The sequence below is a fragment of the Drosophila novamexicana genome, unplaced genomic scaffold, assembly GCF_003285875.2.
Source record: "Drosophila novamexicana strain 15010-1031.04,08,12 unplaced genomic scaffold, DnovRS2.1 tig00000689-arrow-pilon, whole genome shotgun sequence".
Lineage (NCBI taxonomy): Eukaryota > Metazoa > Arthropoda > Insecta > Diptera > Drosophilidae > Drosophila > Drosophila novamexicana.
In genome coordinates, this window is record NW_020824818.1 from 1,157,657 (window position 1) to 1,301,835 (window position 144,179).

At 36.8% G+C, this 144,179-nt stretch overlaps 9 protein-coding genes and 1 non-coding gene across 19 annotated transcripts; 6 read left to right on the top strand and 4 right to left on the bottom strand.

Annotated features, from left to right (window-relative positions):
- The first annotated feature begins 28,043 nt into the window (after nucleotides 1-28,043).
- On the top strand, nucleotides 28,044-75,388 carry LOC115763086 (mucin-12). Of its 8 annotated transcripts, none has more exons than XM_030705520.1 (11): nucleotides 28,044-28,073; nucleotides 52,103-52,524; nucleotides 62,122-62,682; nucleotides 64,990-65,405; nucleotides 65,487-66,504; nucleotides 66,880-67,558; nucleotides 67,985-68,143; nucleotides 69,727-70,355; nucleotides 70,861-71,533; nucleotides 72,241-72,493; nucleotides 74,621-75,388. In XM_030705520.1, exons 2-11 carry the CDS (start codon nucleotides 52,303-52,305, stop codon nucleotides 74,802-74,804), a joined length of 4,794 nt encoding a protein of 1,597 aa, XP_030561380.1. In that variant the 5' UTR covers nucleotides 28,044-28,073; nucleotides 52,103-52,302; the 3' UTR covers nucleotides 74,805-75,388. The 8 variants fall into 8 exon arrangements, with proteins under 8 accessions (XP_030561380.1, XP_030561384.1, XP_030561382.1 ...); XM_030705524.1 differs by lacking the exon at nucleotides 74,621-75,388 and adding an exon at nucleotides 68,914-69,596 and having other exon boundaries at nucleotides 67,985-68,147; nucleotides 72,241-73,513; XM_030705522.1 differs by lacking the exon at nucleotides 74,621-75,388 and adding an exon at nucleotides 71,628-71,694 and having other exon boundaries at nucleotides 72,241-72,343.
- LOC115763311 lies at nucleotides 44,249-44,446 on the top strand. Its single transcript, XR_004017899.1, has one exon. It is a non-coding gene; the product is annotated as a U2 spliceosomal RNA (small nuclear RNA).
- Nucleotides 55,193-56,187, bottom strand: LOC115763088 (fibrinogen-like protein 1). The gene is made up of 2 exons (XM_030705526.1): nucleotides 55,421-56,187; nucleotides 55,193-55,364 (listed from the first exon to the last, which is right to left on the bottom strand). The coding sequence occupies exons 1-2, from the start codon at nucleotides 56,137-56,139 to the stop codon at nucleotides 55,265-55,267; spliced, it is 819 nt and encodes a 272-aa protein (XP_030561386.1). The 5' UTR covers nucleotides 56,140-56,187; the 3' UTR covers nucleotides 55,193-55,264.
- A 921-nt stretch (nucleotides 75,389-76,309) lies between the features above and the next one.
- Nucleotides 76,310-80,902, top strand: LOC115763218 (CD63 antigen). 2 transcript variants are annotated; one of them, XM_030705690.1, is made up of 4 exons: nucleotides 76,310-76,359; nucleotides 78,674-78,769; nucleotides 79,789-80,391; nucleotides 80,454-80,901. In XM_030705690.1, the coding sequence occupies exons 2-4, from the start codon at nucleotides 78,701-78,703 to the stop codon at nucleotides 80,526-80,528; spliced, it is 747 nt and encodes a 248-aa protein (XP_030561550.1). In that variant the 5' UTR covers nucleotides 76,310-76,359; nucleotides 78,674-78,700; the 3' UTR covers nucleotides 80,529-80,901. The 2 variants fall into 2 exon arrangements, with proteins under 2 accessions (XP_030561550.1, XP_030561551.1); XM_030705691.1 differs by lacking the exon at nucleotides 76,310-76,359 and adding an exon at nucleotides 78,548-78,601 and having other exon boundaries at nucleotides 80,454-80,902.
- A 1,355-nt stretch (nucleotides 80,903-82,257) lies between these two features.
- Nucleotides 82,258-86,146, top strand: LOC115763051 (23 kDa integral membrane protein). The gene is made up of 5 exons (XM_030705476.1): nucleotides 82,258-82,275; nucleotides 82,365-82,504; nucleotides 84,408-84,596; nucleotides 84,659-84,829; nucleotides 85,518-86,146. The coding sequence occupies exons 2-5, from the start codon at nucleotides 82,424-82,426 to the stop codon at nucleotides 86,007-86,009; spliced, it is 933 nt and encodes a 310-aa protein (XP_030561336.1). The 5' UTR covers nucleotides 82,258-82,275; nucleotides 82,365-82,423; the 3' UTR covers nucleotides 86,010-86,146.
- LOC115763050 (argininosuccinate lyase) lies at nucleotides 86,045-88,268 on the bottom strand. Its single transcript, XM_030705475.1, has 3 exons — nucleotides 87,488-88,268; nucleotides 86,713-87,113; nucleotides 86,045-86,410 (listed from the first exon to the last, which is right to left on the bottom strand). The coding sequence occupies exons 1-3, from the start codon at nucleotides 88,227-88,229 to the stop codon at nucleotides 86,129-86,131; spliced, it is 1,425 nt and encodes a 474-aa protein (XP_030561335.1). The 5' UTR covers nucleotides 88,230-88,268; the 3' UTR covers nucleotides 86,045-86,128.
- Nucleotides 88,243-91,782, bottom strand: LOC115763052 (dTTP/UTP pyrophosphatase). Of its 2 annotated transcripts, XM_030705477.1 has the most exons (5): nucleotides 91,766-91,782; nucleotides 91,518-91,634; nucleotides 91,212-91,456; nucleotides 91,012-91,158; nucleotides 89,094-89,391 (listed from the first exon to the last, which is right to left on the bottom strand). In XM_030705477.1, the coding sequence occupies exons 2-5, from the start codon at nucleotides 91,605-91,607 to the stop codon at nucleotides 89,247-89,249; spliced, it is 627 nt and encodes a 208-aa protein (XP_030561337.1). In that variant the 5' UTR covers nucleotides 91,608-91,634; nucleotides 91,766-91,782; the 3' UTR covers nucleotides 89,094-89,246. The 2 variants fall into 2 exon arrangements, with proteins under 2 accessions (XP_030561338.1, XP_030561337.1); XM_030705478.1 differs by lacking the exons at nucleotides 89,094-89,391; nucleotides 91,766-91,782 and adding an exon at nucleotides 88,243-88,292 and having other exon boundaries at nucleotides 91,518-91,697.
- A 385-nt stretch (nucleotides 91,783-92,167) lies between these two features.
- On the top strand, nucleotides 92,168-99,955 carry LOC115763150. Its single transcript, XM_030705598.1, has 4 exons — nucleotides 92,168-92,722; nucleotides 93,847-94,618; nucleotides 98,644-98,937; nucleotides 99,007-99,955. The coding sequence occupies exons 2-4, from the start codon at nucleotides 93,959-93,961 to the stop codon at nucleotides 99,313-99,315; spliced, it is 1,263 nt and encodes a 420-aa protein (XP_030561458.1). The 5' UTR covers nucleotides 92,168-92,722; nucleotides 93,847-93,958; the 3' UTR covers nucleotides 99,316-99,955.
- Nucleotides 99,956-102,699: 2,744 nt separating this feature from the next.
- On the bottom strand, nucleotides 102,700-112,780 carry LOC115763264 (neurotrimin). The gene is made up of 5 exons (XM_030705743.1): nucleotides 112,699-112,780; nucleotides 107,448-107,691; nucleotides 103,201-103,565; nucleotides 102,860-103,141; nucleotides 102,700-102,797 (listed from the first exon to the last, which is right to left on the bottom strand). The coding sequence occupies exons 1-5, from the start codon at nucleotides 112,778-112,780 to the stop codon at nucleotides 102,700-102,702; spliced, it is 1,071 nt and encodes a 356-aa protein (XP_030561603.1).
- LOC115763166 (angiopoietin-4-like) lies at nucleotides 105,786-106,728 on the top strand. Its single transcript, XM_030705619.1, has 2 exons — nucleotides 105,786-106,512; nucleotides 106,594-106,728. Exons 1-2 carry the CDS (start codon nucleotides 105,863-105,865, stop codon nucleotides 106,694-106,696), a joined length of 753 nt encoding a protein of 250 aa, XP_030561479.1. The 5' UTR covers nucleotides 105,786-105,862; the 3' UTR covers nucleotides 106,697-106,728.
- Nucleotides 112,781-144,179: the final 31,399 nt, after the last annotated feature.

Sequence of the window (144,179 nt, forward strand, 5' to 3'; positions counted from 1 at the left end):
TATGATCATTAAAATATGCTTTGATAGTCATCGGGCTGCCTCACGGTTTCATTTAAGTTATTGTTTTTGATTTTATTTTATACTTTTTTACCTTTTTTTTTGTTTTGTCGAAAAAATTAGCATATTAGCAGCATTATCTGGATTTGGTCACATTTGTTTTTGTCAAAACTTTAGTGCCGCTGTGTGGCTTTTGGGTGACATTATTAGCACATTAACAGCTGCGTTGACATGGCGCCAATGTGTAGGGCAGTTCGAGTAGTTTGGAGGTGTTTATATTTTGATTGTAGTTGGAGACGGCCACTTATTCTAACCTTAGAGATTTTTTAGCATGTACGAAAACTGTAAGCTGAGTAAATTGCAAACAAGATCCAGAGCGACCTAAATGAATTTTCTTTTAATTATATGCCTGAAACAGCGACAGAGCTGTGGCAGGCAGAGCGAGAGCCAAAATCAAATGGCGCAAAACTCAAGACGGCTTCGTTGCCGCCATTAACGCAAATGACGCTGCAAAATGGCGTCCATATTAGGCAAGAGGCAGCCAACCAGTCAGCCAACGGGTCTGGCCATGGCCTGGACAAGCGCATGTTGATTGGAGCTGCGAGATTGGCGAACGGCGGCGGCAGCGCGCATTCCACTACGCTCCATGCTCCATGCCGCATGCCCCATGCCCCATGCCAGCTAGCCGCCAGTTGCCCGTTGCCTGTTGCCAGTTGCCTGTTGCCAGTTGCCAGTTGCCATATGCGCAGCTGACAGTGATGACTGTCAAGAGCAATTAAAGTCAAACTCAAGTCAGCGTCGACGGCGTCATCGGGCTTAGATTTTTCACCGCCGCAGCTGCGCATGGTCAGAGCAGCGCACTGGAGCGGACCGGACCGGACTGGACCATAACCTGGCAACCAGCCGGACGTGCTGTCCATCCAAATGCAGCAGTTACGGCTTCAACCTACAATTAACAGCAGCAGCGAGCGGCAAGCGGCAGCCTAAACTTAATTTCTTGAGTTTTTCCACTTGAAAAACTATGTAATTTAGCACTTGGCTTCAAGTGCATGGCTCGAACCTGCCGTCTGGCGACTGGGGAATGGGGACTGGGTAACTGGGTACTGGAACTGAGAGCGCGTCATCGCCTCCAGCTTCGCATGGACAGCTCAATCAGCGTGCGCTGCCTTTGCATCTGCATCAGCGTTTTGCTGTGTGACATGAAGTGTGCCCAATAATGAGCAATTAACGCCTTACTGCCTACTTTTCTCTATCTCTCTCGCTCACTTACTCTCTCTTTCCGTCTTGTTTTTCTACCCAGCATCGAACGGTAGTGTACCACATGTTTTTCTTTTTAAATATTCCGCGTACCTAGAGTCAGCGAGACGCCAGCTCTGAGTGAGCTGTTGCCTGGCCTGTTTTCTTATATGTATATTTTTTCATGATTATTTTGATTTCATATTTTCGGCGGGGCGCGGCAGGGCGAAAGCAATTTCTGTAGCGCCTTTTATCTGGCACCGCCAAGTCTTCAACACCTTTCGAGTGTTGCCAGCGTGCGCGAGAGAAGTGAAGAGAAAAAAACCCAACTCGTTGTAATAAGAAGTTGGTTAAAAACAGTAATAATAATAAAGAAAATCACCAAATCATCATCATCATCATTATCATCAACAGCAGCAGCATCGAGGCAGCCGCAGTTCGAGATCGTTCGCATCAAACGATGAATCGATTAACACATCGTTGAGTACATATGTGTGTGTGGGTGTGTAGGTGTGTGAGAAACCCAAAGCAAGTGGTTGCGAGGGCGGTAAGCAAACGGAAAGCTTCAGATGCGACGGCTTGATAAGAAAGCCGGGCAAAGATCTCCACATTGCATTTATGAGAATCGCATAGAAAAGCCAAAAAAAAAAATAATTTATCTTGTTTATCAATTGGTTTTAAATATATAAAAAAAAAACAATCACAAAAATAAATTTAAAGTACTAGGGACAATTTAACTAAAATATTTTAAATAAATTGTAAGACCTCTCAAGAATTAAAATTTTAACTATGTATTGTTAATTTATTTATTTTATTTGTTTGTTGAATAATTAAATAATTTATCCCGAATCTCTTATTTTCTTTTGATATTTGGATATTTAAAGCTCAGTAATAAGTTGTTTTAAATGTAGCGACAATAAAATGTTAAAAAGCTATAATTAACATTCTTCAGCCTCTACAAAAAAGTTGTATTAAATTGTATTATATCTTACTGCATTCAAAGTATATGAACTTTAAGCATTCGATTTGCGCAAAGAATAAGGATTGGAATTGGTGATGGTGTTTGATAGAAAACTTATTAAAAGCATAAGTTTTCTATCAAACACCATCACCAATTCCAATCCTTATTCTTTGCGCTTTTTCATTATAACTTAATTACAATTATCTATAAATCCATCTTTGACAAACAATTTAAGCTTCCCATCCAATAATGTAGTTTGCAAAACAAATTCAAATGTGAATTTCCCATTGGGATGGCTCTCTCAAGTTCTCACAATGCGACCGAGCTTATCCACACACACACACACACACACGCACACACATACAGACACACGCTGGTCAAGTTCGTTGCCTAAGTCTTTCGTTTTGCGCTATGATTTGAATGGATGGATATATGATTCGCATGCCGAATTCTCATCCGCGCATTGATTGGAGTTGTTTTCTACTTCTTCTCTTGCTTGTTGCTGTTTACCTCAACTTCAAAATGGCATTTTGATGTGAATGTGGGGCCGTGGCACTACCGTTGCCGTCGCCGCTGCCGCCACTCGGCGTACGAGTGTGTAATTAATGTTGAACAACTTCATCTTGATGAGCTGTTAATTAAAGCCGCCGTGCGGTCGTCCGGCTGTCGTGGTGAAGTGGCTGGGCATCTTATACGCATAAGCTGCTTAGGTGAGCGAAACACGAGCGTAACGGCTGGCAAAATAATCACAAATTAAGTTGCCAAAAGAAAATAAAGAAAAAAATGCTCGCACAGAAATTTGTCATTGTTCGATTGGCCGGAGAAAGTAAGTCAAACAGTTTGCAGTTCTATACGCGCTCTAATTGGCCTGGCTTGGCCCGGCTGACATCTTTCAAGGTCTTTAGCATTGTGGGTCCATTCATTTGGCCAGCAGCTTAGCGACGCTTCAACGTGCTACTACGCCAGTGACACAGTTATTAGCGTGATTGGCACGAAAGTTGATTCGAATGCGAGAAACCGCATGGCAAATGTGACAAAGCTCGAAAGCAGCTGGCATGGTCTAGACCACAACAGCAAACGGTGGCAGCCATCAAATCACTTTGCAATGACTATGCAATAAACCCCATCCTAGACTTTTAAATCAAAATCGGTGTCGTTTCTGTGATCCTTAAGGCCAACAAGTGCCGCCGCTGCTTCTGCGACTGCTGCTGCTGCCAAACCGCAAATTATACTCAAATGAATTGGCACAGCAGGCAAAAAGGTTTTGCGGTTTTGTCCGACTCCTTTTCTGCCCCGGCATTTATCAGACATGTGCAAAAAACTTAAATCCAGCAACCACATGAACTTATTTGCAAATCAGAAAATTGGAAACAAACAGCAGATTGCAAATTGCGGCCTGGCGTTGACTTCAACCGAGGACCCTGCTCATAGGGGCTAATAATAAAGACCCCAACGCGTAGGTGTACGTTTATGATTTGCAGATACTAGACATAGATATGCGGGAAAAGTTGAAAATGCTAATGCAATTGCAAGCCCTACTGCCAGGAGAAAGCCGTTTTTTTCACTATTATATAGGGGAGATCAGAAGTCAATGCATCCTATAGAAAGTTTTCATGACACTCGTAATATTAGCTTCGTCATACTCTGATAGCATTATTGTGTTTAGATAATATACCAACTTTTAAGAATTAAAGCATTTTTGTTATATATATTGCAAAGTTAAAAATGCTTGGGACTTTTTAACACAACTTTCCCAAAATTTAAATAACAATTACAAATTTCTTTAAATATGCTCAATTTTGTATGCCCTACTTATATTTCCTTTTTATAGTTTGCAGGGGCTTGTAAATTTAATGTTTAAAATACTTTTCAGTGCAATATGTTTTTCTTTTTTTCCATTTTCAAAATATGTCGCACACATTTCCGCAAAAAAAAAAAAAAAACTACCCTCTGGGGTAGCAAGTGCCAAAGGCTGATTGAGTGCGAACTGCCAGGAGACATAAATCTAAGTAGGCGTAAAAAATTTTTATTTGATTTTATTGTTTCTGATGAGTGTGGCAAAAGTTAACAGTTAATCCGGGGGCCAGACTTCTCCCCTCGCTGCCCAGGACCATAACAAATTAAATCAAATGAAAAGTCAAACCCATAAGCACATGGTAACGACCCACACACAAGCACAAGACTCCCACACTTGCAGTGGCCCAAAACCAAAACCAAAACCGTAACCGAAACCGAGCCCAAATCCGTAGACAACCCTCGCCAGTTAGTTCACCGCTGGGGTTGCTCAGTCTTTACCCTAGGTTAGAAACAATTGCGTTACATTTCGTTAAATTTATGCACCCTTTGCTGGGCATTATTTTTTTTCTCGCGCACTTGTCATTTTTTACGGCGCGTCTGGGGGAACTCCAAGCGATCGAAAGTTGGCTAAAGAGCTCAAGGAGCTACGTGCGGTAATTTGAGCGGCTCAACTGTTGACGCTCATGAGGCTAATGCCACCAAATGACCCCCAAAAGCCGTTCATCGATATTTCACTTGATTTTAGTGTCGGATTCAATTTAGCGCTAAATCTTTGAGTATTAGAGGTCGTTTTTTAGCGCTGATTTATCGGGTTTTATCTTTTATTTTCCTGTTGTGCAAGTCTAGCACAAATTATGAACAGCTGTGGATAGTTTTCAAGGGATTTGTACAGATATACGGGAAGTAATATGTTAAGACAGTAAATGTAAATACTAGACACAAATTTTAGGGCATAAGAAATATAACAAAATGAATGTATATTAAAATATATTGGTTATATATCGAGGACTTAAACTTCAAGAGACTTTAGAGAGAATTTTACAGATATATGTGGAGAGATTTTGTTAAATCAACTAAATTTTTGGTATACTAAAGTTTATTTTTTATAGGAAATTAAATTTTGATAACTATATGTTTTGTAGTTCCATGCATACGAATAAAACAATTTTTTGTTATTTAAGAGTTTGTCTATTTAATATATTTGAATGCTAATTTATTTATTGTTTTTATATTTTTTTATTGTTTTTATTTGAATAGCAAAACTTCCATAATATTTTGTCCTTTACGTAATTTTAAATTTTTGGTTTCAAGAATAACTTTTTAAAATTATTTAATAATTTTCATTTGCAGTCCCAAGAAAATTCAAACAGATGCGCCCGCATTTAGATAGATGACTAAATTCCAGAAACCCAAAAGAAAACGTATAATAAACACGTCAAGATTTGGTAGAAACGGCTTTGAAGGCATTCGTAATAGAGATTGCGGCAAGCAATCAAAGTTGTGGGCGCGAGTTGAGAAAATTGGTGATAAAGTGAAAGAGAGGGAGCGAGTCTAAGTGTGTGAGAGATGGGCGAGACGGCAAAATGCAAAGAGAGAAAAATACTGATAAATGAGGCAAGTAAATGTTGAAATAATGACGCCTTACTCTCGGCCTGCAGTTTAGTTGAAGTTGAGAAATATGACACGGCATGGAAAATAGTTCTCTGTAATGATTAACGCTGCCAAACTGATTGATGAACAGCCATTAAGCCACCGGCCAGGCTGGTTGGCGGTTGTTGCCGGGTCACTTGCAACCGAAATCTGTTCAGAAAACAAAAAAACCCAAAAAAGTGTTAAAAAATTGTGAGTGATGATGCGTGGTAGAAGCAAACGTCGCTCTAATTGCAAGCGCAATCAACGTTCCAGCTGCAACTGCAATCATAATCATCCCAAGTGCAGCGCAGCAGATACTTCACATACCCTATACTACTCTATGGCCATTCCCATGGCATTCCCATTACATGGCCCATCCTCAGGTGCAATTAAATGTAGTCTTATCGCGTGTTAGAAATCTTCAGCATCCAGCGATAAATGCCGCCGATAAGTCGACTCATCTCAGATGACGTCTCACTGTCTGCCTCGGTTCTCAGCCTCAGACTCAGCCTCAGCCTTGGAGCCAGCCTCTGCTCGAGTCTCTCACATATGCGCCGCTAATTTTGGATTTTATTAAACGGCCATCGCATATAAAAATCGGTATTTTTACTCATCTCATTTTGTTCGTTTTTGAATATCATCCTATATAATTAAACATACCAAGCACGTCGTTATGAGTTGGGTTATTGTTGTTGGCGTTGTTGTCGTTGCGGCGGCTGTTAAAAATATTTCTTCAATTTAATTTCAATTTCATGTCACAGACAGCGCTGGGTGGGTGGATAAGGTAGCTGAGCATGGAATATGTCTGTGCGAGGGCAGCCATAATAAATATAAATTATATTCGAATGCGCCTTAGCATTTCTTCATATGATTGTTTTGGTAAACGATCAGGATAGACAATTTTGTGTTTTTTTTTTTTTTAAAGAAAACATTTTTAAAGATTTTTTAAATGTAAGCCAACATAAGAGACTTAAATCTTCAAAATAAATTACTTATAGATTTTAAATATTTTTAAGTTATTTTCATAGTTTATATATTTATATAGCAACATATAACATTTATTCTGCTTTATCCAATTCGTTATAATAAATCGCATTTCCTTAAGTTAGTTAAGTCAGCTTAACTCTTTAAACAGCCCTCGACTTCGGCTGATGCTGCAGATAATTATTATGCGTGTTGCATTAGAGGCGACATGCGTTGCCAGTTGAAAATGGTGGCCTGCCTTTGCCTTTTTACTCGTCCTAGGCCCACTTCGAGTGCTGCTCACACATCAACAATCCGTAGACGGCATTCTGCAGTTGCAGCCTTTTCTTTCTCTCTCTTGACACTCTCCCTTCCCCACTCTATTTTTCCAAGGCAGTCTGTGCCAATTGCAATTAAGTCAAGTGACAAGCGAAATGATGCTAGTAATCCTTGTGCAAGCACAAGTTAAGAGCAACTGGGAAAAGAATCGCAACGGCAATTGACTGCCTGTTAAGATTAACTTAAAGTGCAGTCCAAAGGCCATTTAATCAGTATTCGCTTATTGTTCTGCATAGTGTAGGGCCCTAGTCAAGCTAGCGAAGCTATGGAATTAACATCCTAAAAGGAAATGCTTTGTTTATAAAAAGATAAACAACAAAAATGGCAAACTAAGGTCAATTAGAATCCATTAACAATTAAAACATTTCTCTTTTTTTTTGTAAGTAAAAAACTTGATTAGTTGAAATCAAGTTTGAGAGTTGAGCCGGATTTAAACGCGGTTCTTTTGCAAAAAAAAACCCAGTTATTGCATTTATATTAGCAAAAATACAAATAATAAAACCTTAAAATGTATACAAGAAAAGTTGCATTTAATTAGCCGACTTTTTATTAATGTTGGTAGCAATTTTTTTTACAAAAAATAATATTTTAAACAGATTTTTATATGATTATTTAGTTTATTTATATTTATATTTTTTTTTTGTTTGATAATAAAAATGATATTTCTGCTTTTCAGACATCTTTAAGAAATTTTTACTTTTTTTACTTTTTGCACACAATTCTCTTACTTCAATTGAAACACATCCTGAAGCAACAAGTCCTTCCTTTGGTAAAAAAAGAAAGGATGACAACTCTCAACTCTCATCTCTTAAGAACATGTAAAAATATTGAAATTAAGTGGATGTGAAGGAAAACGCGTAGAAAAAGCGCAACAGCGTCGCCAACAACAACAAATGGGGGGAAAAGTTAAAAAAGAAAAAAAAAAAAAAACTAAAATGCAGGCGGGAAAACAAAATTGACAACACGCCGCAAAATTCAATTACGTATTCATGTATGCAAAAGGAGGAAGCGCCAAATACGCAGCTCAAGCAGCGGCAGCAACAACAACTACAACAACAACAGCAACAGTAGCAAGGAACAAGCAACGCCCACGCCCACAATTCTCACTCTCTGGGCGGGCATAGACGAACAGACGCCTCCTCATGCGGTTGGCAAACTCTTTGCCTCACCTTCGCCCGCAACGCGAGACAACGTTTGATTGCCTACTAAGCGTGTGTGCGAGTGTGTGTCTGCATGTGTGTGTGAGTTAACGTGTGAGAGTGTGTGTGGTTGTCATTTATGCAAAACAGCTGCCAAGTAAAGGAAGTGAAGTCACTCCCTGTCCAAGTTTATCTCGCAGCCTTATTGATAAAGGCAACGGAAGGACTTAGACACCAAAAAGGCAGCCGACGGGGGAATTCAAAAAAAAAAGATAGAAGGTCTCACAACTAAAGCAATGCAAATAAATAAACGACTAGCATATACGCTACACTTGACTTAATTTATAAAAGTATTTGAAGACATCAACTTTGCTTATCTTAAGGAAAGTTTACTATATAATATATATCTTTAGCTTTTCATTAAATCCGTACAAAAATTGATAAGAAGCACACAAATCTATCAATAATCTTTTTAAAAAGTAGTATTATCTTACTATGTCAATTTTGTAATTACATAATACTTTTATTAGATTTATTAAGAAATTGAACTAAAAAGCAAATTTAAAAAATGTTATCTTTTACAGCATTCTATTATTTTAATATTACTTGAATTTCAAAATGTTCTTAAATTCAATTATAACAAGTCCTTACATTTAATAATATTTAAAAAAAATTTTTGTAATCAAGAAAGAATAATAAATCCAAAATAAAATAATATTTAAAAATAAATTCAATATTATTTTATTTAATATTCACATTATTATTATTATTAAATTTAAGAACATTTTAAAATTCAAAAACCAAATAATATTTAAAATAATATCAAACAAATTTTCCTTTAAAAATAAAAAAAAAAACTGAATTAGAATGTACGTTTGCAGCTCTGAGCACAGTTTTTATAATGACACATGAAAAGATGTTGCATTTAGGTTAAACATTTTATAAATAGTAAAAATCTCAGATCTCAGTAAAAATGATTTCATCAAATACCACTAAAACCCTTTACAACAACAAGGTTTGATTAAAAGTAAATTACCCTTTCATATAATATAAAAAAAATTATATAATTTTAAACAAATGAAGACTTAAACGCGACAATCTACCAGATGCAGTGGCATGTTGACACTCTCCCATGCAAAGCGGCTTCTCCCACTCATATACCCGATTGCAGTGTATTTAAACAATTGGCTTAGAGACGCAATTGTGGACACAACATTTTGATTAGGCGATTGGCCCACAGATGATGCCGCTGCATCTTCAAAAGCCGGCCAAAGGGTTTTGCGCGTGTTTATGTACCAATCAGGCGACGAGCTCCATTTGCATGATGCGGCACAAAATGTTGTGGGCTGGCAAGAGAAATGGAAATGGATATGGAGCCAAAGCTGAAGCTGAGTCAGTGCATCGCGCAGCTCCAACTCAAGATCCAGACATTGATCACAGCGTCATCGTCATGAGAAACACGAGATTAGCGCAACGAATTAAGAAATTGAAATTACTCCAAAAAGTGTTTGGCGATCGATACAAACAGTCAGCATATTTCACATCATCCCCCAACCAAAAACAACAAATGCAACAACAACAACAGCCCAATCCCGAACTGCAAGTCATTGCGGATCAAATGCGCTTTGCCGACGCGTGATATTTGTGTTTTCTTGTGCTAAGACGCGGCAATCATGCCTTTATATATCTATATGAAATAAATCTGAAAACTTATTCGTATCTGATATCTGAAAAACTGAAGCGACACTTGAGATGCGCTAATCTCTGCTCAGATATTCAGTCTTCCGCCCCGACACCACCCAGCACTCCTTCGTGCAGTCCACTAATCTAATTAATCAACATTCAGAGCGAAATAGTGTCAAAAATAGTTTTCGATTTGCTTTGTCAACTCTGGTTGCTGTTACAGGGTATTGTGACTGCAATCGATCATTTTGGCTCATTTAGCCGCCACTTTTACGCGACATTCCACAGCCAGATTTGACATATTTTCTATGTGCGTGTGTTTTGTCGCGCAATTCAATTTTGATGGTTATCGAAATTAAGATTGAGCTACGTGTCATTTGTCTTGAAAGTATCTCGAAGTGTGCCACGCAATGCGCACTCTGAACTGATCTCCATTGTCAGCCAATTAAACGGCTGACCAAACGGATTAAAGCTCAAATATTTTTTGTTGCGCCCTGTGCGGCACAAACAAGACTAAAGAAATCAAATCGAATGTTTTATAAAACAGTTCAACATGAAATAAATTCAATTTAAATGAAATGTTATGCACTTAAAATGTGTTTGACTAAGAGAATGATATAAAAAATACGTTTCTCAGGGCAATTTATAACTTTTAGCTGATTTACGTGCCATGCTCTAAGATTTATTTAAAAATTAATTAAACTTGACTTGTGATATTATTTATTCATTACGATGTGTTTTCAATACTTAATTACTTTTACAATTTAGCAAACCTTTTAATGCAACAATAATATAAATAATAAGATTTATATTTCTAAAATTGTGTAAGGCAGAAAAAAAAAAAAAACTTAGCTGAGCGGCTTGAGATCTAGAAAAATTTAATATATATACACACTTGTACTTAGTAAACCGTCGAATTAAAACAGAAGCAACTTACTGACCCAAGCAAACAGCTTTGAGTTTCAGCTACAATCACATAGCCTCTGCCCACTTGTAGAAAATTGTGGGAGAAAAACATTTTCGTTTGCATCTTCCACCAGGTTTTTGGAGTCACCTGTGCAACGCACGTTCGTGGCCTGTCGCTGGTGCGTTAAAAATGATTAATTAAGGCATTTGAAAATCATTTGTCATTCTTAATTTATTAATTAATTAGAATTGCCCAACACGTACATTGACACCTGAATACGTCGACGTCAACAACAGCAACAACAACATCGACTCTTAACAACGGACGCAGCGTCGATTTTCAAAACCAAAAACCGGTCGCCAAAGGCCGAGTTTCTGGTCTTTGGTAATGACATCAAAAAAAGACTCCAAAACCAGCATCCACTTGTTAGTTTTAAAGGATCATCTATTGGAATGTTCCTCAATACTTATGACTTGTTTGAGATGTCAACCTTAAATAATAATCTTTCCAAATGAAAATAAAATAAATGAATAATAACTATATTAAAATAAAAATTCCTACTTAAATTGTTTCTAGCTTGTGCAATTGTCTAATAAATTTAAAATTCAAACTAAAATTCGAAATTGTCTCTCAATTTCTTTCTATTCTCATTTTTTTTTTTTATTATAAATTAAATAGTTTAATAATAATAATATAAATAAATAAAGTGAATAAAATCACCAATTACTCGCATCAAAGTCCCGAACCTGTAAATAAAAATCTATGTTGTCTAAAGGCTGATTGCTGTGTCACGCACAAGCAGCGCCGCCTACATGGCATTTCTTTGCTATTGGTTGCGAAACATGCTAAATGCTTTACGTTAGGTTTGAAACTAAAGTTCGTTAAGTGTGGAGCACTTTTCGTCCAGCGCATACGTGTATTGGCTAAAGGGTGGACCTGTACCTTCCATTAGGCACGAAGTACCTAAATAATTGAAGCACTAGAGAGTACTGAATAATAAGTAATGCAAAAAGTAATAAAAATAATTATAATCCTATATTAAAGATGCCTAAGCCAATAATAAACTATTTTTATACGGCTTTTGAGGTCTTTTGAGGACATTTGCGTATCTTGTGTACTAAAGGGCCGGTTATAATATTTGACAGTCTATTAATAATATTTAATCTTATATTGTAAAAATGGAGTCATGAAAAAATGCTGCTCGAATACTTTCAGTCTTCTGTATTCCAAATATATCTGCTATGTAAAACGCCACTCAACATATTTATTGTTTTGGATAAAATTGACATTTAAGTCACGATCTTTGTTCAGAAAATTTCTTTGTTCTTTGCTTACAAAAGTTGCCTCCAAGCTGTTAAGAAGATATATTAAGTGTATTAATTAACAACAAAACCTGCAAGTCAGTCAATGTTTTTTATCGTCTCCGTATGGAAAAGGAATTTTATTTAAGCAACAATCAAGTCCTTCTGGGTGGGCTATATGCAAAGCTCGTATATTCTTTTTGTTTAAACGATATGATTTTATATGGAAAAAAAAAAATTACCTTAAATTAAAACTAAAAGTTTACTTTATTCCAAGTTGAAATCATACACTGCTTGGCAAGCAGTGCATGGCTGCAAAGAGTGCACTGCTTTGTGATTGGAAGACAATTGAAAAGTTGTGAAAAGGTCGATAGTTGTCTGTAGAATCCATTCATCATTTGTCTGCCTTTATATATATAATTCCTTGATCAGCCATTGATTGCACAAGCTAATTCCACATGTCAATTTCCAGTCACGTCCTGTCCACAGTTCGATCAACAATCAAAACTACAATAGAGTTTCGCTTTAAGTCAAAACAATAATATTGTAAATTACAATTCACCCACACAAATCAATGCTCATAAGGAAGTGAATATCTACGATAATGACAGCGGGCAATTGAAGAATTATATATATATATATATTTTTATATATATATATGTGCGCTGCTGTAGATCAGCCCTAAAGGTTCAAGTATTTATATAGCTAAATGAAAAACGTGACTTGGCCACACTCGAACGTTAAAGTGTCAAGTTGAAGGCCCTTCCCAGCATCAGCATCAGCGGCAGCGGCAGCGGCAGCAGCCACAGCAGCAGTAATTCATCAGCTTAAGTATCCCAAAGTAATCGGCCGAGTCCCAGTCTCTGAGTCCGGTTTGGGATTTCAGTACTCTTCTATCCCGAACTATCTACGCGTGTGTCGCGGGTGTGGCAAAGGCGACGACACTTGGCAGCTGCCGCCGCTGCTGCTGCTGCTGCTGTCGTCTGTGGCACTTAGCTTGGCTTGATTGAAGTCTACGGGGCGCTTAATGAAGTCACACGATAAGATAATTATGCTTAAGAACCTCGCAAGAAGTTGTTGCTGTTGCTGACTTCATTATAGAAGAGTGCGCGTATCGTAATTAAAATTGCACAACAACTTTAAGATACACTTCCTCAAGTTTCTCTTCCCCTCTCCCCACACACTCACGCATGTACAACAATTATTACTTAATATAATTTTTTTTAAACAATTGAAATGTTGGCTAAATATCATCAGCCAGCTGCTCGAGTGTGTGTTTTGAATATTTGTTTTGTTTTTGCTATGTTATTTTACGACCAGTTTTTACGAGCTGCGGCAAGTCAATCGCCTTAAAGAACTGTCAAATCATGCAAATAAATGTGTTTTTAAAGCGACAGGCAACGCGTCGGGCGCCAAAAACCCGAAGCCCAAAACGAAGCTGATTCAGAATCTATATCCCCAAGCTAACCCAGGCCCAGCTGTAGGTGTTGCCCCGAGTGATTTGCACAAAAAAAGGAAGCACAGTGTGAGCATCAGTAAAAAGTCCATAAAAAATAAATGTTTAGTTTTTAAATTAATGAAGGCAATGCAAAGAATTGCAATTAGTTTGTTACGCATAAAACAAATAATAATAGAATATTGTTATTGCGTAGAGCGCATATAAATTAATTGTTTATTTATTGATTCATTAGAAATACATTCCAAAGCTTTTCGGTTTTGCAAATATTAACAAAGAAGCTATTGAGAGTTGATTTCTTGTTATACTATAAGAAGGAGACTTAGTTTCTTATAGAAAGACTTGGTTTCCCATATCAAAGCCTAAATTCAAAGTTTCCTTTGAGAACTCTATATAATTTAATTAGGATTAGGTCTGTAGATTGAAAGCCCTCTAAAGGTTTGTTCGAGCTCTTTTAGAGGGTTTACAGTTAAATTATATCTTCTCACAGAAAACAGAAACTCGATCGAAACATCAAAATATTGCATAATAAAATAAAATGAACTTTGGAAAGCCGAGGCCTCTACGCTCACATGGCGGAAATACGATATATTTTCGTACTGTATTGATAGATTATTTATAACAATTGAATCTGTAGTAATAGTTTATAATATTCTACCTAATATTATATTGTTTGCTCAGAATCATTGCTGTTTTATTTTTATTTGTTTTATGTTGTTTTATATTTTTTGTATGCTTGAAATTGAGAGTTGGCCCTTTTATTAAAGAAGTATCATAATAAAAAAATAACATTAATAATTGCTGATTAAAGCGATGACATTGCAGAATTTTCAGTTTGTTAACAAGTGTGCAGGAAATCATTGTTAAGAGTTATAAGTTCCGCAAGTATTGCTTAAGCTGCATTAGAAGTTGATATTATGTAGATATCTGCCCATTTCTTAACTAATATACTCAACTATTTAACATAATTATAGCTATTAATTCTGGCGCTTTTTTTTAAAGGCAAATATGCTGATTTATTACGTTAATTATTAAGAGTTGGCAGAAAAGTTCCCCCAATTAATCGATTAACAGTCGATTTGGTGTTGCTGCAGAGGACGAGTCCAGCTGTCATCTTTGTAAGAAAGACGCCATCAATTATATCAATATCAATATCAAAAAAGTAGAAAAGACATTAATAATCAGTTTATATCATTCAGAATTTATACGAGCAAAAGAAGATTGCCTTCGGGGGCCAGCACAAAGAGATCCATTCATTTGCAGTTGCCAATTGAATTGAAGCTTTGGTTTGTTAATGATATTATATGAACTTATAGTTTGTCAATTGCAGCTATAAAAGAGCAGGCGGCCATTTAATTAAAGCCAAAAATAAAAAAGCGACTCCATAAATAGGTTTTAAACGGCGGCACCCTTAACACAAATGCCAAGAAAAAAACTTTGTGAACAAAAGCCGCGACATGCCAAAAAGAAAAAAAAAATTATATGTATAAAAGGTTATTTCGAGCTGAAGTCAAGTCCACTTGGGCAAGTTTTGTGGTCAAGGTAACCGCTGATTGTGGCTCGTTTTTAAGTGCAGCTCAACTGTTTTTGTGTCTGTTTAATGCACAAATTAAAGGTTGACTCATAAATTTTGTAATTGAATTGCAAGACACAGTAATTAGAGCTTTGACAATGGTCAAATTGCAGTTAATACGCGGCCAAGTCTATGCAAATAAACGTTAAAGCGTTTGATTTATGGCCAGTCAACATTTGGCAGCAGCATCACTCGGCCAACTGGCTGAACGTCTGTTCTAAACGTCAGCGCTGTATATGGCCAAAACTAGGTAATTGACATTAAGCCAACTGCCAACTGAACAAGCGAATTTGACAAATTAAAGCAAATAAATTAAACACAATCAAACCGTTTCACAAACAGTTAGCAACAGAACGAACAACAACAACAACAAAAACTAGCCAACTCGTGCACAATATTTATCTATCAACGTGGCGTATACGTAATATTTTGTTAGCCTTATGAGTTTAACACAATGCGAGGGCGATCTGAATAGAAGTATATAAAAAACGAAATTTTAGTTGATTATTAAGAATACATTTAAAAGTAAACTTTATAAAGAATTGATGTGTAAATGTTGGATTTTCGAATGATATAGTTTTTATGCCAAATATGTGACAGTATTTGTTAACATAAATTTTCTAAATATTAAACCAATATGCATTAAATGTAAGAAATATTTCCAAAATGAGGAAAATTTAAAAAAAAATCACCTTTAACTTTGGAAAAATATCTTTTCATAATCTTAATGGGAAACTTCATATTCAAGAGGATTTGTGACAGAAAATATGACAAAACAAATTACAGATGTGCCTTTTGCTACCCGCCTGCTAAAAAGAGTTTTTTTTTACCAGTTGAATGTCGATTGTCTGTCGATGAATTTCCAACTTAATCAATACATAAGCCAACGCCCTCATTAACTGACCTTGACTATTGGGTTGAAAAACCTTTTGAACCAACCTCCAATTGTGAGCATGAAGTGTGCATTGTTCAATCGAAAAAAAGGCATCTTGGGCGACTCAGTTGCAGCCCTGGGCTAAGCGCGAACTGCATTTAAGGGGCATTGCTCATAGTGTTGCTTGGCTCGTGTCGCTGGCTGTGGGGGCGTATGATTGATGTGGCTGATGTGCAGCGTTTCGTTTCGTTTCGTATCGTTCAGTTTAAGCAAGACGTGTACAACTTTGGCCTAATGCAGACAAAAGCAAAAAGCCGTTATGAGTCGCTATTGGCCATCAATCATCGGATGCTGTCATGCCTCTCCCCGTGTTTGTGTAGTCGTCGTGCGTCTGCGCGTTGGCAGACAAACTGGTGCCAACTGCTGCTGCTGAGATTTCCCAGAAGTGATCAGGCTCTTAAGCACAACTGACTATAAAATTCTGATCTTTATGGAAGCGCACTCATCAAATGGTGGGCTTTCCGCATTAGTTTTATGACAATTGCTAGTGTTCAGCTTTTTTGGGCTCTGCTCTTTGAAGTTCCAGTTTTTGTTTCGGGTTATTTTCTCTTCTCGCTTTTTAGCTTTTTATTGGGGCTTATTTCGCAATGACCATAGCCAATGCTTTGGTGCCCGCCAAGGTTTATGTGGGGAACTTTCTGCCTAAGCCATGTTGGCGCACATCATAAATGGATTATTGCGGAATTGGAGTGACAGCCATTGGCATTGGCAAGGGATTATGTTGTTGCTCCAAATCTGATGAACTGAAGATTGTAAACATTCAGAATTTGTTATAACTGTCAAGTTAGATGACTTACTTAAAACTGAAACAAAGGATGATCTAATTTGATATTGAAGTTAACGGATGAGCTTATGAAAAGTTCGATTTAATTGTTAACCTTTTCTATAAATATTATTTCATTGACTTGAAATGAGATTTATTCTAAAAGGCTAAACCACTATTTCAAATGCAATTTATGGATTCCACTTGAATTAAAAGTTCTGCTGATTCCAATTTATTTTTTATGTGCATGTCAAATGCTTGTTAATTTTAAAGCATGGCCAAAACACCCCACGCTGCAATGCTGCGCCCAAAAAAAATTTAAATCAAAGTATATTAAAAGCAAGAAAAAAAATGTACGCAATGCTTTTTGACATTTGCCAAAACAGAAAATCAAATGCAAACGCAATCAATCATTAGCATCTTTTGAAAATTAATTCTCATTTTTATTGGTCTTACAATTGTTACAATGTACAGCAACAGCAACAAAATAAAAAATCAAAATAAAAATAATAATAGCGATTACAACAACAACAACGCCAACGCAGGCAAATGCTGCCATTACGTCTGCTTTACAGAAAATCGACACAACGACTCTGTGCAGCGTGGCACGCATTCAATTAACACAAATGAATGAATAATTAAATATTGCAAAGAAAAAAGAAGTCCAAATGCAAGAGTTGAGTGGGGGACAAATCGATACCCTGCAGATCTGAAAAATGAACAGTAAATGAGAGCTTGCTGCTCAAAATGCACTCGAATTTTCAATAAACGTATGTTCAAATTAAAATATTTCAAGGCTTGCTAAGTAATGGACTTATAAAGATCGAATTACTATTATTAACCATAAAAATTTATTTATTATTAATGTTGTATTAATTTATTATGTTATTATAATGAATGGGATAAATGGACTCAGTTTTTCAGATGCAAAATATACATGGACTAATGCGCGTTAAATTTAAATATACTCAGTTGCCCGATACATATTTTCCATAATTTGAATATACCCACTTCACCTAATTTGATCTGTAACAGGGTACAGTTCAAACGAAAGACTTAAGCGACGAACTTTATGCGAGTATTGAGGGAGCAGCACGGCGACTTCCCACAAGCCGAACCGCATTACAAAACTACACACACCGTTGCAGGCCGCGACATACGCGTACTCGCAGCTGACTGAAGCTGCTGAAATGATGCCATCAACAGCAGACGACAAAAACGGAGAAGAAAAACAATGAAACACAATTGAGATCTGATGAGTAGTAAGAGGAGAATGGAGAGCAGGAGGAGGTGTGCCCTGTAGCTGAGCAAAAGTCAGACAGCTGTAATAAAGAAATCTAATAAATGAAAAGCGAGTCTTTGGGCACACACACATACACACAGAGAGATACGCGCACACAATTGTTTGGCGCTTCGCAGCCTCTGCGTATTTCTCAATGATCCGCCAACTTGAAGTTGCCACTGCTGACACACTCACCAACTCATCAATTCACCAATTCACTAACTCACGGCGGCGATGCTTAATGGCCGCATAATTAACTAATGTGGGCAATGCTCGACGCTGTTGTTGCGCTCTGGGTTGACAGACAATTAGGAGGCATATGCCGCGACCCGTGGCACGAATCGAGTGCGCAATTGTAACACTTGGCAGGGCAGCCCCCTGCCTTACGACCGCATTGTGCAACTCTCTTGAGACAAACAATTCACTTTTTGGAGAGTTCGAAAATTAATAATTAACCAGACAACCAATGCTAACGCCCACTTGGCTGCCTCCGCCCCTGGCTCTTATTTGAGCTTTATTTTCTAATTTTTTTTCTTTGCGGCTATTTTACAATAATGTTTAATTATGTACTTGTAAATTAGAGAAAACGGAAACCATAAAGCGTTTAATTTGGCTTTTAGCAGATTTCCTCATATGGCAAAAGTTTTATAACAAAACAAACATAATTATATAGTTAGGGCTAACCACACGCATTTGAGTGTATTATATTATTTTATTGTATTACTTAATATTACAGAAAAAATCTGTTTATGTTGGAAGGCCATAAATTCATGGTAAAGATAAGATAAATGTTAATCTAATTTTTGGCATTCGCATATAGAATTAATATTTAGGAAAAAAGACTTGTTTAAATTATATTTGTTTCAGAGGCTATCGTTACATATAACGCATACATATATTTTTTTCTAAATATGTATTATAATTCTTTATTTTATTTTTGGAATATTTGTTTTAATAAGCCCATCGATTTTAACCTCTCAAAAACTATTAATGAATTTGACTGTATTCATGAGAAATGTTTTCTCATTTTTACTCTGTTGGAAATGTTTCCAATTGTATGGTACTATTATTTATTTCTTTTAAAGTTTATTTATTTATTAATTAATTCTGTTATACTACAGGGAACTTCCCAACTGCTAAAAATCTGTTAAATTTGATCGATATCTTGTATATAGCGGAAAAGCCTCTTTGCATTCGACTAATAAATTGTTTGTTTTTATTTTCAATAAAATGTTGATAAGGACCAAGTCTTAATCTTAGCTTATATCTGTGATTTGTTGGCTGTCTAATAGGAGTTATTACAGCTCAAAGCTGACATTTTGAGTGCCATATCAATGTCGAGAAATTGGCTAGTGAATGTCTAAATCAAATCCCCCGATTGAAATGGGCGTGATGAGCGGCTGTGTTGAATCAGCTTAGGCTTTCAGCTATAACTCATTAGGTGGAAAGGCTTTTAAGACATATACCCAAGTATGTATGGGGCGCTATTAGGCTACAACGCGCGCAAATACATTGATTGAGTTATTCCACAACATGTTTAAGCAAAAATTGAAAGTTGTCACCGCTCTTCCTGTCCTTAACGGCAACAGCATGAAATATGTTTGTGTGTGACATGCTTAAGTTCATATTCATGTAGAAACCTATGTATTTATATATATGTATAAATATATATTTCCCGGCTTATCTTTAACATTTAATTAACTATATGTTTGTGTATCTTCAGCTTAACTATTAGCCATTTCCTACGCAGCACGACCATTGCCATTCGTAGCTCGATTTTTGCTGTACACTGTCAACCAGGCGATAAATATCTTGGGATAACATGCAAATTGTTAAGAGATGCTACCAAACAGGCCCCCAACTAGCAGCCATCATTCGCATAGTTTAAGCCGAATATGGCCAAACTAATTAGCTTCCTGTTTAACAAATATCCGAAATGGTCAAGACAACATCGCCGAGTAAATAAACAATTTAATTATAAATAAATAATTAAATAAATATGACGCCGTACACAGCCAGCCAATTTACATAGCTTGTAAATGCCTTGAAAAAAAAAACACAAAAATACAAAATAAATCAAGCTAACGAATTTAGACAAGTTTCTCAAAAATGGTGCGCGCAAAAACAGATGTACAATATATACCTATATATTTCCATATAATTTATTGAATTCTCGTTTAGATATATAACAGAAATATTCAAAGTTCGCAGCGTCTTTTTCCATAGGCTGGCAGTCGAACAACCCTATATGGCAGCTGGACCATGTGGCGAAAATGAATTTTTAATTTTGATTCTGAATTCGTTCGAGTGCGAGTATGAATCGCGTTTCTGTCTCGCTTTGCATCGGGGCTCTGAGCGTCAGACCCACGCGTGTTAATTACAAATGATTTGTTATGGTTAGATCTGCTTGTGGTTGTTGCCATTGTGGGGCTTTTTCTCTTACTCTCTCACTCTTTCTTTGTCTCTGTCTCTGTCTGTTTCTCTAGCGACTTGTGTCACATTTAGACGCAACGTATTTATCATGTCAGCAATTAATCAATACGTTCATAGAACAATTTTGTGCACGTTACGTGGTGCAGAGGGCAGTTGCAATAAATATAATATAATATATATAAACTTTTCAATTGTGTAATATAATAAAAAAATTAACTTACATGCATCTTTAATTGAGCTGATGCTATACAGCAATGATCCGATTTTATCCGATGCCTAAAAGCAAATGCAGTTTTGATTTATTAGCAATTAAAAACATATTATATTATATTATATTATTTTGTATAAATAACTTTTAAATCACCTTTATTATACAGACTATAAATGCCAGACGTTTTCCCTATAGCTTTGATAAATACTTTGAATAGCAATTAGAATAGTGAAAATAATTTGCTGCATTATTGTTAATACGTATTATGTATAAATGCCATAACTGCTACATTTTCTCCCCAAATATTTCTGTATATCTTTGAGTCCAGTTCTCCTATTCAAAAATGACTTTAATTTAATTATCGTGATTAACTAACTATACATAGGAATTTTTAATTTGTCAAATAAACATTAAAAAACTTTAAAATTAATGTACAAGCAAATTCACATTCAAATTTACCAGCGACATTAAAAACGACCCTCGCAGCTCGAAGTATAATTTGTTCCAGTTCATTGCTAAACGATTTCATTGAACAATTTTAAAGCGTTGCTTGCATTTTGGATGCTTCACACCTTACGGCATGCATGAAGCAGCCAGCAGTTGACGCTTCTTCATAAATCAATTAATAGGCCCAAACGGAGAGACAGTAAAAAGTGCAGACGTTTGTCAAAGACTTGGCATCAAAACGATTGTCTGGCTAAAGTGTTGAACAAAGTAATTGTTATAGCAGTCGCGGGCTGTGCCCAGATGACAGTTGTTGGCATACAAACGAGCACATAAATATGTATAACTTATACACACATGCACACGCACACAGCCACATATACACGTACTCATTGCTGGTACTCGATAGAGTGGGCTGTCATTTTGGCCATAAATATTAGGTGTTAAAATTATGCTAAATGCAGTGGGTAGTTAGGCCGTGATTTCTATATAACTACATTTTATTGCATCCAGTTTGTTGCCCAAGTTATTTTGTATTTCATTTTCGCCATTTACTTGCCTGATTTTCCATTGAGTCCGTCTCAATTCATGCCCATTAGGCTAGCTTTTCGCAAAGCTTCCAGTTACGCGATGTGAACTGTTATTTTTTTTTATTATCTGTGAGACATTTTTTGCCAACGCTTTGGCAAACTTCTTCAACAAAGTCAGTCAGTTACCAAGTCAGTTATTCATTAAGACTCCCAATATGGTCATGAAAAAATGCTTACATTTTTATGGGTAAATGCGGTTTTCTTGTTTGAGCGCGTTGCACCAAGGATTGCGACAAGAAATTTTTATAGTAGACTTTGGGGTTTGTCTCTATGATTTAATCGATAAAAATGATCGATGGCAAAATTATACGATAGTTGCAACATGTTTGAACAATTTTTAAATTTGCTATTTTGTATGCGTTAATTTCAAGTTAAAACTGCATTAAATGCTGCTATCTGTCTTCTACAAATTTTAAATTTGTTTTATCTTTTCAATTTAACTGCCGATTTAACCCAATCAAGCAGAGCAGAGGAATTAAAAAATTGTAAATACAAGTCTTAAATTAATGGCTAATTAAAGAAGATTTAGCATCTGCTATTTAAATTTAAGAAAATGATGTCTTATCTTAAATAAATTATGTTTATTTAAATTTTTTTTATAAAAACTATTTTGTTAAATTTTTTTAATCGTAATTCTTTGATTGATGACAATGTACATTTTGAAAATAATTTGCAAATAGTATTTGTTTACTTTCACACATGTTTGAATATCCATTTCCACTCCAGAAAGGTGGAAAAATTGTCTTCTCACGAGCCAGCTCTGTTATGCAGGCACCTTCTCTAGCAATTTAGCCACTGTGCCGTCGACTGTAACTGCCGCACTTTCGAGGACGGGGCTTGTCAACATGCGTTCCATGTGATTTGTAGATGTTGGAATCACATAGCGTCGTCGTCGTCGACGTCGTCGTCAGTCAGCCGCAAGACAACGCAGAAAATTTGCTACTTGTTTGTTGTCTGCCCGGTTTTGGGCCCAGGCAGCAACAGTAATGCGCCACACGGGCCCAACGTACTACAAAATCTTTTAGCTTAAACATGTAATAGCTCTTTAAAAGGTTCAGCTAAGCGCGCCCGAGTTTTAAGACAGCCAGGCGCAATTGGGTCAACAAAGTGTTATGTATGCAACTATTTATAATGCATGTGAGCCAAGTTTGTTGCCTAAGTCTTTTGATTTGCCTCTGGCATTAGATACATTGACTGTGCCCAACCATTTGGCACTGCGCCACACATTAAACTCCAAGATGCACATTGATTAGCTAAGGCCAAAGTTTAAGCGGCTAAACGTGCGCCCAACCAAGCAACTAAGAAAAAAATAAACAACAACAACACCAAGTACCAAAATGCCACAAAATGACTCAATTTGTGTAGAGTATGTGCCACCCAAACGATTTGGTTATTATGGCACGCATTGCCTTCGACTATTAATTAAATGGACATAAATTACATTTTTATTATTTAATAGTAATTTTTATTACACACGCCCAAATAATTCACACACGCCACGTGTGTGTGCCACAGCCAGGCGCAGAGCACCAAAGGCGCATTATAAATTCAAAGCATATTCCCACCATAAATGTCGCATAAATACGACTATTTGGACAAAAAGGGCACGTAGCATAAGCGAATGCAAATGAGACGTAAATCAATCATAAAATATGTCCACAATGGATCGTAGACATAAAACACATGTCGCCAGCACTGTAAATACATATGAAAAGTGATTTCTTGTTCAATATCTTGAAGAGCCCACACCTTGACGTCAGCTTAAAGCCCTAGAAAGCTTAAGCCTTATCTTATACTTGGAAAGGTTATTGGAAAGATCAAGCTTTAAGCTATTTTCACTTTTGTGCTTACAAACAATAAATGTATTATTGCAAAATTTAGAAGGGGAGAAAACGATGTATCTTTACTTTAAAAAACAGTCCAAACCCTTAAGAAGATTGAATTTATCGAAAAAGTTTGCAAATTAAATAATTATTAATAAATTAAATACGTTCTTTTGTGATGGTCTTACCGGACATGAGGTATTCCTATAACTTCATAACAACTTCTCTTAAGCAATTGACGTCTTCCATTTTAATATTTTTGAAGTATGTTTTACTTTTGAACTACTTATCTGCTTAGTTAAGAATTTTAAGTTATTTAGTTCTACTTTATTTGTTTGTCAAAAAAAAGTAATTTTTTAAATTTTTATGTCAAAACTTAAATAAGCTATAAATTTTAAGAAAATATAATTTATGGCAGAAGCATGTAAACTTATTCCGCAAAATCTTACTTTAAAAAAAAAAAAAAAACAATTATACAAACTAGCAAGTACTTAAACACTTGTAGATTTTTATTACTGTGTGTGCTTAAGACTTTGGATAATCACCATTTAACAGTCATATGAAATCTGCACAATGCGAGGAAGATGACACAACAAGTACCCAAACACATGTCAAACACAAAGACCACAAATAAACGAATAGGAAGAAGACAAACACAACAAAAAAATGTTCACCTGCAGCTGGCGCCCTGAAACCGGAAGCAAAAGGTAGACAACGACTGTTAAACCTTTGCCCGAACGCAAAGGCGTGTCGCAAATCCAACAAATAAATTTTGTTTATTTTTTGTGTTTAGTTGTCCGTTTTGTTGTTTTGATGCGGCTAATTTACTGCCGCGATATGTTGTCAGCAATTAGTCAAGCATGCAGCTCAACAAAGTCAGGTCTGAGTTTTGGGCGCTGATGTGCAGACGCAAAATAAATCACAAAAAAACGAAGAGAGAAAAAAAGTATTTTTAAAAAACTCTAAGCAAATGTTGAGGAAGCGGCAATAAACACACAAAAACATTTACTTACAAAATGCATGCGTCAAATGGTTTTTTGGTTTTTGAATTTCTGTTTTATTGTATGTGAAATAAACGTGATTTGTGTTTTGGCTTGTGGCTTGTGGCAAAACTAACAAAAAAAGTTAAAATAAAATATTGTCCGGCACGTGTGCCATACGAACGACAGGGAGCCGCCTCATTTGTTTGCAATTTTGTTGGTTGTTGTTGCGTTAAGTTTCCGTTTTGGGTGCTATTGACATTTGAACTGTGCCCAAAAGTTGCTCAGCCATAGCCAAATGAGAGTTCAAGAACCGCTTAGTAACCCAGAAAAGAATTTAAGCTACAGCACGCTGTTCAATCGTAATATCTATCAGGAAGTCTAGTACAAATTCAACAGAAATTCCTAGAATTTAATCAACATACAACGAAGTCGAAGTTTTAAAACATGCAGATATTTAAGTTGTGTCTATTAAAACGAACTTTGTTGAATTTAAATATAAAGACAAATAAAACGGAATGAGGAAGGCAAGGAATTTTTATTATATACATATTTATTAATTATTTATAATTAACTTAAGGATAAAAGCTTCAATTTTTCGTTGCTATCTTTAACTATATTAAACATATACAATTATTTCTACAATTCATAAGGGACAAACATAAGATATATCCACAAATATTTAAAACAATTTAAAGAAATAATTTCTTTAATCCTTTGCAGAACTTCTAGAAACGTAGTTAAGTAAACTAAAAGTGCTAATATTTATGCCTATTTACCACTCACATTAACCATATTCGTTAATAACGTTCCATTAATAACGATTTCCTTACCAAAAAGGACACAATTTCCATATGTAGAAACAAAAGGCGTTCGCTACCTTAATAAAAAAATCATTTATATAAAAGTTGCTGGCAATTTGTTGGCTCACACTCAACCAAAACTAAGAAGAAGAAAAAAAAGGAACACAAAAGGTACCTATAAATCGACTCAGGGGCGCATAACTTTCAAATGCGATTTGTTGAAAATTTGTAGCCGAATACAATTGCGAGTATTTCCAAACGGCGTGACAACATTTTTATTTTAGCCATGCCTGACTGGTCTCTGCTGTTTCAATAACCGAATCCGTAACCAAATACGAATCCCCAATTGCAATCCCCAATGCGAAACCGCCACCGCTAGCGACACGTTTTGAACCCAAAGCCCCAAAGGGTCAACTGGCGCGTGTAGCGAAAGCCACGCTACAAGCATAGATATTGACAGGGCCAGGCCAACAGCTATAACAACCATAACAGCGAGGGTTGATTGAAAATAATATAAGTTTTAAAAAGTTCCTGTAGCACGTAGAAGTGCTCTTCAATACAACGTATGCTTACTGACAACGCTTTTTTAGCTAAGCATACTCTCAGATTGTTAACCCAGACGCTTTCAAATTTACAATTTAAACTGAATAGTACTAATTCCATACATTATTATCACTCTCGGTACATATAGTGAATCTGACAGAATATTTACTACTCAAAAGTACTCAAATACACGTAGTTACATATGCTTTTACTACTCGTTTCATATTTCGGATCTTACTAATTGTTACAGTTCGGTAGTCTGTATTTAACCAAATTCCCTGCTGAACAACCCTCGTCTGTGATGGTCATGCTGAAAATCTAACGACCATAGAAATCTATGTAGTTATATATGTAGTTATCTACATATATACAATTAATACAACTGCAATTGCAGCTTTTTAGATACAGATAAATGCAAAAGGGCCATTTGTATCTGTTCTCAGTTCGATCTTCACGCCCGAGCGCCGCAATAGACCTTCCACGGGTGAGCGCCGAGCGTTACTTGCCTGAACTTGACATGCATTTTGTTATGCCAGTGCGTGTAGTTAATGAGTAAGTGCTATAGTGGGGGGTAGGGGTAGCTTGTACCCATAGCTACTACAACGAGTAGGTAGCCAAGACTCCAGTCTAGACTTGGCGAATTGTAAACTGCATTGGGGCACGGCCTACGTGCAGCATTGGGGCATATCAAATGTTGGCTGCTGTTCTAATTAATGGCTTAATTCTGTAGCGTCAATGGAATCGATTGGCAATGGTTGCGCCATTAATTATGACTTATGGCCAGAAGATGTAAGAATTAATTAAGAAATGTGCTGACGCTTATTTTTAAATATCACATGCTCATACAAAGACCAGACACCTGTGGTTTTATATTATATTACCAAAAAGTACAACTTTTATGATATTCCGAATTTTAGCAGCAGCTTGTCTAAATGTGTATAGTATATCAATAATTTTTTTGGTTCAATGGCATTGCATACGACATGAATTTAAATAATCTTTTAAAAGTTAAGCTTGCTGAGCGTTACGTTACGTTGCGTTACGCTATTTACTTACGAGAGCACGCCGGTCACAAATGCCGGTTTGTTATTTTCTATGTGCGAGCGTTGAGCATGTACAAAAAATGCCGGCCAAGAGCGTAAAGAGCACAGCTCTTAAGAGCGAGCAACAGGGTTGTCGAGTTTCGCGTTTAGACACTTAAAAAGCTATATAACTATAAGAATTAATCTATAAATATGTCTTTAATAAAAAATAAATAATTTAACTAAGAATTTATACAAATGTAAGAAATTGCAGTTAAGTATAAATTTGATCGTCGATAATCCTTTTTTAATTAATAATAAATGCTAAGCTCATTTTAAATATGAAATATTCAATAAAATTAAAATATATTACTTAATAAATATTTTAAGCACTCAACAGATACATAATTATATAATTCATTATATTTAATAATTTTAAAAATAATTTAAATAATAATATATGAGGGGCCGATTGTGATAACTGTTAGTACTCTATACCTGGATACTCTTTTACAATATAATAATAATTGAAATAAATAATTAGGATATTGAAATGCATTTAAATAAAATGACAACTGGTTTTTAATATTTCCCTTACGTAATATAATTGCCTGTGTTATAAATTATATAAGCTTAATGCCAACAATATAGCAAATAATAATAAGATAAGCAATAAAAAACAGGCAAAGAATATATCAAAGAATATATTCTTCAAAAGCTCCCTTTTCTAGAGGATAGGCTTTCAATATAGTTTTCGTAAAGAATTCATGACTTCATAGGAATTACTTTGAACTACGCAGCTTAAATGTGCAGCTCCTTTTTAGGGATGCCAACAATAAATCAACTTTTATTACAATGCTTTGGTTACTTTTGCACATACCTATATATAAAAATTGTAATAACCAATTAGTTATCTGCTGTCATATGCAACACAGAGTAACTACTTAAAGTGGGTGCAGATCAATACAAGTAGATACTAATTCAAGCAAATAGTAAAGAGAGCTAAATTCGCTCTTTAGCCAGCACTCGCTGCTCTTTGAAATACACTCGTTCTCTGGCAGAAAAGCTGACATCATCCATTGGCTAGGCAGCCAGACTGAGACACAGCTACGGGCCAAGTTAGCTGGGGCAGGCAGGAAGGCAGGCAGTCGGGCCAGCTGTCAGACGGCGGCTTATTTAACGCGCGGGCCAAGCTAAAAACTCTTTTAGTATAGCGTTGGCGTGCGAGACAGACGGTTCGGTTGAGCACAAGATACACAAAGTACTTGACAAGCTAAAAACAAAACGAGTTCGAGTTCCAAACATTAAATATACATACAATAAAAGCACATTTAGCGCAGGCGTTGAACTAGTGCGAAAAAAACAAGAACACTTCAAAAACAAAAAGTAATAAATAATATAAAGAAAACAATGCAAAATATACAAAGCAAAAATAAACATTAAACAATTCAACAAAAAACTTGCAGTTGTGACTACGTAAACCTCTTTGGCACTGGCTGATGTCAGTCTGCGGCAAAATCCCAGTACCCTAGTTGAACTCTACGTGAATTGAAGTGTAGCCAAGCGTTGAGTGTGAAACGCAAAACAAGCGTATTTAAAACGCCGCGTTTTTCCTTTTTTTATATATACATAGTCACAAAGACTAAGCAGCAAAAGTTAAATTCCGTTAAAAAACAATTGTAAAGAAAGTGAAAGACGAAACGCGACAGGTTGGCCTAGCAAAACACAAAAAAAGGGAAAGGCTTACTTTTGCATAGTTTTTCAAGTGCAACGCTCAGAAGTTTGTCTGTTATTGCCTTGCATAGCCCACGAACAGCTGTTAATACTTTTTCAGTTTCTTTAGCTGCTCGCCCACTTGCTATGGCATAAAAATCATTGAAAATTAATTTTTTATACATAAAATATATATTTTTCAATCATTTTTATGCCAATGCTTTGCTGACTACGCGTTTTTTCTATACAAACAAGAGAAAAAACGTTGAAACCACGCGTTTTGAGTTGCCTGCATGTGTGTTTGTGTGCGTGTGTGTCTTAAAAAAAAACGTAATCAGAAAATAAAATATAAAACAGAAAAAAATTGCAGCTTAAAAAGCGGCCAAGCGACATTGATGCCAATCGCCAGTGCATTTGGGTTTGTTGTTGGCCGCTCTTTGCAGCTCAACAGAGTTTGAGCCGAAACAAAAGCAACAACAACAACAAATACAACACTTTAAGCATAAGCCTAAAACGCCTTCAGTGGACTTCGGCTGAATGTAAGGCACATGCTAAAAAGCGCTATCAACGTCTGACTATCGCGGCAGGTACGTGCAATTCGTCTTTTGATTTATATATTTACCGTTTTGTCCATTGCCAGCACAAATGGCAATCAATTTTTTCGCTCTTTTTTTTTTAATATTTATGCGCGATTAAATATGAACGTATAATAAATAACAAAGCTGTTTGCCAAATTTATGTGCTATAATTGCAGTTAAAGCGTTAGAAGCACTCAATCAGGGATTATGGCTCTTTGTAATAGATGCATTGTGACATGGATATACAAATTTATAAGATAGCTACATTTATAAATTTGAATTTAACTTAACTGTAATGGTAAAATTTTCTAAAATTTTACAACCTTTACAAGAAAGTTGACTGACACAAAAAGCCATCGGCTTGCCTGTCCGCAATTCTTTCAATTTACAACCATTGTTCTTTGTTTTTAATTTATTATCACAAGAAAAAATTCATTTCTTTAGTTATTTAGTATTGTAGTTATTACCTGCTTCTCATAATTATTGCTATAAGTTACATTTTCTCTTAAAGAAAAATGTACAGCCACAAAGAATTATTTAGAGGTCGTAAACTTGTAAGCAAATTATACTCTTAAACATAATCTGCCATTTGCTAATTGCGTATATCCTCTAAGCGGGTTAAAGCGTCCACATACGTATACTCATTACTTCCGGCAGCTAAATATTACACCACATTTACATTTGTCTTTCTCACCCACCCGACGTTCATTAACTTAAGATTTTTCTCAGGCCCTTACTCCTAAGACCATGAATTGTAATTTTCAGCATTTCTTATTTCGTTTTGTCCTACACTAAAACAAAAGACTTAGGCAACAAACTTGATCGTACATATACATTTGCTCAGTCGCCATGAATCATAAGAAATAAAATTAAAATCTTTTTTCTTACAATTAAAGTTCAATGATTCTAGTGTGTGCATGAGTTCACAATTTGCCCAGACGCTGGCCATTAGTCATCCATTTGCCATATGTAGATAGTTGTAGTTGTTCCCTTTTTTTTGCTGATTTGTTCTTTTAGAAGATATATAAACGTATACATAAACGTATATTTATAAAATATGTTAATATTTAAGAGGGTAGCTAATAATCGTGGGCTGCCGTTTGTATATTAAATTAGTCAAAATCAGATTTTAAATGGCTTGCGCCTCAACTTGTTGATTGACAAGCATATCGCCTATATCTCTGCGAATATCCAGCTAACCCTCATATTTATGGCTGCATCAAATGCCCAAGCAATGGCCTAGAGCTCAGCCAGTGTCACATAAAGAACTTTGTGGCGTACATTAGCGCAAATTACCATTGGCAAAAGGTGTTGGCCCCAATTGTCACCTCTAAAGATATCACGAAAAAAGAAAAAAAAACTGGGTGCGGAATTCTAGCACCAACCATATTGCATTACCTTGTGCCGCGTCATAGCCTACGATAATTTTTATTGCCACGCGCCTTTTTTGCCAATTTATCAGCTGCTTGAATGTCATGCCCAGAACTGTCTGTCTGTCTATCTGTCAGTCTGTCGGACGGGTTGTTGCTGACATTAAGCGCATTTCAACACTGCAATCACAAAAAGCACTTTTTGTCAAGCTGTGTCAAAGTTTTTGAGCAACACGTGGCAGTCTTTGGGTTGTTCCAATCGCCAAGCCTATGTATATTTCTTTCAAAATATATTCAAAAGGTATGCAATAAGTTACTGGAAAAGATATATTAATAATTTATAAATATTAAGGTTAACTACATTAGTCAAAGAAGACGCTGCTTTTGTTTACCGCATAGTCTCTGCTAATATTATTACAGAGTATTTTGCAGTCGCTACTAGAGTTTATTTTATTTTTGTTTACTTTATACTTATTAAAAACTGCTCCCATATTCAATAAAGACAGATGTTAAATCACATTTTAAACTTCTCTTCAAGTCGAAAGTCTCTTTTTCTTTATCGGCACCTGCTATGAAATAGTTGTCATTACAAATTGGTTTGCCTGATGCTCAATTCGTGACTTTTTAATCATTTACATGTCTTTAGGTATTTATTATTGGGTAGAAATGAGTCCTTCAAAACTATGGCATTAGCAGAAGCTGTCCTACACTTTTTGACAGAATATAATCTAAAAACAATGACGTAGAATCTCCGAGTCGCACATTGAATAATCTCATTTTTTTATAATCGGCGACAGTTTCATATGCCTGTCACTTCATTTAATAGCGCCCCTCTCGGGATTGAGAGCCCAAAAAGGTCTAATGTAAACGTTGCCCAAAATCTACAACCGTTTTTTTTTTCGTTTAATCAATAATTTAATGGTGTTTTTGACACCACACCCAAGCATAGCATTTGCATTTGCAGTGAATTTAATTCGGGTATCTGACAAAATATTTTTGCATTGTTTGCCAATGCTTTTGAAATTAGCGTAAAATACGAAAAAAAATAACAAAGCTAAGGATGAAAAAAGTGAACATAAAACACAAAACCGACATATTCAAACGTTTCAAAGTCATAATTATTAGCTTTGCCTTTTATGGCCTGCACATTGCTATTTCAAATGCTCAAAAGCAAAAAACCCGAAAATACAGAAATTATCATACGATACAAAAAAATTCTTTATAAATCAAGAGCTAGCTGCGTTTTGCATAGAAAACAAATTCCAATGAACTTTGGCAGACGTCAAGCCATTTGCAATTTGTTTGCATTTGAATTGGGAAATATGAAAAAATAAAAATAAAACTTTAATGTGGCTTTTGGGTTGGATTCTCTCGCATTAATTTTTTGCGGCAGACAGGATACAAATATAAATTGTTTCATGGAAAAGCTGCGAAGTCGCGTAACGGATGACATCAGGAATCGAAGTATTTCTAGGCTAGCTTCAAGGCTTTTTATTTGGGCTGCGATTTTCTGTGCACATGAGTTGTTTCAGTCTTAAATCGACTTAATTACCGCCGTGTTCCTAATTAACTGTTCCGTACGATTCGAGTCAAGTTTGTTTCTTAAGTCTTCTGTTTTGACAATGCTTCTGTGGCATTGTTCGACATGAGTGCCTTTCATTTTTTCATCATGCTTAATTAAACCATAAACACCTCAAAACACGCTACCATATTCAAGATATTGCCAACCATATGACAAGCGACCTACACGACTATTTTAGTTGTTTTTTTTTTCCTTTTAGACAATGCCAATTGAAAGAGCAGCTAAAAACTTCAGCGGCTACACCTCCGCAGTTAGCAGTTAGCAGTCAACACTCGAAAATGAAATCGTAGCCCAACCTAGGACAAGTTTTTGTCTGATGTGGTGGGTTTACGTTTAGGTTAATCAATTTAAATTGCCTTCAATTAGGCTTTTTGTTCACTTCGGCATTGTGAAAGAGATGTGAAACGAGAAATATGAAAACAATCTGTTGCATTGTCTGTACCTTTAACAGCTCTTTAGTAACTCAATTCCAACCAGCTGAGCTTACATAAATATGTATATGTATATTAGAAATGGAAATTACAATTTTATTGCTGCTCGATGTGCCGGCATGCATCCAATTTGTATAGCTCCAGCAGCTGGCCAGAAACTCATGTATGCATATTTATCTTTATGCCCGGGTTGGCCGAGCAGCCACACACAGCGCTTTAGCTGGCAATTAAACATTTTATAGCTTCATTCGATATGCATGCTGGGCAGGCTATAGCCCAGATGTAGGACGGAGTTCGGGTGAACGGGCATCAATTTGTGTATGTGCAATGCGATGTTGTGGGTGTTGGCTCTGTTTGGGCCATAAAATGCAAATTTCTTTGAGTCATAAAACAATATGTAAGCGAATTGATTGCCCAGTTATCAGCGCAAGGGGTGCATTATTTGCATTGCTAATTTGTATGCATTAAGAATTGAATTTTGATTATCTTTCTTACATTCTAATAAAGTAAATGTTATAACTTTAGATGTTGCAACTAAAGTTCACTCTGATAATAATAAATATATATAGCAAACAAGATTTTTAAAAAAAATTAAGCCTGAACTCTTTCTAATAATCATAAAATCAGAAAATAATAAAGTAATTTAAAAAAAATGCTTTCGTTGGTTGATAAATGCATTTTCTTTGGTAAACAACAATTTATATTTTAGATACTTAACAAACTTTATTAATGATTTTGAACTTATATTCACCCAATGTAAAAGAAATAAACAGAAGACTTAAGACGCAAACTGGCCAATCCAAATTAAATTGATTATTTGAACCAACGCAGCTTGTTAATCTTGCATTTCTAGAGCTTGTCAGGTGAAAGCTAACATAAATTGTTTTAGCAATTGTCTAAATTTCAAAACCGTCGTCGCACGTCGCACGTCACTCATCACACACTCACACGCATACATACAATTTAAATGAGCAATCAAATCAGCACCCCGGCAGTGTCATTGAACTAACTAGGAGCTATCCAAGCCATAGCAGCAAGATAACTAAAAAATGTCCAGTAGATCAAAGCCGCTTAGCAAAAAAGCACAAAAACTTATAGTTTATGGCTGCAGTCACACAAATCAGCGGCGATCGCCTTACAACTGACAACGCAAAACCGCTCAGGATTGATGACAAGTCGGCAATACCAAATGGCAATTATTAGTGTGTAGTCTAAAGCCTACCAGAGAGTGTCATAAAAACAACAGCGGCAGAAAACAGAGACAAAATGACAGCAAAAAAAAAATTGCAAAAAAAAATTAACGAAAATGTGTTTATTGACGTCATTTGATGAAATCAGCAAAAAAAAAAAAAACACAGGCGAGCAAAATGCGATGTGGAGAAAATTGCCAGGCCATGCCAGGCCAGGCCAAGCCGGGCCAGTGCCCCGCTCCATCCTCATTCCTATTACCACCCGCTGAGACGGAGGCTGAGGTTGAGGCTGTGCGAATTGTTATAATTGCAGACAATTACAATGGCTATAAAGAGCGGAGCAGACTCGAGCTTTTGTACTACGGCCATTGTCTTGTCCGGTTTCGGTCTCATTGAAGACAATTTTTTGGCGAAATATTTGCAATGTCTAACTGCCAGCTAAAGCCTATAAAATGGCCAAAACAAAAAAAAAAAAACAATCATGGCAATCCCATTAGATAGGGTCCAAGTTCGGCCAGGTCAGCCCAGCGAGCAGCTCCTGCTGCTGTCGCTGATTTTTTGCATAATTATGTGCAGAATTCTCTTTATTTCGCTTTTAGTGTTTTTTTTTTTCGGGGAGAAGTTGTATTTCAACTGTGCTGCCAATTACCAGCATGAAGGTCTTTGACTGCGCAATCAACAGCGGCAACAGCAAAAACAACAACAATAACTAGAAAATTTGTAACATTTTTGTCTTAGTCGGAGCTCTTCAAGTTGTTGTTATTATAGTTTCGGCATTTTTATGACTTGTTTTTCATGCTTTAATTTGTTTCGTTGTTTTTTTTTTTTCCTCTGCTTTTTGTACAGTTTTTTTCTTTTTGCTTGGCAAACATTTATTTTGTTTTTGGTATGTTTTTTTTTAATATAGTATACACTTAAATATCTTTTAATTTTTTGAGTGTCCCGGAGCTTTTACATTTCACGCTCTTGAGTTGATTGGCTTGCAAAATGTTTCAGTGCCAATGAAAATTGTTATAAGATCTCTAAGATACGGTAGTTGAATGTATGATAATGCTAATTAAATGAGAAGATTTAAGAGATTCTAAAAAAAAATTGTTTTACTCTCAAGGGTATAATATTTTGAGGTAAATTAATAAATAATTAAATTCTTCATTTACATTTTTAAATTAAAATCGTTTTGTTTTATTTTTGTTAAACATCCCCGCATCTCGTATCCGTTTTCACTTGCGCTTTCTGTTAGTGATTTAATAAATCAATAAATGTTTAATAATCGGAAGCTAAACACAATGCACAACCATTTTTCAATTATCTTCAACCACAAAATGCAATTAACTTTTACACGATTTCTAAAAAGAAAACATCAAAACAGACTTCAGGCTGCGATTTTACCCGGTAACCCAGTTATTCAATGTTTCAAACAGTTGTTTAATTTATACCGCACCAGAGCTAGGCATTTCATTATGGTGCAGCTCAGACATATTAATTATACAATTAGGAACAAATTAATTAATATTAAGCAACAGGTATGTGTTTGAAAGGCATATTTATGTGCACAAGCAACTGCAACATAATTTGTATGCTGGCAATTAAATTTTTGACGTGCTAATGACTTATTAATAATTAAAAAACAAAATAAACAAATCTGACAAATTGCATGCAGCACGCAAAATATACTTGGGCAATGGAGAACATAATTAAGATTTTTAATAAATATATGCAAAATAAGATAAAAATATTTTAAAATAAACTATAATGTATTAATAATTGAAATTATTGTTAATATAAAGCTTATATGTATGCAAATTAGCTGCATGGAGTATGAATGAATTCAATGTCAAAGGTAAAAAACCTTTTAAACAATAGACTATCATTTTTTAACAGTTTACAGCTGAGGTTTTATATTACCTCATAACTTTTCACATTTATAAAAATCCGTAACGTCTTCAGAAAGTAACACAAAATTGTGATTGTCTTTTTTTCATTCTTAAATAATTAAGTAATGTTAAATTATGAGATATATTAAGTTTTATCTTCGAGTTCTTCTCAGAATATTGAATTTATACAACTAAAGGTCTCACAGTTTTTTTTTATATTAATTTCATTGGGTATCCTCACTCCATTATTACTTAAAAACAAACGTTTAGTTTAAAAAAATGCTAAATGGGCATAACCTAATTTACTTTAAACTTGACCTTTAAACTGGACAAAAATTTAATCATACTAACGCCCATACAAAATTGGCAAATCATGCGACTTGAATGCGTTTTGGTGCGTTTTAAAACGCTTCAAATTCAATGTCTCAATTTTCATAATGGGGCGCCACTCAGGCAATAATTTCTATGCGCACTGCCAATAAAATTGTTTTTGGCCAAAAGAAGTTCAAGTTTAAAGTTAATAATGCGGGCTAATTGGGAATTATATAATGGCCCACAGAGTGTGAAATATGTAAATTTCAGGCGGCACACGTGAAGGCTGTTATTGACCTAGAATCGCGAGTACCGAGTATCGAGTATTGACAAAAAGAGCACATTGTGTATCGTTTGAGGTGCAAAAACTGGGTAAGGAAGTAAACAATTTTGAATTTGGAATCGGGCTGCTAGTGTTTGCCTGTTAATAGACTTGCCCTGACCTTCAAAATTAATTGACTCGATGTGTTGGTCGAGTACCTACATCATTTATGCTGTTATTACTTGTTTAGTCATGCTGCTAATGAGCCATGGGCAGGTTCAATGCAGGTTGAAAGCCCCGCTCAAATTATCAGCCATACACAAGTTAATTTTGGGGGATCGGCCCAACGCCGCATGTGGCTCCGCAGTGGGTATGTGTGTATCTGTTGCAGGCCTGCAAGCATTTTGAAGCTTTCATAAGCACCGTTACCTAATCTCGGTAGCGGTGTCCAAAATTGCGGAACTGCAATATAATTTTACAGATTTTTCATATGCCTTCATCCACTGCTGCAGTTGCGCCACTCTAGAGACAATAAACGTAATTTTCTTTATAATAACAACAAAAGGAAAATAGCATTGCTTTTTATCGTGTTTTCATTCTGCCTGCTGTCGCTTTCACTTTTCCACTTTTCCTTACAACTCATTCGTATTGATTATTGCCTATTGACGATCTGCGCCGTGTGATTTTTGCTCATTTCGCTTAAGTTTGCTTGAGTCTCGTTCGGGTTCCATTTCTCTCTCTTTCTAAACTGAAACGGGCTGCCTGGGGGATAGCCGAAATGAAAAGTTTCGCTTTGCTATTTGTCATAATTAATTTTTTGCGCTTTATTATTTAATTTGAAGACAACAGCGTCTGTCCATTGCAGACCATTAAAAACTCATTCGTATCGCCAATGAACATATGTTATAGATAGATCGACTTTTTATAGGTGCTCCAGTTCGAGCTTTTAGGTGAAAGATGTGCTGGCGTTTATTGTGGACACCGTGTGGTGATAAATGAGCCAGAGCGAAAGCGTATATCAAATTTTAAGATTTATGTTGGGAAAGGAGCGTGGTAAAATACCAAAGGAATCGATTGATTTAGATGTTAAAAGTAAATTGATATTTACAGATTTAGGACTGTAACCGCGATAAGTTTGAGAGATTATTATGTCAACCCAGCTAAACTGATAAGCACCTAAACAAAAACAATAACATCAACAATTTATTTTAATAATTCAAATCTATTATTAACTTATGTAAGAAATTCTGTAGCCTTTTTCTTAATTTTATTTAATACATTTTTAATACATCAATGCAGAGTTATGTTGACAAATTTACGCATCCTCTTCTCTCTTGCCTTTACTTATTTCTTTTCAATTTCGTTAAAAATTGTAATATATTATTATAGGAATAATTAAAAAAAAAGAACACAAATTCTTCGTTTAAGTTAGTAGATAGATTCAGAATAAATAAATTTTTTTGGAGATAAAATCAGAAAATATATATTTATTTGCATTCTAGTAACAATGAGCTTTCTTTAATTCTTTCTTTAAGAGATGAGGTCATAAAATATGAAGGTATTTCCTCTATGCACTTGTCGTGTACTTGTCAGCTCTCAAAGTAAAACTCTATTCATATGTCAATGCATATTCCATTTGATATACTGATGTCATCTGTTCAAACACTTATTACAAGTCATTACAAAAAACATCTCATTAGACCCAAATGGTAGCAATACTATATGCAGCTCCTTCCGTTCACGAGTTGCTCAGGCAAAGTTGCAGCTTTTCAAAATCCAAACGAGCTGCATGACTAAGCCAAGTCTCGTTGGCCACTAGCCGCTGGCGTTGGCCAGGCGTGTTAATCAGCAATTTAGAATATTTTGCTCAAGCCGAAAGCAAACAAAAAGGCCCAAAACCTGGGCCAGAAAATAAAGTGAGGGGAGGACTTGAGACTCCCTTCAATGCATTTCCATTTCCTGTACTGCAGTAACATTTGTTGCAGCAGCTGTTCAAGCTGCTGTTAGAGTGTTGTTATGGCATTGCCTTGCATTTATCATGTGGCTCACATAAAAGCCCTTAGAGCAGCACCAATAACAACAGCGGCAACAATAACAACAAGCTTCGCATTGATTTCCTTTTTGCTATCTTGACAGCATTAACTTTGTTGCTGCAGCAGGAGACGGTGAGGCGGGGGGTGTAAGCGGTGGGCGCAGCGGCCACACTTCGACAGAGACAAACGAAATAAATGCGCGATCGGGCGATAAACTATTTTTAAAGACAGCTACAAAGGAACAAGCGAAATAACAGCAGCAACAGCAGCAGCGGCAAAAAAATAAGTAAGAGTTTTAAGACTGCCTCACTTAAAGATACCCTTTAAAGTAAATCATTCCTTCTGCTAAAACATATGGATTCCACTTGAACACGCTGCTTCCAATATTTACTCAATTTATTTTATTATTTAATTACTGTTGAATATATCATTATATGAAACGAGCATTAAATTATAAATTATGAATAATTTTTATGAAGAAAAAATGCAATGAGATCATTTTCTTTTCTTAATTTAGAAACAATTTGTTTTATTTCTGATATATCGCTCGCCATATAAATTGATAGCCATACAACAAGCGAATGTAAGTCTTCTAATAAATACTCAAAAATAATATATATGTGATAGTTGCCTGTTATGAATATAAGCCCAATTTCACTATTCCCCTTTATTGGAATTTTCATTGACAGGGTATAAAATAAGACAACTCAAAATGATTTCTCACACAACGAGACAGAGACAGAGAAAGAAAGGCCTAACAAGCTGCAGCACTTAGGCAGCCTGTAGTCCCAGGTTGAGATTCTTCAGCAAAAAATAAACCCTCACTTCACCCCTACCTCCACCCCGGTACCGTTTGTTTGTATTTATAAGGCCTTGGTTAGCTTTAAAAGGAGCTGCAGCTTATTTCCTGCTGCTGCAAAATAAAAATTCTAAGCAGCTGCCTCAGCCTCAATAGCATCCTTTTGTCTTGGCCAAGGTAAGAGAAGAAGAAGCACCAGCCGCAGCAGCAGCACAAGCAGCACGCTGGCAGGCAGACAGCCAAGACTTGGTGGCTTGTTAGGCTCTGTGTTGTGGCTTGTCTGCCATTTCTAGTTTGTCGTTGACCATTTTTAGCTTTTTAAGTACTCTTTGGTCATTGTTAAGTACTTTTGCGTGTCAGGCAGCGCTCGACAGGCGCTGCCTTCTGGGACCACATGTTTTAGCTGGTTATTTATGGGCAAAGTGTCAGCGCTAATCAAATGCCAGCCATCTAAAACTATTTGGAATATAGTGTATCTTACAATTGGCATTGTTTGGCCAAAAAGGTCATAGAACTAAAGCATCTGCGCGTATGCAATGCAACCACCCCCGCCACCGATTGCTCATAAAGATCAAAATCTTTATAGCCAGACGAAGACGTGCACTTAAGTATTTTGGTCATTTCCATGTTTGAGACAATTCCAGTTCCTCAATTTTTTTTTTTTTACTTGTATATATATTGTATCTTAGCTAAAGCGGCCATAAGCTGCAGTTTTATGGCCAACGTGTGGCTCATGTGGAATATGGCATAAAGTGGCCCGTTGCTCAAATGCCCAAATCACCAATTCAATTGAAAAAGTGACCAACAAAATATGACGCAATGCCGACAGATCTTTTTTGATCTGGGCACACGTGTGCGCACAAAATTTGTCATCATCGAAAAGCCGCCCACGCTTAGCCAGTATAGGTCGGAGCTGGGGTGGGGATGGTTTTATTACTGATCTGCATAGAACGTGGCGTTAGGTAACTTGAGGTCTCGAACTGTGGCTCGTTTGGTGACTGGCACTCATCACTCACACATCGAGAGAATTTAGAAGCCGTGCTACCTAACCTTACTCAATCACAGATGAAAGAGGCTGATGGGAAATACAACTGTGACTGTGGCTATTGCGAAACGAGTTCTTCGAGTGTGGTACGGGTCAACGCCATAGTACAACGTACAATATTGACAATCGATATGCAAATTTTGGCTGTGCCTAAGCAAAAAGCTTGCCAATAAAAGTTGAGGGATGCGAAACACACAGAATACCTAATTTCATTTGAGTTAGCCTAATGAGTTATTATGTTTAGTAAATATCGTGATGGAATTGGAAATTATACTAAAATAACAGCACAACTGTACAATAAAGTAGGCAAATAGTGTGTGAAAGATATTTGGAATATAGCCTTAGCATTGAACTGTCACAACAATCTTAAGTCGACAGACAACATTTCAGCTACTTAAGAGATCTGATATGGTTTTGGCTAAGCAAGCCAGTTTTTGAAACAGGAAGATGATGCGACTGGTCTTTAATTGATTTTATTTAAAAAATTATGTCAAAATATTTTAAATGAAATGATATTAGAATATTATATAACACAAAATATCACCATGCTACCGTTTTACTACTGAAAATAATTATATAATGTAAAAATCTTTCGAGCAGACTTATTATTATGTTAATGTGTATAAATACATACATTAATTAAATATTATTTAATAAAATATAAGCGAATACTTTAAAATTTGTTATATAATAGAAAAGTGTTCCAATTATTCAAAGAAATTCATTGAAATTATAGAAAACTTATGATTTGGCTTTCTTAAATTGTTGCTTCTATTGAAAGAATAATAAAAATTGTTTAACAATGAAATAATAACTTAGTTTTAATTTACTACTTTGAGATTAAAAATTTTACTCAATGATAATTTTTGCAAACCGCCCAAATTTCTACTGCAAATGTAGCTCACATTAATCAAAGCCCAACATGTTTTCTACAGACAATAAATTGTTCACAAGTTCCCCATATTTAACGCAATTGGATTAATTATAGCTCAGCTATCTGCCCACTTTAAACATGCATTCAACTAATCTTATGCCAAAATGATCACAAGACCATCCTTTGCTTTGGAAAACAGTGATATATTCGAACCCATTTATGTAAATCCGCTTGTCCAACTTATAATCAGGCTATGGGTATCTAAGCAGCTGCCACCCAGCATTAAAAAGAGTTTTGCTCGGCATTTTGCGCAGATTTCATGCAAATTCCGCCAACACCATATGCAAATCTGGCTATCTACTTTATGTAGCTGTTCAATTTTTGCATGTTTTGAATTTTTTTTTTTCGTTTTGCCTTATCCAATTAAGGGCATACAAAAGACTCAAGCGACAAGCGCGCCAACATGGCGATAACTACAAATTTTCGGGGGCTTTCAGTTGAGCTTCAAGGCTGACCAACAGAAATCAATCAACAAATGCCGCTAAATTATTATGTAAATTATAATTTCTTATTGTCAGCTGTGCAACAAAAAAAAAGTAAAAGTGTTAAATTGTATGTTGCCAACAGCCATAAAAACCATTAAGAATGCGAATGTCAAGGGATCACAACATTAAGATACCTTACTTACTTATTTAATATAAGCTGTAAGGCATTAAATAGCTAGTCCATGAAACCTTGGGAAATTAATTTCAGTCTGCTGCGTGTATATACTTTCATTTTTAGACATCAGAATCTGGGTCAGCGGCAATTAATTTTAATGATTTGTCAGTATGTTTAGGAGTTTCTACACAGCAATTAAGTCTGGCTTAAATAGCTCTTCAAAATCTGCTCAAAAGAAGCTACAAGTAAAATTCAAGTGGAAGAAAAAAGAGTTAAGATTGGTCAAGTTTTTAAACTCAAAAAGCGGCGCATTGCAGTCACTGCATATATTTTATTTGATTAAGCTAAGCTTTCAAAACTCTTTAAGAATTGTATTTGCTTTTGTTAAGCTTTAATTCAACTTTTAAGTGTAAAAGTAAGTTAAGCTTTGGCCAACTTTGTATCATTTTATTTAGTACAAACATTTCTGTGGACTTTTTGGGAAACACAGTCACATATTCAAACTCTTTAAAATGGTTAAAAAGTTAAATTGAAATTGAAAATTTATCTTTTTTAAACTCATCTTAAGTAAACTGCAACGCACGCTATATAAGCTGTATACAACCCGTTCCCTTCCTCATGTAGGGTATATAAACATTTTTGCAAACTGACCACAGATAAATCAGCTCATATTTCAATTTCAACAAAAAAAAAAGCAACACACAGGCCAAGACTTGTTGACCACACACAGAAACCTTAACAAGTCGCTGGCATTTCCGTTGTAGGCGTCGCATGTAATTAACTTTTGGCCCTACGAGTAGGGTTACCAAACCAATTCCCCCTATTCGTCTCATATCCCTTAGACGTTGTGTGGCAACTTTTTTCCTGTGCTCGTTACGCTTCATTTAATATGCAGTTCCTGAATTCGTTTTTTCTTGTGACGGGGATTTTTTATTATTTTGTGAGCTGTTCGTCGGCGGTTGCGGCTCATTTATTTTGTCACATTGCACCGCATGCGTGGGCGTTTTCAGGGGGTGTGGCTGTACGTTGTAACGTATGTTGGCTTGATTTCGGTCGTCTGATAAGTGCCGTTTGCTGACTTTATTTATGGGCCAGTTACCATTTTGGCAGTCAGCCTGAAGGCGGCCTAAACGTTGTAAACTTTATTAGCAGGATATGACAAAGCAGGCGCCTGCAAATGTAAATCAATTTGCTGGAGGGTTGTGCCTCTTATTCTACCTACAAAATTGCTACATTGACTTGGTTTTGGGACATTTCCAAGGTGGTTTATAAGTAATTGTAGAATTTAAATGTTTGCATTTTTTTTTATATTGACGTAAGTTCTGTTTTTAAAGCAAAATAACATTTTTTTAGTCTTTTATTTTATGCTATATCTTAAATAGATCTTTTTAAGGTTATATTGAAATTGCAATTAATGCAATAATTTTATTAATAATAATTAATTTATTATTTTGAGTAAAGACCTTAAGTCATATTTTCAGTTATAAACATAAGAAACAGAATAAATATTCATTTCATTACTCTTTTGATGTTATTAGCATTAACAATAAACAATTTCGCTCTTCATTCCTAATTTTCTTTCTATTCACTTTTACCCATTAAAAAAATGAGGCTGTGGGGTTTTTCTATTCCTCACACACCCACTCATTCAAGAGAACTTTCAATCTCCCCGTCTCGGAGGCATTCAAATTTTTGCACGCAAATATCATTCACCAAGTACCTTTAAGTATTTTAAAGTACTAACTCTCAATAAGAAACCAAAAAAAAAAATAAGAAAAAATTATGTGAAAAGAGAATTAAATAGAAATAAAACAAGAAAAAAACAACTTTCACCTACGCTTCTGTGCTGTGAGACAGATCTCTGACAGATTTGCGCTGTTTTATGACACATTCTACAAAACTTCTTGAGCCCAAGTCTGGTCTCAATTGCCAGCCGCACAATGGGCAATGGAAACAACTTAATCAAAGTAAAGCAAAGCCGTAAATTTCGAGTACTCGTATATGTACTCACATTGGGTGCTCTATAATTATATGCATGGTGGGTAACATGAAAGTCGTTTGTGGAGCTTAGGTAAAGAAAGTTAAAGATTTGTTTGGTCTATTGTCAACTGGCAAATGGCCGTAAAAATAAAAGCAAATTTCGCACATTATTCAACTGTTCTAACACAATACAAATGAAAGTGTGGCATCAATGGCGAATGGAAAAGAAAAGTACAAAAATGGGCGGTAAACGCCCGAATTGGCAGCACTTAAGTGACAGTTGATGGACATCAGTTGGTCGAGGGAAAAGCAGCCATGGAAAGTGGATCACCATCAACAAAATAACAACTAAAGGTCGTACATTTGATATGCATTAACACGACAAAGTCTCTTGATATATAGAAAATTTGCAAATGTTTTTAATCTTCCTAATAAATATTCTTATTTTATAATTAATTTATAATAAGCCCGGCAAATATGCAGCCAGGCCCGACAAAAAATTTACGATCAATGAATATACCAGATTTATTAAGCTCGTAGAGAGAAAAGCTAAAGTCAAGAATCTTACCCAAAAAACGATTTAACTCTTAAGGAATTATGTATCGAAAGGTGTATTTAATCAACCTCTAAGTAGGCAATATGATTTTATTTTTACACACATACGTCTCTAAAAATTCAAAACTGGTTAAAGCTACTGGCATATGGAGTCTTGTAAGGAAACACTTTGAAAGTTATCGCTTCTCGGCCTAATGGCTAAGATCAAAGTGTAGTATCTGTTCTTATCAGCTTAACATCTGATAGTTTCTCCATTGGAGAACAAGTAATGTTAAACTGATTTTTGAAATTTGACAGAGTGCTTTAGGGGCTTGCTCCACCTCTGTCAAGGGTTGGCCCGGTATTGCAGTACCGCCGGGACTTCGGCCCAACTAAATAATAAATTTATAGCTCGGCCTCAAAGGCTTCAAGTGTACTTATAATAAGTATATGGGTTTATTTCTAAGCTAAGGAGGGGAATACTTTGTGGCGATTTACGCTCTACCAAAAAATGCCCATTAAACGGGCGGGAAAGTTCAATCTTAGTTAGATGACATAAAAGTTCACACAATCTAGAAACATTTATTTACCCCTTTATATCTGACTTATAATTATATGCAACAGCAGCAGTTATCGCCTATTAGATATGCAAATCAATACGGTTTGCAATCAGCCCTATCACATAAATTAGTTAACAAGTTGCTGTTATTAGGTTTCGACTGTGTGCATGTGCTTATACATATGTGATCGTCAGCATTTTGTTTGTGTACAAATACAAGTCTAATCTTATCGCTTGGCGAGCCAAAACAGGCACATTCACAACCATTTAAAGTACCTCATGGCGAGTACGTCATTGAACTTGACTTTGAAGGCGTTCCAGTCTTAGTTTTAGAGCGCTGCTCAAGTTATGACACTCGATGTCAGTCGCATACGCAGGGCGGACAGATTTACAGATATAGATACACAGATACAGCAACAACTAAAGCAACAGACACACGAAACATGCGACTATGTAGATGCGCCAAAAACCTGTTATTAAAGTGCAAGTGTAGCTGTAGCTAAGCATGATGGCCATTTAATTGTAGCCCCGTCCCCAGAAGGCAGCTCAAAAATAAAATTTAAAAAGCAGCTGCATAAATCGTACCTGTATATACCTATAAAAATATATATGTATATACATTAACATTTATACATATACCGTATACGTGGGCGTTTCTGACCGGGTAACCAAAATATGCCGTCGTCTGAGGCCTCACATCGTCATGCTAATTAAGAATATATATATATATATAATACGTATTGGTATATATAAATATTCTCGCTATGTAAATCAAGTTCGAAGTGCGTTTGCGTTTCGTCATGAAATACTCCCCGTGTTTTGCGTAATGACTCACAAATTCTGTTGAATATAAAAGAAATCGCAAGGGTTTTTGCCAGTTAACAAGTTTGGCTTTATTTTTTGTGTGCCCATTACAGCAAGTTCGGTGCTTAAGTCTTTTGTTTAAACTGACATATAACATGCACCAGAGCTCGGAAGATCTGTGTGTTAATAAAGCGCAATTACCGCTGGAAAATATTGTTGGTGCCGTTAGCCTGTCCGAAATTACACAACATAACGGTTAATTTAATTGTACGTCAGTTCTTTGCCGCACAAAAAACTTAACAGAAACGAAACACAGTTGAGAGCAATTTTGAAATGCATTTAATAAATTAAGTAACAAAAATATATGTAAGAAACAAAAACTGTCAGGCAATTCGTCAGTCTGTCAGTTTTTTGACAGCTCAAATTATTCGGTTTGTTGTTTTTTGTTTTTGGTTCTTTGTTTGTTCTGTTTTGTGCTTTCGGTCGAATAATTTCAATTTTCATTCTTTGTTTCGCATTTCAGTACAATTTTTCAGTTGCATGCGGAAATAATCGGCGCAGCTGGCTGCGGCTTCATTATCATGTTGAGCAGAGCATATTACGAATAAATTTATGAAATTAGTGAGCAGATGTGGAAGAGTAGCTGCTTAATTTGTGAAAGTACATAGCTAACAAGTTGCAATATATTTATTTTAGTACATACTGATAAAATCACATCAATCCATTCGATAAATATAAATAGATAAATCAGGGCATGAAATACATCTCTATATTAATATAGAACGCAAATACCCCATTTTTATTAATTATTTTGTAGATTGTATTTTTGGAGACGTTTAACCTCGACGATTTGTCTAAATATATTAAAAATTGTACAAGCCTGTAAAAAATTATGTCAAAATGTTCATTCATTGACAAATCAACTAAATATCCCAACTTTGCATATCCAACAAAAATCTGCAGACTGTTCGCATTTAATGGGCACACAAATAACAAAAAGAGTCGCACATAGCTGTCATTTGGGGCTTTGTTGAGCTTTTCTGTTAATCAAAAGCGCAAATATTTGACTTATTGTCGAAAATAATAACAACAACAACAACTACACCCGTGAAATGAAGTCAAGCGCAAGTGTTAAGAAGTAACGGTAGCAAAGCAAACTTAACGTAAATTATCAACAATTTGTGAGCGATGATTTCCCAAAATGTTTTTCACAGCGCCAACTTTCACGTCGCACTTTCTGAACACTTTTACCCGGGAAATTACACAAGCGTCGGCTCCAATTTCATGAGACATTACGCATACGCATCGGCGATGCAAAATTACGCATACGACATGTGTGAAATTGACACCAAACAAACACACACTTAAACACTCGCACACACAGTTTAGTAGGCGTTGCAGGAAACCATAAAATGTAATTTTCATTAGACGGAAGATATAGTGCTGTCTATAATATATCTGTTACTTTTGTCACAACAGCAACTCGGATAAATTATAACACAACAATTACCAGTTTTCGCTGGAATTGTGGGCAGAGTGTGAATGTCTGAAAGGTGGAAACTTTTGTACCAAACAGTACATACAAATATACTCAAAACTTTGTCTGCGCTTTTGGCACACTCAATTATGTAATTTTGTTTGCAATTTGGCAAGACAAAGGCGGGCAATGAAAAATATTCAGAGAATTGTCCGTGTGTAACGTGCAGCAAACCAGTTGCCATTCATTTTACAACTGTCTAACAGCACATTACATTAACAAAGCCATAAATTTGTGTTCAATAAATGTCGCTTAATTAAATGCAATTGACTCATTTAACTAATTAATCAATGCAAATAACCGGAGAACGCCCACAAGCTGCAAGTGCGGGTGCTCAACAGGTCGCCTTATAATGCGCCATATAATTAAAAGATTTGCGCATTTGCCTAGCCACAGCCCCCACCCTCAGGTACCCATGCGGAAGTCGGAGTAAGTCCAAAAGATATATTTGCGTGTACAAAATAACAGACGCTAAACGAAAGCATTGCGGTACGCGGCGACCACAAAATAGTTGAAACAATTGTAAAAAGGTAAAAAAAAAATATATTAAAAATGAATTTATTTTCCAATAGAAAAAAGCCGCAAACAAAACATCTTAATAAAACCAACAACAACAATAGCACAGCCTCTGGTATCGAGTTAGATTTATAATATGGATAAAATGACGCAGACGGAAGCACAAAAGCACACAAATTGCCAGCCAACTTGCGGTTTATATATGTGAATGTATGCATATAGCAAGCTCTATACACATACATATATATATACATATATGTATATATATATATATATATATATATATATATATCAATTGAAGTACGGGGCGTTGCTATTTAATGTGCGGCACTTTAATCAAAAAGTATTTATAATTGAATTGTAGCAAGAGTTTTGCTGAAAGATTGAGCCAAACATCAAAGAGATTACAGATACTGAAAATTGAGACATGTATATTGTACGTGCATATATGTATAAAAATCGGCCAATGTTTGAAGTCAAAGATTAATGTTGAAAGGAGAACAGATAAGCATTAAACTTAGATAAATTGACAAAGCAAGGAAGTAAATAATTGTTGCTGAGCGTTAATTAAAAGATATGTGGACTTCAGAAAAATGGGAATTTTAAAATTTTAAAAAGAGTAACATATTGTATTTGATTAAAATTGCGTGCTATACAAATTAACAACTTTTTTCAAAGAATTTGCATTAAGCTTATTTACCACTGAATAGGGTAAAAAGTATACGAATAGCATAAATATTGCAACATTTGATGTCATTAAAATTATCTAGCTATCGACAAATCTGCAGCAAAAATTGATATATAGCACTGAGATATTTGTTTTCTTTTTTTTCTTTTTATGTATATCCAGTTTTTGATTGCTGTCGCCTTGCTTGCTACCGAAGTTTTTTCACACTTGCAACCAAGTTTGTTGCCTAAGTCTTTAGTATTTATGGTTGCTGTCAAACTGACGCATGGTCCGACACGCGCGTGCTTCTGTTTCTGTTTGTATTGAGAAAATTCAAATAAGAACACACGAAAAAACACATACGATTGTGCGCCAATTATGCAAATCTTTGAGTCCAACAAGTGAACTGCAAACGAACAAGATTTGCATATCGGTCAATTGTTGCACGATTTTTGTTGCGCACGCGCTGAAAATAACAAAACTGAGCCCCAACGATTTTGAAATCGATTCTTTTTACCCATAGGCCTTTTAATTGACATATTTTTAGGTATTTTACTTTTTATCAGTAACTTACTTACGCACTTTCAATGCCACTGTCAGACGCCTGCACAGAAATGCTTTTAAAAATAAATACGGCCAAGCATATTTACACGACTCAACCCACACGTTAGCGCTATTTTTAAACAAACAAATAAATCAATCAGCAAAGCCAAAGAAATATATACAAACAACAATTTTTGCGTATTAATTTGTCAAATGTAACACAAAACCTAAAAAGACGGATTAACCTACATAAGCAAACTATATTTTTAGGCAAATTTTCAAGTGCTCCGCTATTACGCATCGATTTGATATGCAAATGCAAAAAAAACCCAATACATTTTTATACCCAATCCAAGTTCAGGTACAACCACAACCACACACAGCAAATCGACTTTCATTTTAGTAATTATGGAATATAAATTATATTTTTGTTTATATAGTTTTTTTGCGGTATTTTGCGGCTTACTCTTCAGCTGAGTGAATGTCAAAACCAAACTAAAAATATATATATGAAATATATGAAACTATAACAACTTACAAACAAAAAAAAAGAAAGAAATTCCTCGTAGTATTATTATTCGCACTGACCTTCGCAATAGCTGGCGCTGTACATGCTCATAAAAGGTCTGCTATGATTACAAACTAGACTTGAACGTCTCACGTTTGACAGTGGCTCCGGGTGGCAATGTGGTTTTGTGGTTACTCAGCGAACTAGTCCAGAACTAAACCACATAACTGGAAAGTTGTATGGGTTACGCTCTCTTGTGGGCCTAAACATAACAACTATTTACGTGGTACATATATTAAAATTATGCTTGTATATAATCATTTGCAATTTTTTTTTAATAAAACGAAATAAGTCAGCATTAACGAACATAAATATATGCTAGCCTCGGTTGTTTATCTATTATCAAACATTTATTTTATATATTCTGTGCTTTTTCAAAATACCACATTTCTTTTTTACTATTGGAAATACCTGATATGGTGTCTCTTTTTTTCTGTTGACATATATCACAACTCCCCCTAAAACAATTTATTTATTAAGTCCGCAGTTCAAAATTATTTCAAAGATTGCAGATAAAACACCTCAAGAGTCGGGTGAGAGGTGAAAAGACATACCTTTTACAAAAGAAGAATGGCAGAGATAAATACATTTTAGAATGTTGCCGAGCACACGCACACACATATATAAGCTTATATTTACTAGCCCCTATCATTTGCCTAAATAGTCTGGGCGGCTATGTCATAGGCAGCAATTAATACACGTTCGGACGACTAATGCATACAATTTGTTTAAATAATGCTTAGGTGGTAGTAACCTTTAGCGATGACAAGTTCAGCGATAAGGCCAACAAATCAAATCCAGCGATTAGCCAGGAATACAACGGGAAAAATAAATTGGCAACGCTGTGGTGCACAGCATTCAGCGTTGAAGTCTAATTATACATAATTACGCATAATTAAAATTTAATTAACACAATCAAGAGCTGCTCGCACTCGCACTCGCTTAAACACACAAACACAGTGAGCCGCAAACAGAATTCAAGCCAAAAGTAAAACCGGCAAAACGTGTCCGATGTGGATGTGAATGTCTTTTGGCCAAGTTGCGTGCCGCATTCGCGAGTGAAATAGTGCAACAAAATTCAAGCATTTTCTTAGCAAGTAAATAATAACAACTTTTATTTCTTGCCTAGTGTTAAAGAGACTAGCACAACGCATTTGGCCAATACCGAAACGAGTGCAAGTTCAACGGCGAAAACAAGTTTCACATTTTATTTATTTTCATTTTATTTTATTTAACATTGTGCTCTGTTGGCCAACTCGCGCCAGCGTTATTGTCATACCCCTTGTCCGCATATGAGGAAGTTAATGCCTGAGCACCGATCCACTCTGCTCCACACGCAAAGATCAGCCAAAGAAAACCAAAGAAAAACTAAATAACAGTTACTATTTAGCGGACCGGCATCGCCGCCGCATTGCCTCTCCCATTAAATATGCAGTAAAATTGCTTTTCTTTCAAGCTGACCAGCGGGGAAATAGGGGGACCTAGCGGACTAGTTGGTGTACAAAGTGGGTCTGGGACTGCAGCGCCAAGTCGGTCTCTGTGCTAAATTCAGTTTACTATTTAGCCAAACTGGCGTTTCAGTGTTAATGCCGGCCGAACACTTGTTTTGACAGTGCCACAGTGCACAGTGGGACTATGTTTGTGGTATTGTAAGCAAATGCTTTATATTAATAACATATGCTCTCTGCTAAATAGAACTGTAAAATGGACTTTAAAACACACTACGAACATTTACAACTATTGGTATAAGTAAAATATAACTATAACTATTTAATAAAACTAATAATATAATGATTGCATTTTTAATTTTTTTTAGGGATCAATAAGATAATTTAATGTCATGGAAACATTTAACTAACTTTGAAATTTCAATAAAAAAATGTAATTTGATTCATAAAATGTATCTTACACAATTAAATGTATATATTTATGAAAAATGATTTATGAACATTATTTTATTTATATTTTAAATAAGAATGATTAACCACAGTTATTATATGGTCACCTATGGGCCAGACGATGTCGTTGACCACGCCAAACAAAAAAAAACAAAAAGTGGGGAAAAAATGATATTCTTGCGCAAGTTTGACAATAATAAATGGATGTGTGCTGTCATTGCGGCAAGTACTGGTATTTTGGACAGCCGATTCTCCGACTGTCAGACCATCAAAAGCAAATTAAATTAAGTACCCTAACAAAATATACACATACATGAATACACTGACAGAAATAAGTAGTTTACAAGCGGCTGGTAAGCCAAGCGGAAATAGACTGTGACATCCGCCGAGTGCTGACAGCTTCAACTGACAGTCATGGTTGGAAACAACGTGCGCCTCTGGATCTAACACATCCGCTGGACGTTGGCCACAAATTTAATTAGAAATCTGCACGGCAGTGACTTCAGGCGAGCTAGTTCAAAGCACTCGGTTTCCGGCAAAGCAAATAAAAAGCAAAATATATTTTCACACTTTGCAATATAATTAACTAACGAAATTTCTTTCTACTCTGCTCTTGTCATTTCAGCACACACACACACACATACTCACACATGCGCTCAAATTGGACCGTGAAAGCAACAAAATCAAGAACAAAAAAAGTAATAATAGCAAAAATATAAAAATAAATAAAAGCAAACAGCCAGCAAAGCGTGCAAAAAGGAAAAACAAAGAAAATTATCATAGTTAGCATAGAAGCTGGGCAGCCAGGCAGGGAGATAGGTGCTACACAGTAGCTTGGTTAGAACGTCGAGAAAATGATTATGATGATAATAAATTAAAGTTGCCATTAATTTAGTAACGAAAACGGCTGTAGAAGGTAGCAGACGGTAGCATAATAACAATAAATAATAATTTGAAATAGGCAAGCGAATAGACAGAGCGACTTGGGGCCTGAACTGGAGAACTGGAGCCAGTGCAGCAGCCCTCCAACCACAAAACATACCATAAACAACTCCAACCAAGAGCAGCTCGAGCTCGTCGAGCGTGCAAATTAAAAGCGCACAGTAGCACGAAGGAGCAGCAGCAGCAACAACAACAACAACAACAGCCACAGACAGCAACATGGAAGTAGCAACAACAAACAATCACAGTCAGAGCCATCATCATCATCATCTTAGTGGTGGCAGCGGTGGTGCTGGCGGCGGCGGCAACGGCGGTTCCCGTTCCCCGTTTCAGCGTGAGGTGCGTGAATGGCAACGCATCGATCCGAACACTGGAGCGCTGTTCAGCGGCCGCTTGGAGGCAGATCGCTGGATAAATGGACCACTGAACAGCTACGGCAAGGTAAGAAAGAGAACTACAAGCATATATACAACCCAAAGAAAATACAGAAATAAAAAATGGAAAATTGATTAAATTAAGTTCTCCTGGACTTTAGTTAAAGACTCGCTAGTCTATAGCTTGGTTCTGTAAATATGTTTATATAAAAATATCTCATGTATGTAATGAGAGACGAACGAAAAAATTGTCATGGTCTGTAGCACAAATTGATTTGTCCACATGGATAAATTGTATTTATTTTCGTGCTTTTTAACATTTCGTGGAAATATTACATTTCCTGTTACGGCAGTCCGTGAAATTTTTAATCGAAACCTGATTTTCTTCAGAACTTATGTTTGCTTTTTATCTAGAATGCAATTTATCGCAAGAAAACTGCCAGAATTGTATCCTCAAGTTTAATTTTTACAATACAGTTGTGTCCTGCTTCTCTTGTCAATCGTAATCAAGTAACCCCAACAAAAAACTCCAGAAACCATTCAAGTTCAAGCCGAATTTTTAATCAAGGTCCTAAAGCTATAGATGCCATAAACGATATTTCATTTGTTCTTATATTCAACATATTTTCTCACAGTGCATAGTGCGTTACCAGAGCTCTGATTGATGCCTAGGTGGAGGCCTAATTGTTGTAGCTTGTTTTTGCAGTCAGTGCAGCCTTTTAGGTAAGAATGGGCATGAGCATTAAAATGAAATTGAAAGGCACGCTCCAGGCTGCAGCACTCTAAATGTAGAGGCGTCTACTAATTTAGTGCACTCCGCAACGGGCTGGGCTATCGACTGATTGAGCTTGATTGCCAGTTTGCTTAGCTGCCTTTCGATTTTAATCAGTTAATAGTTTATTTAGCTATCAAGCAATTGGGACCAGCCCCCAAGAATCAAATGAAAAGACATTACTAAAACAATAAGAGAGTTAAGTGAGCTATGAGTTTTTTTACCTATCTTAAAGTAAACTTAAAGCAGAGATAAATATTTATTGGCTTGACTTAATACAATATAGGTATATAAGGAAGCTGTTGAATATACATAATTACTTAAGCCAGTTAAGATATAGAAAATACAAATTTAGCGCTTAGCATAACACTTCTTGATATAAAAAGTTAATTTGTTAATAGGTCATTTAGAGAAAGGATTTGAAAGATTGTTTAATATCATTCAAGTGCTTAGAAGAAGCAGTCTTATATCAAAGAAAGTTGCTAGACAGCTTGGTTACCCACTCACTGCTAAATTGATTACAATTAAGATTTTACAGTTTTAAGCTCTAAAGCAATTATCCATACCCAAAGATTCCATTGATGCCACTGGGCATGCGGTTCAAACCGTTAGCTACGTATAGCAAAAACTTTGATAGATACTTTGTATTCTGACGGTTTGGCTTTTGTGTGTCAGAGAACTCTTCTATGCCGGCGCGAAAAACTGCATCAGCGTTGACCATCTCCACTCGGGCATAATTAACAGGTCGCACGCACGAGCTGATCAGATACTTCTGCTCACACAGATACAAGGTACACACGCTGTGCCACTTATTAATCGATTTGCCAGATACAAATAAGAAACGTACGAATCTTTCACATTTATAATTGCCAAGCAAGAGCCAAACGCATGGCCAAGTCACTTGAATATTTCAGCAAGTGTTTATTTTGCTATTGTTTTGATTTGCTTTTGTACCTTTACCTTTCCACACACTCACACACATCTATGCACACACCTCGCTGTGGTAATTAATGCGCGCTCTTCAGATTTCACTTGTCTTTGGGCTATGCTTTTATACATTTTGTTGCCATTGATTGCTCTAGAATTTGTCGGTTAATTATAATGACTGCAGACGGACCACAGCTCAACACCAGATTTTGCTTGCTCATTGAGTATCGAATATTGAGTATCGAGTACCAAATGACGAGAGCCGAAAGCCGGTGCCATCATTCCATGAGTCGTGCGTGTGGCCAACTCAAGTTCACGGCTCAAGTGCCGAACGGCGGTTCAACAATTCGAGCGTATTTTATTTGGCTGCGAGAATTGAGTTTCTCCGAAATACTCTACAAAACGCTACTCTGTAAAGTTAATACCAATGCAATGACATCATCGTAGGGCGCAAGAGTGAACAACCTGTGTCAGTTTTGAGATCAATTCAATAAGAGTTCTGATAACAATTAGCAAAGCAAAATCAACAAACTTTTTGATGCTGTCATATTGCTTTTCAAGCACTCGATTTAAATTGGTTTTTGCTATAGTTTTCTGGTTTCTGTTTTAAGGTCAATTTAATAATCACGTAACATGCAGTTAAGAATTAAGTTCACACTTAACTTCTTTGAGGATTATAGGTGCTTTACTTTCTTCCATATATGGGACACCAAATACATGAAAAAAAATATGTATCTGCACGATTTTTAAATCTTCCATGACTTATTTTCTTTCCACAACTTAATTTAATTTATATCTTTAATATTTGATAATTACTAAAAAAAAACTATTACTTAAATCTGAAATTTATATTTAACTTTAGTTTTTATAAATTCAAAATTAAGATATAAGAAAAAAAATAACAGAAATAAATATTCCAAAAAACATAAAATATAAAAATATTAATAGCAAAAATATATAAAAAGAATCAATTTAATATAGTCTTTGCTGGAATAGAATAGAATGTTTTACTGAAGCTTTTTCAAACAATTTTTTTCCACTTTTTAAAAAGTTTTGTTTATTCACATTCTGTTAATTTTCATTAAATTCAGACATAAAGTTACCATTTCTAATGAACTTTTGGTCTGATCATAACTTGAGCAAATTTGAGCACATTTTTTTGCCACGGGTACCAATAAAATCCACTATTATAAGGTCCGTTCAGATTGCTGAAAATCAAATATAAATTATATATTAACAAACAAAGAAACTAATAAATACATACCAATGATAACAGTTATTGAACCACCAACCGGAACTATTTTCATCGGCGCAATTTCTATTGCTATTATCATTATCAAGATCAAATGTTGAGAACTTCATATTTTTATGCTGAACCATCGCATCACCGGCATTTCCCGAATAAGCACCCAGAGAGGTGATTTCAAATGAGGCATCGTCATCAGCAATCGCAAAACTGTCGTAGCGCGCAAATCTAGTTTCATTATTCAAATTCTGCAGGTATATATACAATTCGTAGGGCTGCGATTTGGTTATGAGATGCAGTTTATCAAGTCCTATAAAGAACTCTCCCCGCAAATCGCCAAAGCCCTGTTGATATTCTCGCCAGTTCCGATTAAAATTCACATTGCCATTAATGCGACGTAGAACAACGGTCCAACCGGATCCGGCTAAAGTCGAGTCACAGGAAACTTGAAACGGTTCCGTGCCGGGAACTTTTATTTCATGCAAATCGGTAGATTTGCATAGGCAGCTGGAGAATTGGCATTTGTTGTTTTGTAGCATAAACTCGGAGAGTTTCTTCTCTAGTTGTTCGATTTTTTCCTGTTCGCTTATGGTTTTGATTCTCAGCATAGCTATCAATTCGTCCTTGTTCTCGAGCTGTGTTTCCAAAGCGGATATTCGACCCTCCAGGCTTTCACAATGGACCACACACAATGCAGATAGCAACAAAAAAGCCAATGCAATTAGATTTTTCGACATTTTCGTTAAGTTCTCCAATAGCCTCCAATCACTACAAATTGAATGTACGAACTAGGCGTTCAATTGTTTCGATTTGACTTTATAAAAGCTTTCAATAAGCGTATTTGGGTTCAACACTGTTTTGACTCTCAGCTATTGGGCTTTGTATATTTTATCGTCTGTTTATTGAGCTTTCTATTGTTTTTATAGTATATATGTTACATATTATTTAAAAGCCTTGACTTATTTAATTTGCATAAAACCTTTTACTGAGCTATGTTTAAAAACTTATACGATTTTAAATAAATGCTATATACTTATACTATATAATGCTACCTCATTTGAAATTATTTTGAAAGTTGGAAAAATACCACCAATAACCAACGATGAGGGCAATATCGCTACAGCTAAGGTATAAGCCTCACACATTTTTCATTTTAATTCATTAATTTATAGGTGTACTTTTTTCTTGCATGTATGAGAATTCTTATATCAATTTTTATCGCAAGAGCATTTACGATAGTGACGACTTGATAACACAGACAGCAAAATCTTGAAAATATTTGCAAAAATAGTTGCTCTATCTTATTCACGTTTATTAATAAATATAAAATAGGCATACGACTTTACATTCAATTTTAGCAAGATCTTTAGAAATATTTAGTGAATTTACAAAACCACAAAGACCTTTTGTGATCTATTGTTACATTCACTCACTCGCAGCTCAAATGCCCTTTACATTTACCATATGGCTGCAGGGTATATAGAAACTTGCTGAAAGTTGTTGCGGCTGTTGCTGTTTTTATTTTGCTGCCCAACTTATCGCGATTGAACTTTGCTGCCACTGCTGTTGCTGCTGCTGGCGCGACCAACTGCCGATCGAGGCAATCAATAGAATCGAAAACAATCAAAGAACCCCATTGAAAAAGAAAAGGAATATGGAGATGAAATTGGAGTTGGAGTTAGAGTTTGAAGCTATTTCAGTGGTCAGTTTCAGTTTAAATAGTCGCGCAGTTCATTTGATTGCCCCGTTCCGAGTGAGAATTTATATCAATGTGAAGTCTATTGACTGGTTATCCCGCTGTGTCTGTTTGCCGACAAAGTCAAAGGCAACTTGCCGACAGAATTCAATTGACTGGCGCGATCTTTGATTTGTGCCAGGGCAGAACAAACAACAGACGCATCCCAGCCCAGCTCCAAGCACCGTTAGACAAACTGCTCCAAGAATTGAGTCTGTGGCGCTGGCTTCATTTACATTATGTATAGTTGTACAAAAATTTACATTTTTGCTAAAGCGCAAAATGCAGAATTTGAATTTGATTTTGTTGTTTTTTTTTTGTTTTGCCAAAGCTGGCTGTTGCTGTTGGCAGTTGCTGCAATCACTGTGGGGCAGACGTGGCATGCGGCAAGCCAGCCCGAATGCAGGCTAACGGTACACATAGACGCTGGCAAGCGACGTCTTTGTGGGTCACTAGGTTGCCAAGAGACGCGCAGCCACGCCGCATAAAGAGGTGGCTGCAAATCTTCCAACTTGGCCAGCACTCAGTCCGGTCGGTCCGTTTGGGCTACTGGCCACTGGCTCGTAAATTACATGCAACTAATTGAGGATGTCAACTGACGTGTCTTGCTACGATTAAAAGCTTCGCCAGTTGTTAATTTCCTGTGCATGGCACAGCCACACAAATGCATACATACACACTGCATCCAAGCAGCCTACAATTTGGCCATGATGCGGTCATGAACAGCGAGGGCCCACATATGATTTACTCGATATACTCGATATACTCAAACAAGCCATAAGTACTCGTAGTCGCACTTGGTACTCAAACATGTATATATATATATAAATATACATATACACGAGATCATAGACTGTGCTCTATAGAGATATAAAGCCAACGAGATCGTGACAGAAATAATGCATATAAAAATGTATATTATTAGCGTTTAAGAGGCGCAGAGCTAAGACCCAGCATGGCCAACAAAATGGCCATTGTTAGACAGAAAGCAATTTAAAATGCAGCATGCAGCACACTGGGCTCCATTTCAGGGAAAATGGAATGGAATATAATTTGTAAATGTATAAAAACTAAAAATATTTATACTATGTATTCAAATAAAAAACGTATTATTTATATTTCTTAAATGAAATTAATTAATTAAAAGTTGAGGTAAAAATATAATTTAATATTTATATTTAGAAATTTATGAAATAATATAAATAATAAGTTTAATTTATTTTTGTTTAATAACAGAGCAACACTTTTTCGTAGACTTCATAACCACAGTGCAGCCAAAGTCAGTGCCAGCTAAAAATAAAAAGAGTCAACGCTTTGGTATGTCTATGCAGCGATCTGTGTAAGCCCTGCCGCCAGAAAAGGCGACATGCATGCGCAGACATGGAGCATATGGCAGCCCAAAGACTGACACAGACAAACAGACGGACAGACGGCAGAGACAGAGCAGGCCAAGAGCTGAGATAGACAGTCAATCTTATGGCCAGAGACAGCCACGAAGACGACGACGATGTTGCGGGCAGCATCATTAAATTCGTTTAAAGCATGGCCCGGGCGAAAATATTTTGGCATAGGCCAAGCCAGAGCCGAGACAGAGGCGGAGGCAAAGGCGGGCAACGTCTACAACGTCTACATCATCACGACTTTGGGCTCTGGGTACCATGGCTGAGCACACTTGTAATATATGCGCGTCTCGGGGTACCCCTCTTCCTGCCTGCCAGCTGCATTTTGCAGCTGCCGCATTTCATTGAACCTTCAACTTGACTTTGAGCCAAAAGCAACAGGCAGCAGCCATAAAGCCATTGAGCATTTTTCAATTTGGCTATGCGAGGCGCGGGATCTTGGTTTTATCAGCCAGGCAGCCAGCCGACCGCATGGGGGCTCAAGTTCGAGATCATGACACTGATTCCTTGATTGTTTGGCCATGGCGAAATATATTTTTGTTTTGGCGAACGCGCCAGCTGCTGCCTTGATTAGAGCAGACCCCTGGGGGAGTGTGAGTTTTCAACAGCCATGCAGATTGGCATAGCTTAATTAGCCCGGCTGGCAAGCGAAACCAGGCCAGACCAGGCCAAGCCAGGCCATGCCGGGACCATAAAACTCTCTAGCGGACAAACAGTAAAGCCACAGCCTACACACATACATTCCAGCCAGCTCGGCTGGTAAAAAGAGGTCATCGATAGACACACACACTAACAAACAACAACAAAAAATGTAATACCTGGCCAAAAGGAGATTTAAGACAAGTCTTCTTTTGTCTGCCTTTGTGGCGTGAGAAACTCAGCGACAGAACGTGCATCGCCCCAAGGGTTCGAAACTTTGGTTATAATTTATGTCTGCACCGCAATTGTGGCTCATACTAGGTACCAGGTAACTGGCACTGGTACTTGGTACCCAGTACCTGGTATTGAGTACCCTTGGCTGCCGCTCAAGGATGAGTGTGACTTAAGGGAGCCGTACAAATTATTATGCATTTGCAATTTGCCTGCGGTAACATGGTCTGACTCAGCTAAGGACTGAAAGAGGGACTCTCAAAGCCAATCAAATCCAGTAATGAAAGCTCAATGGGGGCAGTCCTGAAAGTGATAGCTGAGATTGGGAATAAATTGTAGTTGGCGAATTGTGGCACAAAATTACGATACACTTAGAATACAATTTCTCAGGATACATAAATTTATCTTTTTTAACTCATATATTCATATTGCGTATCTAACTTGTATAATTAATTTTGTTATACGGCGAAACCTGACACTGTAATATGTTTAATAAGCGTATAGAACATGGTATTTGCTATAGGCTGTGCTCATAAGTATTATAGACGATGTAATCGGAAAATAATATTATATTGTTGACATCAAAAATATTGGACAAGGAAGATTTACTTTTTAGTTTTACGGAAACGATAATGGCAACATAGTTCTTAAAGAAAATACTGGTAAAATTAATTGAGTTCGAGATATCTCTCTACCTAAGTCACCAATAGCAAATATGCTTCTAACTCGTCAATAATAAATATATCGTTATGATTAATGTTTGAAGCTGCAATTTATATAGACCCTAATGAAGTCATCAACCAAAAGCTTTTTTTAACAGATTTCTAAGCTTAAGACAACTTGGAAATTCTAAAAAGATCTTTATATTAGAATACTTTGTAGTTGAATCGATAGGAGCAGCTGGGCTAAAAAGCAATAGCTAGAAAAGTTTCCTTTTTCACTTACTTACAGAGTAAAATCAAGCATTTAATGAAATTTGTAATAATCGAAATATCACGTCGCTTAATTCCATGTGCGATTTTTTTTTATAAATTTAACACTATGTTAAGTGATTTTCCATGCCCATAATCCAGATTTTAACAATTTGAAAATATTTTGAAAAAAAAATAATTTGGTAGTGATTTTGCTATCACTGTCACGAAAAGTTTTTCGATCGGTATTAAAATGAAAATATTTAACCCACATATATAAAATTCTTCTTAGTGGTTACAATAACCACAATTACCACAATACTCACAGCTTGTCTTAGTCAGAACACAAAACCTATGAGTCAACCCACAATAGCCACTGACAGCATCGGTGGTTCATTCTGTGGTTTCATGTAACAAAGAATATTTGTTCTCGACTTTTTGTTGTAATCAAATTTTATGTTTGACTATTGACTCAGGCAATTGTTGTTGTTTTTGTTGTTGTTGTGCATTTGCATGGAAGTGGAGCATTGAGAATGCATTTGATTTGGTCATTGACACGAATATGCCCAACTGAACCCTAATAAAAATTCAAACGCTATAAATCATCGACATAATCGATTGCTACAATCGATCTTTTGGGCCACACAACCGCAACACCGATAGCTATGTACTTGTGTGTGTGCTGCACGACCCAAAGCAGCTGTTAATTGTTGCACACGGTTAAAAGGGTGCAGTGGTTCAGTGGTTTGTAACTGGCTCGCTTTGGTCACGTGTGCGACCAGCGCGCACAGCTGTTGAGATAAGAGCCAAGCAACCACTTGACGTTCAAGTGCATTGGCTAACAAAGCAGCAGGCCACTCCTCCCATCTACTCCCTACTCCCCAGTTATGTATGGTGTGTATTGTGCCAACACTCATACGCCCGATTGGACACACCTAATAAACTTGCATACAATTTTGACAGCCTCATTTGTACATTGGCTGTTAAAAGTCTATGCATGTGCAGGTCTTATTTGTATTGATTGTTATTTATTTACATGCTTACTTATATAAAAGACAGCCACAAATATCATTAAATTTGCGTATTACGCAGAATTTAAACATCAATAAATATTCTTCTTAACTCCATGATTTATTTCTAACAAATATTTCTAAACGATTTTGAAACAAAAATGTATTTTTTATACTATAAATATATAATATTTTTGTTCTTGTTCTGTGCTCTAAGTTGTTGTGATAAATGTCACAAATGTCAATGCGGTTTTCATTATTATGAAATTGATTATTACGCATGATGGTACATGAAAAATGGCATTTCAAGGATAAGAACAAGTGAGCATACAAAAAATGTGTTAGGGTAATTCACTAAAAGGTGCGGAGTATCTGCTAGTCGAGCATGATAAGAGTACTCAAACTTGTTATGCGTGTAAAGAGTAACATTGAAATAACGTTCATTCTGCCTTGTTTTCTGAATAGCACAAATCTATAAATATTTTGACTTAGATAGCCAAATGTAATTGGAGGGTAAAATTGATAAATGCATCTATCGATCAGTATAGGTTAAACTTGACCTCATGAAGAGCCAGCCTGCAAGCTGTCCATTGGGCAAACCTACTAAACATGCCAAAAATCTTACTGACAAACTAAAAAAATGTCGATCATAATACAATTAATTAAGTCCTTGTTATCCAAATACGTTATCCAACACACACATAATCCTGCTATCACTCAAATCCAAACACTCTGTGTCTCTTTCTCTCTCTCTCTCTCTCTCTCTCTCTCTTTCTCTTGCCCGATTTTGCAGATATCAGATTCCCAAAATATCTCACAGCCGAATGGCACACAACACACACAGCGCAAACAAATGGAGGTGCTGCGCACCGCCAATGGCGCCATGCAGGTGATACGCACACAGACAGTACAAAAGACATCATCCACATCCCGTTGGTCCACCTCCTCATCCACCAAAACCACCACCCGCAGCAGCACAGGCGCAGCGCCTATGGCGCTATGGGCGCCTCGAACAAGTCAAGGCGTTGACATTTGTGAGCTAAGCAACAACGACGACGACGACGACGATGACGATGACAAACATGATGATTATGTTGATGATGATGAGGATAGCATACATAATGGCAGCGACGCTGGCGTCGTCCACGAGTGCACGACTGCATCCATGCCAAGCACTGGCTATGGCCAGGAGCTGGTTGATGATCATGTTGATTTTGTTGTGATTAATGGCCATGCGGACGTTGATGACGCCGCAGACGACGACGACGACGACAACGACGTCGCTCATTTGCACAAACTCGGCCACAATTTGTTACTCGATACTGCGCCAAGTTTGAAATTGAGCAATCTAATGGTAAGTTGTACCCACCGCCCGCCTATCCACTATCTACCGCCTGCCCATCCGTCCCCGCACCCCAACCTGAACCCGCACACGTTAAACCCTATGCCTGTCCAGGCTCCGAAATACGGTAGTCGCCGCTTTGGGCCGTCATTTTTCATGCGCTTGTTGGCGGCTCATTAGCATGCGGCTATGTTTGCTTTTCGTTTTTTCTTAGTTTGCTTTTCTTTGGCTTTCTGCTTCCTTTTTTTTTTTTTGCTCTGCGATCGGCAATGAGATCCCGGCCATGGCAATGACCGAAAATGGCTCTTAACGATCTGTTAGGCTTCAGAAAAACTCGAGTAGAGGAAATCATGAAAACTAAAGTCTTGTAATCATGATGTTTACATAAATTACCAAAAACCGAGTAACAAAAATGGAAAGGGTAAATTTTCATCTTATTTACAAATAAGGCAAAATTGCAATGCATAAATAATAAGAAGTCCTCTGGAGTAAAAAAAATATGTAGAAAATGCTAAAACTGTAGATAGCTAGCAGAATACTTTAATAAAAAAAAATGTTATCTCTCGAATTGAAAATTAAAAAGATTCCAACATTATTAAAGCAAATTAGCAAGAATAATTAGTTGTGATCATACATCTAACATATAAAAGAATCGTTTATGTAAAAAGTATTTATATTATGTACTAAACGTTAAACGTAACCCGTTTCCAAGAACATCAACTTCTTTCTTCCTTATTTATTAGTAAAATTTCATAAATTAATAACGCTTATCACACGGCGCAAAGTCAACAAAGGAAATTAATAAATGTGCACACACATGTCACATTTAGACATTTTAAATTGGCAATTGGCCAAACATCATGGATCATCAGATCGCAGCCGCAGCCAGACGACCACGCTTTGAATGTGATTCAAATGAAGCGCCTGGCAACAATCGGTTTAATAGGCAAGCTCAATTAAGCATTTGGCACTTAAGCCAAATTTATGAACAGCAATCGAACCATTTTGGCCAACAGACATTTGGGTCATGACTACAAAGGAAATTCTGGCACTCTGCCACCCGTGGCAAGGCGACGCGCCGAATTAAATCTCGGCTTGGTCATTAGGCAAACAGCAAAAAGTGTTTAATTGTTGGTGCTTCAGCGGGAGGGGGACAAGGGGGATAGTCGTAGCACACACGACGTGAAGCTCGCGCCAAGCTTTACGCCCACCAGGAACATGGCCATGCCCATCAATCTTGACACGAAAATTGCTTTCTTCATTTTTGCTTATTGCGGAATTTAAAAAAAAAAACTTGTTAGCAATGGCAAAATATTTAAAATGTATAAATACAACAATATTAATAATCATATTTATAAACAATTCAATATTTCGTATATAAAAAAGGTTAAATGAGAGGAATCTTGCAGAGCACGTATAAAAATAATAATAAAATGTTTTTTCCCCAAAAAGTATATTGATAAAGAAAATTATTTGTTGTGTAAAACTCACCGATTTATGAAGACACCTTGAAGATAATTTAAGGTCTTCTCATTTGCATTTTCATTTTTTGCACTTTTCACTTAAGTTGATCCTTTTCACTGTATTAAAGTCAAAATTCAATTAGATGTACGTTTCTAATATAAAAAACTTACCTATTTACAATATTTCTGGAATTTAAAGCTGGACTTCTCATTTTTCATTTTCCTGCTTATTGCCATTTCACAATATCTACAATATTTAAATCCACGTCTATTCTGCTTTCTTGTGCTTTCCAATTTACTTATTAAGATATTTATTTAACGTTCACTGTGCTTAGAACTGTTCTGAAGCTCACTAGAGTGGTTCTTTCCATACACACAACACTCTGTCCACATGCCAATCAAAGATTAAATGCCCATCGCGCAATTTACGTGCTTAATAAATAAGTATTATTAAAAACTATTAATATTAAATAGGTTACTTATATTTAAAAATAAGTGCGAGACTCACCGAATAACGATGCATTCAAGCTTAGTTAAGTGATCATTCATTTTCCATAGGTTTATTTATTCACGCAGGTTTTGTGTTATTAATTATTATCCAATGTTTGTGTGTCTCAGCTTTTAAAGAACACTAGAGTGGGTCTTTCCATTATATTCTCAGCTGTCCAGGCACATGTCAATCACAGCTTAAACGCCCATCAGACAATTTATGCGCTTATAATACGGAAATCCACTTATATTGCTTTTAGCTTGGAAGTGAAGAACTTCCTTAAAGCCTGACTGCAACAACAATAGCAACAACAACAACAACAGATGTGCTAATTCGAGCCAATCTGCTTTTGTTTACCATTTACAGAAAAGCAGTTCGAGTATTTCCAGCCAAAGCAGCAACAACTCAAATTTAACAACTGCAGCAGCAACAGCAGCAGCGGCAGCAGCAGCAGCAACGGCTGGCAACACCCACAGAAATGCGGGCAAAATAAGCCTACATGCAATTGTTGGGAAGACAACAACAACAACAAAAACAACAACCACAGCAGCAACAGCAACATCATCATCACCTGGCACATTATCAACGTGGCCTCAGCGATTGGAGCAGGCTGACTTATATGGCCAGGCCAACAACAACAGCAGCAGCAGCAGCAAGCGTCGCGTGGGCGTTGCTGCTGACGTCGCCGCTGTGGCCACGCCAACGCTGCGTCGTGATTTGGAAAGTTTCCGGCATCATGATGACGCCGCCACCGCCGACGACGACGTTGATGAAGATTTGCGGTAAGTGCTTCAAAATTCAATTTGAAATTTGAAATCTTTGTGGCATTATTTGCTTGAGTTCGCTGCTTTAAACACTTGCAGGCTCAGCGCACGGCACCAGCGTCGCCAGCAGGTGTCCCAATCCGTTTATGCGCCACCGTTGCCCGCCAGCTTTGGCAGCCTGCAGCGTTCCCGCTCCATATCCACGGATGATCTCAGCAACGACTGGCAGCAGCGCGGCGAGGAGCAGACGGAGGAGGAACTGCCGTGCGGTGATTGGCGACGCGTTAGTAAATTGCGTCGTTCCTTTCAGTCGCAGGATTATCATAATAAAGCACAGTCCAGGCCACGTCCACTTCCATTGGATTTGCCCAGCAGTACGGTGAGTGTGGCACGCATACGCGCCGAGCTGGAAAACGGACGCAGGCTGAACACGGCCATGCGCAACAATCACGTCGATCTGGCCGCACTGGACAGCATACTTAACACTACAGCAGCAGCGGTCTCTGCAGCGGGAGCAGCAGCGGCAGCAGCAGCGAGCGCAACAGCCCAATCTTCCAGCAAGCCACAGCTGGCCAAGCGCAGCACATTTCTCACCGCCGCGTCGCTGCAGGAGATACGAGGCAAACTAAAAAAACTATCGGACGAGAGCCTGTACAAGGAGGACTTCCTGGCGCATCAGGCCATTGCCCAGCCCGCAGCGGTTGAGGTCGTGCAAGCGCCTGTGCCGGCGCCCTCTGCGCCCTCCGCTTTTCGCGTCGTTCACAATACGCACAGCCTGGAGACGCGTCAGCGGCCCAAGGACAGCAGCTCCAGTGAGTGGCATTTGCGTCGAAAATCGTACGGGTTTGAAAAGATGTCTCCGCCCGAGAATCGCAGCATTTTCCGTGTGGACGCCTCCACGGACAGCGGCCTGGGTCGTTCGGGTGAGCAGCTAGGCAATTGGTCGCCCACAGAGCGTTCGGCGGCTGCTGCGGCCAATGGAGCCGGCTCCACTATTATACACTTTGGCCGACAACAAGCGGGAAAGCCGGCGAGCCCCAGCGAAGCGGAGCAGCTTAGCAAGCGGCACTCCATTGCGGTAGAGGAAACTTGGCGCGATATACGGAAAACTTCACAGGTAAGAAGAAGACTAACTGTTGCCAATAAGAAATATCGATACTCTTTTCGCTCCGATATATCGATTAGATTTACGATTTGGCGCCATAGTACAAAAAGCAACAGACTTAAGCAGAACATTTAAACGCTTCTTTATAAATTAACTGTCTATCGTAACAAATTAATTGTGCCAGTTATGATTATCAGCCATGTAAACGCAATTTTTAGATTTATTTATTTTCTTGTTTCTATCGGTATAAAAAAATATCGCAGATTCTTATTGTGTAAAAATTTATCGAAATGTATCGATATACATTGTTGCATGCGAACATTGCCGCGCATTTTACCCCTAATATAAATTCGAATAAACTTAAACGACTTGCATTCCCACTTCCAGGTGCATGTCAATGGTGATTCCATTAATGGCAGCAACGGCAACAACAGTGCCAGTCAGCTGCAGCGCAGCAGCGCACAGAAACGCGTCGAATTCTGTAAAACGGAGGTGCACTTTGCCGCCGAATCGGGCCGAGTCAATATTGTCGAAACCGATGGCAAGCCGCCGCCCACGCAAAACTTTCGTCGACGCCGACGCACCGCCAGCGGACCGCTGCAGAGCCTGGTCAAGTCTGCCAGCGTCACCAGCAGCAGCATCAGCAGCAGCTCCAACAGCAATGTTACCCACTTTGGCGACGATCCAACCATACGCAACAAAACAATTGCCTCCAGCACAGTAGCCTATCGGGCCACACTGATGGAGCCGCCGGAGCTAGTCACTCAGCCAGTGGCTGGCACACAGGTTACGGTTATAACCAAGCCGTTGGTGGAGCCGCGCTACAGTCTGCTGGAGACTACCAGCTCCACGTCCAGGCATAGCTATACCTCCACCAGCGGAGTGGACACAACGGACAATGAGACAGACGAGCTGGCCAACATACGTGGCATATTAAAGAATAAGCCAGTCAAGCCGAAGCCCTATCATCTTGGCGAGAATATTGAGAGTGCCGATGTGCTCTGGAGCGTGCCAGCAACCATCAAGAGCGACAACAGGGAGAATAGTCCGCCAAGTCGGGAATGTGGTGAGTTAATGCCTTCCGAGTTAATCGTAAGAGATTAATTTTAAGATCCATTTCGGTATCAAAAACACAAATAGAGTCCTGTAAAATTCAGCCCACATTAGTGGAAAAAGCATGGAAAAAGGGTGGAAACAGATAAATAGGAATTGAAGAATACAGCATGAACCGTTCTCCAAAACTTTTAATATAATATGTATTTATAAAACCTTTGTGCCGAACATACCCAAGTTTTGAATTGTTTTCTGCATATATAAAAGCCAGAATTTACGCAGCTAAAAAGTCTCTTCTACAATCTATTTGATAAATCAGATTTCAATTTCATTTTATGATAATAATCTTAGTTAAAAATAATGGTTTCGAGTTAAAGTAACTGCACATGAAATAAACATTTGTAGCATTTACTGATTGACTTCCCTGTTTAAACGACAGCCGCTGGCGACTCGCCGATAACCACCAAATCGGTTGCTGAACGGGTGCGGATTGTGGAGCAGCGGCAGTTCGATAAGCAGCAGCAGCCATCGCCAGCCGGGAATGGATACTCGACGAAGATCAATGTGAGCCTCGGAGCTGAAGATTGGTCAGAAACAGGTTGGTATTTTGTTGGAGAAACGAATTAACTTTGTAGCTCGTACTTATTTTAGTGTCTTGTGTTTTGTTGTGTCTATATGGTTCAGTAGTAAACTCCTCTACTTGACTCTCAATTTGTTTAGTCTCGATATAAACAAAACTTGATCTCGTAATGCATGTCCAAGCCGCTGCTTCTACTTTGCACTAAGCCAAGATTAAAACGCTACGCATCTAACGCTAACATTTTAAACATAAAACACAAACAACAAATGCTAACCAGTGTTGGAAAGAATCAATTGAAATATCAAATTAACTTAATCATGACTGAAAAGCTAAGTTTCATCTTTTAAAAATGTTTGAATTGAATAGTTTTAATAGAAAGTATTACAAATTTTGTAAGAGCTCTTGTTTTGGGATTTGGCGCCCAACGCAGGGATCTATTTTTTACCTTATATAATGAACTGTTTTTTAAATATGTTAAATGTTAATTTTAATGTACACCAATGTGGGGTATAAGTATGCATTAAGACTTTCTAAATTTTCCATATTTAAAAAAATTTTAAATCCAATAGATCTAATCAAAGTTTTTATAAAACGGTTAAACAAATTTATTGCTTAAATCAATGAGGAAATAAGCAAAATATATTAACTGAAATCAAGACTTGACATATTGGTGCTCAATTTAATTAAAATCAATTAATAAATATATTTACTCAGTCGCAGATAACTCTTACATTCAGTCATGATTATCTCAAAATTAATCCCTCCCAACACTGCCACTAATCCAAGAGCAAATCATACATACCACAAAAGAAGCCAAAACACCAACAACATTTTCTCGCACATCTCCACATCACAGGTCGTCGTCGCAGCAGCGCACAGGAGCTGCTGCTGCAGGACTTGCGCGCCCATCAGCGCATCCTGGACGAAGGCCTCAAGTCCACATCGCTTATTATGAAAACAATGCGCTCGGCGAGCGAATTCGATGAGGCCATGCGTCGCCTGAGCATAGCCTCAATCGAGTCCGCTTTGATACAGCCCACAATTGTGGTTCCCACGCCCATGTTGCGCTCACATAGCTATCAGGAGGAGAGCTGCCGTCGCACCTCAACTACGTCCATCACCAGCAGCGATTTATTTGGCAGCGCTCTCTACGATTCACTGCCGCGCACACCGCTGGCACCACCACGTCTCAAGCTGCTAGGCAATACGCAAATACCCGTGAGTCAGCAGCTGACGCAACTGCGGCGACTCTACGATGCTGCGGATCAGGAGGAGGACAGCGCCGATGAAGAGGTCAAGCGTTATTTCCGTGAAAGCAACAACAGCGACAGTGGCGGTGGCACTCAATGCAGCTCCTCACCCGAGGATACGGTGCTCAAGGGCACTGAATACTCGAGCAGCTGGAGTCGCCTGAAAGCCAAGCGCACCATCTGGAAGATTGAAGCGCAAGAACAAACGCTACAGCGTACAGGTAAAGCCATCGGCGCGACGGGCGTGCCGTGTTCAGGTAGAGGAGTTTACTTAGCGTCTAGGGCCCAGGCAGTTGAACACCACTTGACTTCCCACTTTAATACCCTTTTTCTCTGTATGCTCCTTTGCAGATCTGCCCAACTCAAATGTGATGAACATAGCTCTGCATGCACCCCGGCTGCAGAAGCCGAAGCCCACACCGCCCACGCTGCGCATTGGGCAGCTTGTGCCCGTGGCCAAACCGCGAACACTGCTCGTACAGCCGCAAGCACCGGTCGCGGAAAATGCAGACGAATCGGGCAGCGAATCCCTAAAAATTGTCAAGGAGGCACGCGGCGCTCGCAAGCTACGCGAGCACGAGCTCTCCTACTTTGGTGTACAGCATTCACCGACGCCCACACAGACCACTAAATTACACGTTACGCCCAGCAACCCACGACGTACGCTGCCCACGCGCAGTAAACTAAGCCACAACGAGGAGGCAACCACCGCAACGACATCAACTACAACCACCACGACCAAGTGGCAGCTATTGAACGACCGACCCGATTTACTTAGGCACAGTCCACAGGCCAACGATGAGAGCAACGCTTTCCCCGAAGATGATGAGGAGCACTGCTATGAGAACATTGCAAACGAACTGACCACTACATTCCGCGTCAAGTCGCCCTCACCAGGCAGCTACGAGCGTAAGACGGATTTGCAACGCGATGCGCAGATTCTCAGCGAGATGACACGAAACGCTGATCAAACAATGAAGGTCAGCATAGCTTAGCTTAAGCGAACATAACCAAAGGGATTTCAATTAATCCACCGACAGGAGGGTTAAATGAGGAAAAAACGTATATTCTAAAATGTTTTTTTAATCAATTCAATATACATTTTTTATCTTAAACTGGAGGAAAGAATTAATGTTTGTCCGATCGTCTTTAAAATAATTTGTAACTCCTAGCAAACAGTTTATTATAATATAGACATTACCGATTTTGTGCATTCCCACCCCATTGATGGAAAATATTAGGAAAACTATGAAACTTATTGCACCTAGCACGCGACAGATTTCCAATTTTCACAAAGATGTATTCAGAATTTATTGAAATATGATATGATTGTACGTAATTGACAATCTAATTCAATGCTCAAATCCCATAGACTCGAAACTTCTATGAAAACTAGTTTAAATTCTTAGAAAATACTTGTGCCGAGCAGAGTCAAACCATTTGATTGAATATAATTAATAAAATATAAATTTCTCTTTTGATCAGGCACTCTCCGATGAGGCAGCCTTCAAGGATCAGCGACGTCGTTCCTGCTCGCTGCAGCGCCGCAGCGCCAAGCCCTTGGCCACCATCGATGAGAAGGTCAAAACTCACAATGGCGATGCTAAAGTTTTGAGTGTCGCACGGGGCACCTTCGCCTCGGAGGCACGACGCAATTCACGACAATCGACGCCCTCGCCGACCCCTGCACGCAGCTCATCGCAGTCATCCATTGAGTGCTGTCCACGGGATCGTTCGCGTTCCAGTTCGCGTGAGTCAATGACACAAGGAGGCGGCTCTTCGGATGAGCAATTGAGCAAGCAGCGCGTGGAGCGAATACGCATGCGTACGCCCAAGCGAGAGAAGACACATCACGAGACAACTGAACAGCGTTCATCCAGGCAGAGCAGCAAACCACGCAGTAGCTCCAATGCGACGCCAGAAAGCAAACGCACGCATCACCACAGCCGTCACCGGGAGAAGGAGCACAGCGGCGAGCATTCGACCAAACATAGCTCGGGCTCGGCATCAGGCAGTCGACTGCTACGCTCCACGCGTGTCAGCGAAACGAGTCGCCCACGCACTAGCTCACACCGAACGAGTGAGCGAGAGCGAGAGCGGGAGCGTGAACGTACAAGCGGCACTGAGAAGCACCGAGAAGAGCTCACACGCTCGCGTGGTAAGTGTACAGTTGTTCGGCTCTAAGGCGTATTCCTCGTGCAAGCTGCTACGTCATAATCCATTTGCTATATACCTATGTATGTCTATTGCAGAGTTACTTGTGTTGGGCTTGCTCATAATGGGTGCCACACAGCCGATTCGGCTGCGCAAACGTTTTAGGTTAGCTAGATCCAAGTGCCACAGCCATTCATTACGAAAAACTAAGCTGCACATAAAAGGGGCAGCTAAAGCAATAGATCATAGCTTGACGATGAAGTTAAGCGTCAAGGCTGTTGCTTTTTGTTGCTATTTCGGCACTTGTTTCTACTTTCAATACACTGCAGAACTGGGAATGGAAGCTGATTAAATCAATAAAAACTGAGCTTTTTTTGTGTTTAATATCTCAATTTAAAAAAAATACAAAATATTTTTGCATACTTTGATAAATAGCAAAAGCAATATGTATTAATTATATTAACGGCAAAAAATATTTGATAAGATCTGTAACTAAACGAAAGCTTCTCATTCCCAGCTGCAAATTTACACCAAGACACCTACTAGCACACACACACACACGCACAACAAACATGCACTTACACACGCAAGCAGTTAGTCTAAACCGAAGTTAACAGTCGTAGCACAGTCAGAAAAATGTTGATTCTAACTTTCATAGCCGCAACTTGTTAGAGTAATACAATTCATTATATCCGATGCCATCCCACACAGGTCACTCCAGTCGCTCTAGACACAGTGAGCAGAGCGCAGCTGGGCACAAGTCGAGCAAAAGCAGTCGCAGCAATCATCATGACACAGCAATGTCCGCGCACAGAAAGTCCACAACAGCCGCAAAAGTAGCAGCAACAAAAGCAATAACAGCAGCCACAGCAACAACGCACAAATCCACAACAACACCAACAACAGCAACAGCAACAGCTACGGCACCAACAGCAGCAGCAACAACAACGCACAACGAACTGACGTACGTATACGTAACGAATTTAGCCAATACACAAACCGCCGAGGATGCAGACTATGCCAGCATCGATGAGGCAACAGTAACAGTTACGCCCACAGCACTGCCTGCGATCCCATTGCCGCCGCCGCGTCGCAAACGCAAGCGGTCGCTCTTACCCGTGCCCGTACAGCGCGAACGTACCACTGCCACGCCCACTGCCGCCTACGAGCATCGCATTAAGCTGGAAATGATACCCCAAACGCCCAGCTACTCGAATCAGTCGACGCTGCGCTGCAAGCAGCAGCCATTGCGCAAATCCTCGCTAAAGTGCACACAGTCGACCAGCTCGAGTTTCGCCTTTCTGCCCTATTTGCCGGCCAAGCGCAACTCGAGTGTTAGCCATGTCTATGACAATTATCTGCTGTACGCGGCGCCGGCCACATTGACGGCCTCCAAGTTGCGCCCCTATCAACACAACTTGAGCAACGAGCATGCGCAGCTTTTTGGCAGCAGTGGGCGTAGCGGCGGTATTGTGAGTTCCGGTGCGGCAGCGGGCAACGGAGCAACGGGCGCTTTGGCCGGCCGCCTGGGCAGCTGGCCAAAGCGTTTGCGTATGCGGCAGGTGCGCAGCAGCGTCTCGACGCATCAGCCGTTCGGCATCTGCACATGTTCATAGTCAGCGCTGGAGCAGCAAACCAAATAGCAAGTCGCACATGGATGGGCGCAACCGGATCTCGTCACAGTCACAGACAAAAGTTTTCGCTCACGTTTTTATAACCTCCTATGCACGCCAACCAATTTTCCTACCTTTATTTTTGGGTATTCTTTTATAATTGTTTTTAATTTGACTACCTCACGCACGCGAAAAGAAAACAACCAAAACGAAGCACGCAAATCAACACGAAATATTAAAAAAACATAAATCGAACAAAACGATTCGCAGTTATCTAACCTGTGTTCCCCCATACTAATACTACTTAAAACTCGAGCGGGCGAAAGAAAATGTGAGTGGAAGAGCAGGCAGAGAGAGGAGGGCTTGTTTTATACTTTGGAGCACACTCGGCCATGCACATAAAAAACCCTCACACATACACACAATGAATGAAAATGGTTCTGTTTTTACTTTTCACAGCGTAAGCGAATTTTCAAAATTTTGAAACATTTTTTACTTAAGCAACTGGAAGCATGTTGTGGGTGCACTAGGAACTTAGAATCTAACTGGAAAATCGTTACACGACTGTAGAATGCGAGACTAACTTTTCAAAATAAAAAACATTAATTAAATACTCAACTCTTTCATGCTTAAACCTAATTTGTTTAATCAAAGTATTAGGATATACAAAAAATGTAGATCAAATAATACCTTTTATAACACACAAACCAAGACTTTGCTAAGACTAAAATGGGAAGTTCCAAGCAAATGTTACAAATGTATAGACAGATTTTAAACGTTAAAATTGTTTACCAAAAAGTGAATTTAAATCTTCATTCCGTTATTAATTCAAAAAGTCTTAAAATAAACAAAAAATAAAACATAGAAAAGTAAATTTGCCACAAACAAAAAATTTAAAGAAAAATAAGCAGAAATGACTCAAATTATATCTATATAGAGTTTTGTTTTTTCCTTAAGTTTCTTCATAAAGTATTCAAGATAATATTTAAGTTTAACAGTAGCTGTTTTATAATTCGATTAAACAAATTTATAACTTTTTCGATACTTTTAACTGCATGATTTTAAAACCTAAACACGCTAAAAAATCTTTATCTAATGCTCTGCTCACACTCTAGTAGCACTCTCTAGTATATTTTAGTATCGATTCTAAAAACTGACTATGAACATGCTGCAAAAAAAAAAAAAAAAAAAAAAACTATCAAAAATATCATCAATGAAATTGGAAAAGAACTGGCAACAAATAAACATCAACATCGCTCGCTCTACTCTATTTTCTTATGTACCAGAAAACTAAAAGCGGTACTTTAGCAACTGGAACTACGTAGTGGAAGTAGAACATTGGTATACTCTATAAAAAGAATATGTTGTATATATACTATAAAAACAAGTAGCAAGCATATTAAAAAAAAAAAACAACTTTAATCACAAATAATCCTGCAAGTTGTGCTAATCATAAGTATCTTATTCTCTTACTGCAGACACGGTAAAAGCACACTGAATGGACATCATCATCATCACCAGCCACACCATCACCACCATAGCAGCAGTGGCAGCAAGCACCATGGAGGACAGCCGCCACAGCACCATGTGCACAGTCTTACTACAACGACCATTGCGGCTACAAAGCATCAGCGTGATCGCCATGGCAAGGATAGGAAATAGTTAAGAGGGAACCTTAAGCAATAGCTGAATAAACGAAGCAACGAACACTACTAAAACTAAACTAACAAATAATAGACTAACTCATATATGTAGTTATTTGAATGGCGTGCTTTAAACAAGGCGCTAGCGATGTCAATTTTATATATATAAATCTGGTAATTTTTGAAATTTTTTACACGTTTACAAAAATTTCAATGTAATTACTAGTAATTGGCAAACATGAAGTAGAAACAGCAACGTTTTACTAAAAAACCAATCCATTAACACTTTATGCGTGCAATTTCCAAGAGCAGTTCCTTCCGCATTCAAACATTTGTTTATATAAAGAAACTAATTTATAAACTGATCAAAGTTTGCGCACATTTCGGCATAAGCTCCAAATTCAAGTATTAAACTATGCCACACCCCCATTGACATTGACTAACCAAAAACATAACTATCCCATATGTTTACAAAATTTACAAAAACAAAATCATATAAATATTAAAATAACAAATGATACTCATATATATTCTTTAGTAGATTATAAGTTTTATATTTTGCCTATGCAAAGACCACATTTCATTTATACATTTATTTAAAAAAAAAAATTTAGCACAAAAATGGAAATTTGTGTTTTTTGTAAAATTTTCTATATATTACATTTCGATTTATTATTTTTTAATATAAAAATAAATATTTTCTGAATGAACAATAAGCGTTTTGACGGGTTTCTTTTGAGTTTTCACTTATGCTACGGGTTATTTAAGTTAACCCTAATTGTAAAAGTATGGGAAAAATTTAGAAGTTTTAATGAAATGTTAAAATTTAAAATAGTGGAATTAATTTTGTTTTTAACCAAGATATAAGAGATTAAAATATCTATTTGGGGCGTGTCAAATTTAGCAATGTTTTTTCTGTTTATTCATATCAATTACGCATGTAACGTATACGCCCCATTCAACATTTAATAGTACACTGATAGAGGATGAAAAACTCTTACTTTCCTATAATGGAAATAAATGTCAATGCCCTATAGCATGGATTCCATGAGAATTATTTATTGGTATATGGGTATATAGAAGACCGACCAGTCGTCAAATATACTTTAAATGTATAAAATAACAAGTAATAAAAAAAAAACTATTACTTAAAAGAGTGCCATTTCTTAAACTCTATCTTGATATTAGCATATATGAAATATAACAAATGCAGTGTGAAGTGTATCTCAAAGTCGAACATACACGTTTATTCTAACTTGTTAATGCTACAGTTAGAATTTTGCGAGGTACGTCGACCACTCGTGCAGGCGTTTTTATCTTTTCGCCACTGCGGCCATCTACATATGTAGGTAAACATTTACGTATGTGCGAGCGTATATATATATATTAATGTATATGTATATTCTATAAATATATATAGTTCTATAGACGTAAGAGTGTACCAGATATGTATGGGTGTTGATAAACCCAGTTGAGCACGGCGCACGTCAATGCGATTTTCAGTATATGACTGAAGGGGCCGCTCAGTTGTCGCCCAACCGTCGTTGCCAGCGCCAGTTTTATCGAGCCGAAAAGTGAGTAGATATATCACTGAGCAACGTGTGCCGAGCGGCTCTCCCAGTAATATACATTACAACTAATTTACACAAAAAAAAACCCCCAACAAAAATGTCTGAACGCTTTGAGACATGTCAATTGAAAGATAGATTGGTTTAAATGCATAATATTTACCCAATTTTGAAAACAATTTCTATTGGAACTGATTGGTTCAGCCGACATGAGTCATCCATCTGATAAGACAACCATCAATATCAAAATGTGACCAAAACAAAATCGTTATAAAACCTATTGCCCATCTATGAACTTGACATGAAATTCTGTCCAGGTGGACATGGAAATAATTCAATCCGATTAGATACTGTGAAACCTTTGAGTGCTTTTAATGTTCGTTAAAGTTTTTTGAGTCACATTTATTTGGTTACAGTATATTTTTTTCAAAAATGTATTGAAACAGGCACACATTAAAATATGTATTTAAATTATATAATCTTTTAATATATATCATACATCAGCTTAATAAATAACATTTTATAGTTTATTGTCACGTTCAATTCATTTAAAACTGTATTTGCTTCTAGAAGAATACGTTATGTCGATTGAATAGTTAAGCAAACTGTGATGAGAATAATAAAAACAATAGCCCATAACAAATCCATAAAATTAAACAATTTTACTCAAATTGAACAAATGGGAACTTTAATATTAACAAATTTATTTAATCGGAAGCGCGTCTTATTACAAGTTTTTAAAAGTGAATTGAAATAAATAACAATAAAATTGTTTTTATAATAATTAAAGAAACCTTAATTTTTGATTGGGAAATCCATCAAAAAATAAACGCTTTAATAATTATCTGAGAAAAACTTCATTAAATTTATAAACATTGAAATTTTGTTTTGTTTTCCTTTTGAATAAATACTAAAAAAAGCACTTAAAAACATTTTACAGAATTAACAATCAAGTATCCCGTTTTAAATATTCAATAACCAGAACATTAAAACTCTTTTGAAATTCCATACGTATAAATATTTTCCTATACTGAATTATAGTTTAGCACTTGTAGGCGAGCGTATTTGTATTGTAAACATATGTGCTGGATAAACACTGAATTTCACAAATAAACATAAATACAACGTTTACAATCAAATTTAACGTAAACAATGAATTGATATACGAAAAAAAATGCTTTTTGAGAGCATTTAAATGTTGTCATCAGTTATAAAAAATAAATAAAAGAGAGAGAGAGAGACAGCAACAAAAAAAAATCTGATAAGACTTCTGAAAAAGGGGCTAAACTAAAGTTTTTAATATTATCGCTCTCTTATTTAGTCATAATAAAGATATGGTGAGCAAGAAGGAATGACAATCTACGGCACGTCGAATATTAAATACCCTTGCACACACGAAATATGTGAAGAAAATAGTAAAACTCCTAAGTTTTGAATAATGTGTGAAGTATTAACAAATGGAACATTTTGTGTCACATTCTTCCTATGAAACCATATTATGGTTTGGACTTGGTCAACTTATCTGGAAAACAGAAAAGTTGTTCATATATAGATGCCGATCCTTCAAATTGTTTCTAGCCTTTGCTGTTTCCTGACAATAGCTTTTAAGCTGAGAGACTTGATTGAAAGAGACGGGACAAGACAAACTGACAAACGGATCTGACTGTTACATATTTCATGTCATATTTATAAAGTTCTTTACACGTGTATAAAGTGTATAAATATGCCATATTTATAAAAGTTGAATCTTTTTATGAAAAATTGACTTCGCTTGGAGTTGCTGGTTTTTTTATTTTCTGCGTACTGGTACACTGTGGCGTATACTTAATATATGTATCCATGTTAAGCGCTTCTAAGCATATAAAATTCATCAATATATTTGCGCAGTTTATACGGTTAAATGGAGTGCTACACTTGGGTGCCATTATCTTATCGCGCCCAAATAGAGTTTATCTTGTCTGAAATTGTGGTCTCAACAGCAGCAACAACAAAAGCAACAACAACAAAAGCCACTTGCTAGTTGACCACATTTGGCTTAAACAAAGTGTTTGCCATATCATTTGCCGATAAGACAACGCAATTATTATTTTTTTTTTTTTTTTCATTTTATTATTATTTTTTGATTAGAAACAAAGGAAGAATAACTGACTTTCGTTTCTTTTGCTCGGCACCTAGTGCCATTTATTAACGTTGTGACTTGAATACGCGGTGGTTGTGTTTTTTGTTATTTTTATTTTAGACCTTGCAGGTACAACTAATGGGATATAAATAATGTCTTTTATTTTTTACATCTATATATATATATATTTTTTTTTTTCAGACTCAGAGAGAGTTAAAAATCTGCAATATGTCGCTTCTAACGGGCAGCGCAAATGCGGTGAAGTACACCCTATTTGGATTTAATCTGATCTTTTTGGTAAGTACTTGCAGGCAAAAGCCAAAAGCCACTTACGCCCGGCTGACTCATCATGCAATGCATTAGCTACAATTTATTTTGCATTAGTTCAAAGTCCAGCAGCAATTTAGTCAGAGTGTCAGACTGCAGATATGCTACCTTGAACTCATTTACAGATAAGATATGTTAGCCAATGCTTAGATACAGATACAGCCTGTGTCTAGCCAGATGCATTACCTTCAACGTGGAGGTTGGGCTTTGGTGGAGTTCGATTTATTAAAAGTTATTACAAAATGTCTTGGCATATTTTTGTTAGTCTCTGTTTTGTTCGTTCTTTTTGCCAATTGTGAAATTCTACAAATACTCTGCAATCCACATTAATTTTATTTTATTAGCCTTTCCTGATAAGTTTAGACAGTGATTAATTTTGAAAGCAATTCGATAGCAAATACGTTCCGTTTCTTTGCTACTATCTCTACTTTTGATATTAGGAACACTTGAGTTAGACATAAGGAATTTTTATGAATTCGGTAGAAAATATTTGGAAATATTTTACCTTTATTTTAATAGATTACCCTTAGCTTTAAAGATCATGTTTTAATGGCAATTATAAAAGTTTAGTTAAGTGTAAATTTATTTAAACCAAAGATGTTATGGATGTAACATATGTGGAATATTTTCGAAATATATTCTTAGAGGTAAAATACGTAGGGATTCAGGGCCTTAAGAGTTAGAATGGATATCAGTTTCTAATTAAAATAACTCAGATAAGGATGTAGATATATATCTTTACGCCTAGTTAGGGATACTGACCAGCGATACTAAAGCACGATCCACAATTATTTTATAAACGCCAAAAAAGAGGAAATATTTTTGAGTTTATATCTGGTATTGGACTGTAAACTACTATTACGCCTAACTACAAAATTCTTATTGGATTATATTTAATAATACCTATTGAATTTGTAATTATCTTAACTAAGGACTCTTAAGCACTGCGGTTTTTGTGCAACTCAACAATTGATTATTATAATTCACAGATCACTGGCATTATTCTAATAGCAGTTGGTGCTGGAGTAGGCGCCGTATACACTGGCTATGAAATCTTTTTGGCCAGCAAATTCTTCTCGATACCAACATTTCTGATTGTGATTGGAGCGTTTATCATTGTGATAACCTTCTTTGGCTGCTGGGGTGCGCTCAAGGAGAACTATTGCCTGATTCTAAGCTTCTCGGTGATGCTGTTTATCATCTTCATTCTGGAACTGGCTGCTGGTATCAGTGGCTATGTGTTGCGAAGTGATGCTGTCAGCTTGATCAGAACCTCGCTGGACGAATCAATGAGTAGCTACAAGAATACTACACAGAACCCAACCACCGCTCTATGGGATGATATGCAGCGCGATTTTAATTGCTGCGGCATCGACAATTCTACGGACTGGCAGAAAGTGTTAAATAATACCGAACTCCCCCTTTCGTGCTGCAAAATACCCGTAGGAGCCATAGGCACCTTTAGCTGCATGAATGACATAAACAACGTGTACCTCAACGAGAACGGAGGATGCTTGTCCGGCTTTGCGGATTACATATCCGCTCATGCGGTCAGTTTGGGTGCTGCTGGCGTTGTCATTGCCGTCTTACAAGTGAGTTTACTGTACATTGCAATTTTTTCTGGGATCCCTAATTTTATTCTATTCATTTTCAGTTCTTTGGCGTCATATTTGCCTGTTATATAGCGCGAGAGATTAAAATACGCAATGGCATCTCAGGCTTCATGTAGATGATGATGATGTTAATAAGTTCCATTATATAAATGGAACTTCGTGAAATTCATAGCCTGCTTAAACTGAGCTTAAACCTAAGTAACACATTAATAACAATTCTTGTAGCTATTCGTGCTTTTCCGCTGCTAAATTATTCAAAATATTTGTAAACTTATAATAATTTTATGAATAAATACAATTTAGCTTTTATAGACAGTTAATGACACTTATTGCCACTTATTCATTTTCCCTATAACACTTCCAGACCCCCATAAATAAAATCGAATCATCATTGTTCTTGAAAAGGACGCAATCATTCAATTTACGTTGCACTCTTTTGGTTTTGGGAATTTTTTATAAGCATGAATCTATTTATATAGCCGTGCAAAAAATATGAATCAAGTTTCTAAAAATTTCACATAGTATAGCTATAGCTAATATAATATACTTTTTTGGTTTTATTTTTTGATCAAGAAACTTTCTTCTCAATTTTTCTTCTCAATTTTAATGAAACTTTATAGGAAAATTTTTGGTTTATAGACTTAATTTGAATTCATTTAAACTTTTTAATACACGTTTAAATATAAAGAAATAATAAAGCATGTTCTGTATTAAAAACATGATTTGAAAGTCTTTAACCTCGTAAGCTATACATGTATCCAAATTTTACTGCAACTATTAAACGAATATTGGTGATATTTACGGTTAACTGGTAAGATTATCTTTTTAAGATAGTCCAAAAAAAAAAACAGTCAATTAAGCTAAAATAATATATATGTATTTTCGGTATATAAGTTGATTTAAAATTTTTCTTTTATTTTTTCAAGATTTATTTTAATATGATTATATTTATTATTATTATATAATATTATATTGTAATACTCCTGTTACTGACTCTAATATCTTGCAAAAAAATTTTCATTAAAGAGTGCAGAAAACGGGTTAAAAAGAAATCCCGTAAGTATGCTATATGAAAAGAAGTCAATATCAAAATTCGGAATATCTCTAGCGTATTGCCAAAGGCATATAATTATAATGCTGTTTTCTCGATTTTATTAGGCTTTTATCTTTTTAGAGAACCCTATAATAAACTTTTTTTTTTAATATTTGCGTAGTTACTCAACGAAATTGCCAGACAGCTCTAGAATATTATTTTAGCATATAAACGAATGCCCAACAAACAGTCTATGCATGACCACAGCGAATGAATAATTGAAAACTATTCGGTGGGTGCGGTATTATTAAAAAATCGATAAAGCATAGCCGTTGACTCATTAAAATTTAGATATAGAATCGATATAGCACATGCTCAACGCCCCGCTCCACCCACCAGCCAAACGACCTTGCACTTGGAATAGTTACAATTTTTAATTGTAGAAAAACTTGAATGACGTTTGTATTTACTATGGATTTCACCAAGTTATATATACATATATGCATTTAAAGAGAGCGAGGAAAATTCTAATATATTCACTGTAGCTAATTTAACATTTTATTGCAAAATGTAATGAATTGGGGCATAATCTTATCGCTGACTTTTATCTAGTACATTGAGTAAAAACAATGAACATTTATTGGCTGATAAGCGACTTGAATGTTACATATAAAAAAGCGTTAAAACGAGAGGCAGTTAGTTGGCTGAGAGTGAGAGACGGAGAGAATAGCGGGCGAATTGGCCGAGAGCCGAGAACCGTTTGGCGCTTGCAACTGGCAACGTTCCCGTTCGGGGGCCGCTCAGTCAACGTGTAGCCAGCAAAAGTTAAAGTACGTTTTGTGGGAACATAACAACAAAAAACGAACAACAAAAAAAATTGAGAAAAATTATTAAATACTATATAATTAACACTTTGCAGCGGACACCCTCGGAACAGCTTTAAAACTATTAAAAACAAATATAAAAGAAACAAGCAAAATGGCGAATCGGGAGCTGGAATTAAATTCCGGAATGCGCTGCGCCAAATATATGCTCATCATAGTGAGCTTTATGTTCGCGGTGAGTTTTTCAAAAACGATCGAAACTCACATTTCATGATTCATAATTTGAAAAACGACGCCATTTTGATTTCCACTTTGAACAAAAAATATATATCAAAGCGCTGATAATAAATGCTTCTTTTTTCTTGTTTTGCGCTTATCAGTAGTTGAGCAATTTTCGTGGTGTTTGTGAATCATATAACGTGTGTGAATTGTTCAGTTGTACAAACTCACATTAGCTCGGAGAAGCAAAGAGAATTGAAAAAGAGAAGCGGGTCAAGTGCCAGTTTGTTTTTCTTATTTCAAACAAATAAACTTCGCTCAGCAGACACTTGACTTACGTTTCTTCAGAATGCAGATAACTTCTATTAGTGCTAAGTACTAGTATACTTACTTATGAATTGTCAGCAAACGATGGGCCCAATCCCAGAAATATTGTCAATGTAACTGAAAAGCTCACAAAGATATACGTGCCTTTTGAGACAAATGAATAACTAAAGAATATGTATTATATATACTGTCACCTTTTCGTTTTGTGTATTATTTTACATTAGAAATTCACTTTTCCTATCTGTACAATATTTTACTTGGCTTCTCTGAGAATGGAAACTTCTTCTCGAACTGTACTTCCGATCAAAAGTTATGTACACTCATTAATATAAATATATATGTAGCCAGAGTACAAATATTTGTACCCTTGTGCCCACTCAGCGCATTCAGATAAGATAATTAGGACAGGAACAGAACTCTCGAAGAGCGCAGCTCTAGTACCAGTATGAGTATGCTCCAAGGTTTTTTTTTTTAATTATCTGACGCAATTATTTACACAGTCCAAAAAAACAGCTGCCAGACCGGCGTTAAATATTACTTATTATTCATGGAAGCACTTTTAATTTCACGTTCCGAAAGATTTTAAAAAACCTTTACTGCATTTTACAACACTTTTTTGTCTTAATATTATAATCTAAATTTAAAGTTCGTTTTTCAGTGAATGAGTTTCCATTGTCTCATTATCTATTTTACAAAAATAATGCTTCATTATTTGGAAATTTTCTTTGTTATCTATTCATTCGTATGATCAGCTTTTTATTATATTTATCATTATAACAGTCATCAAAGTGAATCAAAATATATATCAAATGGGGTATACCAACTTACTAGCTGAGTAATTTCCCAAATGAAGTAACCACAATTTGAATTAAGGCTGAAACAGCTGTGGGAGTGTTGAATAATATCAAATAGCTCTTTAAATACTGAATCAAATTAAATAATTATTTTAAATAATTTTAATAATTTTTAAACATTTTTTTTTTAGTCTTTAAATATTAAAGAGATTCAAATTGCTAATGAGCCTCACCTAATATCTGAGGACACATTTCAAGAAAATTATAAAAGAAGCTTAAATATATTTCAACGTTATTTTTAGGCTTTTAATTTCCTATTTACACAAATAGTGTTTAAGGTTCTTTTAGGGAGTTAAACATCAAGCTCTTAAGATTTACTCGAATAATATCGATTTGTATTGAAACGATTATCGTAGTCTCTAGCCTTAATAGGTTCTGAGATCGACGCGTTCAAACATACGGACAGATATATGGACATAGCTAGATCGACTCGGCTATCGATGCTGACTAAAAATATATATACTTTATGGGGTGAAAACTATTTGCACAAAACTATCATACGGGTTTTACCCATATTTAATGGGTTCAGAGTATTATATTTTTAATTATTTTTATAAAAAAAAGGTTATTTTGAGCATATAAAGGCTTAGCTCTCAACCCCCGCTCAGCCCAAAACAATGCATTAGATAAATCTGGCAGTGAATCTTGGTACAAATGCCACATCCTCACTTGACTTGGCATGCAATTGCTAACTGAATTTGCAGTTTCTTATATTATTTTTTTTTTTGCTATTCGCAGCTGACTGCTATACTGCTGATCATGGTAGGTTCCACCATTCAGGCGATTTTCGGTGACTTTAGTCTCTTTATTGATGGACACTTCTCGTCACCGCCCGCGCTCTTGATTGCCATTGGATTCATACTGATTGCCGTTGCCACACTGGGCGCCTATGGAGCGGTCAAGGAGAGCGTTATGGTGATTAATCTGGTGAGTGGTGCACTGCTGATTTCAACACTGAACTTGTAACGATTTAAGCAACCGTTCTGCAGTATGGTGTATGCCTGTTCCTGGTCTTCATACTGGAGGTGTCGGCGGCCATTGCCGCCTTTGTGATGCAATCACAGGTGCGCGAAATGCTGATGCGCACCATGAACGAGGCCGTGGTCAACTACGAAACGGATAGCAATGTTGCCGCCGGAGTGGACTTTATGCAATCCGGTGTAAGTATAACTGAAAGCTTCTCATATATATGTACATACATAAAATGAAAGAATATTATTTGAGGCGAACTTATCTTTTGTCTTAAATACTTTAGTTGAATAGTTTGCTCAGAACTTTACAAATTTATTTTCCTATAGAATTTTTAACATTTTATCATAATTTTAATAACTATTCTTTAAAAAAGATAATTTGAATTTTCCAAACTTTTTTTTAGATTCTGGTTATTCAGATATAAATTATTAAGGTATAAGGCATGCTTTTTAAAAGCCTTTAATTATTGTGATCATATTTTTTGCAAATTTATAAATTAAAAAAAAAAAGTTTTTTGTTGAAACATTACAATTATTTAAACATTTTTACACTCAATATATTTTCTGAAATTTAGCAATTTGCTAAACAATTTATTATTTAAGAAATTGAATGAAATCTTTTTAATAACCGGTTTTTATGAAAGATTTTGAGTATGAAAATAAAACTAAAAGCTTTATGCAGGTAGCTGTTTAATAGTGAACAAATTTTCCTAAAACATTTTATATTTGTTAAAATTATAATAAACTGTTTATAAGAATGAAATTCAGCTCAATTGACAACATCTCAATCTTTACTTTAAATGTATATTTAACTTCATTTACATATTAAGTATTTTTGAAAATTTATAATTATGAAGAATCCTAATTTTGTTTTCAGTTGGGCTGCTGCGGAGTTATTAGTCCCGATGACTGGAAGGACAACTATTCACCCAACAACAACATGACCCATCTCGATTCGGATGATGTGGTGGTGCCAATCTCGTGCTGTGGCAGCCTGGCCGAGGATCCCAACGATAACAACGAGGTGAACTGCCTGCAGCCCTACGAATACGGCTGCTTCAACAAGATGAGCTTCATATTGTCACAGAGCGCCATGCTGATAGCCACCGGAGCCACCACAGTGGCCTTTGTGCAGCTGCTGGGTGTACTCTGTGCCTTCATGCTGGCCAAGACGCTGCGTCGCAACAAGTCCATACGCGAGGCACGCCGCTGGCAGCTACAACAGAGCCTCAGCGTGCTCATCTCTGGCGGCAAGGTCGGTCTGCCGGCCAATTCAGCGATGTGCGGCTACCAGCAGCTCGAGAATAGCAACGTGCTGGGCACACAGGAACCCTATACCTACACACCCCAGAGTCCCAGCGTCAACTAGAGGCACAATAGCGACAACAATAACAACAACATGAATGATATAATGTAAAATATATAATTTGTTAAATAACTGAAGCCAAAGCGAAAGTCAAATAAAACAAATCAGTTCCAGACTTTGTTCTAGGACTGCTGGCGCAATTGTTTGTCTAAATTCTTGAGCAGACGCAGCTGCTCGGTAATGCTGGCGGTGGAGGTGCCTCCAATCGCATCATATTGTTGCACATTGTAGCCATAGTCCGCCACGCTGGCAATATCCGCGCCAAAGGCGGCACAAATCTGCTGCAGTTCACCTAGCGGCACCTCTGTTATGTCCACGCCCCGTTGCTCCGCCAGTGTGACCACGCGTCCAATATGATGATGAGCCTCCCGGAACGGCACGCCCTTACGCACCAGATAGTAGGCCTTACAGTAAAAAATAGTAGATATTTATGCATTTATAAAAGGCAACGCATAGGCAAAACCGCATTTAGGCTTTTTTTTAAAAACTCTGTTAAAATCCCCTTAAGACAAGTTCATTATTTTGAGGAATACCCAACAACTTTGGTTGGAAACTGGGTAGACAGTTCTATTTTCACTTTCAATAAGCATTAAGCTTAGGTTTCAACTTGTAAATCTTGAAAATGCATTTTGGGAAAATCAAACTAGCGGGCGGACAAGGGAAAAGCCGGGCAATATATGAATAATAGTAAACAGTCTCAACTCACCCAATCGGTGGCTAACATATCTGAGCTGAGCGCCGCTTCCAATTGATCTCGCCGCACTTGCATGGTTTCTATCACACCCACAGCCACATCCAGACTCTGCGAGAGCTTATCGAAGGCCTGAAAGCAGTATTGCTTGTCGAATTGCAAATCCTTATTATAGGTAGAGGGCGTGCCCTTGATGGTAATCATAATGCCTGTCAGATTGGATGTAATCAGACCAGAGATGCCGCGTATTAGCTCCAGACTGTCCGGATTGCGTTTCTGTGGCATTAAACTGCTTCCGCTTGAGAAACTATCTGCGATTTTGATAAAATCAAATTCCTTGGTGCTGTAAATAATGAGATCCTCGGCAAGTCTAGATAGATGCAGGCTAACCATTGAACAGCAGTAGATAAAGTCAACTACAAAGACAAAGCAGAGGGTATTAATAATATTAAATAGTTATCTCTAAAATAGCAGTGGGCATTTGTTGGGCAAATATATATTGCAGAATGGAGACTTATCTAAATACATCAAATTTATTTTACTTTATCAACAAGTACCCTTACTCCGAAATATTTATATTTACCAAATCGATCTGAATTGAATTGAATTTGTATAACTTATTAAAATTCATATTTCCTTCTCCTATGAAAATCGCCCTCCTACGTGATTTTCATGTATTTGTGAGAGATTTTTATATATTTGTGGTATATAATTTTAATGTAGAGAACTGCCGCCTTTCTATACGATTTTCATGAGTTTCACCAAGCCCAACAGACACTGAGACACTCACCTACAAAATCGCGATCTCCCACTGCATGCATGCTATTGCCCGTAACTGCAGCAAAACCAAGACGCTCCGCCAGCCAAATGCGATCAATGCCCAAAGGATTGCCGGCAACGGCACCGCTACCCAGTGGCAAAACATTTGAGCGATCCCGCAGCTCAGCCAGGCGTTGGCAATCCTCGCGCAGAGCGAAAGCGTGCGAGAGTAGCCAGTGCGAGAATTGAACGGGCTGTGCGCGCTGCAGGTGCGTATAGCCTGGCATAAGCACGCCTAGATGCGACTCGGATTGCGACACAATCGATTCAATCAGCAGACGCAGGCGGCCCAGCGTCTCGCGTATGGCCTTGCGCAGCCAGAGCTTCATGTCGGTGACCACCTGGTCATTGCGGCTGCGTCCCGTGTGCAGGCGTTTGCCCAGCTCGCCGGTCAGTGCCACCAGCAGGCGCTCGTTCACTGTGTGAACATCCTCGTCGCTGGGCTCAAACTTGACGAGACGCTCGACCCAATCGTAACGTATTATCTCCAGACTCTTGACCAGCTTATCGCATTCGATGGCATTCAAATGACCCGCACGCATCAGCGCCTCCGCATAGGCCTTGCTCGCATCCAAATCATCTGCATATAGTCGGGCATCTTGGGGCAGACTGTTGTTCAGCTCTTGCAACGCCTCGTTGGTTTTCTCACTGAAACGTCCACCCCACAGCTTGTAGGAGTTGTGGCTTTGGTTTTCTTGCGGCTTCTGCGTCATTTTGCTGTGTTGCTTCGCGTTGACGATTGTGCACTGAATGCGAGCAGCTCATGTTATTTAATTCTATAAAAAAATAATCGTGTATATATTTTCGATTTATTGTGCTTCGTTGGTTTGTATAATCATGGCCTTATCTTTGAAAATATACGTTACTTTTCCAAATGACTTTATGGCCGCTTGTTTAAACGATAGAGTCAAAATGATGCGACGTTTTTAGTTGAAGAAACGCGAGCACAGTGGTTAAAAATAATTTGTTTGGTTTTTTTCTTCCACATAACTTGCAGTTGTTGTGCATTTGCATAAAAATTTAACAAATTTAATTTAAAATTGTACTTAAATATTGCTTTAAATTAAAATTATTAAGGTAAAGAAATATTTTTAAACATTTTTTTAATTATCTTGCTACTTGATATGCACATTAAAAAAAACTCTTTTTTTTACCAACTAATATGAAAATAATGACTTTAATATTTATGTTTGTAGTCATATCTTCGACCTATAAACAATAAAAATAACTTTTTTTCTTCACTGATTTAAATAACAATAGAAAAAGCTTAATTATAAATATAAAATTTACTGTTCACAAGAATGCACTTTCATAAATTTTGATATTTGTTGATATTCTTATTGCAAAATATTAAAATTCTATCCATAAATTTAACATTGAATTTTTATAACAAATTTCTTGCTTACAAAAATAATAATAATGCAACATAAATATATACGACCCCTTTATGAATGTACTTCAACCACTGTGCACCTAGCAAAGCAAAATTGACACATCACTTTGACTTTATGTGTAAGGGGAACCCAAAAAAAACGCCGCTATTTTTTGTTATTTTTTTAATTTGTACTCTTGACTTAGTCTACAAGCAAACAAAAACAAACAATTAAAAACACAAATACAACGCCTTATCAACTACATACATAGACCACCTGCACTTTAAGTATAGCCTCTGACGTGCAAGATTACAGATGTGGATTGTGATAAGCGCGACTGACGATATTTGTTTGCAGCTACTTTAGATCCTCCAGAAACAATTTGTTCAGCTCACAGCACAGACGATTCAATGGCAGACCCATGACACAGTAAAAGTCACCATCAATGCGGCGTATCAAAGCGCCTCCAGGACCCTGAACGCCATAGGCGCCTGCTTTGTCGCTGCATCGGGAGAGAAGCAGAGATGAGCTTCCAAATCTTTGAATCAATTACCACTAAGCATGCAATACATAGAATCGGTCTTGGGCACTGTTAAGGGCCTGTGAGTTGTTCTTCAATGAGTGGATGATAAATGAGGTGCGATGTCTGTGGCTTTTTTGGAAGTTATTCCGATTCGTTCAAATCCTCACATATTTGGCTTCGACCAGGCAGTCAATTAAAGGTAAACAAAATGTATCGCGTACTTGCACTTACACAGGCAAACAAACTTTTCGCGAAGGGCTTTTTCAAAGCTTTAAATCCAAGTCCTACCTATATACATATATAATAACACAGTTTGCCCTGACTAACTCATTGGCCGACTGACCATAACTTTATTTTATACATGTTTCATACTAATTTCAAAGATAAAGAAGAAAATTCATTTAATACACATTTCCCACATTTCGGAAAATCCACCGAGCTATGTGGAAAACAAGACTCTGCGCTTTTATGGGCGAAATTTCAGTCCGATGGACCCCCCCCCCCCCCCCCCTATTTTTAAAGTTTTACGTAGGTTAATTTCGATTTTCCGAGGGTGGCAAAAATTTGACTGCGACAAAATTAGCTAGTAATGTATACATACATACACATGTATGTAGGCTAGTGTTCAAGTGTCAATATAGTTAAAAATAACAAAAAATAACAGCTATCTTCGGCGCGCCAAAGATTAAATACCTTTTCATAGATATAGCTTAAACTGTTTTTATATTTTATGCGTTAATGGCTAGGTTATTTTCGTAATGGGGATAGACAGTCAGCAAAACCACAATGGCAAACAAATAATATAATGCATGCTCAAACGTGGGAAAAGGTCCGTTCATGCTCGACCCGTAAATGTTATCATGCATTCGATTAGCTACCCACATCAGCAATATATAGGTGAAACCAAAAATTTGCAAGTCGACGTGACAAAACACTTTATTTAGTCCACATTACTCCGCACTCGAAAGGGAAGCAATCAGACGAAGTACATACATGCATATAAAATATCTATTGGAGAGCAAATGAGGGCAATGTTTTTAAGTGGGAGTGAAATAGATAACAGATACAATAATCTTTTCCCTTGTCAGCATATGACCAGCATATGACAATTATGCTCGTTTATCTCTGAAAGCAGCGTGAATAACTATCGCTACAAACTTGTTGTGCATGTTTTCGTTCCATGGGATCTATGGGTTCTATGATGAGGGGTACAGAGAAACTACTAGTCGGATACTGCTTGCTAGACCACTCTGTTTCTATACCCTATAGACATATTGGTATTTGTATAATGTATTGATGGAATTGTGCGTAACTAACAAATGAACTAATTCCATAATCTCTGTATACATATTCTTCATCAGGACGACGAACCGAGTCGATCTAGCAATGTTCGCCTGTCTGTGCATCTGTACGAATCCGTCAATACCAGATATATAATATGAATATCTAGACACTCAATTATTGAAATATATAATCTATCAAGAGGTTTTTTAGCAGCATTGGGAGACGCCACTATAAGGAAGTTTGAGTGTTTGTTATGGCAGCCCGAGGACGGGTACAGGGTATCTTAATAAGTTTTTTCTTTTTGGTTCCACTTACAGTGGGTCACCGCTGTCCACATAGCATTGAATCTGCGCCTCCGTTAGTTGGCCAAAATAAACGTCGGCGGTTTCCGTAAATTTGCGCACGCCTTGCGCATGCTTGAAGACGACGCCCGTAAAGACGCGATTGCAGGCGCCAGAAAGGCTGCAAAGTGTGGACATAAGTGGATTTTGATTGGGGCACAGGTTAAACCATACTTGGTCAACATGCGCACAGCATCGGCTGCGTCCTTGGGCTTGCCATAGATCTCCTTGCCCAGGGTGACCATCGTGTCGGCCGCTATCACTAGCAGTTTTTTGCTGTCGTCCACGCCGCTCAAGCGCTGGAACACCTCCTCCGCCTTGCCCAGCGCGGTGGCCTCTATGTAGTCGGAGAACTCTTTAAAGTCCGCCACGTCCAGATTCTCCTCGAACGTGGAGGGGCACAGCTCCGCATTCAGACCCTGCATAACACATATTATTGAGTTTTAGTACATGAAATGCGTTGGCAATCGAAACACTTGCCAACATTTGAACCAGTTCCTGGCGGCGTGGCGAGCCGCTGGCTAGGACAATGCGGTAATTGCTCAGCAAATGTTTAATGGGCGCCAACATTGTTTATAACAATTAATTTATATCTCACTGAAGAAAAAGCGCGGCAAGATCGGCAACAATACAAAACAAAACAGTGTGCACAATAATGCATTTTAGACTTATCGATAACTGATAAAAATATACTAAAATTTGGATTCGCAGTATTTATACTAACATACCTTCAGCAAAACGTATAAATATTTTGCAATAGTCAAGGAATTGGAGTTGGAATTAGTTTTAAAGGTTTTTTTAAGTTATAAACTTATGTTATCATAGTACCATATATAACGTACCATACTATAGCTTGGATTGTCAGTATGGAATAATATGGAAAACAATACCTTGATGAATTTAACACGCAGAACGAATAACTCTTAATATTACTACTATTTATTTAATAAGGTGCAGATTAATTAAAATTGTCATACATTTTGAGGGAAGTCTTAAGTTATTTTCGTTTATATTTTAGCAGCGTACCAAAAACGTTGCAGCGGAAAATCGAGCGGCCGCCACAATTTATCGGTCGATTTCAAGCGACGCGAACCTACTCGGCGGCGCCGCGCGAGTTAGTTTGCCAAAAATCATTTGTTGTGCAATTGCTTAAAGAGAATAATTCTACTCGCGACAGGCGAGTGAAAATTTTACCGTTAGCCGTTGGCTGCTGCAGCCGTACGTGAATTAACAACCGAGTTGCCTTGATATAAAGACAAGTGCATAGAAATAAGACCCGAAACATAATGAAGAAGTAGCATGAATTTCGCTTGTGTACATGTGTGTATGGCGGTGTGTTTGTGTGTGTGTCTGTATTAGCTTAGTGATATTTTTAATTGTCGCCGACGCCGTCGCTGTCGCTGCCCCATTGTCAAATTCAAAGTTCCGCTGTGGCGACCGCATTTTCCGTTAGTCAACATTTACAGCTAAGCAGCGGCAGAGCTCTTGCCTACGTGCCCACACAACAATAATAACAATAAAGCCCCCCTCCCGAAAAACGCCAGCGTCGACGTCGCTGTCCGACATCGTTACCTTGAAGTGACGCCGCCGCAGTCACAAGGCGCACGCGAGCCGTCGGTTCTCGCCGCTTCCTCGCCTCCCTCGCCCAGAACAAAGTTCAAGTCTGGGGCAGCCGCTTTTGCAAGGTTGGTGATAGAACCTTCAAACAAAAAAAAAAAAATGAGTGCACACATACAATTGCATATGTATAAGATAAGCATATTAATTGTTAAATCCCAATAATTGTGCCTTTAATCAACAATAAAAACAACAAATATTTGTTTATTTGTGTCAGCGACTTTTTTGTGTGCCAAATTCCAAATATTGCGTAAACATCATTCGCCCGCGTCATTCAACGTAAATTTTGCGTGTAATGTCTGAGGTGCGGGCTGCTTCAAAAGTTGTAAACCGTCTTACCACAGTTGATGCAAGGGAAATTTTTAATAATAGGGAAATTTCACTTCCCAAAGCTTAATATGTAGGGAATTTAAAATAGCTACAGTCTAACTAGTAGAAAACGAAAGTAGGTTGTCGATGAATGATGATTAAGGTTTATTAAATTATTTATAAATATATATATTTATACAACTAATCTTGTTTTTCATTAATAATTACAAATCGGGAACTTAAATTGATATTGTAAACTGATTTACAAATTAAATTTAGTCAAAATAATAAATAAATTATTTTGATATTATTTTACAAATGTTTTAAAAAACATTTTATCAGAAGATAGTTTTGCGAATGAAATTGTTATTAACATACATAATAAAAAAACACTTATATTATAATTAGCCAAAAAAAAAACTGCTTGAACAGCCCTCGCCCTGTTATTTTGATGCCAGAGCCAAATAGGAAATGTAACGCATAATTTATTTTTGTTTTATTAAATTTGTAGCCAAGCGCTGTGCAAATACAACTAAAAATTGAATACTAGTGAAAACCGGAAAATTAAATGTATATAACAAAAATTCTGTGAATTGTCGTAGACCCAAGCTTGAAAATTCCAGAAAAAACTGATTTTTCGCAAAATACACACAAACAAAAACTAGCTGTAAAATGCTGTAAAACTATGACCCAAAAAATACAGCGATGCCTGAAAACTACATATATTATATTGCAGATGCGCTCATGTAAATCTGCATTCATGCTTACATACATATACATACATACATACATCCACTTGTATCCACATTTGTGCTAGCAATAAACAAACTAATAATTCTTTGTCTCTCCCTCTCGCGTTACTCTCTCTCTCTCTCTTTTTTAGCACACATACATCACGTGTTTGCGTCGACCACAACATTGTAGCTAAACATCACGCGCTCACTCAACGACAAATTCGTCGCACTCGCTCACAGTACTAGAATTACTCTCACACCATGTTCTCACTACAGCAATTGATCAAAACGACAGCCGCAGCGTCGCCGGGTGGCAGCAGCGTAGGTGGCGCTGCTGATCTATACAAGTTCCTTAGGCAACTCAGCAGCAGCTGCAGCGGCGGCAGCGTCGCGAGCACACGCGGCGTGACGTCATCGGCGGCAGCTGAAGCTACAACTACAGCAATACCAAAGCAATCTAGTCAAGCGCCGTCAAGCGAATTCAACTTCAGCGACAGCGTCAGTCACAATTCGCCTTCGATAGCGCACGGTTGCTGTTCGAGCGAATCGAATTCGGAGTCGGCGCACTTTGTCAATTTATCAAAGCAATTTGTACGCAATTTACTGCAGCAGCGCAGCCAGGACATACAGCGACAGCTACACACTCAGCGCAGCGAGAATAACGCCAAATCCTCGCATCCGCAGCAGCAGCAGCAGCAACAACAACAGACAACCACAAAGTTCGCCATGTCCTCACTGGCAGCGGAGCCTCTCCAGGCGGAAATCTCCACCAGCGAAGGCAGCAGCATAACAGCTGCTGCGGCAGCTGCTGGCGACGGCGCCGCCTGCCACGACGCAGCCTCCAGTGCGGGAAAGAAGCCCTGCTTCAGCACAGGCCTCGCAGACATTCTGCAGTTTATGGAGCTCATTGGAAACCTGAAAGTGAGTGCAAAAAAAAAACCAAAAAAAAAAAAAAGGAAACCTGTTTCTTCTACCGTTTCTTCAGTCGCCTGCTCAGGGCTACGCATCGATTTTTCAACTCCAGGAGCTGATTTTTTTTTCTGTTGTGATTTCGCCCGTTCCCCCATATATTTCGTCTGTTTTATTTTCGTTTGTTTTGTAATTTTCGGTTAATTTCTCGACTGTTTTTATCGCCTACACAAAATCGCGTGACTCTGAGATTAGTTTTATTTTTTGTTTTTTCTTCTTCTCTTCGCTCCGTTTGCTAACATAATTGTCGAACGTGTGTGGGCGGCGGGCCGGCGTGCGGGGGGCAAGGCCTTGTGTTTTTCGATTTCGAAAATTTGAGGTTTCGACCGTGAAAGTTTTTTGAATGTTAAAAAAAAAACCTAAAGTATTTGCATGCAACAAAATGTCTAATGTCATCAGCTGGGCTAACGCAATTTGTGCTAAAAGCAAGAAATACTTAACAAAAAGCCAAAAATCACACTTATTTATTTATTTTTTTATACCCTGAACCCATTCAAAATGGGTATAAGGGTATATTGTATTTGTGCAAAATCCAAATGTATGTAACAGGCAGAATGAAGCAACTCCGACCCCATAAAGTATATATATTCTTGATCAGCATCAATAGCCGAGTCGATCTTGCCATGTCCGTCTGTCCGTCCGTCCGTCCGTCCGTCCGTCTGTCTGTCTGTCCGTCCGTCCGTATGTATGAACGCAAGGATCTCAGAACCTATAAGAGCTAGAGACATTTTAGATATAGATGCTCCTAGCTCCCGCGCAGATCGAGTTTGTTTCCGATAATCGATAACTTACTCCGTTTCCAAGCAATCGATAAAAATCGATATCGATATCCTGTTTTTTGGGCAATTTTGGTAAATAATAAGAGCTAGTCACCAAGCTTGACATATAGCTTCTAAAATAGAATATATATATATGCATTTGATGTTGGAAGAAGAGGGTTCAGGGTATCCCCTAGTCGGGAGCTCCTGACTAGAACCTCTTACTTGTTTTAGACTGGAATATGCCTCTTTAAAAAAAAAAAAATTATATTAAATTTAGATTTTGCCAAAACAAAACATATAAATATATTTGTTTTCTAAAGTTTATCTATTTGACCAGAAAAACAAACATAATTTTATTTCGAACTGAAATTCTGAAAGCGAAAACAATGAAAAATTTGTTTTGCCTTTTCTTCCTCTTCTTCGGTTCTGTGTATCCCACAAAAATTCTCATCTTTGAAAAATAGATATGTACATAAATAATATAGTCGAGATTTAGTACAGCAGATATCTATTTAAATAGATATACGAAGCTTTTTTTGCCGTATGTTTTGCATTTATTGTACTTTTCATGAGAGCTTTCGTGTGCGCATTTCGTATGTACCGACTGTGTTATACCCTGTACCCATTAGAAGGGCCTATTAACTTGAAATAATATTTATTGTAATTAATCCATAAATTGCCCACTTTGCTAGACATATATCGATTGCATATTTGTGTTTGGAACAAAGCTCAATTGGACCTTGGTACAGGGTATTATTTGGTTGGACACGCGCGACTGCACTCATTATTATTACTATTTTCGTGAAACACAAACCAACCGCAATATCCCAGGTGACACACGCTCAAGTTGAGGCCCCTTTGCTCGCACCCCTGAGTCCCCCTCCCACTTTTGTTTGCGGTATCTAATCAGCATAATTGATAATTCCAATATGACAAATGAGGTTCAGGAGAATTCGAGTCGCATTGCGTTATCGAAGTGTCGCATGCAATTTAATCGAACATCGATTCGACAATGACAATTCGCCTAATCGAACTTTGAGCCCCGTTTTCAAATGCAAAAGCGTTTCGCCTCTGGCCACAGCCAAAGTTCCAAATAGCTCACGTGAGCACTAAAAAAAAAAAACAAATTCGTTTTGTTTTTATGTGAAATTATTTGGAATTTTGTGAAATGGCTGAGACAGGCAGATTTTGTAAAATATATAAACATTTGCAAGGCGATTTGGCAAATGAAATATTCATATCTCATATATGTGTCTATATATATAGGTAAAGATCTTTTAAGAAAATATATAGAGCGTAGAAGAAAACGCAACTTGTGACTTTGATCTTGGCCTTCAAGAATTTCGAAATATATCTTTGCGTATTATATATCTCAATAGAGAGAGAGAGAGAACAGCTGTGCGCCTCAGCGGGGGGTGAAGGGCGGTTTGGGGGATTTTCTGGTTCTGTGAATAGCAGCTGTTGTTATATATACTATATAAGAGCTCACACGTAACCGCAATATTGGGTTACTCAGAAGACAAAGAAACAAAGAATACAATTAATGCGCGACTAGAAAATGCCCTGTAAACAGGCGGAATACATGATCGGTCTGTTAAAATATATCTGAGATATATTTGCCATGTTATATTATGGGAGAGAGACGCAGAGTTATTTTCGAAGATCAAATACCCTATGAAGACGTACTAAATTGCATTTCTTATAGACATACATATATTATTCCAATATATTTTTTTTGAATTTTGTTTATTTATACAAATCGTGTAGAAAATTGTATAAATAAGTAATTCTATTTATCAGGTTCCATTTCTAAAGCCCTGAATAATACAATATTTTATTATATATTAACTACATAAATTACTCATAAAACCTTTGCCTATTGTATTCAGCGTTTTCATAGAAAATAACGAAATGAATCGAATTTCTTAGATTTCTAGACTTCATTTTCTTCCATTGGAAGCATACTCATTAATTTTTTGAGTGTGACTCCTTTGACAAATGCCGAGACTTTTGTTTAATATTTGCATTATAAATCTTTCATATAAAATTACAGATTTTCATAGCTTTTTTGCAGGCCTCAGCAGCCCCTCTTGACAAGTCAGACTTCAGGCACTTTGTCTAATTAAAAAGAAAAGCAGAGAGAGAAAGAGAGAGCGGGGAGACAGGTAGAGCGAGGCACTGACAGCGTAGCCGGTGACACCCCCCCCCCCCCTCCCCCTTTCGGTCGACCAACCTTCAACTTGAACCCATATACGAAAGGGGGCTGTTTAGGCTGTTGCTATTTGATCAATAAAAGGGTTTATTTATAGAAGGGTTTATTTATAGAAGCAAGCGGTAAACAAGGTGCACAGATGTTGGCCACGTTCTACTTCCTGAATTTGCATTTAATTAAATTCCGCCCGACTCTGTGATTAAAATTAACAATGCAACTTATCTCCCATGGGTTTTATCTAAAATTGCCAGACTTACTAGGTGAAAGTCACGTTATGGCCAGGCTATGTGCCTTATCGGCAAATATACAAGCAACATCGTTATTATGCAAAAATGTCTGCCAAATGATAGTAAATAGGCATGGCTAGATGGCATAAAAGTACGCGTACTTATATATTTTATAAGGCTTTTATTACTTCTCCAATAAAACAATGCGAGTGGCTGAGTGCGGCAAATAACAGATACGATAAGCTAATGCTTCTGATAACAAGCCACTCCAAAGCTGGGGCTCATAGTTGTATATATTTGTATATATAATATACATAAATATATATATAGGCTACTTTAGGGCCACGCACATGATGGTTGTATCTTTGAAATAGGTAGAAGATGTGTGTTTATTTTAGATCTGTAATTCATTAAAAATCCAAGATATTAAAAAAACCCGAAAGACCCTTAAATAAAGCGGAAGATTTTCTGAATGCAATGAGTAAGTTTTTATGGTTCTGAAATAGTTATACTTAAACTATAACTATAAACTATTTTTGTCATATACATGGATAGATTAATGTTGTCATTCATTCTAAGAAAATAAAGCTGTTAATTGGATATAGATTAATTTTATATTTGATTATACAAGACCAAGAAAATTTGCGTGTAAAATCAGCATATATGGAGAAATGTCATCACCAAAACTTATCTAAGCAGATCGGGAATAATACATTTATGATTGTTTTATTTGTTTATTTATAAGCATTCATTAATTTGGTTTATTTGTTTTTCCAGCACACCAAACGCACCGGCTGGGTGCTGCGGGACGTCAATGACTGCGAGTCCATCTCGGGTCACATGTATCGGATGAGCATGCTGACCTTTCTGCTGGACGGCAGCGAGGGTCTGAACCAGATACGCTGCATGGAGCTGGCGCTGGTGCATGATCTGGCCGAGAGTCTGGTGGGCGACATTACGCCCTTCTGCGGTGTATCCAAGGAGGAGAAGCGCGCCATGGAATTCAAGGCCATGGAGGATATATGCAAGCTGATTGAGCCGCGCGGCAAACGCATCATGGAACTCTTCGAGGTGAGTCGATAGACACACATACCTGTTTAGCCATAACCAAACTAATGATCATGTATTATGTTGCAATAGGAATACGAGCACGCGCAGAGCGCCGAATCCAAGTTTGTCAAGGATCTGGATCGTCTGGATATGGTCATGCAGGCGTTTGAGTATGAGAAGCGCGACAATTGCCTGCTAAAGCATCAGGAATTCTTTGACTCGACGGAGGGCAAATTCAATCATCCGTTTGTCAAGAAGCTGGTCAACGAGATCTACGAGCAGCGCCAGCTGCTGGCCAAGGCCAAAGGTGCCACGCCGCCGCCGGCCATTGAAGTGCCTGTCATGGAAGCCACCGCAACGCCCACAAATCTGGCCAATGGGCATGGCAGCTCAAGTTGAAGCAGATAAATGGGGGGACCACTGCACTATGACGCTGTAACAGTTTTAAGTTTTGAAATTTAGGCTTAGCGCATATATGTATACACACACAAACACACACACACACACAGACACACCGACACACTCACACAAACACTTTATTTGTAAGCAACTCCAACTAACAAAGATTGTTCAGCCTACCTCGACACGCTCATAGTTAGAATTAAGATATATATATTGATATATATATATATATCTGTCTATGCATATATTTATAATTTTAATTTATTTAACAATTTACGTAACTTCCCCCTTTTAGCTTAACTACCTGACACCATTTGTTAAACACTTTAGTTCAATTCAATCTACAATAAGCGTTAAAGTCTTAGCTAATTACTTGATTCAATCTAGAACACAATTGTATATACATAAGCTAAACCCAATTGTAGCTAATTTTAAATGTAACAATGTGAATGTTGTTAGATGCAAAATTGTCAAGATCAAAATTCAAATCTATTGTTTTTAATGGATTACAAAATTTTCCTAATGCAAATTACTTTTCCTTGAACAAACAGTTGATGTAAGAAATTGTTGGCATATGTCAAAACTATAAACTAAATTAGGCAAAACAATTTAAATAAAAACAAAAAAAAAAACAATTAGTGTCACGCTTTGAAACTGACTCAAAAAAAATTGAATATTTCTTATTTTTTTTTTTAGCAACAAAGAACTTTAGTTTCTTATTTTCTTTAATCAGTAAATAGTTAGAATATATGTGCTCTAACAGGGTTATTGAAAACATTTTATTGTTTTTTCCAGAATCTACTATAGCAGACGCTTCTATATCATATACATAACTCTTTGGCTAGAAATTAATCGAGCAAATAAATAGCTTTTTTAACGTATTTCTATATATTATATATTGGAAAATCTTTTTAAATTAATATTAATGTAGCTCTTTACAAAAATTGCGCCTAATGTACATTATATATATATATATACAAATTAGTTTGTATGCAACAGTCAACATGCTTTAGCATGTTAGAGCATTTACCCAGAGGGTAGACACTGTACTTTTTTAAGCATGGGAAATTATCTCACGCAGCCACAAAATTCGTCCACTACCTGTCACATCACTAGCATTGACATTTTGGAGCTGCGCCAGAGAGCGAGAGTGTGCCTGCACGCTATTGGTCGTAACGCTTTTGATCCCGTTATATCGGTTGTGAGCTAAAGCGCTTATCCGCTTAGTTGTTATTGTTTAGTGAGACTGCCCGCTTAGCGTGGTCGCGAGTGTATTCAGGCAATTTAGTCTGTGCGCGTCTGTCTTGCGATCGGTCGTATTCTGTGCGTGTGTGTATAAAATCGTTTTCAAGCAATTTAATTTATATTTATTATTACTATTATTTTATATTATTACTGTGTTTAACACACTCAGTTTGTGTATAGTGTCATATAAGGATAGTAGTGAAAGTTGTGTTGAATAAGTGGTAAAATGTAATTTTTTGTGTGAAGCTTTTTTACATTTGGCGCACTTTTGCACCCGAGAGAGAGCGTGAGAGGGAGAGCGAGAGAGAGCGTGAGTACATAATGTTCATTCATATTTTCTTAAAACATATGAAGTTTTACTGCCCTGAACCAATTGATAATGGCTAGAAAGGGTATATTGGTTTTTAGCAAATGTGGCATGGAGCATATTTCTATGATATTTTAATTGATCAATTTGAACCTAAATGCCCTAGAAGAGACCATGTGCTTTCTCTTGTCAAAGATTATATTGATTTCTAGTATTTTAATTAATATATAAGTGAAGAATTCAATCTTTTTTAATAATTTGATCATATTTCATAGTACAATACAATACACGCCATGCTTAGCATTTACCGCATTATCTTAGTATTTGACATTTAAAATTGTTGAATAAGGGGCCGTAGTCTAACCTGGATCTGCAAATATCCTAGAATCGAGTTCACCAGAAACCCAATTATATTTCCCATAAATTTTTGACCTCTGTGGGTATACAAATATTCATGTGTGAAATTGATTCTTTATTTTGATCAGTTGATCAGTTCCTTCGAGAAGATTTTGGGGTTTATCGTTGTTTTTGGATATTATTCTGCGTAGCTTATAGATTTTGCTGATGCTACCCCAAAGATTTTTCACTTTTCAGTTAATATTATGTTATATATTGATATTCATAACGCATTGTTTAGCTGTTAAGGAGGTTCCTTGGAGAGATCTATATCTTTGGTATTTCTAAATTAGACCAAAGGTTTATTTATTATTTTCTGCAATATTCAATAAATATTCTAAACGTATTATTATTTATGATCCGCCAAAATTTCTGAAACTTATAAGCGAATTGAAAAGAAAGCATGCACCAGCTCTTAATTTCATTGAACTGTTCAAAGATTGCAAAAATATTGAAGTTCATTAATTTTGGCTGCTGCTTGAAATCAGCTCATTTTAAGTCGATTATTGCAAGAACCTAATAAAAATTCAACTTGGTTTAAGATATCTTAAATCCAGCGCTAAATATAATTTCTGGGAAGTTTACGAAGCTTCCCCGAATCTATGTAACTCTTAGAAAAGGATATCTCAGACGATATCTATATATATATATCTGTTAAGAAGAATAGCTTAATCGATTAAGTAATATTCGAGATAAATTGTTTTAAGGATGACTCAGCCTCTAAGCATGCATTTTGTATTCTTTTGCCCAAATTTCGTAAGCAGATTCGAATTTATGTGGAAATAAATTTTACTGCGAACCCTGTAAATAATAACTATCAATAATTTAAGAAGAAAGGGCAAAGATGAATTTAATATTGCGTTGATTTATGAAAATTAAAAAACCTTAAGTAGAAAGCCTTACGCTTTGTTATACACACACGGTTGCGTTGGGTCCATAGAAAGATCGGACTGTAAACTCCGAAGCTAAATACTGAAGACTATTTTTGCTATGGTGAGGGGCTGGCGAAGCAAGAAGCACATCCGCCTTGGACTGAAAATTCGGTAGTTGGGGGTATATGTGTTTTTATATAGGGTAAATGTTAGTCTGGCTTTCTAGACTAAAGTACACATACACTTGGCTAAAATGCAAGAATATTACAATTTAATTTTTTTTTAAAATTCGATTCGTTCTCTAAATACACACGAGAATGTCCTTTGGTGTCCTTTGACCCATCAATTAAAGCGAAGAGTAATATTTGGTTTCTATATAATGAAATCTGTTGATTGCTTACGAACAAAAGACTTTATTGACATAACTCAAGATGATGATACACGCATAGCTTATAATATATGTGAGCCAGCCAATGTCAAGTAATACGATGCTGGAAGCCTTATTTGCTATATACTCTGAAAGGGATTAAAAAGGAATATTACGTAAGAGTTACTACAAATTCAAGTAGAAAAGGGCACGAATCTACCTTCGATGACAATAAACTGATTATTGCGTGTTGATGTCTGATGCGAGTGCTGCACGTGCTTTTTGGCCTTATCTGCAAAGAAAAGACAAAAATTATATATACTATATATACTACTAAAGCCCATTTCTACTGACGATGTAATGTTATGCTGCGCTCTGTCTCGCCCAGTGCATTCTTGGCAATGCATTTGTATTCACCGAAATCCCGTTTGGTGACCGGGCGCAGCGTGAGTCGCATCACGATGCGATGGACATGATCGACGACCATGGAATCGTAGCTGCCACCCTGCAGCAGTTCCTTGTCCTTGATCCAAAAATTGATCGAGGCGGGCTGCGATTCGCTAATGCATTCCAGTGTCAACTTCTGACCCACGCCCACGTAGATGGTATCGTAGCGCGTCCAAATGGTGGGCGCAACTGTCGATGAGCAGCTGCTATCAAAAACCACACTATAACCGAGTGCCCAGCATACTCACAGTTCACCACGAGCATGACGCGCTTGCTCACCGTTGGCGGCACTCCGTTGGAGGCAATGCAGAGGTAGGCGCCCATGTGGGCGCGCTGCAGCTGCCACAGCGTTAGATTTTGGCCCTCCAGGCTGTAGATTTCGCGCTCCTGGTCGTTCTCGCCAGTTGGCAGCCAGAGCGGCGCATTCTCCTCTCGCCGCCAGGTGATTGTGGGTTGCGGCACGCCCGTCGCACTGCACGTGAGCGTCACATTTTGGCCACTGGCGCGCACCACATCCTGGCTGGTCTGGTAATCGACAATGTCCGGCGGCACAACCACGTCCAGGTAGCCCATTTGGCTCTTCATAGGGTCCGTGTTTATTTGGCACATGTACCTTGAGATTTATGTATATATAAAATATGTGTTTATATATTTCATAAATATGTACAATGTAAGCATTTCTGTTGTTATTATTATAACCTTTTTTTCTTTACCTTTTTTCAAATTTATTGTCGCTTTAATCTTTGTGGGCACTAACAAATGAAATAAACTAATATAAAATTGAGCACTGTTCTTGAATTTGAACCAGTGACCTTACACTTGTTCGTTCGACGCTCAAATACTTAATTGTCAAAATATTACGCTTGCAAAGTATAATTATATAGCTGCGTGGCTTTTGGTGCTTTACAAATTGATAATCCCAACTTGCGGGTCTAGTCCAAAACCTAGACTTCGTTCTTACTTTCCAATCGGAAGAAAGTACAACATCGTAATCCTTAGGAAATTGACTGTGACCTGGTATCTTATATATATATATATATATATAGATATATATATATATATAGTTAAAGCCCCAAAAATGCTGAAGAATATATAAATTTCGCATTTTAAGACTAGCTAATAGGGATGTCTTCAAATATCCATGTGCTATTCTTCTTGATATGTGCAGATCTCAGCAGAGGGCTTCTTTTCGGTGAAAGTGTTCCGCTAAGGCAATCTTATATGGGTATACAAAGTATATGATATATTTCAATAAATGTTCTTGATCAATACCAAAAACATATCATTGTGTGCACTCTTCTATCGCGTGGATTGCAAATTATATAATTTCCCATTTCTTTACTCCAGCCACATAATATTCTATATTTAACAACAAATTTTTTTACTCATTTTAATTATTGTTTTCTCCTTTTCTAATTTCATATATTTTCACATATGAAAACAGTTATAAACGATTATTATTAGTTTGTAATAAAGAATAGCTCTAGAAGTTAATAACCTCATGTGCAAAATCAGCTGGGAAGAGGGGCTAGATGGCCGGAGGGGGCAGATCTTAAGCTTTTAATTGTTCTATGTTGTGTATTTAATGCTTGGATTGATAATCATTGTGACAAACATTAATTTCTTATATATATATTTTTTATATTTGTATAACCTTGTAGAGGGTATAATGATTTTTTTGTGAAATGTGTTACGCATAGAAGGGACATCTAGTACCTCAAAAAGAATATACATTCCTGATCAGAATCGGTTGCAGAGTCGATATAACCACGTCCGTCTGCGGACTAGTCTCTTAGTTTTGATGTTTTCATCTTGAAGCTTTGCATAGGTCTGTTCTTCTACATAGGACCATAAATATAGTTGCCATCGGAGCGATCGATCGCCAAGTAGGCTCACATAATGAAAAATATTCTGTTATTCTAGATATTCTTTAGCTTTATTTAGCTTATTATACGCACAAATCTGCAAACAGGAAATATCTAGAAAGGTATAAGATCTTCAAATGTTCTTACTTTCTCGTTTTTTTTTGCAATTCGTTTGGCCAAGAACTGGCCAGCTGTTTTGGCTAACAGGAAGGCTCATGCCTTATTAAAAATTTCATAAATTTAAGGTATCATATAGATATGGACATATATCATGCATAATTTGTTTGCTTATAAGGGCATTTAGTGTTCGTTTTGCTTGTTCTACAATTAAGATCAAATGTCAAAGAAAGCCCCATTTATTGATAACAAACAAATTATCGCGCAATAAAAGCTGAATTTGAATGTGACATTTTAATCAAAAGCTTTTATGGCTCGGCCAAATTCAGTTGCAAATGAGCTCAACTGAAAAACGTTTGGAAATTGCGTCATTAAATACCTATAAAATGCGAGTGTTATTAATTCTTGTGATACTTGTGCTAATTGAAACCAATTATGGCAAAGAACAATCGTCGGTGAGTTTGACAAGTGATTAGAATTCTTCTGGCAAATATGCTAAAATGTGTTGTGCTGTGTATTTTAGCATTGCACTTCATCAAATGAAATCGAAGATCAATGAGGAACGTATTGCTATAAGATAGTGAAGCCCCTGCTGCAGCACGCAGTCAAAGTGTACTCCAAGGAACAGCAATTTGTGGAGCTTCAGAATAAGATCCATGAACTAGAGAGGACTATTTTAAATATGACTGTTAAGCAAGCACAACATGCCATGAAGGACGATTTGATAGCAACAAAAAACGAGCTGATTAATCAATTGCAATTGAATGTGCGTGAAAAGGAGGCACAAATAACGAAATTAAAAACCCAAAATCCCGATCAAGTCATTTTGAGAAACCTGACAACTGAACAAGAAACATTGGTTAACAATAAAGTTGAAATCATTGAGAGCAAGGAAAAACAATTGAAAGATCAAAGCAATTTAATTGAAATGCTGCAAAAGAGTAATGCAAATTTGTTGGAAATGTTAAAAGCTAAAAATAATACTTTAGACTATGAAAGCCTGCTGTGGAATGAGGAAGTTGCAAGCCTGCAATCAAAAGTGTCTGAACTAGAGAAGCAAGTAAGTGATCTAAAGACCCAGCTTAAATCTGAGAAACCTCAAGCAACATGGACGGACACTAAATCTCTCAATGAGCCTCTCTCAGAGGACCCCACGAAGCTTTGCGACGCCAGCTACACGGCGCCAGGCTGGATCGTTGTGCAGAGACGCCTGAATGGCAGTGTTAGCTTCAATAGGAGCTGGAGAGATTATAGTAAGGGATTTGGCAATGCGGCAGGAGATTTTTTTATTGGCCTTGAAAGGCTGCACATAATAACCAAATCGCAACGCTACGAACTTTACATCTGCATGAAAGACGCTGATGGCATAATTCGATATTCTCGATATAATCATTTCCTTATTGGCTGTGAGGCGGAGTCCTATAAAATAAAATTATTGGGCTTACATAAGGGTACACTGGTTGATTTGATGACTCCCTTGTTAAGAAGCAAGTTTTTCACACCTGACAAAGACAGTCCTCAGGGCTGTGCCACGTTGTCTTCGTCGGGCTGGTGGTTTAAGAAACGTTGCTTAGACAGGTAAAGCATTCAAATGAAATAAGTTTACTAGCGTTTGTTTAACACTTTTCACGTTTTTTTTTACCTGATTTCGTTTCTTAGTAATCCCAATTCACCACTTGCGTATTTTGATGATGGTAATGGCAATTATGTTTACTACAACCTAATTTTAATGATGATAAAGCCGTCTGATTTAAATATTTAATCATAACGTAACATTCATTATAAGAATTCGCTATTTTTTAGTTGGTCGAAATTTAGTCGAAATTGAATTTATAGTGTAAAATTCACCTATATATCAATATCAATTTATATAAAAATAAGCCTGTTCTTCGACCCACATAGTTCTTTGATATTTTCATTTATATGCAACGTTATCTGGCAATAATGTGCTTCGCAACCCTTTGGTATACCCTCAACCTATTTAAAGTAGGTAAAAGGGCTTATGGGTTTTGTCCAAATGTATGTAACAGGCAGAAGAAAGCATCCCTGAACTTGTAAAGTGGTTAGCATCTGCAGTCTGTCAGTATGTATGATGATATCAGACATTATCCTTGTTTCTGCGTAGTACGAGAATGTTTCCGATAATCTATATCTTACCCCGTTTGTAAGCAATCGATATCAAAATTCTGCTTTTGAGCATACATTTTGGGTTTTAAGGCCACCAAATTCGACATGCAACTTCGAGAATAGTATATATAGATCTATTAACTTTTTTTTATTAACTAGCTATATCAGACTATAACCCGACTTCAACCTATAGCTTTAATAATTAATAAATCAATCTATCATGACAATGTATTAGTATACTATGGATTTAAAAAGTAGTTGGACAAAGCTTATATTTTGGAACATTTTGGCTTGCTTATGAGGTCTTCAGCGTACGCAAGACACAATGTCAAGGATTAAATTAATACTTTAATATAAATCATGTGTATGCATCGTATTTTACCCACCAGCCGCGATCCGATTCGTGTACATCGCGTATCCGCAGCTGCCAAATGCGATGCTCCGTGTGCGAGATGCCGATGCGATGATTCTTGGTGATGACATGATTCTGTATGCTCAATATGGTCTGGGTGTCCACGCGCAGCCAGGCCACCTTGTAGCTAACGAGATCGTGCACGATGCAGGTGAGCAGCGCATCGCGTCCCACGGGTACCGTAACATTGTTAATGGGCCCACTAAATTTCGGATCCGCTGGCAAAGAGAAAATGTTGGCAGAAAAAAAAACTGGCTTAGAGCAAGTGCTTGACATTTACGATGTTGCCCCATTAGGGTGTTAAATGGCGCTAGCATAACGAAGCTCTGCATTCCGATTGGTGTTAGGGTGGGATTTATGGGTCTTACAAATGTCAGAATGTGGCATTTGGTAATTGAATAGAGATGGCTGATATTATGATTATATATAATTGAATATTTAACAATATGTAAAGGTAACTTGTGTCATAAAGCAAGGCTGCAAATTGTTGTATTTTTTAAGCAATTAGGAATATGTTAATTTAATATATCATATTTAAGCCCAATTTACTTTCATTTTCATTTCATTTATCATTTCTAATCCACAATTGGGCGCGATAATTATTTTTTTACATTTGTGCAAGTGCCTGCAAAATGTCAACAGCCCAAATAGAATAGATATACTTTAAACTTTTCCAGATGCCCGTCCAGCTATGTTGTTGTTATGTTGTTGTTGCCCGTTTTTCACGCTCATAAATTTTCTTATGTAAAGATGCTGCGGCTGGTAAATAATCCAATAATTAGTTAAATTAGCTTTTGAGGGTGACCGAAAGACCCAGCCGAAATGATAAGCTTCTCATAATTTGGCTTTTGCACTTGTCATGCTCGCTGTACTTGAGAATGTGTCCGAAACATTTCTTTAGATGCGATTCATTTTGTTGTGGTGGGGCGTCTTTAGCTGCTTTGCTAGCATATTTTTGGGTCTGAATGTGCTGAGTTTTTAGTTATTAAATCAGATAATTTTTAAGATTTTAGATAAATATATGTATATACATTATAAATATTAATAATAAAATATTTATTTGTTGGCTGGCTAATAAATAAATATTGAAATATGGAAAGGTCGCCAGAGCCATCAATAAATATTAATAATAAATATTTGAGACTAGAAGTTATTTTAAAACCAATTAAAATAAATAAATATTCAAATTCAAAAAGAAATTTTAACTAATTGAAAACTGTCAAAGATTTGTCGCATCAAATAATTACGAATGACTGCTCTCATTTGCATTCAATTCTTGGTATCCAATTTTTTGTAATATCATAGAAAGTTAAGAGCGTCAACTTTATGGAACTCTGGCGTCGCATTTGAGGCTAACTGATAATTTAAGGGTAGCCTCCCGCATTCAACTCGTTAGAACGGGCCCACAAACTGTGGCGTCAACTTGACGGCCATAACGGCAAACCATCACGCCCCCAAAATGGGGAGCCGTAAAAAATCACATCACATGCCTAACAAGTAGCATGATTTTGCGGCTCGTCGACGCCTCACACAGCAAATACCTAAATTACAATTATGACCAAATAATAACCCGAAAAAATGCAAAAAAAATATAAAAGCTGAAGAGAGTAAGACGGGAAGTTGAGAAAGAGAGAGAGAGAGAGAGAGAGTCTCCCGGTAATACCTGGAAAAATGTAAAAAGGCGGCAAATAAGTGCGCTACCTTTTTATTTGCCCATTTTGCAGTGTGGGTGTGTGTGTGTGTGCGTGTGTGCTCGTGTGCGTTGCCAACTAGTTTCAAGGGAGCCTAGGCCATGCCATATAGCCTATAATTTGCGATTATGTTTGTGTACGGGGCAAACGTCGCTCGGCTCGGCCCCAATTGTTCAACTGGCGACCAAAGACGCCCATTGTTTGGATCGTTTCGGGCTGTTGTTATTGCAATTTGGCTATTGCATGTTTGCATATTGAAACATTCCAGCGTCGAAACAGTTTTTACCATATGAACTCGCATTCACACACACACACCCACACACACACACATACACGCGTATGTATGCGCATTTTATGTCTGGCAAAGTTTGGCGGCTAACTTTACGGCTGGTAGATTACAAAATGTTTTGTTGGTTTGGCTTTTACGGCAAAGAAACGAAGCTAATGACGAAGAAAAAACGAAGCAAGAAATTTCAAATATTTTTGGAATAATTGTATGCTCAATACGTGTTTTATGTATTTAGCTAAAACTATTTTTGAGTACATTTTTTTGAAAGCTATATAAATCCATATTTACATCAATTTATCTTTTGTAAAAAGTGGTCTTAAGTCTGAAGTTTATCGAATATTCTTTTAAATATTTCTAAAAAAATATACGAAGCTTTGTATTTTTAGCTTGGGATTTTAACGAATAATTTTTTATGTGTCTCAGATTTATTAAAAAAGTTCAAACTTATTTGACCCATAAATTTAAGTGTATGTACATATTTTTTTAAAATTAGTTTTTATTAAAATTTGTATTCTTTACACATCAAATGAACAAATTTTATTAAGAATTATTATTCTGCACAAATAATAATCCAATTTGATAAAAGTTGTCGGAGGAAGGAACACTGCATAACATATATCTGCATATTTTTCTGTTCAATTTAAATTTGATATCACTTAAAAAAAGAATAACATAATGAAGTTTGGAGTAAGATTTGTACTTTTATAATTGAGAAAATTTTGAAAGTACTTAGTTTATTTTATTATATTTTGCATCATTTATTTTATTTATTAGCACTATCAAAGTAAATGATTACGAATTGTTTCCGTATTTGTTTTCTTTATTGTATTATTATTTGTATTCTTTAATTATTATTATTAAGCTTTATTATTGTTACATCCATTTGGACATCAAAGAAAACTCGAAAATTTAAGTCACGTTGATATTAAACTAGTAAATTGATTTAAAATTAATTTTATTTGATTTTCTCAAGTGCGAATATTGTGTTTATTTGCATTTTCATTTTCGTTTTCATTTTTAATTTGTTTTATTTACACGTTGTTGCTTTGCGATTTATCAATGCCTGGTCGTACACAACAGCAGACACCGCAGGTTGCCAACTAGCTGCTGGCCAGGTTTGCGACTGCATGCCTCTCACACCGTTGAACTTGAAACGGAAAGTGAATGTCCTGTCTGTTAGACACTCCAGCTGTCTGCCATTTTGGTGAAATGCAAGCGAGGAAATCGCATAACGAAATACGTCAGCACACGCAATGTCTGCCAAAACTATCCCCTATTCCAAGCCCTCTCAACAACCCTGCACTACCTCAACAACAAAAATACAATATTAAACAAGTAAGAGGTTCTAGTCGGGAGCTCCCGACTAGGGGATACCCTGAACCCTCTTCTTCCAACATCAAATGCATACATATATATATTCTAGTATAGAAGCTATATGTCAAGTTTGGTGACTCTAGCTCTTATTATTTACCAAAATTGCCCAAAAAACAGGATATCGATATCGATTTTTATCGATTGCTTGGAAACGGAGTAAGTTATCGATTATCGGAAACAAACTCGGTCTGCGCGGGAACTAGGAGCACCTACCTTTCAAGTCTCTAGCTCTTGTAGGTTCTGAGATCCTTGCGTTCATATATACGGACGGACGGACGGACGGACGGACAGATGGACATGGCAAGTTCGACTCGGCTATTGATGCTGATCAAGAATATATATACTTTATGGGGTCGGAGTTGCTTCCTTCTGCCTGTTACATACATTTGGATTTTGCACAAATACAATACACCCTTATACCCATTTTTAATGGGTTCAGGGTATAAAAAAAAAAACGAAAATAGTTGAAAAAACTCCAAAGTGCCATAGGAAGTCGAAAAAGCGTCGCCTTTCCGCTTTGTTTGTCTGCAGTCGAGTACTTGCCCCGCCTTTTGCCCGGCAACCATCAGCCGTATCTTCTCCCTCTTATCGTGCGTCGGCGAGCCTGCCAATATTTTCTATGTTTATTTGCATTTCCAGCTCTTGACACATTGATTTAAGCAACAATTTCTGATATATTTATCAATTCTTGCTGCCAACCTAAGTAAAATTGCATTGTTTTTCGTTTTCATGTTCGGGCTTTTCGAGCCCAAGCTTTCCCCTTTTTCGCCTTTTGTCCCTAGGCTTCCCTGGGCTTGTAGACCCAGCGAAACGGAAGTCGCTCGTCGTTGCTGTTGGTGTTGGGCTGCCTCTCCACTGCGATACATGTTGGCCACAGTTTATTCACTTAGGGAACCGTTGGACTTCCGCTCGTTAGTACCGCCAGCCGTATTTTTGTTGTTGTTTTAACTATGTTTTTTTTTTTTATGGTAGTTCGTTAGCATTTTTGGCAGCTATTTTGCAGGTTAAATGTTCTCAATTAGCTGAACACCTCAAAATTCTGCAGACAGACAACTTTTATGCTTGCTATTGCTCATGATTGTTGAATATTTTGTGGTAGACATTTTCGGCACTCGGTTCGAATTTATCGGACTTAAAAGGCGAATTTTGAGAGTATATTGGATTTCTATGCGATTCTCATGACTTTAAGTCAAGCTTTATTTTTATCAAATCATGTTGTAAAAAAATGAAAGAAAAGATTCCTTCATCTATCTCTTCCTCTCTTTATATAATACTTTCATTTATCTCTTACGTTTTTAGTTTTCTCTGTATTTGTTTTATCTGTCTCAAGTTGTCCTTCAGTTACTTACTTTCACCTCTCTATGCGATTCTCAAAGCAAAGTAGGTGTATTGTGTACATTTAAGTGAGATTGTTGCCTGCCTCTCTGTGATAGCATTGAAATTACCCGTGCTTATGATGTGAATGTGGTATATTCAATACTAATATAAGAAACGTATTCCTGAAAGATCTCAAACGCTGCTTCAATCGATTTAAAATTCAGAAAATTTAAGCGACTTTAGCATTTTTTTTTGTTATTTTATTTTTAAGGTAAACGATCCCGCGTTTTAACTTCAACAGAATAAGATAATAAGTTATGAGATTAAAATTGAATTCACTTTTTTTCACCGTCTACACAAATTTATTTATGTTAAATACGTAAGCTAAACATGAACTTGATGCTTAAAATGAATCATTTATTAACCTGCTGTAAAACGTTTATATAGAAAGTCTTTTAAGTATAATTGTTTACTAAATTTTAATTAGGTCCATTTAACTATGTTGAAACGTAGTAATACTTATTTCATCTCTTTCATATTTAAACTTATCTTACAATTATTCAACTCTGAGAAACTCGCGCTGCCTGGCCACACATATTGTAGAATTAACAAAACATGAACGAAGCCTTTTTTCATATTCCACGCTGAGTTTTACATTAACCGAACTACAAACTGAAGTGCGAATTGTGAAGTAAACTAAAGTAAACTTTCTTTTTGCCACTTTCACTGCCAAATGGCCAAAGAGTTTCCGCTGCACTAACGTGGATTTATTTTTTCCGCTTTTCGCAAAGTTTTCCTTTCCGATTGCCCCGTCGTGTCGACGCGTCTGCACACAGTTACAACTGGCCGCGAACTGCGAACGCCGCTGATAATCAAGTGTCAAAATTCATATTCAAAATTCAAATGTTGCCAGGCGCTGACTCCGACTACGTCTCCGACTCTGGCTTTGCCACTGGCCTGGCGCTGCGCATGTGTCTTGCGGGCTGCCAAGTGGCGCCGCGGGCGTCGGTGGTCGCTGCAGCTGGTGGCATGTCCTGAAGTCCGACGTTGGGCAGTCGCCATGGTGTTGGCGCCGGCTTTTGCTGCTGTTGCTGCTGGGGGGCTGGCCAAAAGCTATGAAATAGTAAATGTTTCATTCATAAAGTGCAGAGCGTAACATTTTCGTATGCACGTGGCGCGTACATATACAAACATAGGTAGTTGTTGCTATTGCTACGTGTGCAGTCTTTGATGTCAGGATGGGTATTTACAATTATAAATTATGTTCAAAGATAGGTCAATCAGACTAGACGAATTTGTCGATAAAAAAAAGGAGTTATAAGTACTGAAAAAAAATTCAAATGAAATTATATAAAAAGTGAATCAAGACAATTATAATATTATTAATAAAAAATTAAAGCTCACTTAAAGAAAGTATTAGTTGAGTATAGCTCGACATAAATCTAGACTTAGAAAGTACTGAAAGTCACAAGATTCAGTAAGAAGAGATTTATTATTTTTTAAAATTGCAGTAAAACACTTTTGATTGATAAAAAATTAAAGCTCACTTAATTATTTGAAGTAAGTTTAAAGTAAAGTTTGAAGTTTTGGTAAGAAGAGTATACAAAATAAAGTATGCTAATCATTATTCAAAACTCAATGCATTTGTTATAATTAAAAAAGCGCACTTAAAAGCACATTAAAGCTTTATTTAAGATTAAAGATTTATCGAGTAACGAACATTTATTTCATTGAAAGCAATTACGGCTTGGTTACAATTAACATTAGACACATTAAGTATATGTATATAGATAGAATAAAAATAAAAATAGGTAATATTTGAAACCCATTTTTTAAAGACATTAAAACTCTTACTACTTGATTTACTCTAAGCAGAATATTTATATTTTGCTTGGATATATTATAGTCGAATATTGTTTTCTTGGAATATTTTGTTTGATTTGGTTTTTGGCACACTGCAACTGGCAACTTTTGCCACCTGGCAACACTCTGGCCAACTTCTTTGGCAACTCTCCCTTTCGCTGAGCTCCAATTGCTGTGTAATTAAGCCCGAAATTCCACACACATTCGGTGGTGATTCCCTTCACATCTTTTGTTTACGCATTGCTTTTACTTTTTTGCAATATTCGCACTTTTGCCCGTTTGCATGTGTGTCCTGCGTGCGCCGCTAAGTATGCTTTATTATTTGCGCATAATTAGCGCTTTTCAATAGGAATAATGTCTAATTGTTGAAGCCCCAGCGTAATCTTTGATTTTCTGCTTCCGCTGCAATGTGCAAGTTTTTCTTTTTTTGTAAATTTCCTGGAAAATGTTGATGAAGTGAACTTCCTTGTTGCTTGAGCATGTTGTGTTATTAATGAACATTAAAGAGAAATTGTTGTTAATTTTAGATCAAAAAATGAAAAGTACTCATAAATTTATGGATATTTGTCCTTGGCTTTTAATTAATGGATTGGCTGATGTTTACGTTACGTTAGTTAAAACCTTAAAAACAGCCAAATAAAATGTTAAAGCTTGAACACGAAAGGTAATTTAAAATAGTATAACAAACATCGGGTTTCTTAAGTTCGCAGCTACATAAAGTACTCAATAAATAAATAAATAATAATTGATTTTAAATTATAATTTAAGAACATATTTAAGTATATTTCAAAAAGGTTGATACATTCATACATAATTATAAAATTAACTTTATCAAACTTTTCTTTGTATTTATAGACTGTATTGTAATAAACAAGTTAATACAATTAGATATACTTATTTTAATAATTAATAAGCAATTTATCAACAATACGTTCAAAAGTACGTTTTTTATACCCCTGTAGAGGGTATTACAATTGTGTAACTTATTGAAGGAGACATCTCTGACTCGATAAAGTATATATGTTCTAGATTAGCATGATCAGCCAAGGAATGATCGGTTGAGAAGTAGGTTCTTCTGTGGGAAACTTGTTTGTTTATCAATATATCATGACCAAAATCGGCATTTATTATTATCACTATGTTATTTACATATATGCAAATGTGAAAGCATTTTCAAGACAATCCATATACTCATATTTAAATGATTGAAGTTAAAAAGGATCCATGATGAAATCCTGGTATTTTTATTTTATATTAATTAGTCTTTCTATGTTCCAAATATGTTGAGCCTTCCTTCTTATACATATACTATATTTAGAAGAGGTGAAAGCTCTAGCACGTACACCCTCCCATCTATGTGAAAAGCTTTTTCACCAGCATTTAAGTACAAAGCTTTTCATATGCTTTTCAAGTTTTGCAACCCCTTAAACTTATTAAACGCGAGTCTTGAAATAAGTTACATTATTTGCTTCAATGAAAATAAAGTTCGACGTATTTAAATGAACATCTTAAAAAAAGTTACTATGCATGTATTGAAATTAAATTAAAGTAAATATATATATAAAAAGTTTCATTAATTTTCAAATTTCAATTTATTTACTTATAAATAAAGCAAACAATGTATAATAATTATGTGTAACAGGTAAATAAATTTTATTATTAGTAAATTTTAAAGCTTCTGTTATTTTAATTAAGTTCAGACCTTAAATTAGTCACAAATTAATTGTGTGTATTTTTGCGAATGTTATTTATTACAATTTTGCATGAACTATTTGCATTCAATGGCTTTAAGCAGCTTGCCATTAAAAAATGGGCACACACATGTGCGGCTATTTGCCTTTACAAAATTAATATAATTACATGATACTTAATTTTAAAAACAAATACATTTAATTAAATCCGTGCAATAATCTCATTAGATATTCATGCCAAAACGAGTATCGCAACCACTTGTAATAAGTATGAATACACTCGACTTTTGTTATGTGCACGAGCACACATTATAGTGATGTTGTTGTTGCTGTTTTTATTTGCACAACACCAACAATAGCAGCAGCAAAAGCAGAAGCAGCAGCAGCACAACAGCAACAATAATACTATAAACATTAATGCTTAAACACAGACAAATAAACATAAACATTTATGTCAATAAAATGAACTGATGCTTGACCTGGCCGGTCAGATAAAATGGTCGTCTGGTTCGTGCCAAACAGTTGACATACATACACAAGCACGCACACATAGACACGCACACAAACACATACATACATGCAGACGTGCCAAAATACTGCTTCATTTTAGTTAATTGCCAGTTCAAGTCCTGACCCGGTCCGCATCCTTTTGCAACGTCTTTGTCGAATGCTTTCAAGCGTCTAAATATTTTTAGTCAAAGGCTGCAGCCGCACGCACGACTAACCTAACCAGAGTTGCCAACCCCTCGTACATGCCCCCATGTCCATGGCAGCAGGTGTTGACCGACTGCCATTCGGTTTCCACATGCCGCCTCGTAATTGTTGGTGTAAATGCTTTACCAAACTGCTGCTACTGTTGCTTCTGCTGCTGCTTTTGGGCCTAATTGAGTTTGCATATGGTTTGCTTTGTACAATTAGATTATCTACTTTCAACTCCGTATGTCAATTTGGCCCTCTCATTCTAATTGTGTGGTATTGGTAATATCACTATCAGTTTGACTATTTTTGAAACTCAGTGAACTGCAGCTTTTTGAAAATTGATTTAACATATAGAATGCTTAAAGCGAAACTGTTTATAAATTTAATCAATTTAAAAACATAAATGTGTTTTTTAAGTTCATTTTTATTATTGTCTCTATTACGCTAAATAAATAGATATATTTTTCATTCCTTTTAATTGCACTAGACATATCCTATATTATTATATCCTTCACGCACATATGAATACGAAATACAAAAGATTAATAACAATAGTCATTATCGTAATAACAAAAATTTTAGAATATAAACATTTTGCAGAAAATATATAATTTGCTTGTATGTGACTTTTTTAAATTAAGTAATTAAAGGGTTTGGCGTATCTACAGTTTTTCTCTCTTGATTTAAATCCAATTAGCTGATCAACATCTGTTTGTAAAGTTGCTGATAAAAATACAAACGGACAATTTTTAGCATACAAAAAAAAATATGATTAAACGCTTGCATTTGCTTATTAGCAGAATACACAAATAGTTTGCGGCTTCCTTATGAAATAATAAATTTATTAAAATCGTAACGAACCACGTTGCAAAAAAAACATAGTTTTATTATTTTTTTTCAATTGGGCTAAAATTTAAGAAAATTTAATTGTTACTTTTATGTTATATATATATAAGCATTTCCTTATATTTATATTCTTTTGCTTTAGTACACAAACAATCTTTCATTTTCCACCTACTCGAAAGTCAAAGGTAGGCAAACCTTTTGCACTTTCTCAAGTTTTGCACTGAACATTTATTGTACACAAATACAGTAATCCAGAGAACCTATAAAAGGGCTTAAGAAGCTTAACAGAATGTTGCCCAAAAAATAGCTAACATGTATCTGCTGTTAAGCTGATAAGCCTCAACATTGTGTTTCAAATGCCTCAATGCAAATGGCATGCACGACAATGTTAACAAAATGTTAGAAAATTTTTATGTTTTATATTTATATTTTACAATTATGGATATTTTACGTGATACTGTATTATTAAAATACAGTCCTGATAAATGTGATAGATAGGTCCCTGAATATTATTTGATGTAATGATAAGTGTATTTATTTAAATTTAAAACCTGCTGCTTTTATTGTTGTAATTAACTTAATTGCTTTTATTTTTATTTTTATTATTATTATACAATTGTGCTACCCTCCTTAGGAAAAGCATATGACATATTACATTCGAAAGTTGTTCTAAACATTATTATTAAATAAATATTAACAAAAAAAAAGCTTTTAAGTGCAAGGGATTTTGGCCAATAGTTTGCCAAGCGCACATTTGCCGAGCGCATCGCACTGCATTCACAAAAATATCAATAAATATTGAAATACTTATGATTCTAGGCAAATATTTTATGATGCCTGCCTGCCCCAGAGTCCCTGGTGTGTGGCAAGCAGCACCAAATGTAGCACATTTTTCATTTCAACACGAGGAAAATTGCATTTTTAAATACATGGGGAAAATAGAGGAAAAACTGTTTTCACTAATAAATAAAACGAGGGAAAATAATAAATATGCACACAGAATGGCAATGCCAAGCACCACCACCACCAACAACAACAACAACGAGACCAGAAACGAGACCAGAAAATATTTAAAAAAGCTTTTAAGTGTTATTGATAGTTGAGCGTTGAGCGTCCTTTAGCCTCCTCTGCCCCCTTAGTCTACCCCTATTCCTGAACCTACGCCTGGCACTGCGCCCAACCCTGCACAGAACCCGTGTGCTACTCTGCAAGTATTTTGTTTCATTTGCCTGGTTTTTGCTAACGCTTTTGCATTTGTTTTTGCAGATCTATTCGAAGCTATTCCATTGCCTTCGCGTTGCTTTTTGCTAGGGAGCTCTGTGGCCTAGGGGGATGGTGGATAGGAAGGGGCTGTGGTGGCAGCGCTTCCGGTTATTTAAATGCTAACAAATACAAATTGTTGGGCGTTTGCCGGACAGCACTCAACAGTTGTCTGGTTCGGTTCGGTTCGGTTCGAATTGTGCGGCATGGCTTTCCACTTTTTATCTTGTGCCAGAAACAGTTTTGCATATTTGGGTTATATTTCAATTGTTGCCTCTCAGCGCTTTAGCTGCTGTGTTGAGACCTTCGATGGCAGGCTAAGAAAGGGATTAATGCTACGAGCATCTTACATGTTTTTAAGAAACTAGATCTACTACATATAATATAAGTTAGTACTGTATAACACAATACGGAGTAATATAATTATATATACATTTTGTTTTTTAAATTGCAAACTTAAATTCTTGATCTAAAATCCCGTATCGTAGAAGAATTGACATTTAAATAGCTCCATTTAAAACGTAAAATAATAAAAATATGTATTCCTCTATATTTTCTTCCCTTTTGGACTAGATTTTATTATATTCTTATAATAATAATCTATACTCGTGACATGTTTTCTCAAATTTCTTATCAATTTGATAATCAAATGATTAGAAAAATTTGTTGAATTTGCTTTATGTCTATTGTTTATAGATCATACGATATTCGTCTAGACTTTAACTGATGTTGCATTGAAACTTATGCCACTTTGTTAATCCATAGACAAGCACTTGGTGAACAACATGGACGGCTTTCAGAACACGCTTTCACGCCATATCAGGAAACCCGGCCACAGCCCACGATGAGTGCATATTTTGTGTGCTCGATACTCGACAGAATTTATCGTTTCGTTTTGTTGGTTTTGCACTGCATTGTATATTTATTTGTACAATTTTGGTATTTTGTTTTGTACACATTGTGGTCCATTGTTTTTATCAACATGCCGTCGGATGCGCCATCCAGGCAATGGCTCTACCATTCCGTGCTGGACAGCAACAGCAGAGAAAAAAACAATTCAATAGATGCAATATGGGCACGTTTTCTGACTGTGAACAAACAAATGCGATTAGACGGGAGGGGTGGGCTTAAGATGGAATGAATACAGTATAGATGAGTTTCATTTGTTGGGCTTAAAAGTTTCTAAAAAGTTTTCAGATTCCCGCAAGGAATTTAAATGTGGATAAAGAAACTTTAAATACTTTTTGTTCGCTTAATACAATTATATGGATAGGATACAAGCTTAAAAGGATTATGTAGATTTGTTCATTCGATAATTTTTGTTCAAATTTAAGAATATTCCAATAAATTATATTGTTTTTAAAGGTTTTATTTTATCAGATTCAGATAACTAATTTTTTAAGTTTCATAATCAACTTAACGCATTTATCTTTATATTTATTTCTTTTTTAATTTTTTAAATGAAAAAGGATATTATAACTTTTTGAAAGTTTATGGACAGGGTATGTTTTTTTTTTTAATCAGAAGATAAACAATATAAATGATGTTCTTTCAAGGCACAGACAAAGTCTAGATGAAGAAATTATGAAAAATGTATGTTAATCAAAACAGTTGTTTGCTTTGAAGAGCTTACACATATTCAGAAATTCAAGTTTTCCTTGAGGCGCTGAACAAAGCATCCACCAAATAAACAGAAAAGAAGAAAGAAAAGCATAATTTTGACCCACATGCATGTTTAACTTGCAGCGCGAGCCCTTCAATTATGCACAACCCGCTGCGCCAGTGATCCGCTGCTCGACGACATTATTGCAACTACTCTGGCAGTCAAGTGTATGTGTTGCGGCCAGAGATTTTCATAATGCCAGTCAACACGGCGCAACAACATATGAGAGGAGAGCGTGCCACAACAAGTGTCAAGAATGTGGCATAAAAGAAATGCGTTGCATACTTTAAGGCGCTTAAATGCTCAGCCCCACCAAACAAGCAGGCAGCCAGTCACATTTGCGGCATAAATAACTTGGCATATGCGGCAAGACAGACACTAATGCAGTTGCAGCTAGAGTCCTGTGAAGTAGCTGCTGCAAGTGCAGCTCGCAAACGTCCTTTCGCGTGTGGCATGATAAATCTCAACAAGTTTTTATGCATTTCTCGCTCTCGCTTTGAGCGCATTTTGTGCAACTTCTTCAACTTTTTTTTTTGTGGCATGACAAAAGTCGACAACATAAGCCAAGTAGCTGGCAGACTTTTAAAAACTGCCAAGTCGAGCAAATGCGCCAAAAAGTGTTGCAGCTTAATGTGCTCGTATATAAATTTTGATGTCTCACAGAATATACTTTGCTTTGATTAGCATCTGTATGCTGTTCGTGTGTGTATCTCCGTGCGTATGCGTGATGCATTACGTTCAACGGGCTCATTTAACAGACAAACACACATCGAGCATACGCCACGTTGACCCCATTTTTATCAGCAAAGTGTTTTCCCTGCATTGCTTTGCTTTTTGTGTGGCGGTTTTTCTGCTTTTCTGTTTTTCTCTTATTTTGTTTTTGTTTTCCTCTTTTTACCTTTGCCATTGCAACTTGTTTCGTATGCCGTCTGCTGCCGTTGTCCTGTGCATTGTCCTGTGCATTGTCCTGTGCGTGTGTGTCTGTGTGTGTGTGCGCTTTTCGGCGTTTTTATAATGCCTTTCGGTCATGCTTTGTAATGCAAGCCAATATCGTGTACTATGATTGTGTGAGTGTGCGTGTGTGTGTGAGTGTGTGTAGCAGCATATGCGGGCTACTTAGCTGCCTGTCGCTTGTTGTTTATGTTCGAAAATGAATACGCTGCACGCTCTTTGCTTCGCTCTTAAATGCCAACTGGAACTTTCCAGTCCATTTAAGAGCTTACAAGCACGAACAGAGTTTTCTCTTAATATTTTGAGGGGTGAGAACTTCTTTGATCTAGCTTTGAAATATTATTTATTTAGTAAACGGCATTTTATAATCTCATACAAAGTACTTGCATTTTTAAATACTCTATACAAATGTTTAATATAAGTGTTTCAATCAATTTAAAAATAAATATAGTGTATCATTTATAAATATGAATTTAAAAATATGTTTTCTTGTTATATTTAGTATACACTTCAATTAAGGAAAATTATACTAAGAATATTTATCTTAAATATGTATTAAATATATTTCAAATTGATTTAACGAAGTTTTAAAATTGACCTTTTTGTTTTTATCTAATTCAAAACTTAATTCCGACTTAACGACAAACACATGGTCGGAAATATACATATATGCCTATACCAACTTCACGAAAATCTATTTATGAATGATTGTACATAACAAAAAAACGTTAGATATTTTTAGCAAATATTTTTCAAAGACCAAAATTTTGTTCACCAGCGAATTTAAAGAATTATATGCGGCGCTTAGTCGACCTTTGCTTTATAATATATGAAATATTATTTTACCTAAAAACTCTCTTTAACATTTAAATAAAATATTAATATAGTAATATTTAAAATATTGCTGAATATATTTTTGTTTGACCTACACAAACTGCGTCCATCAAACATGGGCCAATGCTTTTTATTTGAGCATTTTAAACTATGTAGAATATATATATATAAGCGTTTTAAAAAGCTAAAGTTGAATGAAAATTTGCAATTGAATTTTGCGTCAGGAAAACTTTGCGCAAAACCCATCAAAAATGCACTTAAAGGCTTAAAACTGCCTCACATTATTGACACAGTTAGGCGAGCCATTTAGAGGCTTTGCCAAAAAGTGTGTCATTGTTTTTGAAAATATTTTAAACAAGTTTCTGTTTGATTTTTTGTTTCTGCTATTTGCTTTGCCTTTCCATCAAAAATAGTAGTGCAACAAACGCTGGCGGGCAATTCAGTTGCTGACAAGTTGCAGCTGCAGTTGAAACAATTCCGATGTGCTGTCATATAGCGTATATGTTTGGAGCTAAGCTTGGCTCACAAGATAATTGCCAAAAGTTGTTACAAAAAAACAGGAAAAAAAATGAAAAAAGTTTTGCCCAACATTTTTGCAGCTAGTCAAAAAGTTGGACCTTTGGGTCAAGCTGTGTCCTGGCCCCAAAAAAAGTTGGCTAAACATTTTATTCTATCTAATTGAGTGTGTTTAAAGTTTAAAGTATGCCAAAGTTTTGTTCAAAAAGTTGCCGATTTAAGTCAAGTGAATGATTGTAGCCTTATAAAGCCAATAACACGCCGACACAAACTGTTGCATGGCGCCGCTTTGTGGCCATGCCGCGATTGCCTATTGTTATTATTATTAATAATATTATTATTATTATTTGTGTTATTTTGACTTACGCATTTTGATTGAGTTGTGAGCATTTTTTTTGCATTTATTTTGCACGCCCTCCACTCGGCCGGAAATGAAAGCGGCGCATGAAAATGCCGACCACTTGCATATGCTGCGGACGTTTCCGTTGTGTCAATAAAAAATTTCACTACACATGCCTGAGGTTGTGTGTGTGTATGTGTGTGTGTGTGTACGTGTGTAAGCGTACAATAATAAAGTAACACAAATCCCAATTTCCGTCAATGCATATGTTGAGTATTGCACGATGCATGCGGCGTATACGCAATATGCATTTCAGCTGCCCTGTTGCAACTATAGCTGTTGTTGTTGTTGTTGTTGCTGTTGCAGTTGCTGTTGTTTTGTGGCATGTTCAGATAATAACGGGCATTTTAAATTTACGATATTGTTTGCAACGCTCTAAAGGTGTGCATCATAAAAAGTATGCACATATTTGCAGTTGATTTTCAGTTGTGTTAAAAAGCAAAATATTATGTGGCTTGAATCGTGAATTGGTAGGTAAAAAATATATAAAAATTTTTGTGAAAAAGCTTACATAATACCCTTGAATAATACATGTAAGATATATTTTATTTTTTTTTAAATATTTTTGTTGAATAAATTTGTTCCGCCTATGCAGCTGAACTAACATTTGCTTAGATTCTCGAAAGTTGTTTTCTTGTGGAGTTCTAATATTTGACTTTGGCCACAGCGCCGACATTGATAACAATTAAGCGTAAGCGCTGCTAAACTTTGCATATGATTTTAAGCTTAACTGTAATTAAAGCTTCCTGGCAACTGGAAGACAACAACCAACAACCGAAAACCGACAACAACAACATGAAAATTACCAAGCTGCAAGCATAAACTTTGCTAGCAACTCATAACTTTTGCTTTTGAGATGGAGTAAAGCACACTAGCAGAGAGCTGGGGAGCAGAAGCTGCAGCAGGGCAACAATAACCCAAAAGAGAAAAACTTTACAACACTTTATAGCTGGGTATGTGTGTGCGTGTGTGGGTGCTGATAATAAACCAAATAAGTGCGAATCGCATTTTGTTAGTAGATGCTCAACTTTGAAATGATGTGTACATAGCTGGCGTACATTTATATGTTATTTGTTAGAATTGGTTAATGACAAATGCCTGCTGCGAATGCGCAACTAAGTTGTTTGCTAGTCCTCCGCTTTGATTTCTAAAAGCACTTTACAACACTTTGAAATCAGTTTTTAAAAGATTTAACCGATTTTCGATAACTTCTCAATGCAGTTCTATGGATAAGCATTTAAATGGAAATATTTTAAAAATTGAAGCTGCATATACCCCTTTTGCGATTTTATGCAGGGTATGCGACACAGAAAACTTTGCCCAAAGCAAATACATTTTTGTTGCGGTTGTTGGGTTTTCCCTTTTTATTTATTTTTTGTTGCAACTGCGATTCTTATGCAAAAGTGTTAAGTGCGCGGTTTTTGGGGTCTGATGGCATATGTACCGTTACTTCAACATCGGCTTCTTCGTCTTCTTCTTCTACTGTTTTGGGTCTTGAGTTTTAAGAGTGAACTTTATGCTCTAATTTCCGAAAAGGAAAAATTAGCAAAGTATTTGCGCCATTGCCATATCATAAACTGGCAAAAGCGCAAACTGGGGCAGCCATATAGAACCCAAAATGCACCCAAGTATATGTGTGTGTGTGTCTGTGTGTGTGCGTGTGTATGGAGTTGCTCACAAAAGTCACATAAATTTGAAATGACAGCAGAGTTTTACAGTTTTTCGAGGTCGTGTGGTAATAAAGTTTGCCAGAGCAGCAACATAGAGAAAATGAGAGAACATGAGAGCAATGGAGAACGAGAGCGAGAGCAACAGCTGCTCAAAGCGACGCATGATGACAGGCCAAAGTGGCAGCTAGTTAGACTCTGGGGCAGCAGCTGGACCAGTCCAACAGCTGGGCGGGGTTAGGACAGAAAGCCACCAGCCTCCGCACTTGACTCGTAAAATATGTTTATGCCAGTGCCGAGTCGCCTGCTCATAGGCCTGGCCAGCTATATATATATATATATAAATGTGTGTTCGCTCGGAATTGCTGTGTTCAGCTGCTCTATGAAATTATGCAATGGGGATTATTTTAGTTAAATTGCCCGACTGCGTCGAGGGTCAGTCAGACGGTCAGACAAACAGACACACACACAAGACACTCATAGAGTGTAAGCGCAGTTATGGCATGAATATTTCGACTTTGGTCAAGCTGAAATTAAAGTTCGAAATTTGAATTTTTACTACTTTTGATTTTATATAATAAATATAACATTTAATCAAATTTAAAATTCTCCTTTTCATATATATCTTGATGTTCAGTTCAAAATTTCTCATAAATCGAAAACAAATTATATTTATTTATTCTTTAATACCAAAAAAAAAATATTAACATAAAATTGTATTGTTCCCCTATCAAAAGTGATATATGATATTTTATTGCACATAAATATTATTTAATTTAAATTACAATTTAAAATTTTTTTAAGCATACATTTAGCCATACTTTATAGGTTTCCCTTTCAAATTGTATATCGATTTTCTAAAAATAGTTTCCTATTGGTTTTCATTCTGTTTTTATTTTTTACGGCTTACCGTTTAATCTATTCATATATATTTTTATTCTTAGATAAAAAATGTGTTTTTTTATATTTTACTATCGAAATACGGTCCACAAATATAATCTCACCTTAGCTGCTAACCTTTTGCATTCATCAAGCATTGCGGAAGCGGCTTAGCCGAATGTTAAGCTCAGACAGCGCAATGCAACGGTATTAGGGTCAGAGGTCACAGCGTTGTCCGACTGCCAAACTGTGGCCACTTTGACACAAATGTTATATAATGTTAAATCGCTGCAGCTGGAAAAGCCATCGCTCTAATGGCCAAGTGACCACAATTCGCGGGTCGTTGTCATTGATTTCTGCCATTTGAGTTTTGTCATTGAGCGACATTCGCAGGAAAATGGTTAATGGCCAATGGCCAATGGCCAACGGACAACGGCGCCTGCTTCGGCCATTTGCCATAATTAACGCGAAAATCATTTTGTGGCACACTGCCACGTACAGCAGAGGCGAGAGGAGGGCTGTGAACGGGGTGGGGCGTATTGACGTTTGTCAATTTAATTACAATTTGTTTTGCACATTTCAGAGTGTTGTCGGCATTGCAGACAATTCGCATGTTTTGTGGTCGTCATTTTTGCACATTGTTTAATTTATTTGAAACATTTTCTTTTTTGCGGCAATTATTTGGGGTTTGTTTTCTCTTTTTGAATGTTGTTTGCCATGTGCTGCGGCTGGCCGCTTGGGGCTTTTCTTTGGAATTTCATTTTTGTATGGTTAGAGTGTAAATACGAATAAACAAACCCATTTAACACTGATTGGTTGCAATTAGTTTTTTTTGGGGGCATGATTTTGAATGTGAATGCAAATGCAGTATTATATTATGTTACAAATTATAAATCTTATCATAACACAATAAATACAATCACCTAGATTTAAATCCCTTTAAAGACATTTAATCCACTGAGCTTACAACTGCTTAAAATAAAATAAAAAAATAAATAAATGCCAGATTCAAGTGCCGTCCAACAAATTGACCCACTTAAGCTAATCTGCGTACAAGTCCAATTAATGCAAATTAAGCAGAGCCCACCGCCCCCGCGCCTTCAACTTACAAGAGCCGAAGCTAAAAACCACGCATAAGATTCGCGGAACCCCTCCTCCCTCCCACCGCTGCTCTACACCGCCCACAAATGAGGTTTTCGTCAGAACGACTCTGACGACAACTCGTACAACATAATTAGGCTTATGGCAGTGACTTTTATGGCCAAGTGCCGCGACAAGCACAGCTCCCGCGCCATGCCCCCGTTCCCAAACAGTGTCCCCCCAGCCCTGCCAAAAGCAGCGCCCATTTGCGTGCGTCGCTAATTAGTGTAAAATGTTTCCTGTTATTTACCTTTTTCGGTTTTGCAACAAAACAAACGACAACGAGGCCTAATTGTAAATGGGCAACAGCCACTGCGAGGGCAGGACCAGAAGTTATCGAAGGAAGGGAGGGAGGGTGGCAGGCGGGAATTTAGTGAGTTCCTGTATCACTAACCGTTTCGGTTACGGTGTCGATTTTTATTATTTGTGCGCTCGCTGACGTGACCTGTTTTCGTGATAAATAAATAGTCGTATTTATTTTGTATTTATTTTGCAGTTGTAATCAACGCAATGCTAAAAACAAAGACAAAATCAGCGCTAATTAACTCAAGGCCCGCTTTGGAGCCATAAACAGTCAGCAGCTCGTGGCTAAATGTCCTGCTGCTTAGCATGCAGAACATCAACTCGTTCAACTCGACTCAACTCAGCTCGGTGTCGCGTAAATTGCATTTTAAAATAAATTATAATGATTATTATGTTGCAAACAACAGATGTCAGCTGGGCTATGGAAACACGTCTGTCAAGTGGCAGTTGGTTCTCTCTCTCTCTCTCTCCCTCTCCATCTCCCTCTCTTTATATGCAGCTGTCTGTCTTTCTCTCGACGTCTCTTCATCTCTCTCTGGTGGCTCGTTGGCAGCAATTTTGCCAGTTTGCCACTTTAGTATTATGGGCCAAGCATAAAAATGTTAACTGAACAACATTAACGCAAGCATTTTATGACGTTGAACTTAATATTATTAAATCAGAGACGGGTTTATGAAGCGCTAAACTCTGCTGCGAATGGGCTCGAATTCGTTGATAAGACTTAAGATTAATGTGCCTGGTAATAGCTATAAGTTACGCTATTTGCTTTTGAAGTCAGCTAACTGTCAGATACAGTTGAATGAATGACAGATTCTAAATATTTGCCGATTTTAACATTGTTTAAGAATACAACATACAGAGGAAGTGAAAATTAGTGAATGTGTGTCAATGAAAGGAAAAGAATTTAAGAAGGGATTAAATTGCCTGGTTAAAATTTGTCATCAAAGTAGGGCAACGATAAAAATACGATTTAGGAACCTTACTTAAAAGGAGATGCCAGTAAAACGGTGACAAGAGAGAGACACAAAGAAAGTGATCTTAAAGGGCACTAATTAGAATATTAAACAATGTTGTATCTAAGGTCTCATTTAATACGAAAAATATGACCTTGCTGTCTTTAAAAATAAATACAAAAAACTTAAAATACGTAAATATGATTGTGCCATCGGTGAACTAATGAGACCTGGGGCCTCGCACGAGCTCTACATATATCTGATATTAAGTCCTTAGGAAATTATATTGACACTGCTGGCGAGGCAATACTTTTCTACAATTAATAGCGGTAATGTGGGAGATAAGGACTAACGTTTTATAGCCTGATTCCACTATTTCAACATTTCTCACATTTACAAAGTTTACATTCTGCTAATCGGTTTGATTTCATTGATCTAAGCTATCTCTAAAAAACTTTGGGATTACTAAAATTCAAAATCGGTATTTAAATTACCTTTAATTAAAGTTAACCCGAATGACGTGCGAGTACCCACATTTTATTTTTTGTTCCTAATTTTACCAATGTAATTAAATGGCATTCCAGATTTGTACAACTGATGATTCGCCCAAAAAGCCTTGAAAAATTACATTACGTGTCTTAATTGATTACTTATTGCAAATTCTGATTAATAAAATTAATGAACTTTTTGAACAATATTTGAAAGATTTAAAGATTAGGTCTTAAGCGGCCTCATTGAAGCTTTCAGCTAATTGTTAATTATCTATTAGAAAAGATTCATCATAAGGCTCGCATGTGATCTTAGAATTTATTCGAATTCATCTGGTTAGGTTTTTTAAGCTGTTGACTAAATGAATACGTAATGTGCTTTGAGAGCTGCTTATACCAATGTTTGTGCGTATGCGAATACCTTCTTAATAGCTGTACATTTACAAAGTGCAAGTACTGATTAGACTAGTAGGATAAAACCTTTGTGTGGCTCTTAAGCTGTTCTCCCTTTAAAATTGAAGCTTTCATGAGCTTTTAAAGCACATGCTTTGACTCATCGAACGCCCTATATAGGACGTTATTCTATTAGAATTTGCATTTTACTTTTAATTAAATGAATTAATACCATGTGTTGTCGTTAGGCTTTGAGTATTTGGATATTTGAGCACTTAATTTTCACACCTATTTGGAGGCTCTGGGGCTGCATTCGCAACCACAACATGAGAATATTTTTCTAAATTGAGTGCTGAATATTCTGTTGGCCCAGAAACGGAATTAAATGTAAATTATGCAGGACACGGCACGTAATCAGCGAACGAGCACATACGTGTTCATTTTGGTAGCCACATCGTGTAATTAAGTAAATATTTTCGCAAATTTTTAGCCAACGCGTTTGCTTCCAGCGCAAGTGGCCGCAAGTGTAAAGTGATATGACCATAGACAGAGATAGCCATAGCGCATGTGTAAGCGAGACGACGTACGAGAAGGAGAATTTCACAGATGGCCAAAAGCGTTGCATATTTGTGGTGTGTGGCAAGCGAATCGGATATTGGCGGGATGGTAGGGCAGCCATTCGCAGATTTGCAACATAATTAAGCAGCGAATGGAAATGGCAGTGCGCCAAATTAAGTATACGCCACGTGGCTGCAGGCAAAATTAAAATAACCGCAGCCACAACTGCAAGGCATCGGCTAATAAGGCCAAGCAATGCAGCTGCTGGAGCATTTTAATTGTAAGTGGATTACAAACGTGTGCGTGCATTTTAATTGAGGTTGCAAGTGGCGAACAGTTGCAACTTGCTATACGTTGATAAAAATGCTACGCTTAAGTCTGCAACAGCTGAACTTTAAGCATAATCGGTAGACGCCCTGGCCGAAGGTCACTTGGCTTGACATTCGGCAGACATTTAACTGAAACTGTTGGCATTAACCGCAGGCCAGGTACACCACAGTCACACACACAACCTACGGCAGTCAGTAGCAGCAGATTTCCCCAAAGACAAAAACACCATCAAGCAAATGGAGACAACGTCCAAGCAGGCAACAGACTTAGCCCCCACACCCGAGATAACTTTGGCGAAGGCGCAAGACGAGCGAAACACAGTTCAAGTTATGAATAATTAATGTCTGTCTCGCTGTGTGTGTGTGTATATGTGTGTTTGTAGGGTGTGTGATACAGAAGCTGTGCGTGTGCCTGTGCCTGTCCGTGTGACGGCGTTCATGTGAGCGAGTTGATAATTTGTTATAATTGCCGGGGGATGGCCACAGGTCAATTTTGTGGGCATTTATATAAATTTGCTAAGACAGTAGTCCAGCAGCCAGGCAAAAAGTCACAAAACTTGGTCAAATAATCAAATTACAACCAACAACAAAAACAGGAACATAAAAGCGATTTAAGCATGCAATAATATTGCTTTTATGCTGATTTTAAATTGTTGCTGCCTGTATTTAATTTGGCTGTTCTTGGCTTAAATGTTCACATATAATAAATTTCTTAATATCTGTAAAAATTGTTTATTCTAAAGTTTGATAATAATAATTAATGCTATTAAATATTAATAAGAGGTTATTATAAATTAGTTAATTCAATTAGTTACCCCCATCAGATTATAAAGCACGTGCTCAATGGAATTCACTGCTCAGAATTAGCATTCCAATCGTACTTTGAATAATTTGAAACTCTCTTTCATAATCTATTATTTTTTTTATTATTATTTAATCGAGTTTTTCATTAATTAATAGTTATAGCTTACTGCAGCTCTTACCTGGCTTATCTTTTAAATGAAAAATGTATTGAAATTTATATGATTTCAGTTCATAGTTGCATATTTTTTTGAATAAGCTGTATAATATAGACTTCAGTTCCATGTTTCTTCAGAATCATTTTTAAATGTGGAATAAACACAGTAAATAATTGGCAAGATATGCAACAAATCTTCTCATATTATTTAATTCTCCATTTCTGTTAGTTCACACACTTAAACACTCAAAACAGCATGAGATTGGGTGCCGCACAATCTGCTTGCTCATGTGCTAGCTCTTAGACTTTGAAGAGCCCTCTACTATTTTTCGTCTATCCAAAAACTTAGTTGGCTAAGCATAGTTTGGCAAACAACTGGCAACTATCACAACGTCAAGTTGTAAACATCAACTGTGAAGGAAGCAGCCCGAGGTTGTGTTTCAGCCAGAGAGGACATAATAATAACTTGCTGGGCCGGAGCTTGGCACGCCCTGCTCTGGCACGCTCACGCTGGCCATAAATACCTTAACAGCTTTTGCGTAACTTAAGTCACCTTAGCACTTAACAACAGCACCCGACATCAGCTAGCTTAAAGGGGGCATGGCATTGAGCCTGGGCGCATTGAGTGGGCGTTAAACGCATTAAGCCCATTCGCAGGTGAAGAGTGTAAGACTCGCATTACGTTTAAGCGCGCAACAAATGCAACTTTTTGCAGCTGCAATAAGTTAACTCAATAATGCACTTGGCCGGGCACATACTTACACACACACACACACACACACACACTCATACACTCATACACACTGATTCACACTCGGTTACTTGGGCTCGCTTTTTCATTTCATTCATTGAAACATATGGCCCACTCGCCTGTCCCGACCATATAAATGCGCACTTGTTTCTGCTTTTATTATTATTGTTTGCTGCTGTTATTGTTGTGTTAAATAAAGTGCTTGGCAATTTTAATTTGCTTTCATTTTAAAGTTTCTGCTTGAAAAATATAAATCACAGCTATTGACAGCCATGGCGTATACTTAATGTCGAGTGCGCGTAGCTGCCAATGACAATACATATGCAAGTCATTAGTCCTTCATTACATACAACTGAGGCAATTGGTTGTTGCTTTAAGATTATAATTAATCTTTGCGAAAAATTGTTCAATTCAATCGAATGATTTGTAGTCCTTATAACCTAACTTAGGCAATAAATTGTTGCTTAAAAAAAATAATTTAATTTGTATTTAAAAAAATGGTTTAATTCAATAAAAGTATTAAATATTATTTACATAACTGAGACAAAAAGTTGTTGTTTAATAATTATAATTCATATATAAAAAAAAAGTGATGCAATTTTATTAAAGAAATTTGTTGTTTGAAACCTAGTATTAAAATGTTACACAAATTTACAATTTGATTAATTATCGCAAAAATGTTTATTAGCAAAGCTATGCGCTCATGACAAAAAAACAAAGTGTAATCCAGTTTAATATTAAATTATATATTTAATATAATTAATAGTTTACTAAATCATTCACTGAACAATTTGTAAATATTTCACAAGTGGACATAAATTAAATGGAAGATTAAAGAGGGGGACATTTTTTTGTACTTTCAGATCCTATTGAAATCCCAACGACTAATCGTTGCATAAGTGAGTTAACTTTTTTTCTATTCCTGAAAGTTAATTTAGTTATTTTCTTTGCTTTTTAACAGTCTGAAAAAAAGTTTAGACATTGTAAAGCAAATCCTTAAATTCAAATTCTGTAAGCCGTAAGCCAAATCCAACTCAATTTCGATTATACTTTTCGATTTTATATAAAATAAATTACAATTTCTATATATTTGTTTTTCCCTTGTTAGTTGTGCTGCCTTTTATTGAGTGCAGTTTCTGGCGAATTGCAGTTGTCGCAGCCATTTTAAAGCTGAATTTGAACTATAATTTGGTATGTTTTACGGGCACAAAAATGTCATAGCCAAATGCTCTGTGGCTCAACCTGCCACACATAAGGACATGGGCTACATAATAATGCCAGCCAGCTTCAGTTGCCGTTCCAGTTCCCTTGAGGCAGTCATCCGACCAATAGCCGCAAAAGATATCAATGAACAATCGATGGGGCTTGCGACACACTTGTAGCCACAAAGAACCTCGCCTCACCTCGTCTTGCTTCTGTTCATTTGTGTGCGGGGCAACTAAAGTTACAGATACATATGCACGTCTTACGTGTATACGGGCATAGAAGCATAGATACGGATACAAGCTACAAAGACACGGTTGTCGTCGCAGTGAATTTGTAAAATACGTGACAAACATTTGCAATTTGGTCAAAGTCGCTGTCGTTATCGTTCTCTCTAGTCCTGTCACAGTTCTTCCTACGCTTTATACTGTGCTCTGATATTTACAATTCAATTGTTCTAATTTCGTTTCTTAGGTCTCCCATTTTTCTGCCCCAAAACAACAACAAAATTGAATAGAAAATTGAAGTTCAATCGAATTGACAGTCTGCGAAAATTAAATGCCTCAACTACAACTTTTTTGGCTAGTTTTCGTGTTTTTTTTTTTTTTTGCTTTTTGTTTTTAACTTCGTGTCTAAATTGATTTATTTATGTTGCCGTTTCGGATCGAGTCTCTTTTTTAGTACTCAGCTCGCATATGCCACACTTTTATTGTTCGGTTGACCACATTTTGTGGCTGCGTGGGTTATAAATTTATAGTAATTTTTTATGCTATTTTAAATGGCAACATAAATTTAAATTTATTACACGTCGATTTCCGTTGTGGCCTGCCTGTCGCTTCTTTCAACCTTCCGACTGGCTGCGGTTCGAGTTGCAGTTGAAGTACTGCAAAAAATTGTCAGACTCTGCGCCACAGGAACTGAGCTGACGATGACCAGCTGTGATTTTTATGCACTCTTGCGGTCTTGTAAATTTCACAGTAAATGCTTCTGCTTCAAGTTGAATTATTTATTTATATTCAGTCAATTATAAATTATGTGTGACACGTAATTGGCAGAAACTTTTGTTGTGTATTGCTAAGCAATCAGAACTATATTATTCTATTTAAGTCATGTACTAATTATAAATTAACTAGACCTATTCAAAACATCAAAATAGTTTATTTAATACTACATAACAAATTACGTTTCTATTACCCTTAAAAAGTTTGTAATTAGATAAAACAATATAATAATAAAACTGAAACTGATATTAAAGAATATTTAATTTTATAGAACTATAGTTTTTAGGCTGTCATATACTTAAATTAATATTTTTTATTACTTTTTATTTTATTAAGGATTTTGTCAAATTGAATAGCTCCAACTCTTTTCTATATCTTCTAATGTCTTGACATTGTTTTTATTTTTAGTTTACTCATTATGTCAAAATTAATTTCAGTTTTAAATTCTCAAAAATCAATTGCTGTTCTAATTAACAATGCTTAATAATAAATGCATTAATTACGCCTGCAATACAGGAAACTTTTACTGAACAGCCGTTGATTAGGAGCCATAATTTGTACCTCTGATACCACTCTAAAGTTGGCCAAGTCTGTTGGCCATGAGTCATAAACATTTATGTCAAGTTCCCGCCAAACAATTTTCGCTAATAGACCAACACTTTGAGCACGGGCAAGAAGCGAAAGGGTGGGAAACCCTGAAATGCTTAGCATACCACGTAGCTTAAAGGGAAATTTAATTAATTTGCTCGCCTGTCCGGTGTCTCCAGCGAGCTGCTTCAGCTTCATCCGCATCCTGTGTACTATCCTCTTTATGCGCGGACAAGTCATAAACTCGAAAGTTACGAAGTTACGAGTATTTTTCACCAGCTGCAACTTCATTATGTGACTGATGATGTACAGCAGCAGAAAGTAAGTAATCATATTTAATATTTTTTTTCCGCCCGCGTGCTTTGTTTTCAAAAATAAAACTGTGAAGCCTGTCGCAGAACTGGCAGGACGAGCTGCTGCTTGAAAGTTTGAGCGACGTTGGCCAGCATAACTGCATAATGGCATGAAGAACAGCAAAAATTGGCATATAAAAAGTTTTTTAATGAATGGAATTAGTGTCTGGACTGCACTGACTTTGTTAAATCGCCCGGGCAGCGCCTCCAAAGTCCAGCGCTCCTTGGACGCCGCCCATCAGACAGACCATCAGCCCATCTGTCCATCAGTTAGTCAGCCAACAAATTTGGCATGCCAGCAATGCCTGATGTACCAGCTTCTATTACAGCTCCTGTTTCTGGGCTAACAAAATTAGCGCTTATTAGTGCCAGTTGGCAAACTTCTGATGCTGCGTTTTTCATTTTTGACTCGTAGCTGCCATAATTTCCCTTGAGTGCCCCACAGAGGGATCTCTAATTGTTTTAAACGAACTTCCATCAAAGTTGATGTACCGCAAAATGCTTGCAACGCCGCTCACAAATTAATATGTTCTTTAATGAGTATTGTTTCACAAGTTTGGGCTGGCTCTTCCTTTATTTAGACAAGTTACACTTCAAACTGACTTGTTTAATGAAAAGTTTTTCGGTTTTGTTCTGGCAAACTTTTTATTATTTCTTGTAATTTCAACAGCGTAAGCTTGGAGCTTTTGTTTTTATTACACAGATTGTTTGAGCTTAACATAATTTTTTATTTTCTTTGTAGTTACATGGGTTGTTCATTTAGACAAGCATTTTATTTATCATATTTATTTGAAAGAGTTAAACTTAAGTGCAAATTACGACCAACTAGAATAGCAGCTACAGTAAGACCTTCAGCTTGATTTGATAATAGCAAATAGTTTGTTTAATAAGTGTGTTTAATTGAATTTCTCTTAAACCTGTTTATGAATTGGGATCATTTGAAAAGTAGGTATCTTTTTGGGTCTGTTTATATTTGTACTTAAAAAAAACTGATGATAAATCAACTTAATCTACATGTACGCGAATCTAAATAAACACTGACAAAAAACCTACCTCAATTTTATATACAAAAATATTTTTAATTTATAATACATACATAGTACGACGTTTGCCCCATTTGCCCAAGCAAATTATTTGCACAGCAAATGGTAAATACTCAAGTGTTTATTAATTAATGAAGGCGACAAGAATAATAAACAAGCACTCAAAAGTATATAGGGGGAATACAAGTGAGTGTAAGCTTATAATCCAGCTAACTCGACATAATCAGGGAACGACTGCAATGCAGTCATAAACTTGCACCAAATATCAATTTATACAGTTAATTAAGCGCATATGTGACTGCGCCATTTTATAAACCGAAACAGGAGTAGCAAGCGGTTAAGGGGGAGAGGAAATGAGCACACACAGAGCTTACTCACTTACACACATGCACACACACACACACTCATACGGTACAGCTCAAAGTCAATTGCAATTTTATGAGCTGTTGAAAATGAAGTGTGTAACCAAGAGAGAAGGAGAGTGAGAGAGAGGGGGGCAGAGAGACTTCACATCACAAGCCATTACGCTGATTGGCTTTTAATGTTTATCAATATATAAGGCAGTCCGTCGAAATAGCTCTCATATCAGGCCAAATGTGAATGTGAATGAGAAGTGCAAAACCTCATTTTAGCTGAGGCGTTGACTTGACTGATATTGAGGTTGGGTTTTCTGAGAGGACTGCTTAAATATGCATGTCCTGTATTTAGGTTGGGGGTATTATTTTTTTTTTCGTGTGTGTTTTTGGTGTGCTTCGTGCCTTTGGCCCATAAATTTCCATTATCACATGCTAACATTTAGTCAGCTATTATTTTCATACAAGAATTATAAGATGCAGGCACATAGAGTCCAGCGTCGGGGCAGGGTGCAGAGGCTGTCCCAGTGCTCAGTGCTGGCTCGACCTGCATTTTTTTCTCTGCCTTACGTGCATAATTTATCTGTCAGCGAAAGTAGCAAGTGCACTAAAAGGAAGAAACCGGAAAAAAATAACAAATTCCAAATAGCAGGACCAGTTGGTTTACAGCCGCAGCAGGACTCACGGACGACATGTGGCGTATGGACTCAGTCAAGTCAGGCGAGGCGATACAGTAGAGCAAATTTAGTGTTAAATTTGTCATTATAAAGGAGCTCATATCTGAATTTTATAAATAGTTAATATTTATATAAAAATAAACACATGAATCAATATTAATATATATATATATATATATATATATATATATATTATATATGTATATATATATACTATATAAGTAAGTAGTATTTATTTTTATTAAAAATATTTTATATATATATTTATATTTTATTTATATTTAATATTTGTAAAATAATATATAAGTTGTATTTAGTTTTTGTTTTAGCAAATAATACAAATAAAGACATATGTAGATAGATAATAAGAAAAACAATATTTAAGTTGAAACAACAACTCTTCCATCAGAGTTATTTAGAGAGTTTCATATTATCATACTTTATTGCGTACGAAAAAAACTCTTTCTCTTGTTATCTAGTGTAGTTTAAAAAATTGCGTCGCACTCAGAGTACAAATTTCAAAAGTTCTTCCACTGTGCGAACCATAATGAAAAAAGAACTAAAACAACAAAAACAACAACAACAACGGGGTCTGGACTAGCATATGCATCATCATCATGATGAGAAGCAACGAGCTACACTAACTAAATCCTATTATGAACTTTGAGCTTATGAAAAGACTTCAAGCGGCGCATTGTCTGCCAGCTGCAGAGAGGGAACGACTGAAAGTCGACGAATGGAACAGTGAGAGGGATAGGGAAGGAGACCCCTATGTGTTCTATGCTGCTGGCAACGTTTACACTTCTGCATAATTAAGTTATGTGCACAATACACAAACACTGGCACACACATGCACACCTTTTGCCATTAGACCGAGTTTTTCATAGCGCATACGCCGCGTGTGTCGCAGTTGGTTGCCCGCCCGACTGCACAGCTGCTGCTTAGGCGTCTTTAATTGTTATAAATTGTGGGATAAATTAAAGTTGTGCAACTTGCAGCTGCAGCTGCAGCTGTCGAGCAATTTGAAATTTCTTGCTTGGTTTTGCACAATTTCCGTTTGCAATTTATCAGCGCAAAGTTGTTGGCGGTATTGAAAACAATTGGCAGCTAATTTTGCGCAAAATTTGCCATTTTTTATGTTCGTTTGTGCAGTTTGTGCTATGGGTTGAGAATATTTCAAAACCGTTTGCTGGATCCTTGCCAGGCAGCCAGACACCCTCGCCTCCTACGCCACATACCCGAAGCATTGGCTTGTGCACATCCTGAGCTTCTGCTGTTGAATCGAGAGCCTCAGTTTCCATCAGCGCTGCTGTCGTAAAATGCAAAATAAATTTCTAATGAATATTGAAGTGTGAAATTTGAATTGATTGCATTTGATTTGCGGATTTATAGCTGGATATTTACATTGAGGCGAATCCTGTGGCTTGCTTCGGCCACCTCCAGCTCCAATACCAAAACTTGCAAATTCAATTTAAATGGTGCTTTCAGTAAGCAGCTTAGCAACTTTTGTCTAACTACAGAATTCCACAAACGCAGATGTGCTTAAAGTTGCATACAGAAAACGTATTTTATAGAAGAAACTGAGTTTATTGTGGGAAATAATGAAAGATACATTATTTAATATAAGGCATAGTTGGCGATTAGTGCAATGAAAGCAAGATAGCTTAATGTGCAAATATTCGCCAATGTACAAATATCACGTATACAGAATTTTGAAACTTTACGCGATAAACACTTTTTCGCATTGCACAACAAAAAGATTATTTATTCTTACTTGCATAAAGTAAACTTTGATAATAAAACTATACACTATACATTTTAAAAACTTGACTCCGAGATACTCTCAAGCCATATAAATCTTTTTTATACTCTGAACCCATTAAAAATGGGTAAAAGGGTATATTGTATTTGTGCGGAAGCCTAATGTATGTAACAGGCAGATGGAAGCAACTCCGACCCCATAAAGTATATATATTCTTGATCAGCATAAATAGCTGAGTCGATCTAGCCATGTCCGTCTGTCTGTCCGTCCGTCCGTCCGTCCGTATGTATGAGCCAAAGGATCTCAGAACCTATAAGAGCTAGAGACTTGAAATTTTAGATGTAGATGCTCCTAGTTCCCGCGCAGATCGAGTTTTTTAAGTCGAAATTCATGTCCAAATCTTACCCCAAGATTCGTATATAGACATGGGTCAAAATTTACCACCCCCATAACTCGGTCAAATCTCATCCGATTTTCACGAAGTTTTGCGTTTTCTTCATGGTTTTCCCTCTAGATTAATGTGTCATTCAACTCTGATCGCCGATTTTTTAGTCGAAATTCATGTGCAAATCTTACCCCAAGATTCGTATATACACATGGGTCAAAAATGACCACCCCCATATCTCGGCCAAATCTCATCCGATTTTCACGAAGTTTAGCTTTTTCTTTATGGTTTTCTCTTTAGATTAATCTGGCATTCAAATCTCGACACCGATTTTTTAGTCGAAATTCATGTTCAAATCTTACTCCAAGATTCCTATATAGACATTGGTCAAAAATTACCACCCCCATAACTCGGTCAAATCTCATCCGATGGCGTTTTCTTCATGGTTTTCCCTCTAGATTAATCTGGCATTCAAATCTGAACACCGATTTTTTAGTCGAAATTCATGCCGATTTTCACGAAGTTTGGCGTTTTCTTCATGGTTTTCCCTCTAGATTAATCTAGCATTCAAATCTGAACACCGATTTTTTAGTCGAAATTCATGTCCAAATCTTACCCCAAGATTCGTATATAGACATGGGTCAAAATTTAACACCCCCAAAACTCGGTCAAATCTCATCCGATTTTCACGAAGTTTGGCGTTTTCTTCATGGTTTTCCCTCTAGATTAATCTGGCATTCAAATCTGAACACCGATTTTTTAGTCGAAATTCATGTCCAAATCTTACTCCAAGATTCGTATATAGACATGGGTCAAAATTTACCACCCCCATAACTCGGCCAAATCTCATCCGATTTTCACGTAGATGGGATTGTTCTTCATGGTTTTCCCTCTAGATTAATCTGGCATTCAAATCTGAACACCGATTTTTTAGTCGAAATTCATGTCGAAATCTTACCCCAAGATTCGTATATAGACATGGGTCAACATTTGCCACCCCCATAACTCGGTCAAATCTCATCCGATTTTCACGAAGTTGGGATTTTTCTTCATGGTTTTCCCTCTAGATTAATCTGGCATTCAAACCTCGACACCGATTTTTTAGTCGAAATTCATGTCCAAATCTTACCCCAAGATTCGTATATAGACATGGGTCAAAATTTACCACCCCCATAACTCGGTCAAATCTCATCCGATTTCCACGAAGTTTGGCTTTTTCTTCATGGCTTTCCCTCTAGATTAATCTGGCATTCAAATCTGAACACCGATTTTTTAGTCGAAATTCATGTCCAAATCTTACCCCAAGATTCGTATATAGACATGGGTCAAAATTTACCACCCCCATAACTCGGTCAAATCTCATCCGATTTCCACGAAGTTTGGCTTTTTCTTCATGGCTTTCCCTCTAGATTAATCTGGCATTCAAATCTGAACACCGATTTTTTTGTCGAAATTCATGTCCAAATCTTACCCCAAGATTCGTATATAGACATGGGTCAAAATTTACCACCCCCATAACTCGGTCAAATCTCATCCGATTTCCACGAAGTTTGGCTTTTTCTTCATGGCTTTCCCTCTAGATTAATCTGGCATTCAAATCTGAACACCGATTTTTTAGTCGAAATTCATGTCCAAATCTTACCCCAAGATTCGTATATAGACATGGGTCAAAATTTACCACCCCCATAACTCGGTGAAATCTCATCCAATTTTCACGAAGTTTGGCGTTTTCTTCATGTTTTTCCCTCTAGATTAATCTGGCATTCAAATCTGAACACCGATTTTTTAGTCGAAATTCATGTCCAAATCTTACCCCAAGATTCGTATATAGACATGGGTCAAAATTTACCACCCCCATAACTCGGTCAAATCTCATCCGATTTCCACGAAGTTTGGCATTTTCTTCATGGCTTTCCCTCTAAATTAATCTGGCATTCAAATCTGAACACCGATTTTTTAGTCGAAATTCATGTCGAAATCTTACCCCAAGATTCGTATATAGACATGGGTCAAAATTTACCACATGAATCAAAATTTACCACGCCCATATCTCGGCCAAATCTCATCCGATTTCCACGAAGTTTGGCGTTTTCTTCATGGTTTTCCCTCTAGTTTAATCTGGCATTCAAAAATGAACACCGATTTTTAGTCGAAATGCATGCCCAAATCTTACCCCAAGATTCGTGTATAGACATGGGTCAAAATTTAACACCCCCATAACTCGGTCAAATCTCATCCGATTTTCACGAAATTGGGATTTTCTTCATGTTTTTCCCTCTAGACTAATCTGGCATTCAACTCTGAACACCGATTTTTTAGTCGAAATTCATGTCCAAATCTTACCCCAAGATTCGTATATAGACATGGGTCAAAATTTACCACCCCCATAACTCGGCCAAATCTCATCCGATTTTCACGTAGTTGGGATTGTTCTTCATGGTTTTCCCTCTAGATTTATCTGGCATTCAAATCTGAACACCGATTTTTTAGTCGAAATTCATGTCGAAATCTTACCCCAAGATTCGTATATAGACATGGGTCAAAATTTACCACCCCCATAACTCGGTCAAATCTCATCCGATTTCCACGAAGTTTGGCATTTTCTTCATGGCTTTCCCTCTAGATTAATCTGGCATTCAAATCTGAACACCGATTTTTTTGTCGAAATTCATGTCGAAATCTTACCCCAAGATTCGTATATAGACATGGGCAAAATTTACCACATGGATCAAAATTTACCACGCCCATATCTCGGCCAAATCTCATCCGATTTTCACGAAGTTTGGCTTTTTCTTTATGGTTTTCCCTTTAGATTAATCTGGCATTCAAATCTCGACACCGATTTTTCAGTCGAAATTCATGTCCAAATCTTACCCCAAGATTCGTATATAGACATGGGTCAAATTTTACTACCCCCATAACTCGGTCAAATCTCATCCGATTTTCACGAAGTTTGGCGTTTTCTTCATGGTTTTCCCTCTAGATTAATCTGGCATTCAAATCTGAACACCGATTTTTTAGTCGAAATTCATGTCCAAATCTTACCCCAAGATTCGTACATAGACATGGGTCAAAATTTACCACCCCCATAACTCGGTCAAATCTCATCCGATTTTCACGAAGTTTGGCGTTTTCTTCATGGTTTTTCCTCTAGATTAATCTGGCATTCAAATCTGAACACCGATTTTTTAGTCGAAATTCATGTCCAAATCTTACCCCAAGATTCGTATTAGACATGCGTCAAAATTTACAACCCCCATAACTCTGTCAAATCTCATCCGATTTTCACGAAGTTGGGATTGTTCTTCATGGCTTTCCCTCTAGATTAATCTGGCATTCAAATCTCGACACCGATTTTTTAGTCGAAATTCATGTTCAAATCTTACTCCAAAATTCCTATATAGACATGGGTAAAAAATTACCACCCCCATAACTCTGTCAAATCTCATCCGATTTCCACGAAGTTTGGCTTTTTCTACATGGTTTTCCCTTTAGATTAATCTGGCATTCAAATCTGAACACCGATTTTTAGTCGAAATTCATGTCCAAATCTTACCCCAAGATTCGTATATAGACATGGGTCAAAATTTACCACCCCCATAACTCGGTCAAATCTCATCCGATTTTCACGAAGTTGGGATTTTTCTTCATGGTTTTCCCACTAGATTAATCTGGCATTCAAACCTCGACACCGATTTTTTAGTCGAAATTCATGTCGAAATCTTACCCCAAGATTCGTATATAGACATGGGTCAACATTTACCACCCCCATAACTCGGTCAAATCTCATCCGATTTTCACGAAGTTTTGCTTTTTACACCCTGAACCCATTAAAAATGGGTTTAAGGGTATATTGTATATATTGTGTCGATCTAGCGATGTCCGTCTGTCTGTCTGTCTGTCCGTCCGTATGTATGAACGCAAGGATCTCAGAACATATAAGAACTAGAGACTGAAATTTTAGATGTAGGTGCTCCTAGTTCCCGCGCAGATCGAGTTTGTTTCCGATAATCGATAACTTACTCCGTTTCCAAGCAATCGATAAAAATCGTTATCGACATCCTGTTTTTCTTAGCGAATCGGGTAAATAATATGAGCTAGAATCACCAAACTTGACATATAGCTTCTAAAATAGAATATATGTATTGATGTTGGAAAAAGAGGGTTCAGGGTATCCCCTAGTCGGGAGCTCCCGACTAGAACCTCTTACTTGTTTTAGTTCTTCTTTTTTCTGTAGGTAAGCTCAACAATTTCTAGAAAAAATTATGGTTCAACATAAGCTTTAAAGCTTCTCTACACAAAATCTATAATTTATTATATTTTTCTTTTTTTACTTACAGGTTAAAAGCAGTCTGTCCTCGGGATATAACTTGAATGCCTCAACTCACAATTGAGTTGCGGTGTACACTTAAATAAATATTCAAATAGTTATTCATTAAAAGAATGCTAAAAATACCAAAAATTAAAAAACATGTATTAACATAGAAAGTGAAAATTTATTAAAATTTTTTTATAATATCTTTTTTAATTTGCCAAGTATTAAAGCATTGTGAAAGTTTAATATAGTGCGCATAAAGTAATTAATAAAATTGTTAAAGTGTGATAAATATTACAATGCCACTAAGGAAAGAGAAAAATTAAAATCAAATCGAGTGAAAATGACGCCAATCGGCTGCCAATTTTATGTAAGTGCATTCCCCACTATTTATATAAAATTATTTATAAAAGTACCAACAATTTCATTACATAGCTTGATTCAATTAAATATTCTCTAAAAAGTGTTTATATGATATTAAATATATATTCAGCAAGAAACTTTCCTAGCGCTATAACGCCTTTTACTACAACATCTTGATAATAAAAAGAGTTGAGATTTTGTTCTGAAAATACACTTTCTTTCTTAAGTTTAGCTTATCTTAATCTTAACCAAGTCTTTTGCAACTTTGTATCTACTTGCCAATGCAACTATTTTGTACAATTTCAATTGGCAGACCGCACGAAAAACTGAAGACTCAAAGCTAAACCATAATCTGAGAATTTGCAATTGCCGCATAATTGCAAAACTATTACAATTTGCCCCATTTCCGAATGCAGAGAATTTTGTGGCAAAGAATTTAATTGAATTATGTATGCTGGCTGGGTAAACTTGGCACGGCCGCAGGCAAAATTGTTGCCAAAAGCCGGATAGAGCCCCGGACAATCCAGTGCCATGTTTAATAATTTTACAACAATCTAACGGCGCAAATTCAATTTTATTCAATATTATTAGCTGCTGGCGTGCCTGGCCCGCCTTCAGTTGCGGTAGCCAAGTTCTTGTCTGTTTGCCCGTAACCACAAAGGGCGGGCCGGGTGGTCGTTTGGCTGGCTGAGGGCTCAGATTTGGGATCTGGTATCTGGATCTGTAGGTGTAGCTGTAGCTGTAGCTGTAGCTGTAGCTGTATAGTTATGTCCGTATGTGGTCTTGGGCTAGCTTTCGTTTGTTTGACTTGCTGTTATGCCAACTTGGCACGCAAACTTCTCACAAGTTT

What these genes read in the sequence shown, in the direction of transcription:
- LOC115763086 (XM_030705524.1), top strand. Translation starts at nt 52,303, where the DNA reads ATGGAAGTAGCAACAACAAACAATCACAGTCAGAGCCATCATCATCAT. An exon ending in TCCGCCAAGTCGGGAATGTG is followed by an intron (nt 67,559 to 67,984) that starts GTGAGTTAATGC and finishes TTTAAACGACAG; the next exon opens with CCGCTGGCGACTCGCCGATA. An exon ending in ACGCTGATCAAACAATGAAG is followed by an intron (nt 70,356 to 70,860) that starts GTCAGCATAGCT and finishes TCTTTTGATCAG; the next exon opens with GCACTCTCCGATGAGGCAGC.
- LOC115763088 (XM_030705526.1), bottom strand. Translation starts at nt 56,139, where the DNA reads ATGTCGAAAAATCTAATTGCATTGGCTTTTTTGTTGCTATCTGCATTG. An exon ending in TTCAATAACTGTTATCATTG is followed by an intron (nt 55,365 to 55,420) that starts GTATGTATTTAT and finishes TTTGATTTTCAG; the next exon opens with CAATCTGAACGGACCTTATA.
- LOC115763218 (XM_030705690.1), top strand. Translation starts at nt 78,701, where the DNA reads ATGTCGCTTCTAACGGGCAGCGCAAATGCGGTGAAGTACACCCTATTT. An exon ending in GATTTAATCTGATCTTTTTG is followed by an intron (nt 78,770 to 79,788) that starts GTAAGTACTTGC and finishes TATAATTCACAG; the next exon opens with ATCACTGGCATTATTCTAAT. An exon ending in TTGTCATTGCCGTCTTACAA is followed by an intron (nt 80,392 to 80,453) that starts GTGAGTTTACTG and finishes ATTCATTTTCAG; the next exon opens with TTCTTTGGCGTCATATTTGC.
- LOC115763051 (XM_030705476.1), top strand. Translation starts at nt 82,424, where the DNA reads ATGGCGAATCGGGAGCTGGAATTAAATTCCGGAATGCGCTGCGCCAAA. An exon ending in GCGTTATGGTGATTAATCTG is followed by an intron (nt 84,597 to 84,658) that starts GTGAGTGGTGCA and finishes ACCGTTCTGCAG; the next exon opens with TATGGTGTATGCCTGTTCCT. An exon ending in TGGACTTTATGCAATCCGGT is followed by an intron (nt 84,830 to 85,517) that starts GTAAGTATAACT and finishes TTTTGTTTTCAG; the next exon opens with TTGGGCTGCTGCGGAGTTAT.
- LOC115763050 (XM_030705475.1), bottom strand. Translation starts at nt 88,229, where the DNA reads ATGACGCAGAAGCCGCAAGAAAACCAAAGCCACAACTCCTACAAGCTG. An exon ending in GGGAGATCGCGATTTTGTAG is followed by an intron (nt 87,114 to 87,487) that starts GTGAGTGTCTCA and finishes TTGTCTTTGTAG; the next exon opens with TTGACTTTATCTACTGCTGT. An exon ending in ATATGTTAGCCACCGATTGG is followed by an intron (nt 86,411 to 86,712) that starts GTGAGTTGAGAC and finishes TTTTACTGTAAG; the next exon opens with GCCTACTATCTGGTGCGTAA.
- LOC115763052 (XM_030705477.1), bottom strand. Translation starts at nt 91,607, where the DNA reads ATGTTGGCGCCCATTAAACATTTGCTGAGCAATTACCGCATTGTCCTA. An exon ending in GCTGTGCGCATGTTGACCAA is followed by an intron (nt 91,159 to 91,211) that starts GTATGGTTTAAC and finishes CACACTTTGCAG; the next exon opens with CCTTTCTGGCGCCTGCAATC. An exon ending in GTGGACAGCGGTGACCCACT is followed by an intron (nt 89,392 to 91,011) that starts GTAAGTGGAACC and finishes CTCCCGATGCAG; the next exon opens with CGACAAAGCAGGCGCCTATG.
- LOC115763150 (XM_030705598.1), top strand. Translation starts at nt 93,959, where the DNA reads ATGTTCTCACTACAGCAATTGATCAAAACGACAGCCGCAGCGTCGCCG. An exon ending in AGCTCATTGGAAACCTGAAA is followed by an intron (nt 94,619 to 98,643) that starts GTGAGTGCAAAA and finishes TTGTTTTTCCAG; the next exon opens with CACACCAAACGCACCGGCTG. An exon ending in GCATCATGGAACTCTTCGAG is followed by an intron (nt 98,938 to 99,006) that starts GTGAGTCGATAG and finishes ATGTTGCAATAG; the next exon opens with GAATACGAGCACGCGCAGAG.
- LOC115763166 (XM_030705619.1), top strand. Translation starts at nt 105,863, where the DNA reads ATGCTGCAAAAGAGTAATGCAAATTTGTTGGAAATGTTAAAAGCTAAA. An exon ending in AAGAAACGTTGCTTAGACAG is followed by an intron (nt 106,513 to 106,593) that starts GTAAAGCATTCA and finishes TTCGTTTCTTAG; the next exon opens with TAATCCCAATTCACCACTTG.
- LOC115763264 (XM_030705743.1), bottom strand. Translation starts at nt 112,780, where the DNA reads ATGAAAAAAGGCTTCGTTCATGTTTTGTTAATTCTACAATATGTGTGG. An exon ending in CACGAATCGGATCGCGGCTG is followed by an intron (nt 103,566 to 107,447) that starts GTGGGTAAAATA and finishes ATAAATCTCAAG; the next exon opens with GTACATGTGCCAAATAAACA. An exon ending in GCGCAGCATAACATTACATC is followed by an intron (nt 102,798 to 102,859) that starts GTCAGTAGAAAT and finishes TTTTCTTTGCAG; the next exon opens with ATAAGGCCAAAAAGCACGTG.